The 144179-nt window shown below is 41.8% G+C and overlaps 3 protein-coding genes across 4 annotated transcripts; 1 reads left to right on the top strand and 2 right to left on the bottom strand.

The window, feature by feature from the left end:
- Positions 1 to 25167: 25167 nt before the first annotated feature.
- On the top strand, positions 25168 to 75377 carry SLC2A12 (solute carrier family 2 member 12). Its single transcript, XM_079781494.1, is given in 6 exon segments — positions 25168 to 25433; positions 45469 to 46809; positions 60007 to 60129; positions 65130 to 65262; positions 71480 to 71579; positions 71585 to 75377. Coding segments are annotated over 6 exon segments (1896 nt in total). The 5' UTR covers positions 25168 to 25318; the 3' UTR covers positions 71669 to 75377.
- Positions 75378 to 75560: 183 nt separating this feature from the next.
- Positions 75561 to 103742, bottom strand: LOC307105635 (TATA box-binding protein-like 1). 2 transcript variants are annotated; one of them, XM_079781496.1, is made up of 7 exons: positions 103475 to 103742; positions 82917 to 82989; positions 80373 to 80455; positions 80153 to 80216; positions 78268 to 78371; positions 78085 to 78179; positions 75561 to 76122 (listed from the first exon to the last, which is right to left on the bottom strand). In XM_079781496.1, exons 1-7 carry the CDS (start codon positions 103594 to 103596, stop codon positions 76043 to 76045), a joined length of 621 nt encoding a protein of 206 aa, XP_079637622.1. In that variant the 5' UTR covers positions 103597 to 103742; the 3' UTR covers positions 75561 to 76042. The 2 variants fall into 2 exon arrangements, with proteins under 2 accessions (XP_079637622.1, XP_079637621.1); XM_079781495.1 differs by having other exon boundaries at positions 75571 to 76122; positions 82917 to 83095; positions 103475 to 103610.
- Positions 103743 to 131086: 27344 nt separating this feature from the next.
- On the bottom strand, positions 131087 to 133998 carry TCF21 (transcription factor 21). Its single transcript, XM_079781046.1, has 2 exons — positions 133272 to 133998; positions 131087 to 131480 (listed from the first exon to the last, which is right to left on the bottom strand). The coding sequence occupies exons 1-2, from the start codon at positions 133719 to 133721 to the stop codon at positions 131391 to 131393; spliced, it is 540 nt and encodes a 179-aa protein (XP_079637172.1). The 5' UTR covers positions 133722 to 133998; the 3' UTR covers positions 131087 to 131390.
- Between the last annotated feature and the right edge of the window lie 10181 nt (positions 133999 to 144179).

The raw sequence follows: 144179 nt of genomic DNA, 5'->3' as shown, positions 1-144179 counted from the left end.
AAATTGCCCTCCTGTGGGGCATGTGGCCCATGTTGGGAAGCACTGATCTAAAGTGATATTTTAATTTCCATCTGCACTATTTCTTCATCTATCTCTCAGTTGGCTTTTAACTCAAGCCTGGGAAGAAAGGGGGTGCTATATATCAACCCCTTCATATACCAATTAAGAATCATGGCCTTGGACACTGGGGTAGCAGATCCTCCTGTCCACTTTGAATAATCACTCAAGCATTCATTCTTTTATTCAACACATTTTAGCAACTGCCCACGTTGTGCTAGACATAGTTTTTGGCAATGGGAATATGGCAGAAGACAAAAATCATGACTACAGAAGAATATAGGACTTTAGCATAGACAATAAATACATTGAACTTGTTGATGATTTTTGCTTTCCTTTCCTTGGTTCAATCATCAATCAAATGGAGACTGCAACCAAGTTATCAAAAGAATGCTGAGACTCAGCAATGGAAGAATTAGTGAAGATCACCTAGAGCAAAGACATGTCTTTAGAGACCAAGGCTAAGATCACCCACATCCTCACATTCCCAATTACTATGTACAGATGTGAAAGTTGGACAGTGAAGAAGATTAATAGGAAAAAGATGTATTCATTTGAAATATGGTATTGGAGGAGAGCTCTACAGATACCCTGGACTGCCAGAAAGATGAACAAGAAGGTCCTAGAGCAAATTAAGCCTGAAACATCACTAAAGGCAAAAATGACAGAACTGAAGCTGTCCTATTTCAAGCATGTCATGAGAAGGCAGGGTTTTTTGGAAAAATAGAAAGCAGCAGAAATAAAGGTTAGACCAAATATGAGATGGATTGACTCCATAAAAGAAGCTATAGACATGAGTCCACAGGAGCTGAGCAGGGCTGTTGAGGACAGGACATTATGGACATCACTCATTTATAAGGTCACCAGGAGTCAGAGCTGACTTAACGGTACCTAACACACACAATTCCAATTTCATCTTTCCTCAAAAGGTACATTTGAAAATTGGATCAGAGTGAGCAGAAATGTAATTTCCATGGGTGCAAGCAGAAAACAATTTCATTCTATTTCTTCATTGCCCTTTCAAACCTGCCTATGGAGGTATTTCTTTTCTGCCTGTTGGATAAAATCTAAGATAGACCCCACAAATCTTATAATAACTCTCAGGAAATAAAAAAGACCTCCCATTTGTAGTCTTGGTAACAGCTTTATTTCACTATCAAGATATCTAGTTCCATGTATATAGTAAGAACTCCAAACTTCATTATGTAGAAGCTTCTTCCTTAACTCAGCTCAGATCACCTTTGGACTGAAAACTTGCAATGGAACAGATGGGCATGATCAGTTTTCTTTATATTTCCTTGAGCTTCTTTTCTCTACCAGCTGATCTGGGGCTATAATTGAGGATGGGTTATGGAGGCTCCAACATGACTTCTTTCTTTGAGTGCACCTGTGAGGTCTTCAGAGCACCCCATGAGACCTCACATTGCCTGACATGGATGATACACTCCCTAACTGAACTGTTCTGACAACTCCCACCCTCAGCATCAGACCCAGTGGGGTTCCTTTGCCCTGAAACTGATAGGGTTACCTCATTAGGTTGCTCTCCTGTGTAAGGCTCCTTCCAGATCCATCCATTTACAATCCTCACTGTCCACTTGGTCCGTGGTATACTCAAACATCCTTGAGTATACCACCCGCCCCCATCACAACCCTCTTTCCTTTCCTGTCTTCACATGTGGTTTCAGCTTAGTCTTTCTGCTTTGGCTTCATAGGTATGGCTCAAACACATCCCCAAACTCTAGGAAGCACCCATAAAGCTTTCCAACTGTGTCTCTGAAGCCAAAGCAGAAAGACTGAAGCCCTTCTCACTAGGCTTGAGGAAAGAGGAAGCAGCTCTTTCCCTTTCCCAATGAAAAGAGCCTCAGCTTGCCAGCCTTTTTTCAAAGGAACTCCCTCTTTAACATTCACCTCTTACATCCTTTGGTGAATGTTAGAATAGGATGTTAGGGTAGGTCAGGAAAACAGCCCCTTTCAACAGCACCTCCTTTGGGAATGTGAGAACACTTCCACCTATTATTTTCAACTCAACCTTTTGAGGCTATAGTCAGAATTGAGAGCAAAGTGTCCTATATTAAACACCTTTTACAAACACAAAAGGCAGGGTTCAGAGTACCCTATTCTTTCAAGCCCAGACTCCTTTTAAAATAAAGGGGTTAGGATTCTGGTTCAAAATGTTGGAGGAGCATATGTATTACAAGTAAAGAAATGCAGAGGGGAAAGCAACCCCAATGAGTGGATTAAAGATTTTGACTGATTTCTGGAATGCAGGAAAAAGATTGGGGCGTACTGTATTGAATGACAAGACAAGCCATCCGTCAGGAGAAGACTGCCACATAGGTGGCAGCTGTCTCCTTTGTAAGCTCCAGGGAGGCACTAAGCTTAGCTCGGGCCTATTCAGAACAGAAGTGGGGGGCTGGCATGTGTTGGAAGGCTTTCTACAGAACAGTGATGCTGGTGGCTGCTTTTCCATCTGTCTTCACCCTTAACAGGCAGCCGGCCACTATTGTCTTCCGTCATAGGGAGGAAAAACTGGGAGATGTGGTAGCTAAAGAAAAAGTGACCTATTACACGGCAGTTCAGTTAGGGCTCCAAGAGTAAACACTGTCACATCTGAGTAAAGCCTTAGCCTTTTTTTGTCAACAAAATTGGCATATGTGTTCCCTGAAGGGCTCCCACCTGAAAGTAAACCCTGTCATTCTCTCTCTCTCTCTCTCTCTCTCTCTCTCTGGGAGAAGAGATCTATGCAGGGGCTTTGGAAACCATGCCAACCACCCCATTCATTAGTGTAGCCTTTCATGTAGAAGCAGGAAAAGAGAACCAAGAGCCATTAGACCATCACCAAGAGATGTGGGCAAGCACCAGAGGCAATACGTGGTGGAAGCTGGAAGGACCCTGGCCTCTCACAATCTTGTAGAGAGACGTGCTTGATCTGAGGAGCAGCTGAACACATGGGGGGAAGGGGGGGGGGCTGGGCTCCAACAGAGAAGTCCTGATTTCTGTTGCTCTTCATAAAAGTGAGTATGACAGTGGTCTTGAGTGTGAAAAACAAACATTTGGCCTAGAGTACTAAGAAGTCTGAGTTTGGGTGCCAGTTATTTAGGAACCTCCTGGGAAATGCCAGCTGTCCACATCTGAAAACTTTGAGGGTGCTTGCTACTGTGAGAAATTGAATTTGGCCTCCCAGCGGAGGCAGGCAGAACACTTGATTACATAGAAAATATCAGGCTCTGCCCTTGAGCGGCGTGAACTATCTGTCTCAGCTAGCTTGTTGCCAGGTAACCAAGAGCGATTTCCCAAAATTAATCATCTAAAGAGAAGGACCAAGAAGAATAAACAGAATGACTAATTATGAAGGAATCAAAGTTGGCCCAGGAAACCCAAGAAAATTAAAAAATAGAGAAGATATTGTGCCCACCACACTCCCCAGTAACATCTGCTCACCTACCTGCCTTTAGAAAAGGAATGAACGTCACAACAGACTCACTTGAACAATAGATCTCATCCAGCACCAAACTTGGCTGGTAATTCAAAGACAACAGGAAGAACCAGGCACAGATGTGGCATTTCTTTTGGAAGGAGCCCAAATCTGTCAAACTCAGCTTTTAAAAATGTCTCTTTCACCCTCATTTGAGTGCATTTTGTTTTCAGATTAACAACTGGTTTCTGAACAATATATATGTTCGTTCCCCAGCCAGTCACACTACATAACTCCATAAATTCCAGGCTTATTTACCATAAGCCATCTTGACCTGATAATTTTTCCTTCCTTGGATTTAAGAGTCACTGAAGAAGATCCTCAATTTTTTTTTCCAAAAGGGTAAATAGTAGGACATTTTCTGCAGTAAGCATGTCTTAAAATGCCTTTATTTTGCTTTCATGTTGGAATGATGGTGTGGGTTGTTATATAACTCTAGGTTTTCTCTATCTATCTATCTATCTATCTATCTATCTATCTATCTATCTCTCCCCCCCTTCCCTCCCCCTCCTATGTCCCCTCAGTGAGGCAAATTCCTGCTATTAACCTTTGCCTTTCCAACTACCATCCTCCCTCGCACATCAGATTCTGTTGTCCTTTATCTATTAAAGGTTATTGTTCCAGCTATTGCCTCCTTTCTCTCCTGAGTCACTTTAATTTTTGCTCTTCTCTCCTAGGGCACTACCACCAGCATATAAACATGTACAGGGACCAAAATTCTGCCACCATGAAGCTGCCCTTTTGGGATATTGATTTTAAGCTCTTTATTAAGAAACAAAAGACTCAGAAGGAAACTTTGACCATTCCCTCTTTCCTGCCCAAAGGATTCAGACAGAGAAACCTGCTTCAGGAAGGAGAGTTTAAAGTGTTTCCTTAGCCTAGTTTGAATTAAGTACAGCAAATGAGAGGGCCTGGGGCAGGCCCCTGTTTGCCGGACACCTCCTGTGTCCCATTGTTTTTGAGTTGCTTAGCAAGGATTTTCCTGCCTTGTGTGTTCTGTGTCTCTTTTTCTCAACTATTACCCTTTCTCACTTCTGAAACCTAATACCCCATCTCGCCCCTCCCCTTTTTCCTTTGTCCAAAAATGTCTTATATAGCTAATGTTGCCTCACTGTCTTTGGAATATTTATGGAATGATCACACCTATGTGAATTCCCCATGTGCATGTATTAAACTTTTATTTTCTCCTGTTAATCTGTCTGTATTAATTTGATTATAAACCCAGCCAGAAAAAAACTTAGAACGTGGGAGGAAAAGTATTCATATTTTTTAGCCCCTGCACATGTAATAACTTTTCGCATGTTAAATAATCTATCTCCTGATCCTGCATCCATGTCCAACATATCTCATTCACTCTATTTAACTGAATAGAAAAACTCTTCCAGTATGTCAACTATTTTTCAATAAAACTGGAAAAAATTAATTTTTAAAAACCCACACCTCCATAGCATTGTCTATAGTTTCTAACTCTGATTTGTCTCTTCCCATTCTCTTTTGAACCAACTCCGAATGGCTTCTACCCCAACATTCCACCAAAATCGTTCTTGCCAAGGTCACAATGTTCCCATGCTGTTAAATACAATGGGGAGGAGGGAGGATTATCAGTCCTCATCTTTCTTGACTCATTAACAAATAAAATATAGTTTTAACATTGTTGACCACTCCCCTTTCTTTGAAATACATCCTTCATTAGACATCCAGCACAGTGTGGACGAAAGGAGCCACATGCTAACCTGACAAGCTCAGGGGAGGCCTGCGTGGCAGTCTTGCAAACTCAGAGACCTGGAATAACCACAAAGGATGGTTTGAAAATTAAATATTTAACTACAAACAGGTTATAGTGGGCAGTCATTCCTAAGCTGATACCTTCCCTGACAAAGATCAACTTAGATCTTCTTTCCTGAGCCCATTTGCCTTTTCGCCTCTAAGATAACATATCTGTGAGATGTCTGGGTAACTTGTAACTTCCTTCTTTTGCTGGAGCCCCTGGGGCACAACCAAATGTGGTAGGCGCCAGGACAGATGCCTCAAATTCCTTCATTATCCTGTTAATTGTTCCTGTACCCACCTAAGTATGTGTCCATCATTTTACTTTTTGTCCAATCCCAGGGGTTTCCCACCATTTGACTTTATCCAATGAATTTCATGTAGCCCACCTATGTCCCTCCTTTGATGGCAATGCATAAATACAGATGTAACCCACCATTCTGCGGAGCATAATCTCAATTCGTTGAGGTTCTGCTTCCCGGCATATGTCGACAGTTTGGCTCAAATAAACTCACTAAAATTCTTTACAGGTTTCAATGGTTTTTTCGTTAACAACAGTATTGTGATTTTTCTCCTACTTCACTGGCCTCTTATTCTCAGGAAGAACAGGCAAATGAAGAGGAAATCTTCCAGAGCATAGATTAAAGGAAAAAATATCTGGTCATGAATATGTATATAGAGGGTGGGGGTGACTTGGGATGCAGCAGCCAGAAGCTAGGATGGCCCCTCCATGATCCCCACCTCCTCCACCTCCTGGTGTTTATTCGCTCTTATAATCAATCCCCTCTTCTTGAGTGTGGGCTGAACTTGTGCTTTCTTCTAGTGAACTGACTATAGAAAAGGTGATGGGATGCCACTTTTATGATTATGTTACATTATGTAAGATCCTTTTCATAATGCCAACCCCAGCCAACCTCCAGATGAGACTGCAGACCCATTGAATCCTTGATTTTAGCCTTTGAGACCCTGAGCAGAAGACTCAGCTGAGCTGTGCCCAGATCCATGACCCATGGAAACCATAAGGTAGTAAATGTGTTTTGCTTTAAGCTGCTTTTTGTAGTAATTCATTGTGCAGCAATAGATAACTGATACAATGAGAGGTCAACCCCAAATCTGGAAGAAAATGGGAGTTCCAGAAATAGAAACTAGTAAAGGGAAGAAAAGAGTAAATTAAATAATACAAGGATATTTCTAAAATATAAAGAAATTTAACAACTCAAATTGAAAACTGCGGAGAGTGGTTAATGGATAGGGAGACATAATATTGACACCAAGATAAAATTTCAGAATACCAGATTTTGAAAGAAGGGGAAGAAGACCACAATTTCTCTAAAAGGAATGAAAATTAGGTGGCCATCCTATTATTGAGTGGCCTCCAAGTTCTAAGGAAAGGTTGTTTTAATCTAGAGTTATATATCTACCTATTATACCATTACTCCAACATGAAGGAAAAATAAAGGTATTCTCAGATATGCATAGCTCAGAAGGTTTTCTACTATTTATCCTCCTGGAAAAAAAACATTGAGTGTGTTTAGGAAAACTTAAAAAATGAATTCAAGAGAGAAGAAAGTATGACGTCAAGGGAAAGGAGACTACCCATGGTGAAGTCTATGCAGTGGACCTGGAAAGCAACCTGTTCAAATTAAAACAAGACGTCAAAGAAGGTCAAGATTCACCTTGAGAAATATCACTAAGAAGCTAGATGACCTTAGTGAAAAGATAAACGCATATGCTTCTTTTAGGAAAATACAAAGGCAATTAAAAACTAAAAAAAAAAAATCTATAAGGAAGTCTAGGTTAAAATATGAAGCAATCTAAAATGTGGTATAATTTTGAGCAATGGATAGAATAGAAAACTATAAATTATTTTATTTTAGCATTTGGGCTTTTTCTTTTCTAGTGTTGTGATTGCCATAATTGTTTAGTTATTAATTTAATAAAGGGGAAAGAGCAAAGGGAAGTCAGACATTGTTAAACCCTCCCTTCCCCCCTCTGGTACTGTTACAGAGAACCGGAATAATCAAGCAATGCTCGGAGAGTTTGGAGTTACATTTATTACGTGCGGGTCCAGAGGAAAATGTCTCTCAAATTCTGGGCCCCAACATGGAGGAATGTTCCCTATTTATATGTTTTTACCTTCTTTGTCTCCAAAATATGGGGTGTTTCTGGCCCCCTTTGCAAGTTCTTAAAGAGCCCCTATGTGCTAGGGCCTTGGGACCTCAACCAAAGGCCTGGCCCGGTGCCAGCACTGATAATTTCGTCCGGAGAAGGTTTAATGGCCTCTCTGAAGTGGGAGTAGTCTCATTTTCCTTATAATTTAAGCAAACAAGCATCTACAGAAGCCAAATAGCAGGGTTAAAATTTCAAACAGCAGTTTTTATATAAGATGGATGCTTCAGCCGAAACTGGTTTGGCTCAGTGGATAGAGCATCGGCCTTCGGACTGAAGGGTCCCAGGTTTGATTCCGGTCAAGGGCATGTACCTTGGATGCGGGCACATCCCCTGTGGGGGGTGTGCAGGAGGCGGCTGATCGATGTTTCTCTCTCATCTATGTTTCTAGCTCTCTATCCCTCTCCCTTCCTCTCTGTGAAAGATCAATAAAATATTTTTTTTTTTAAAAAAGATGGATGCTTCAGTACCTGATTGAGTGTATGAGTAAAGGGATAGAACAAAGGGAGGTGGGGCAGGCAGACACATGCACAGCAGAGTGAAAACGGCACAGGGGAGGGGCTTCTTTGTCCATCTAACCTGGGAAAAAGATCATTGGCTAGAGGGTTGGAGCCGCTGCAAGCCCGCAAAATCTTGGAAAGTTAATTGGTTAGTTTGAAGAAACTCTTGCTTAAAATTCCCAGAGTTACCTCTCTCTTGTTCTCTCATGCTCCGTGACCTGTTCTCTCCCCACAGCCATGTGGCCTTAGCAGCCACATGGCCCATGGCGGTGTGGACTCCACACGCAGGATGCTGGACTGGACTCTATTTCTTTTTCTTTTTTTTAACCATAATTAATGATTTATTCCAGTCTTTTTTCTTGGCACATGTCTGTCTTTATACATAAGACACAGATATTTTCCAAAGTAAGGATCATATTCTATGCACTGCTTGATTTACTCAACTTAGGATATATTCTGAAATTTTGTTATTAAATATTCTTTGAAAACATAATTAGTAGCAGCATTCCACGCCTAAATTTCTGCCTTCGTTTTCTCACTTACAAACCAGGTCTCAGCAGTCCTACCCAGAGGGCGAGGGTGAGGTGGGGATACCATCCCTGCATCGTCACTGGCCTAGCCCTGCCACCTCACCTCTGAGTCTCAGGTCAACACCTGTATAAGGGTCATGGGGGGACCCAGGGGGGACTTCTGGGGAAGCCCCTGCACAGCACAGGACGAGCATTCAGCACCCTATTGTCCCCCACCCTCCAGCCTCCTGGCCAGTCTGCTGTTCCCAGGACAACGAGGGAAGCCCAGTGAGTGACGAGGTCCCCCACAGCCTCTCCCTTGTCTCTCAGGGCTATGCGACCAGCCCTCCCTCCTGGGGCCTCGGGCCAGCCTGCTTCATGTCCCTGCATGTCATACCCAGCCTGGCCACGCTGAGTACTTCACATACAGCCTCTGCTCTCTATGCCCCACCGGCCCTGGATGGCTGCCACTCTCCCAGCCTCACTGCTGCCCATCCTGACAGCCACGACTGACCCCCTGTGGGTGGGACGCCTAGGCTCAGGAGCGAGGGTTTCTGCTAGGAATACTGTGGGCCGTTGGACACTACTCTAATATAGAGCAGAAACTAAGGGCAGGGGTCTTTTTCTGGCCCTGCTGAAAACACGGTTGGACTTTTTCCATGGTGAGACTGAGGGAAATTGGAAACCCAGGGGTTTATTTCCACCCAAATAAATATTACTCATCCTCCCAAGGGAGTCTCCGGAAATTCTCTTCCCCACGACATCGCAAGAACTCCACTCCCACTGATAACAGCGTTACAGCTTTTGGTGACATATGAGTACATTTCTTTCTTTCTGTATCCCATCGTATTACTTCGTTTAGTTCTATAGTGAATAATACATTCAATAAGACATTCATAATCGTCCTGTTGTAAATGAGGTATAGCGAATACCAGTTGTTATAATCTATAGACAAAACATACATTCACTAATTAAAGCTGGAGGCGCTAAAAACATAAATGCTATAAATATTGAGAATGGAAAAATAAGTTTAGTTTTAAAAGCTGGGAGGTGCTGTGGTGAGAATTGCAAGCATGTGGAAAAACAGCCATAATGAACGGGGAAGAGAAAAGAGGGCTGGCGGGTGTGTGCAAGCGAAGGCGCAGGTAGAAAGAGAAATCCCTGCTGCAGTCCGTTCGCCCGTCTTTGTGTGAGAGGGCAGGTTGGGGCATCTCTCTCTAATTCCCAGAAGGACTGGGTAGGGGAGAGGAGTAGGCTTTCTGGGTGACCCTAGAATCAATCCATTCCTCTGAGATTCTGCCAGCCTTGCTCCAAAAGCTCAAGATATTGTGAATGTGTGTTGTGGGGCCGGGGGGCGCGGGGGGGGGGTGGGGGTGCATAGGAAAGTATTTGCTTCTTTTAGGCCTGGAAATCACCAAAAACAACAACAACAACAACAAAAAAAAACATTCCCTTCTCAGTTCTGGAGGGGGGCTCTCCAAAACCTCCCTCCCCTGCAGTTGCTGGGGTCTTTTCAACTCACTCCACTCCTCTTCCTCTTAGGCAGCTTAATTCCCCTCAATCAGCCCCGGCCTAGGCAAGACAAAAGCCAGGAGGAGGGGTGTCTCTGGGCGCCTGGCAACCGCTCCTCCCTGCAGCGCCACACAAAAGCGCTGGGGCTGCTGGCAACACAAAGGCCTGGCTATCTTCTGGGATAGGGGACGCACACACCCCTAGCAGCAAGATTGAAACGCAAAGGGATATTTTCCAAGAACGATCTTACATCATTCTTCTCTCCCTCCATCTGAAAACTATTTCCTATCCTGTCGTCCCTCCAAGAGGACCAGGTCTAAGTTTCCCAGGAGGTTAGTTCCCCCCAAGCAGCTTACCAGTTAGAGGAGGGTCTTCCTCAGAAGTCCTGTCTTACACTTATGTGCACCCCAGGCTCAGAACTCTCTTCGTTTGTTGGACCTGGGTTACTCCCCTCAAGTTTGGGGAAGCAGTGTTTGGCGAGAAAGAGAGTCGAGTCCATTTTTGACGAAAATAGATCTGGTTTTGGGTCAGGAGACTGTGCCCTCTTCTTCCTCACTAGTCTTCCTCCCGGTTTTAGGACATTGGTAGGGTGGAGTAAAAGGGAAAGCTAGAGAAGGCAGCTCAGCTTAGTTTCTTATTGTTCGGAGTGTTCCCACTCCCTGAACGCTCCCTGGTTCCCCACAATCACCCAGCACTGTGACCAGCCTGAGCTTCCTCCACAGTGTACTCCTCTAGAGTCCACACCATAAGAAAAGCAAGCAGGGCCTCTGGCTTCCCTAAACCCCCAGTGGTTGCTCTGAATCTTCCCACCATGAGACTAAGCAGGACTTCTTGTCTGCACTGGAGCCCCTGAGAGCCTCCTGCATGTTGCAGTGACTTCACTTGAGTTCCAGGCCACGCCTTCAAGGACCAGGTCTTTTTGATAGGGTACCAGACCAGAGGGTACTCTCTGTGCCTCAGCATCCAGCTCCCAGGAGGCCTGGGGAACGGTGCCCACACCCAGCTCCCCAAAGCCTGCAGGAGGTCATCAAGGCTTTTTGTAGTGGTGGTAAATTCCCACTTATCACAGCAAGCAGGATGTGGGCCACTGAAGTCAACCCATCCGTGTCATGCTCCTAAACGCATTGAAGTGACCAATAGCTTCCTGGCCCCTCCCTCCCTCTTTTCTTCACCTGCTTCAATGGATAAGAGAGCAATTGGGATGGGGGAGGGATACACGGAGTCCAACGAGGGTGAGTAAGCAGCAGGGTGAGACACACAGCTCTGCATGGGCCCAGGCCTGTTTTAAATGAGTGAGTTCCAAGCTATACGTGTCTAAATCTCCTGGGGCAGCTCCTTCTGTACCAAAGACTCTAATCTGAGAATAAATACAGACGCAGCCTTTTCGACATCCTTCAATTGGGCATTTAGCGAATAGATGGGCCTGCAGTATCCTCTGGTTTTCAGTGGATCCTAAATCTTCTTCTAAAGTTCTTAGACATTCTGGGGCAATGTCTGAGGAAAGGTAGTTCTGTGCAGAGTCCCTATTGTGCCTCCTCCCCCCATTAATATGTTGAAGTCCCAATCCCAGGATTTCAGAATGTGACCTTATTGGAAATTAAATCTTCACAGATGTAATTAGCTAAGAAGAGGTCATACTGGAGTAGGGTGGACCCCTAATCTAATAGGACTGGTATCCATTTTAAAAAGAGGACATTTGGACACAGACACACACAGAGAACTCCAGGTAAAGGTTGCAATTATGCTACCACAAGCCAAGGACTCCTGGAAGCTGGGAGAGGTACCCAAGCCCCTTTAAGTGCACCAGATAGCCATTGTGACCGAGGTCCTGGCACTTCCCTGGGGGAGGCATTTGGGATGCTCACCAACTGTGGAATCACAAAACCCTCTACCTCCTCCCCAACTCTCAAAGCCCCACATGGGGAGGGTTGCCTCTCACTCTTCAGCTCTGTACTGGATTGAATAGTGTCCCTCCCCCAAATTGATGTCCTTTCTGCAACCTCAGAATGTGATCTTATTTGGAAATAGGGGTTTTGCACGTGTAATTATTAAAGATGATGTCATACTGGAGTGGGATGGGTCCTGATTCTATATTACTGGCATCATCCTTATAAGAAGAGCAGAAAGGCTACAGACATAAAAGGCGAACGCCAAGTGACAATGAAGGAAAAGGTTGACGTGATGTGTTTACAAGCCAAGGAATGCCAAGAATGGCCAGCAATCACCAGACACTAGAAAAGGCAAGGAAGAGTTCTTCCCTGGAGTCTTTAGAGAGAGCATGTTGACATCTTGATTTCAGATTTATAGCTTCCAGAACTATGAGAGAATACATTCCTATAGTTTTAAGACACCTGGTTTGTAATACCTTGTTACAGCAGCCTTCAGAAACTAATATAAGCCCCAAGCACTGTCCCACCTTCCCGCTGGCTATTGGATAGTTCAGCACAATCCCCTCCATCAGCCTGGACTTTGGTAAAACCAAAGGCAGGAGGCAGCTTGTTTGCTCAGGGTCAGGCCATTGCCGCCTTCAGTCTGCTGCTCACCAGCCCGAGGCAGGGCATCCAAGCCTTGCTTCCCTGTGGGAAGCCAGGTGGGAATGGGCCAGGGGTGAAGGACACACTCATTATCTCCATAGATTATTTATGTGGATTTCATCCAATACTTGTAAAGCTGATGGGAGAAAAATGTTCTTGGGTCAGTTTTTCTATTTGAATTTTTTCATCACCAGATATATTTGAACCCTACCTATCTGGTGTTATCGTGCACCAGTGACGGGTTCCGAGTCAGAAATAAGCACACAGTATGGCTCAGCCATTCAAAAGAGCTATCACAGGTCTGTGCATGCTGTTCACAGGAGAGAGACAGCGTTACTCCTTCCTTTCTCAGGCTCAGAGCCCGTTTCATTAGGTAGAACTGGTGGACATTGAAATTGGGTCTCAAAAGAACTGTTGGTCCAGAAAGAAACTCACTACAGACTGATCCATTTGCCTGTCAGCATAACTATTATTGCTCGTCTCACATTCGGTTCTTATAAGTATATTTCTAGTAACACATGATCTCACTCACCTAGGGGAAATGATGAACAACATAGACTGATGAACAAGAACAGACCCAGAAACAAGGAGTCATCGATCGGACTGTCGGGCCTCAGAGGGAGGGTAGGGGAGGGTGGGGGTAGCGGGGAGAGATCAACCAAAGGACTTGTGTGCATGCATACGAGCCTAAGCAATGGTTAAGGACAACAGGGTGGGTGGGGGCATCCGTGGGGAGGGGTGTGGGATGGGAATGGGGGGATGAGGACAAATATGTGACACCTTAATCAATAAAGAAATTTAAAAAGAAAAAAAGAAGCTTAGAGGTGTCTGTTTTCCTTTAGCCTGAAGTTCCTTCTTAGGTTCCAAGTGGGGAGTGGAGATGTAGAGAATGGAAGGTTCATGGAAAGACGGGTGAAGAGCTACAGCCTGTCAGGCCTCTCTGGCACTCAGCAGGCTGCTCAGCCATCAGAATTGATAAAGGAGGGAAAATATCAGGCAGCTGCTGCTCTGCTCCCCTGTCTCAGCCTTTGTCCTGAACACAAGACCATCGCCTCAACACCCCACGATGTAGCTGTGAATAGCTGCAACCTTTTGCCAAATCTGTAGACTGTGTAGATACCAAGAATAACAGCTCAGAGACACAGGACTGGCCTTATGCTATCTTCATTGCTATCCACCTACCTACCTCCAGGTCCAACCCTGGGCCTCCAGCAGGCGTTCTCTGAGCACATCCTGGCCTCTGCAACCACACAGGAGCTTCATTGATGAGAGATAATCATGGATCGGTTGCCTCTTGCACACCCCACACTGTGGATCGAGCCTGCAACCCAGGCATGTGCCCTGATCGGGAATCGAACTGTGACCTCATAGTTCATAGGTCGACACTCAACCACCGAGCCACACCGGCCATGAGCTTCATTTCTTTAATATGACTTTTTCCTTAATTCAAGCTAGCTTTGTCCGTTTTAATAGCCCATGACCCACTGGTCTCCTTTCAACCAGACCTTTCCACCTTTGTACATCCTCCAGGTCTACTCCACCTTAATCTTTAGCCCTTAGGACATTATATTCTGGCCAGCATCAAATGGTCTTACAAACAAAGCCTCAAGCCTGGTGACCACAGAAATAGAGTTTCAGTCAAACTAAAGATAACATCTTAACTTCAGTTCTGTTTCAGCCCCAGGCCTATGAAAGTGTAATGACCCTACCATCCACAACCTTATGAAACCAGACAGAATGACACCATGGCTGACATGAAGACCTGATTCAATGATCAACTGCTCTGTACCCTGGCCCAAACCAATCAGTAGAGCCTATGATCCCAACTCCCTGAAAGACCATGATGAAGAATTTTTTCCTGTATACTCTGTCTGTGTGTGGGCCATCGAAGAGCCAGGTTTTAGTGCACAAGCTCATCTGTGTCTCTGGGCTCAGCACCATTTCCTTAAATAAACCTTTACTTCTTGTGCCGAAAACTCCTGCTCGTGTTTTATTGAGCTTTGAATCATGCAGGCAAATGAACTCCTTTAGTTTGGTAATACATCTACTCCCTGAACTGTTCTTCCCCAAAGTCCCCCCCAAAAAGAACATTTCTCTCCCACCTCATCCAATCTCATCCCTGGCCTTGAAGTTTTCTTTTATTTTTGGTTTCTAGATCTGCTCTTTCTCAGGATGGTTGTGGAAATTTCCACTTGATTTCTGGAATTGTATCTCCATTCCAGAGGGGCTAACCTTCTCCTTTAGCCCCAGAAAGACAACAGTTTCCACACAGCAGACCAGCATTGGCACAGTTAGTTCCCCAGGCCAGAAGGATTTAGTCTGGCACTATAGCACTAGAGACCAGTTCAGGTTGAGCTTGGTCAAATGCAGTCCAGTTGCTTTAATTTTTTAGAAAGACTTGTTAAAAAATAGTAACTTGAGATTCACTGCAAAATTGAGCAGAAAGTGTAGAGAATTCCTATATTCTCCCTGCCTTCACTACCAACATCCTCCACCAGACAGCACATTTATTACAATTGATGGACCTACATGGACTCATCATATCCACCAGAGTCCATAGTTTACATTAAGGTTCACTCTTGATGTTGTACATTCTATAATTTTTGACAAATGTATAAGGACATGGATCCACCATTACCGTATCACACAGAGCAATTTTACTGCTCTAAAATTCCTCTACATATTTATCCCTCCCTTCCCCCAACTCCTGATAACCACTGGTCTTTTTATTGTCTCCACATTTTTGCCTCTTCCAAAATGCCTATAGTTGGAGTCATACAGAATATAGACTTTTTATATTTGATTATTTCATTGAGTATATGCATTTAGGACTCCTACATATCTTTTCATAACTTGATAGCTTGAATTGTTTTTGGTTTTGTTTTGTGCTTTTTTTTTTTTTTTTACAATTTTTCCAATATGAGATGGGTGTTGTGCCTGCCTGCTCCTCATGCACACTTCAGGTCTCAAGTTCCAACTTATGGCAAATCCCCATCCTTCTTTCTATCTACCATCAATCTATTTTAGAACAAGAATTCAGAAATGAGAAGACAGTCAAAGGAGATGCACACTAATGTGGTTATTTGAACTTTAAAAATGAGTTTAAATATTTCCTGGTGGGAATGGGCCAGGGGTGAAGGACACACTCATTATCTCCATAGATTGAAAATAAGTATTATTCAACTGTTTGGTGTGACACTTAAGCCTATCATGATATGTGACAGATATTATCCACAGACCAAATCTATAGTTTCTTGCTTTTAATTAATATATTTAAACATATATACCTTATTTAGTACTCTGGAAAATACAGATTTAAGTTTATGGTAAAACACTTAGATGTCAGACTTAAAATGTATAAATAAGTACAGAAGTTTTCAAGAGTCTTCAAATTCTTTTAAGGTGTGCTTGAGCAAAAATGTTTGTGGCAACTTAGTAAAGGAGCAGAGTCAGCTTCATATTTTACACATCAGTTACTCTTCAGGACATCATTGTTCAACAACTTGATACACTCATTACCAAGAATAATCCAGGAAATACTCCATCTGTTCCTGCCCTATGTTAACTAAGGCAGGGAAGTGTGTAAAGTATCCTATCTAATAAAAGAGTAATATGCAAATTGACCGTCACTCCAAGACACAAGATGCCGCCCCCATGTGGTCAAAGATGGCTGTCCCCATGTGGACACAAGATGGCCACCACAAGATGGCCTGCAGGGGAGGGCAATTGTGGGCAGTTAGGGGAGACCAGGCCAGGAAGGGAGGGCAGTTGGGGGTGGGGGGACCCAGGCCCACAGAGGAGGGCAGTTGTGGGGGACCAGGTCAGCAAGGGAGGGCAGTTGGGGAACACCAGGACTGCAGGGGAGGGAAGTTGGGGGGTCAGGCCTGCAGGGGAGAGCAATTGGGGGGGGGGGGGAATCAGGCCTGTAGTGGAGGACAGTTGGTGGGACAGGCCTGCAGGGGAGGGCAGTTATGGGTGACCAGGCAAGCAGGGGAGGGCAGTTGGAGGCGACCAGGCTTGCAGGGGAGGACAGTTAGGGGTGGCCAGCCCCCAAGTTTTCATCTGAGAGTTAAAGATCTCACCAGGGGCCTCCAGCTGGGTATGTGGCTCTGTGAAATGTTGAGTCAGGTCATGTTATTGTAAAAGCTGGAGACTCATAGACCTTTCTGGTTTATCACCATTGTGTTAGTTGCCAGTCTACTGTCATATGCTGCTTCCATTCTTATTTAGAAAGAGAGCATGATTTGAATGGACAAATAGACAAAGAGTTGATTCTCTTCTATACTTATTATTGCTGTGCCGTTGATGAATAAATTATATTTACATAGCACCTTAACAGTTTTAAAATGCGTTCAAATACTTTTCTGATTTTTTTTTCTTAACTAAAATTCTTTGAGAGAGTTTACGTTAGGGAATGTTTGAACTCCGGCCAACACTAGCAAAAATGAACTTGTTGCTTGGCTTTGAAGTGATTTACAGAACTAAAGGGGAAAATAAAAAGAACAAAGTCTTGGGAAGAATGAGGAAAGTTCTGGAGAAATGGGTAATGGGAACTAGTAGATAGTCTTTTCTGGGTTTTGCCATGGAGAAGGACTGACTTTTCCACCCAGATGTAGTCCTTCTGTCACCCCTCAAGACTCACATTCCAGAGGTAGAACATCTGAATGTCATGGCAGGTAGTTACAAGCCTACTCCTTGGCTAAGGGATGGTCTACCATAAAACAGCATGTAATTTTTCTAAAAAGAAATTATAAGAAGATTTCCAAAAGAAGAGAGCTTGGCAAAAATAATTAGTGGCTTTAGGCAAAGCAAGTGTTTGTCTCCCTACCTTAGAGTTGAGGAAACCGAGGGATGATTTGAATTGTCTAAAGTCATGTGGATACTAAATAGAAAATCTAACATTATAATTTATACTATCTTATTCTTGAACCAGTATTTTTTCTATTATTACCTTATACTTCTATGGAGTCTCTTGGATGCAGCAATAACAAAAGTTATCATTTATCTAGGATCACTGTGGTCAGATGCTGTTCTAAATACTTCCTGTATTAATTCATTTAATCCTCATAAGAACTCTATGAGATGAATGATATTATGATTCCATTTTAGAGGGGGGTATAAAAAGGTTCAGAGCTAATAAGTGGTATGGTCAGAATTAAAACTAAGACTAGTCCTAGAACCTACTTTCAAAATCATGCTGTAATGACACAACACAAGATCAATTTAAAGTTTTATTGCTTACACCCTCTTCTCCATCCTTGTCTCTGACATTTCTTTCAGCAAATATTTTGTGTGGAACTCAAGGTTTCAGATGTCATGCTAGACTCTAGAGGAGTTTCAGTGAACAAGGTGGTCACAACATGCCCTCACAGGGTTTACAGTCTAGAAGAGAGAACAAGTTAGTAAATCATTACTAACCCTATATGCTCTATGCTTAACCCTATGTCAGTGCTACACTCTGGGCCATGGACACATGGGCCTGCCTGGTGGGATGGAGGTCAGACAAAACTGCACCTTTTAATCTGTGTTTTACATGCATGATAATGTGGAATATGTGTATCATGAGTTGGCCCAGTGGGTAGTGGGAGAATTCCTGGAAGACCTTCCTTTACCAAGAGAACAAGCACCAGTTAAGTATACAATGAAGTGCTTGTAATTCATCTAAATGAAGTCCAAACCAAATATTTTTCCAACTTAACTGTTCCTAAACCAGATCCCAAATATTCCATGGTCACTCCTATGTCACCTAACATAAGGAATATGTGACAACAAAGATGTCAGTGTCAGGGTGCAAAGGGTTAGTGGTCTTAACTGAGTGCAGTTAGTATTTTGCTTTGCAAACTTTACCAAAGTGTATGGTCATAGAATGCATCACTGGGCCCCTTCCAGGGCCTCAGAAGGCCAGTGTGAGTGAGGGCCTGAAACTGTGTTAGCTTTGTGATTAATCTGCCTCTGCACATATGAAAAAGGACTCAGCTAGATGAGTTCAGACACCAGCTCCAACTTGGAGACTTTGCAGTTAAAAATAATTCCCAAAGCCCTGCTCTGAGTTGGTCTAGCCACCACTGGGCACAGACCTCTTAACATATATCTAGTAACCAGGAACACTGGACATGGAAGCCAGGACCATGTCCATGTCTGTAGCTGGAATGAGGCTTGTGAATCCTGCTACTTCATGCTGCCAGCTTCTGATGCAAAATCCAGGGTGTGTGACCTGCTTGGCACAGCCTGGTCCTAGGTGTAAAGGAAGCCAGAAAAGAGACCTTTTCCAGTTTCTGTGTGGGAGACAGTGTCCTAGTGCCCTCATCATTGATCAGCAAATAAGGAGACATGTAATGAAGGTGGACCAGAGCTCCCAAGCCAATAAAGGCTGCTGTTGTCACATGGCATTGAGCAACTTTTTCTGACATCTGTAATAATAAAAGCTTAATATGCTAATTAGACCGGTCATCCAAATGACCTTCCAGACGTCCTTCCGGAAGAAGCCACTGCCGCAGGGGCAAGGCAGAGGCGGTTAGGGGCAATCAGGCAGGCAGGCGAGCAGTTAGGGGCATCAGGCAGGCAGGCAGAGTGGTTAGGGGTGATCAGGTAGGCAGGCAAGTGGTTAGGGGCGATGAGGCAGTCAGGCAGAATGGTTAAGGAGGCAGACAGGCAAGCAATTAGGAGCCAGTAGTCCCGGATTGCAAGAGGGATGCCCAACTGCTGGTTTAGGCCCGATTCCAGCGGTCCTGGATTGCGAGAGGGTGCAACCCGGGCTGAGGGGTCTCTCCCCCACCCCCCCGCCCTGCACAAATTTTGTGCACCAGGCCTCAAGTTATGATATAAAAGGAAGGATAGGCTTAGTCACTGAATAACTTTATGTGATTGTCTCCAGTCAAAGAACATGGTAATAGTACTAAAGATTTAAAAATTAGAAATAATTTATTTGGAAAAACAGCTGATCAAATGGAGAAGGGTGCTCATGTTATATAGCTAAGCAATGCCAAAGCAGACTTAGACCATGCTAATAGATAAGACAGTGCAATTTAAAGGAAGATTATAATTTGAACAACCCTATTAGTTGGCCAAATGCAACTTTGTGCAAATTAGAAAAAGCTGCTCCTTCATGATTTTTATTATGTTTTCTGGAAATATTTTTAAATACATAAATAAGAAAACCTCTGCTGTCTATGAATGGGGATGGCCCCCACTATACTTGTGCAGTCTATAAACTGCACAGCAGTATATGCCAGCCCTAATTTTGAAGAACTTTTTTCAGAATTACATTTTCAGTATTACATACAATTTTATAACAACATCAAGAAAACAACTTTTAAAGAAAATACTTTTTACACATAACTAAGATTGATAAATTCCTTAAGATGATCTAAGATTACTATTCCAATATATCATTTATTTTCAAAATTTCCAAGTTCCCTTGTCTCTACCAATATGCGCATAGATCTTAAAAAAATATTGTAATGGTAGTCAGCATGCAATTTTCTACTCTGATTTTCCCATTTAAAAGCACAGAAATTATTGCTTGTTAATGATTTATCAAATAATTTTAGGTCAAGTGAACATATCAATGAATCTAAGCATACATCTGTAATCTGAGGAGCTTTAATCAATATTATGATTGGTATTATTCTACACATGAGAGAAAAGGTTATATTTAGAGAGAAAGAAAACCTTTAGAGAAAAAGAGTTATTTAGATGGCGTAAACAGGTAAAATAATAAATATTCTTGCAAAAAATCATACCAGCTGGAGTACTTTATTGGAATGTGGCTAACAAAGAGCTGCATTTATATCTGGGAATTTCCCCAGTTGTGTTCACACTGTAATGAACCATTTTAGAATAAACACTCTGGAGGTACATTTTACATAACAGTGCAATGGGATGCACCGCGGAGAAGCAACAGGGTGTAGAGGAAAACATGTGGATTTTGGAATCCAATGGACTTAGACCGCTGTGCTTTGAAATGGTACGTTCTGCAAAAAGACTTGCACAAAGAAGCTTCTAACAGCTTTATTTGTATTAGCCCAAACAAAACAGCCCAGGTGACCATCAGCAGGAACACGGATAAATAAACTGTGATACATTCACTCCTGGAATACTGTTTAGATAAAAGCACAATGAACTACGAGTGCACACAAAACCATGGGTGAATCTCAAAATCACGCTCAGTGAAAGAAGCCTCACACAAGAGTACACACTCTGATTCCATGCTGGGAGGAGCTAGAACAGGCAGAGGTAACCATGTGGAAACTCCATCAGAACACTGGTGCTTCTAGAGGTTAAGGTGGAAAGTTACTCAGAAGAGACATAAAGGAACACTCTGGAATAATGAGATTTGGATTGTACATATGTATGTGCTTTTCGGAACTCATATAAGGATACCCTTAGGATTTGTGCAGTTCATGTCTCAAAGGAAAAAGAAGAACCTAAACATATATTGAATCCCAGTTGATGATACGCTCACCAAAGTATTTCAACTTACTTTGACATGCATGAAAAGTAAGATGGATCAATGGATGGATTAGAGAGATTTATATATTGGTAGCTGGGTAAACAGCATACATAGTAAAATGTTGATTACGGAATCTAGGTTTTCCCTTATGATTGAAAATTGTCATGCTTAAAATATTGGAAAGTGTTTTTTGATCTGAGGTATGTTCCATAAATTTTGAAGTTTCAATTTTTGCAAAATGGAGGCAATAGTGATACCATTATAATAACCTGGTTTTTAAATAACAGAAAAGGAGTAAAGGGAAGACTAGATAATATAGACATGCCATTTATACAACTCTGCCAGGAAGCTGCAGTTAACATTCTCCAAGGCTGTTCCCCATGATCGCTGAAGGAAGGGACTGGACAATAGACGCATGCCCAGTGAGGTCTGGGTGACATGGCAAGATATTTATCTGTCAGTCACATCTGGGAGCAAGTCAGTGGCCAGAATAGGTGTGGCCACTGTAAGGGTGCAGAATACTTAACTCCTGAACAAAGAAGCGCTCTCTCTCTCTCTCTCTCTCTCTCTCTCTCTCTCTCTCTCTCCTGCTTGCCCACACTCCTGGGACTCCTGTTGCAAAGGGCACAATCCCCAGGATTCGTGCATGTGGCTCACAGCCATGTGGGACCCACACAATGGACGAATGGACTGAATCTAGTCTGATGTTACATCAGACCCGGCTCCACCGTGGAAGGGAAACTCTGGACACTGACCCTACTTTGGGCTCTGCTGGGGCCCCAGCTGCACATTTTCTAGGACTGGGTTAAGAGACATGGGACTTGGCAAAACGAAAAACATAATTTCATGCCAATAAAAACCATTCACTCTCCCGTGCAAGCCTTAGAAAATTTCTTAAGATATCACAAGAACCCTATTCTCACTAGTGTCAGGGAAATTGGACCCACTGATTTCTCCAGCAACAATAGTATTTACTTCACAAAACTGTGCATGTTAAGAAAAATTGCCGCCAAAATAGGCTTGGTATATAGATGTTCACACGCTATGTGAAGTTGTTTGCCTTCTCTTTCATCCCCTCTTACCTGTCTTCTCAATTTATGTAATGATATGTATTTTTGGATTTGATAGCATTGCCAGTGAATCAGTGGTCTAAAATGGTATGTATCGAAGTTAATGAGGCCACGGGGGATGAACTATCTGCTGATTATACATCACTTGAGTGGAGGAATAGCTTTCAATGATGGTAGTGGCTCAAACTCCACGGAGGAGGGACAGCCTGTGGTGACACTTATTTTAAAGAGATTGACAGGGGCCCTAACCGGTTTGGCTCAGTGTCGGCCTGTAGACTTAAGGGTTCCAGGTTTGATTCCAGACAAGGGCATGTACCTTGGATGCGGGCACATCCCCAGTAGGGGATGTGCAAGAGGCAGTTGATTGATGTTCCTCTCTCATCGATGTTTCTAACTCTCTATCCCTCTCCCTTCCTCTCTGTAAAAAATCAATAAAATATATTTTTAAAAAATAAAGAGATTGACAGGGAGGAGAGAGAGAAAGGACAATGCATTATAAGTAATACTCATATAGGTTTTGACATTTAAAAAATAAAAAGTATTCAACTCACTTAAAGGCTACATTGTGAGTGCTCCTTTACTTAGATATGTATTTGAAGGTCTACTACATGCCTGGTATTGTTCTCAGAGGTGGGGATACCAAGATGGGTGAGTGCACAAGACAGATGTGTGCCTGTTGTCTTGGAGTTTACTACATCCTGGTAATGATAAAGTTAGTTGGATTCATAGGGGTCAGTTTTTTAGCCAACAAATACTTACTATTTACTCTGTGCCAGGCACTTGAAATATCATAATACATCAAATACATATAGCCCACGCACTCATGAATCTTACTAACTAGCAAGTCAGGTAGATTTAATGAAATCATTGCATGTAACTATAATAAATACATTGTAAGCGTGCAAAAGACTGTGTAGGGGCAATACAGGTTCTTAAACAGATTTAGTCAGGAGAATATTCCGCTCTAGGCTAGGTAAAAATAATTTTCTCCCTAAACTTTTTTCTGAGTTAAGAGAGTAAAGCCAGCACAGAACAGAGACTGGGATAACCAGTGGTCCCAGACAGGCTAACAAAGGAATGTCAACAGAATTTGGTGCACCAGGAGGCATTGTGGCCAGTCGCATTGTTTCTTAGCCCTTTTGATTTCTTGTTGGCTTATGCCTTAGGAGTTCCTGTACAGTGGGGCTACAGATAGCAAAGTGAGAATTGTTGAGTTGCTTTTCGCCATTGTAAGGAATTCTGGAATTAGGTTTATCTTTTGCCTAGCCAAAGACTACAGCAAACACCCAACACTTCCATGATGCCAAAAAGCTGCTGGAGACACAGAGCTGGAATTAAAAACAAAACAATTATACCACTGATTCATTGCAAGAACATGTCCCCCAGCTGAGGTCATTAGTTCTGAACAGAAGGAAGATAAAAGCCAAGAAAATATGGAGAACTGGTGAGAAATATGTGTCTCACAGATAAAAACTGCGGCTCCTACAATAGCCACACATTCTGGGCACAAATAAAATCTAAGGCATCGTTGCATTACACACTTTTTTGTTGTTGTTGGTGGTGGGGACAAGCTGATCTGTGGGATTCTGAACTACTCACTTCATCACGAGGGGACTGAGCTATGTTTGGAGACTTCCCTTTTTTCAGCACTATTAGCAGACAAACAATAGGTGCATAATAAATGCTAGTTGAGTTATTACAAGTTTGTTTTTATTTATTACCTGATTCCATGAAGAGTAAGAAGGATATGAAATATCTAGCGATGAGCAAAGGAAATGTACAGGTGATACATTAATTTAGAGCTGTGTTATGATCCAGCCAAAATACTGAGAGTGAGTCCTGTGTGGGTTAGCTTCTGCCTCTACCAGCACAAATTTGTCCAGAGGAATGCCTAGTCTGCAAACCATATTTCATGGCATCTTCTTAAGGTCAAGATGGGCTGAAAGTGAAGGAATCCAAGAAAATCAGAGAAGGACAAGGCTGGGAATGTAGCATATAGAAAAGTTAGAGCATTAGGCCGCCTGGCTTCATGGTCTCAGCTCTGCCACCGACTAGCTGGGCGGCTTCAGGCAAGTTTCTCAGCCTTGACTCTTCTGTAACGGGGGTGTCTGCCTCACACGTTTTCCTCAAAAGAGTCATTTGAGTTCATACCCTGATCACAATTTCTGGCACCTACTAGGTGCTCCATAAATTTTAGTTTTGACTCCTAATGGTTTTCTAAAATAATTCTGATTGCTGCTCAAGATTTTCCGATAAATACGATTTGTGAATACGTAGCTGAAGGCAAGCTATCCTAAAACTCTGTAAGACATTTTCTACAAATATACTCACAAATCAGGAAAAAGTCCTCTTTCTCAAGGCCTGATCTTGTTTCAGATTATATGACCCATCACACGCACACGTGGGGCACTTAGCCTGGCCTCTCTGAGTGGGAAACACCCTCCTCCTACAGTCAGTCTATCACACAACCTGGCAGAGACTTAGGGTCGGTTCCTCTCTTAAAGACAACTGTGCATGAAGCAAACTGGATTACTTTGCTATCATCCCAGCGGACTAAAAAAAAAAAAAAAAGTCCAAATAATCTATGCATTCTGAGTGTGTGCATGCCTGGTCTCGGGCCTTGATTGGCCTGACAGGCTTTGGAGAGGGAGAGGGTACATAAGGCATTCACTATCAGGTTGAAACAATTAAGATGTTTCATGCTCTGTGCAAACTGGTAAGTGGCATGACTCTTGGAATAACAACAGTCCTGCTGAAAATCTGACACACTTTCCCTTCCGGCGCGTGTTGGCATACAGTGTTCCTCTCTCTGCAAGACTAACTGATACCATCTGTGCGTGTTGTGGGCCCTCCCTGGCAGCCAGCGTTTGAATCTGCGCCTCTTTGCAAAGGTGCAGGAACCCAGCGCTGCCCCCCTCGAATGGCCAGACTCGGGAGGGGCGGGGGGGGGGGGTCTGAGCTCCCTTTCTTCCCCAGCCTGTTAACCCCTTGGCGCCCGGCCCTGCCTGGGAAGGCGGGCGAGAACAGCGCCGGGAGACCCGGCCCGCCCCCTGCCTGTGATAGGCTGCCTGGAATAGCAACAGCCTGTGTCACCGAAAAGGGCAAAGCCTTCGGAAATAGAAACAAAGTTGGTCACAAATCACATTGGCTTGGCCCGAAGTTTTTTTTTTTTCTTCACCTTCTTTAGCATGCGACCATGGGGAGAGTGACCACTGCTGTCACGGGGGGCAGCCGCGGTGGTTCGGCGCGGAGGGACGGGCGGTGACTTCTGCCATGGTACCTGTTGAAAACACGGAGGGCCCCAGCCTGCTGAACCCGAAGGAGAGCCCGGCCCAGACAGATGGCTGCGACAGAGCCCGCGGCGGCCCGCATCCTCCCTGGGCCAGAGGTAAAGCGAGGCAGATGGGCTGAGCTCGCATCTCACTCTGTGTGTGTGTGTGTGTGTGTGTGTGTGTGTGTGTGTGTGTGTGTGTGTGTGCACGTGAGCGTGTGCTGGGTGCACGGAGAGAAGGGGGCAGGGTCTGGTGGAAGGAGTGACAAGGAGGTATAACGTGACAATTGAAGTTCCACAGATTGCTGAGCCGGGTCCCACCGATTGTGCTGACAGTGTAAGGTGTAAATCTTTTTTTCATTTCGGGTCGATTGACCCGCAAGATAGTCACGTGTAAACACACATACACGTTTTATTTTTCATTTGTTGTCACAAATGGACATCTGTAACAAGTGGACATTTTTAAATCTAAGTAGGCTTCATGAAGTGATTAGTTACATAATCAATGAACACAACTTTGTTTTTAAGTTCCCAGCATCTGTTTGTGCTGAATTAGAGCTTTATTCTATTCGGAGCCTAAAACCGCTGCTGCCTTGCTCCTGCTTTCTTTAAACCCAGCCTTTTGAACTGAGGATTAATATTTTTTTCTTCTGGAGGTGAAATTTGCAGAAGTTTTAATTCATTTCAGTTATCTTGGCTACACCAAAGAGAACACCTTTCTTCACTTCCACAGGTACAGTTCCCACACACATATTGCTTACTTGTAGCTGCCTCTTCCTATTCATTCAGTTTGTTCTCAAAAGGATAGAGACACATGTATATGAAATGAAGTCAAACACAAATAATTCTCCCCTTCCTATTGCTTTCCTCAGCTCTGCTCCCCCTAACCATATAATACATCCCCAGGCCATATATTGGGATTTCATGAATAATCCAAAACCCCAAATGATACAAAAAGCATTCACCTTGGAATGGCTCTACATACTTACATTTGCATTGAGGGGTTGTCTGCTCTTGGAGTTCAATCCGAGACCTCTCTCACGGAGGCACAGAGTGGCACCTCCTGGGGGGCTGAGAAACTGTCCTTCTTGCTTGTCCTGCTCCCTGCTCAGCCTTCTCTTGATTTCCCACTTCTAGTAAAAAATGAATAATATTTGAGGTCATCTTTCAATGGCCCAGTCCTCTCTTAAGCAAGGCTTTCTCTAAGTGTGTTCTCCTGCTCCCGGGTCTAAGGGCAGGCAAGGGAAACTTGTATTTGGGGGTGAAGAGAAAGAGTTACAAAAGTTCTCTCTGAACTTCTGCAAGATTGAGCTGAAGGGCAAGTTGAGGCTGTGACATCAACAAAAAGGTGATAATGATGACACAAAGAAGATGAAAAGAAACTTTTGCCTGGAGAGACCTCCACTGTAACAATTGAAAATTGACTGTTTATGTTTGATATGGCTCTGAAAGCACAGTGGACTCTGAATAGGTTAAATAAGGTAAGATGTGTGTATATTTGCAAAGGTTGAATACATGCACAAAATGTAATTTAAAGTGCAACTGTTTATGTTTTTGAAAAGAAATGAAAAATGAATAGTATAAATTATCTTTTATTATGCAGAAGAGGAAGCCTAAATGTTTCCCTAAAAGTTTAAATTAATACAGCTTTGATTTGTGCTATATATGGTTTATATTTTGATTAATCCAAACCTCTTATTATTACTTTTGTAATTTCTTTCTAAGTTGTAAACATCTCTTGGTAACCAAACATACATACGTATATAATGCATGTGTAGTACAGACTCACTCTGTGGTTTTGACAAGTTACTTAACCTTGGCTATTGGGATTAGATTTTAGTTTGTTTGATGAAGATGTTGAGGCTTAATGAAATAATATTTGGCAAATATTCCTTTCGACTTTTTATATTTTTAAACTTCCACAGTTTCATTCAGAGTATTTAAAATATGCTTACTAATTATGATACTATTCCTGCATTTGAAGGTAGTAAGTTTTTCTCTGAGTTATACAGTCCAGGACGAGATACTGAAAAGGGAAACCAAACAGAAGTCCTAAGCTCTTTGACTGCACCCCTTAATGCTATTACACACAATGAAAAGCACGGGCAGGTCTTCCCTGACCAACCCCTCTTAAACTGGAAAGAGTGCTTTATTTCAATGACTAGAAGCTAATGAACTGAAATTCATCTTCAAAAATCTATGACACAGTGTCCGTAGACATGTTATAATTGGCTTTCTAGGGCAGGGTTGAGCTCAGTCTGAAATCCTAGTGCTTAGAGCCAACAACAGATACAGGTGAAGTGAGAAACGGGGCCTTCTGCAGCATCCCACCCAAGAAGGACATGAGGCCAGAAGGTGTGTGGTTGGCCCAAGTACATGCAGTGGCTGGTGCAAAGCTGACTCCGGCCACCTCTGGCCTGGCCCAATGCCTGTTCCTCCATCTCACACGCTGGGTCTCCCAGGCTCTTCCGATTTCATGATTCCAACAGCGGGCGAAGGCGAAGGTTTCCTTAAGCCCCACTTTACCCCCCAGCACTGCCTTTTCTTCTCGGATCTACCCTAAATGTCCGAACCCAAGAACGATATTCACCGCATGGGTGCAGCTCCCAGCACGGCAGGTCCAGCTGCTGACACACCGGAGCCTAGATCCCTAGGACTGGACTCCCTGATCCAGCAGTAAGGGCTGCACTTCATGCTAAGACCCTTCTAAATCCCAGATGCCGCAGGCTGAGACTTAATAAATGCTCACTTCGCTAATCAGACAAATACTCTAAGGCATTTTCAAATATTTTTAAAACTGTGAACTCTTTACGAATGGAAGCTGAGTAGTGGTCAGTACATAAGGTAAGTAACCATGGCCCACCTCGTGGAAAGAGGGAGGTGGGGAAGGGAAGGCCCTGTGTCCTGGCTCTCTCACTGCCCCTCCCCTTTCTTGTAGCCCTGAGCAGGCAGGCTCCTGGCTGGGGATCACACTGAGCAAACCGCAGGTCCATCACTACTCCGGTTAGGCAGGCCCCATTTCTTTGGTTGGGGCATATGTTCTGTGCCCCTACTGAGTATTGGGCTCCCAGACTTAGCTTAACTGGCCTCTTGAATTCAGTCTGGCCCAGCTTTCTCGGGCTTCCTTGGGCAGCCCCAGGGAAAGCCCACTTGTAAGAGAGACTGGGGAGACTTTGGGGAACAAACTTATCCCCAGGGAAGAGAGTCAGGCCAACCAGCTTGACCCAATAACAAAGCTTTAAGTGTGAGAGAAGCAATACTATCAATAGACCAGTCACTTTGGGAACCCAGGTCGGGGCCACTCCTAATTTTCCAGGCTTTCCATAAATTAAAATGTGAAGTGACAAAACCCATGGCAAACATTATTATGTTTTTCATGGTGCAAAATACAGATCTTGTAACATAGAAACCCACACCTGAAACCTATATGAACATGCCAACCAATGTCACCGCAATACATGTAATTTAAAAATCTCCCAGTGAAAAAGAAAAGGCAAAAAGTGGAAGTTTCTTAATCAATAAAGAGCATCTACAAAAAAATTATTGTGTTTTAAAAACCTATATTTAACAAATAGATGTCTGCTCACAATAACAACAAATTGTTGTGTGTAGCTAGACATTCCCAAGGACGTGACAGGATTTATGGACATGTGAATTTATGAGGACGTACAGGCTCTTGTGTGTGGAAATACAAGCAGATTTACAGATAACCATCTCCCCTTCCACTTCAGTCACTTATCTTTCTGTCACTGTACATTTAACCTCACTTGGAAATCGCATCAAAGCTCTAAGCTTGAGGCTTTTGATGACTGCAAGGCCTGGGCAACTGGCTTCTCCAAGATCCAGGAAGGGAGAAGGCCCTAAACAAACATGGTGAGAGCTGTTTCAGCTCACCCAGACCTTTCTTTTTCTTTCTTTCTTTCTTTTTTTTTTTTTCTAGAATGAGTGGTATTTATTTGCATGGAATTAAATACCTTAGTTCCTGAAGTCCCCGCTCCCTCCGTCCAGCCAGGAGAGAAGTCCAGCTGTGTCCTTAGCAGAGCTGGATTAAAGCCCTTGCCCACAGTTTCGGGTCCATGTTCGCACACTCCGGTCCAGCACCAGGCTAGCTTAGCTTGTGTTCCCAGCTGCAGTCCACCAGCCCATGGGGTATGGGGTCCACTTGGCCCATAGCTTCTGGGACGAACTGCCACTGCCCATTGCTGCCCTGGTTGCAAGCCTCCTTAGTGTTTAGAAGATGCATGTGGGGGAAGGAGGGGGGCGGGGGGAGAGTGGGAAAAGGCACGGGTGTGATCTCAGGAGGGAGAGAGCACTGGCTCGCTCAGATCTTAAAGAGCTCTTGTTCCCCTTTAAGATCATGTCACCAAGAAGGGCAGAGAGGTTGCCACTTGGCACAGACCACCTCTTGGCTGTCACAGCAGCAGCAGACACACACTGGTGGGAACCTGTGGTGGCAGGTCCTGGAAAACACAGACAAAGGCAGGCCAAGCAGCCGCCAAGCAGTGCCGCTGCCCTGGATTGACTGAAATGAGCTGGCAGACACCAGTGTGCATGAGCTGCTTTTACAGTCAGTGTCTCCTCTGATAGGTCCGTGCCCTGTGCCGGCTGTTAATTATTTTAAACGTTACGCTCCTATCAGTAAGAGTGCCAGCAGGAGCTGAGGCCTAGAGATCCCAGGAACATGTCTGATGGTCGCTGATAGTACCCTAATGGGAGCATTTGTGTGTGTGTGTGTGTGTGTGTGTGTGTGTGTGTGTGTGTGTGTGTGAGAGAGAGAGAGAGAGAGAGAGAGAATTCTCAAGGGATTACTTTCTAGTGGTCTAGATCTTATAGAAGATGGTAAGAACAGAATTCAAAGTACAATGAATCCACCCTGGAGCTGCCTGAGGAAATTTCCATTTACAGGTAGATATCAAAGGTAAATCAGCTGATTTTAAATTGCAATTTTTAATTGTTGTAGCTGTGCAGGCTTATATTTCTTGTTCAAGAAGAGTTAGCTCTTAGATCTGGTTTTGTAGGTAGCATTTTCTCAACAAGAGGAACCCAAGTACTGTTTAGCCTCAGGGTTGAAAGAGTTCTGAGAGCTCCAAACCTCCATTAGAGTGCAATTAACTTGGGCTTCTCGGAGCCTAAGCAGCTATTTACTCAGATTTTATGAGCAAGAACTGGTTCTATAAGATTCTAAAATTGAGCGGAGTCTGGGCTCCCAGTTTCAGTTTTGTTGCTCATAAACAGTCTTCCCCAAGAGGATGGGTTGTTGACTAAAATAAGGGAATGAAAGCCATGTAAAAGGACACCAAGTCATGGTGATGAGAAAGAGGAAGCGTTGGACTGGGCTTCTTTGCAAGGAATTATTCGACCTGTGGGGGTAGAACAATAAATTTTCCTCTTACCTTTCTAAGTTCTGGCTGGACTAGTAAATTAACAGGAAACAGGTTAACAGGAGAAAATGACCACCCTTATAACATATGTACCAACAGGGGCCCCAAACGAATATGAGACTGGAAGACAGATGAGGCAGGTGAGGCTTATGAGCCATCTTCAGCTAAGGAGGGAGAAGGATCTTGTGGTTTGGGACATCATAGGGCAGGAAGGTAATTCATATGCAGATGAAAAGCAAATGTTTGGTAAATAAATGTTTGCGGGGCCACATTTAACAGTGGGACACAGAGAAGACTCTGACCCAAAGGGTCCTTGCTAGGTTCCTCGCTGTCTATCACACCTGGTTCATATTAAACTGTGGTTGGCTATGATGGTAGCTCTCTTCCTGAGTCAGGTCCTCTCTCTAAATCTTACTAGGCAGTTAGAAAGTCAAGGATTCCTAAACCAACTCCCCCCTCCCCCTGCCCCGCCCGGAGTCTTTTCTAAAAAATAACCAGCCTAAAACAATCAATATTCCAAAAGGCATACTTTGGGGTACCAAACCCTTTTACCCCTCAGACCAAAGACCACATAAGAATTATTTCCCGTCTCCTATCTTCCCTCAAAAAGTACCCAATAATAGCTAACGGTACAAAACCTGAATCCCTCTCCCACCCCTAATGCTTCCCAGCTGAAACTTTGACTCAACTATATTATCTTTACAGTAAATCATACATTTATATGGGTGTGTTTTTTCTACTTTATTTAGGCTCAATGGTATCATTTTCCTTCTTATGTCACAGCACACTCATTTATGCATGTGCTAACTGGCTATGTCTCAGTGATACACTAATTTCTTTTATACAACTTAAGTAGAAGTAATAATAAGACTAAGGTAACTTATCATGTTATTCTAATTTTAGGAGGTTTCCTTCTTTTTCAACAATGACTCACTTTATACTGTTCTGCCAAAATATCAGGGAGTGTTTATGAGTGTTTTTTTCCTTGAGTAAATCAAATGTAATTTACCTTTAAACGGCTACATCTCGTTGCCCTTGGAAACATTTGTTTCTTAGAAACACATGTGACTCAGGTCTGCCTGGCTTTGTTAGGCTCTGGGAGTGTTAACTATGTCTGTATTATTTTACCCAAAATGGTGTGTTCCTGCACACACCTGTTGCCACACTTTGTGGAAGTTGAAGTCAGGAGCTATGTGCAATGCTAACTTAGTAACCTGCCCGAAATGCTACCTCCGCCTCAGGTGTGCAAGGCTGTATAAGAATATGGGTGAAAATTGCAATTAGAATCAATTTGAACAGTGAGAGAGCATTCCCAAGCTGGAAAAAAAAATGTTTTATTTCCACTGGGAAACAAAACTGTAGAAACCCCAAGACAAAATTACAGGTAAAATGTCCCATGCAATAGGCCCAATTATGCAGGTACTGCCAAAAACCAAGGAATTCAAGGATTTATAAAAAGGCATAATTGTTATGCTGGATACAAGTATCATTTTACATTCGTTGCTGTCAGTAAGAGAGACTATTTCAAAGTTTTATTTCCCTGTTATAGGTTTTACCCCATTGTTGAGACTACACAAATCTTTGTTGAAGATTGTGAGCCAAGAACTTGCATTAATATTTTCACTTCCTTTCTTTATAATAATCCAATGAGATAATATTACCCCCATTTCACAGATAAGGAAACTGAGACAGAGAGAGAGCAACAGCCATGCACCGGCTACTCTTCTATCTCATTTATTCTTATAACAACTTTATAATGTAGGTAATATTATTACCTTTATTTTAGGAATGAGGACACAGAGGAACAGGAAAGTTAAGAGATACATCAAAGTCTAGCTGGAAACTAATCAGGTGCTCTGATTCCAGACTGTTCCTTCACCATTAAGCCCAGGTGACTCCTAGAGAGAAGCAAAGTGACTTGCTCCAGGTAGCACAGAAATCTGAACCTCAGTATCCTAAATCCAATCTAAGGTTTTTCTCACTTGACCAACCATCCAGCAATGATGTCTTTAACTCCTGCTCTGTTCTGTGATCTGACCTGTGAATTGGGTACCCAGGTACACTCGTTTCAGAACTTTTTTAAAAAAAACATATTTTATTGATTTTTTACAGAGAGGAAGGGGGAGGGATAGAGAGTTAGAAACATCAATGAGAGAGAAACATCGATCAGCTACCTCCTGCATACCCCCTACTGGGGATGTGCCCACAACCAAGGTACATGCCCTTGACCGGAATCGAACCTGGGACCCTTCAGTCCGCAGGCCGATGCTCTATCCACTGAGTCAAACCGGTTAGGGCTCGTTTCAGAACTTTATTGAGTTCTAGTTTAGCTAGTTTCCTAATTTTACATCTAACGAACGTGTCTTCTTCTATAAGATTACAAGTCCCCAGGTAAAATATGTATTCTTGGATCTATCAGAGCTCTGAGTTAACCCTATATAAAATGCAAACATGGGGATAATATAAAATAGGGCAGTAGCCTGGCTGGCATGGCTCAGTGGTTGAGTGCCGACCTGTGAACCAAGAGGTTACAGTTCGATTCCTGGTCAACGCACATGCCCAGGTTGTGGGCTCGATCCCCAGTGTGAGGCATGTAGAAGGCAGCCAATCAATGACTCTCCCTCATCATTGATGTTTCTATCTCTCTCTCCCTCTCCCTTCCTCTCTGAAATCAATACAAATATATTTAGAAATAAATAAAATAAAATGGCGCAGTGAAATGTTAGATTTCCAGACTCTCACTGTGCATCCCTCGTTGAAAGAATTTTCACCAACTAGAGAAAGAGATGTTTCATAGCCCCTTAGAGACACTTCTTTAGAGGGAAGTTTGTTCCACAGTGAAATTCTTCCCATCCTGTCTTGTCATTATTATTTCTCTTTCTATATCTCTTCAGGGATTACAATTTCTAAGATTCCAGCAACTTTGGGCTAGATGGGAAAGACAGTGTTCGTTGCATTTTGGGACGTGAAATCAGTGTAAGAAAGGGCAAAGCCTAGAGGAGCCACTGGAATGTGCATTCTAGAAGTTGTAGTTTTTCATGTGCTATTTTTGACAAGCAAAAGACCTACAGGCTGCTTTAAATAATGCAGGAATAATGTCCCTTAGTCACAGTTAGGGGACCCCCAAAAAATTTCTTTCTGAGTCCAATTGAGTCACACCAGAAAAATAACTTCTAAATGTCAGAAATTTGGCTAGTAACTGTGCACAGCAATTGCTCCTCCAGGTCTAAGAGAAGCTTGCAGCTGCAACTGGGCAGCTAGAATGAGGTCAGACACTGTCAGCCTAACAGCTGTTGAAACTCCCTTCTGATTTTCTACCTTTCCTACCTGGAAGCTAAAAGATTCAGGTACTCACTTCTCGGCCTCTCTTGCAGCTAAGTATGACCACAGATCCCACTGATTCTTTTTTTATTTTTTAATAAATCTTTATTATTCAGATTATTACAGTTGTTCCTCCTTTTTCCCCCCATAGCTCCTCTCCACCCGGTTCCCACCCTCTGCCCTTACCCGCCCCCCCACTGTCCTCATCCATAGGTGTACAATTTTTGTCCAGTCTCTTCCCACACCCCCCACACCCCTTTCCCCCCAAGAATTGTCAGTCCATTCCCTCTCTGTGCCCCTGATTCTATTATATTCACCAATTTATTCTGTTCATCAGATTTTTTATTCACTTGATTTTTAGATTCACTTGTTGATAGATATGTATTTGTTGTTCATAATTTTTATCTTTACCTTTTTCTTCTTCTTCCTCCTCTTAAAGAATACCTTTCAGCATTTCAAATAATACTGGTTTGGTGGTGATGAACTCCTTTAGCTTTTTCTTATCTGTGAAGCTCTTTATCTGCCCTTCAATTCTGAATGATAGCTTTGCTGGGTAGAGTAATCTTGGTTGTAGGCTCTTGCTACTCATCATTTTGAATATTTCTTGTCACTCCCATCTGGCCTACATAGTTTCTGTTGAGAAATCAGCTGACAGTCATATGGGTGCTCCCTTGTAGGTAACTAACTGTTTTTCTCTTGCTGCTTTTAATATTCTCTCTTTGTCTTTTGCTCTTGGCATTTTAATTATGATGTGTCTTGGTATGGTCCTCTTTGGATTCCTTTTGTTTGGGGTTCTGTGCGCTTCCTGGACTTGTAAGTCTATTTCTTTCACCAGGTGGGGGAAGTTTTCAGTCATTATTTCTTCAAATAGGTTTTCAGTATCTTGCTCTCTCTCTTCTTCTGGCACCCCCATAATTAGGATGTTGGTACGCTTGAGGTTGTCCCAGAAGCTCCTTACACTATTTTCATATTATTGGATTCTTTTTTATTTTTGCTTTTCTGGTTGGGTGTTTTTTGCTTCTTTGTATTTCAAATCTTTGACTTGATTCTTCCAATCCTCTAGTCTGCTGTTGGATATCTGTATATTATTTTTTATTTCAGTCAGTGTATGCTTAATTTCTAGTTGGTCCTTTTTCATATCCTCGAGGGTCTCGCTAAATTTATCAGCCTTTTCTAGAAAATTCTTGAAAAACCTTATAACCATAGTTTTGAACTCTATATCCAGTCATTTGCTTTCCTCCATTTCTTTCATTTGTGATCTGTTTCTTTGTCTCCACATTTTGGCTGCTTCCCTGAGTTGATAGAGTGGCTTTGTGTGCTAGGTGTCCTATAAGGCCCAGTGGCTCAGCCTCCCCAATTACCTGAGGTGGACACTCTTGGTGCACCCCTTTGTGGGCTGTGTGTACAGTCTTGTTATAGTTAAGCCTTGATTGTTATTGGTATCACTGGGAGGAATTGACCTCCAGGCCAATTGGCTATGAGGATCAGCTGTGTCTATGCTGGGAGAACTTCTGTGCTGGAGACACCTTTATGAGACAAGACTTGCAAAAACCTCTGTGCTCAGCTTGGATGGGGCGGAGTCTCAGGACAGAGCAGACAGCAATGGCCTCCCATCAGCCCTTCCCTAAGAGGCCAGCCCGGGTCTCAGTGTCCCGTGGTAATCGCTGCAAGCACCTCTGAGAGAAAGCCACCCTTGAGTTTCGCCCACTGCCAGACAGTCCACTTTCTCCCCGAATCAGTCTGGGTCCCCAGAGTCTCGCCCGGAACTGGAGTTCTCAGCAGTCAGGAGCTTTTGTCTCCCTCTTGATTGAGAAAGCCAGCCGTGTACTCAGTTGCCAGCCCTCTCCGCGCACGTGTCTCCGTACCTCTGCCTTCTGTAGCTTCTCTGAGTCTCAGTGTGCTTTTCTCTTTCCTTCTAGTTGTAGAATTTCCACTCAGCCAGCCTTCCTGTGGTTCTGGATGATGTCCGTTTTGTCTTTTAGTTGTAGTTTTGAAATTGTGCGAGGCAGCAGTTTAGGTGTTTACCTATGCCGCCATCTTGGTTTCTCTAGATCCCACTGATTCTGGTTAATGAGACATTGGGGTGACCTTGTAGGGGAAGAAAAAAAGTTTTCCTCAATCCTTTTAGGGTCCCATACTGGATCTGAAGATTAAACTGACAAAGACAGATTAACCCTTTGCACTTGGATGTCAAGTGTGACTCGACACGATTAGCAGTAGAGTAAAGGAATCGAAAAAAGCAAGCGAGTGCAAAGGGTTAACGGGAGAAAAGCAACCAAATTTCTTTAATACAAGTTTTATGAGATATGGGAGTCTTCATAAGGAAGTGGAGACCCAAAGAAAATTGTTGAACCTGAGTATTTTTATGCCAGGTTTGGTGTAGAAATATGATAGGTGAGGGAGTATGAATAAGTGTAGTAAACTGGGAGAAATTTAACAAGACCAGTTTGTTTGGATTCCTCTTGGCTTCTTTTTGGAGATAAGATCATTCCTTGTCTCCTAGTATAGGGAGGGCACTTTTTACAGGGTTTTATGACCTGCTTCAGGGGGAAGAGTGAGGGGAAGGCCAGAGGGACCCTCCTGCTTCTTAAACTCCTTCAGCTAAAAATATCCAATATGCCAAGATACCATATTTTGGAGCACTGTGTCCGGAACTTCGTCATCTTCCAGGTGCTTCTGGAAATTTCCTTTCCTGATAAAGGGAAAGAAGTCTTGCCCTGAGCCTTCTTCCATTGTCTCTTGCCTTTGAATCTGGTTGTGAGTGAATCTTATGCATGACGCTGTGGCAGCCACCTTGCACCTACGAAGACAAGTCTGGACAAAAGCCAACCCTCTGAGGAGGCGGGAACAGAAGGATGGATAGAATTCTTGGAGACACCAAACTCAACTTGGTCTTCTCTCTAATTAAACAACAGGTGCCACGATGTTTTAAGCCTTTGCTTGTCAAGCTTGTGGTTTCTTGAAGTCAGAAATATCACCAGTGATTTGTGGGGACTGGGTACAGGGAATGCAGCAGATCTGGTTTCTGGAAAGCATGTTTTAAATACAAAGGCAAAGCATGCATTCTAAGATTTCTTTTTACAAGAAACAAGTTTTGTAAAGCATCTGATTTCTGTTTTCTATAGTGGTGTTTTTTTAAAAATCAACTTTGAAGAAAGAGACTTAAGTCAACAACATCTAATGAATGATAAGAGTAAACAGAGGTGAAGCTGGAGCTAGCTGAGAACCAACATACAAACAGACCTATAGAGACGAGGAAAGAGTGTGAGGAGGCTAAAAGCGCAAGAGAAGAATTGCTATCTGAAATCTGTGATGTGGAGGATAAATATGAGAAGGTATTCTGTGTTTTCCGATGGTGTTAGGCTCTACAGGTTGAGAACTGCTAGCAAGCAGGGTCGCCTAAGACCATCGGAAAACACAGATATTTACATTACGATTCATTAACAGTAGCAAAATTACAGTTATGAAGTAGCAACAAAAATAATTGGGGGTCACCACAACATGAGGAACTGTATTAAAGGGTCACGGCATTAAAAAGGTTGAGAACCACTGTTCTAGATGCACATAAAAAGGACAAGGAGATAGAGATAAGAGAAGAAATCAATATATCTATAACTAACACTAAAAGAATGATTCTTCAATAATCTGGGAGGAAAATACCCCAAAATACAAGAAGAAATCTTTTTTTAGTAGAACTCAACTAGTTGCACAAAACCATAGAAGAAACAAGCACTTTATCCTCATTGATGCTCCACATTGAAGGAGGGGGAAAAGGAAGGAAAGAAAGCAAAGTTCCTATCTTTTTGTCCCAGAAAGGTCAAACAATAGGAGGCACAGAGAGAGTCCACATTTTTGTGGTCTGAGTTTCATCGTATGCTAATGAAAGCATTGCCATGCAGGGGAGGAGGGAATACTGGTTAACTGAAGGCTCACACCCAATATTTCCTGCCACACTCGGTCCAGGGATAAGAGGCAGCCTCTGGGACCTTTGTCAGCTGTGGGAAACGCCACAGCTCATCTCTCCATGGCACGTGCCCTCGGGGAGAGAGTGAGGGAACTTTCTGGTTAAGCCAGCGCTCCTCCTTTGCCCCTCCTTCCTGTGTCCTCCAACACCTCTACTGAGCTCTTGCATCAGGTACAGTGGGCCCCCGTGATACAGACACTTCTGCTCTCAAGGAACTCCCTCTGTACGACGGGAAACAAATGTAACTGAGTATAACCGGAGGGCAGAGAGGTTAATGAGAGGGAGTCTGGGAAGGTTTTGGAGAGGAAGGGACGTTTCAGCTGGATCTTCTAAGATAAACCGGGTTTCTCTAGACTCTGAAGCAAGGGGAAGGCCATGCTGGCAGGGGGAGCAGCGTGAAGAGAAGCACAAGTCTGCAAAGGTACACAGCATCTCCCAGAAACAGCACGTGGTCTGCCTGGGCTGGACAGTTGATACCTGGAGACCGCAGGGAGGCCTGAACACCTGCTCCACTGCTAAGTGCCGAGTCCGGGCTGACGCACGGGGCTGACATTCAATAAAATACAAATACCCGAGTGACAATGAAACACTCTATGGGCTGTGCAATGCTTTTCATGTTAGCAGGTTAATAATAACAGCGCTGAAAGCTTTAGAGAAATGCTAACGGTGTGCTGTTTAAATGCTAGGCGTTCATGTAAACATTGAGTTCTATATGCTAACCATTACGTAATACTAACCTTAATCTGCTGACAAACCTGCGTGGGGGAGACTAAGGGCCAGTATTTACTTATCCACTCAAGAAACATTTATTGATTATTCACCTTGTGCCAGAGACTAGAGGTGGGAATACAGATATAAGTAAAGCAGAGTTCTTGGCTTCAGGAAACTAATATGGGAGGACAAACAGGTAAATAAATGAGTGCCTTCAAAAGTGACAGGTGCCCTAAAAACCCGCATCCTGTGCACAGTGGAAGCACAGAGGAGCCGCAAAATAAGGCAGAGCAAGGTGGTTGTCACGGGTGATGGCACTTGAGATGACTCTTGAAAGTTGGGTTGGTATTCGGGGAGAAGGAGCAGAGAAAGGGGAGACCACAGATACAAGGAAATTTAGGGGCTACTACAAGATTTTCTCAAGCAAAACAAGAAATAGGAGAGGGGGTCTTTTAAATTTGTGACGCATTCACAGTTGGTCAAGCTGTATAATTTACCTGGTTACCTGTCCCCCACCCCCCCCAAAACACACACACACACACACACACACACACACAAAAAAAAAACACACCTGGGTGCACATGCTTTTCATGCTATAGGATTGAGTCAGCCAGCAAGTGTTTATTGAGTGTGTATTATGAACATACTCTGTAATAGGCATATGGGGAGAAGGGGGGAAAAAGGCAGGCAGAAACTCAAATACTGTGAAAAAGTGGAGTGATTCTGTGCATTCCAGTTCATTGTGGTTTCATCTGAGTCCTGGTGAGCGGGGCAGACAATGCCGCTATTGTTGTAGTGGTGGCTGCAGTCTGCTGGCTTGTGGGGCTGCCTGTCCTTTGTGCAAAGCCTCCTGGCCGCGATCTCATTTGTGATAGGACCAGTTTCACTTCATTACCTGATTAAAAAGCCCTCACTGCATCATCAGACTGCTGGTCTCTGGCGAGGCAGCCACACAGGCGGTAGGCATGACCCAGAGCCTGTGGGGACCAGCTGGTGGTCCCCAGCCAGTGGCCACTTCGGTGATGTCCACAAAGGCTGAGCATTCCTTATGGCACTTTGGAGACCACAGAGGTGTCAAGGAAGGGCCACTGTAAATACGCTAGGCCATGAGCAAAATGGCTGGGAAAGCTAACCTTCCTCAGGAACATTAAGTGCAGACTGTTTGACTTCAGGGTTGGGTGTTGTCATTTTTTGAAAAGGTGCTAATTATGATTCCTCACCCTGCTCTCTCCTTCAGCACTGGCTGCTGCTCCTGTCCACACAGCCGCCCCAGACTCTCCCATCGTGTTTAGGCAAATAGAAATCCCACCTTCCTGCCACATCCTTTCTCTTTCCTCCTGTTCCCTGACAGATTTTCCTAGAAGAGTTCTCTTTACTTTCCGGCATCCATAGGATAACATCTTGCTTCTATCATCGTCAGCCAAAAAGCAGACACAGGAAAACATCCACTCTTTATGTCTCTCCTCATTGTTTTTCTGTGGTAAAATAGCACCAGGAAAATGATCTGTGAAGGAAGCTGACGGGGAGGGAAAACTTTCCTCTACCCTCAAGGTTCTTCTGGCTGGTCTCATAATCAAACAGACATGAGGCAGATTAGCAGGAGAAAATAAGCAAATTTAATTACATACATATGTATGGGAATGCTGCATACATGAGAGCCAGAGATAGAAAAGGAAATTGAGGTCTCTATGACTTTCTGAGCTAGGGGTGAGGTAAGGTACCTTGGGGCTTCAGAAGGCAACTGCAGGGAGAGAGCGTGTTCAGTAATAAATAGTTTGCCCTGCCATATAGGTGGGTGAAAAGTTATTTCTGGTGGTAACTCCCATAATGGGCCAAACTCCTAATTTAATTTTTTCCAGGTAGTTAAGGGGAAGAGCATTTTCTCTAGGGCCCTGAGAATCTTGGTCTCCTTTAGTTCATAATAATCTGCATACTCCTGCGGCACATCTTGGGGGACTCATTCTGCATTGCTGCAAAGTTCTAAGGGGTCACAGGGATGCCATGTCTGGAGCATTAGGAACTAGGTTTCCACATTGAATTGGAATTAAAATCCCGAGTGGGCAGGCAGCTTGAGGACTGTAGTAGACATGTAGCAGTAACAAGTAGCAGTCATGAGGTGAGTGGGGAAGCTAGTTTGGGGTAGTGCCCCTTAAAGCATACAACGGGGAAGGTATACTCCTCAAATAAAATTCAGACAATGAAGACCTTAGCTTAATTCTGAAGCATGTAACCCAATGTCGGTATACACGCCCCCATGTGAGAATAGGATCATAGAATCCTGTTACAACTTTTTAAGCTTTTAAAGGCACATTCCCTCGATCGATTAAATAAGAGGATATACAATTTTTTGATTTTGTAAAAAAAAAATTTAAGCAATTCTTATAGAAATAACTTACTATATCTCTGAAGAATTATACTCAGTGCTAGCTGCTGGGTCTCAAGAGGGACATGGACAAACTGGGATGGTTTCCAGACCCTTTGCACACATCCTAGTTTGTCAGTGTCCTATGAGCCCTGGCTAAAAGAATTAAGCATGTGAAGTCAAGTCCAGAAAGCAGAAGAAAAAGCTGGATCCCTTTCCTCTTGGAAGATATTTCCCCCAGACTACAAGAAGCTGGCTTGCCCACCCCTTACTCCCACTCCTCCTTAATCGGCCGCCGCAGGCTCTTTCTAAAGTAGGTTAATGGAGCACCAAAGGAAGGGACGCTGGTGTTTCCTGGGTTCTTTCCTTCTGTAGGGAAGCAGTCATTCCCATCTAACAAAAGGGAAAAACTAAGGAGGCGGCATGCCTGGTCAAGGTGCCAAGGACAATCTTCCACTCCTTGAGCAGTTCTGGCATCTAATCCCCCACGTCCTTGACTCAGTATCCCCATGCTGTCCTCTGTCACTCTAAATCCCCTTCTGGGGTGCCTCACTCAATCTGCCTCTCGAGTGTTTCATTCTCCAAATCACTTATTTCTCCAATCTGAATATCAGAGACCAATAGCTAAAAGATACATACTAATCAACACATCGAATATAAATAAAATGAAGACTGACAAGCAGAGATGTGAAGCAATGTAATAATAGTCTTATCCAAATGTGAGAATTTGACCCAATTCTCTTTGTGGTTGAGGATTTTAAGATCATGTGGGAAAAAGAATATGTGGAAACTGAGGACATAAGGGAACTTACAATAGTGAGTCTCTATTATATATACTAGAGGCCCAGTGCACAGATTTGTGCACCGGTGGGGTCCCTCAGCCTGGCCTGTGGAGATTGGGCTGAAACTGGCTCTCTGACATCCCCCAAGGAGTCCCAGATTGCGAGAGGGCACAGGCCAGGCTGAGGGACCCTACCGTGCATGATCAGAACCAGGGAGGGACCGTGGGAGGGCTCCAGGGCATGTCCGGCCTGTCTCACCCAGTCCCAATTGGCTAGACCCCAGTAGCAAGCTAACCTACAGGTAGGAGCGTCTGCCCCCTGGTGGTCATTGTACGTCATAGTGACTGGTCGAACAGTCAAACGTCGGACACTTAGCATATTAGGCTTTTATTATCTAGGATAATTATATATAATAAAGACTCACTAGAATGTTAAGTTTCTTGAGGGATAAGAGCCACATCTGCTTTTGTTTCATTGGTATATATGTACCCCAAGTACCTAGGAAAATGCCTGCAATGTAATGTTTCAAATATTTATTTGTTTTCATGATTAGCTGGATAAACTGCTGATTTAATTTCAATTCAGTGGTTTGTGTTCATAAATTACTTTTATTTTATTTGATTATGGATTATTGCATTCTTATTTGCTCCTTCATCTAATCCAGCCTGTGGGCCTTATAAGGCCTGCAAAATCATTTGGTCTGGCCCTGCCAAGGCATTAGGGGTGAGTTGATTAAATGTCTAACCAAATATAGCAGTCTAGTTTTTAAGCTGATAATTTTATATGGCCTGAGAATGATGTTATAAATATCCAAATGGCCGTTGGCAGAAAAAAAGGTTCCCAACCCCTAATCTAAATATTCAATTCTTTTTAATTTATTTTTTGGAATCTCCCACTTTTCTATATCCCACCAGTGTCCTGGAGATGTAAAGTATCCTGGATATGTGTGTGGGGGGAAGAGATTTAGAACACCTTTATTTGACCAGCATCTTTCACTAGAGCTAAGTAGTATTTTTAACCACACTCTGCCTGTTTCATCAGGTTTAAATAGCTTTAGCTCAGCCTGTGATCATTGTGTCCAAGCACATGTTTCTACTTCTTTTACACGCATTTTATTTCTGCTTCTTCTCCATCTCCTTTACTGCTACCTCCTCTTCTAAATGTTGGTACACCCTAGGTCCAAGTTCTAGTCCTACTCCTCCTTTTCCTCTCTTCTGTCTCCCTAAGTGATCTCATTCATTCCCATTGCTTTAAATACCAAATACATGCCCCTGGATCCCAGAGACATATCTCCATCCTTGACCTACCTTTTAAGCTGCAAATCTCTATACTCAGTCTCCTACTTGGGTGAAAGAAGCAAGACATTTTCATAAATCTAAAATGGGACTTCTGATTTCCACTGCTCCTCCCCAATCTCTACTCAACCAACTACTCAAACCATTGAGCCATCTTGGGTTCTGATCCACTTCCTTACCCTCCAATTCCAGTTCATGAGCATGTGTAGTCAATTTTTTAACCTCCAAACGAACTCTTGAATGTACGCATCTTCAGTTCCACTCCTCATTCCCAAGTCTAAGCTAGCATCATCTCTTGTCACGACTAAGGCAATGCAATGCTCCCTGCTACCCATCTTTGCCCTGGAAGAACTCGTCTGCACACAGCAGCAAGAAACTCAGTGACAGCGCCCTCTTAGCAGTCAGTAGGCATTGACCCCATATACTTGGGATACAATAAAAAGTTGTCACTGTGACCTGCCAGGTCTTCATGAAGTGTCCCCTCTGTACTTATGCACGTCACGGATGCCCTCTCCACCAACCTCTTCAAGCTGATGCTATGCCCCACACATGATGTACTGTCTGTCTGACAAGTTTGAAACATGATCTTATGCCTTGGAAACTGCTGTTTCCTATGCCTGCAATGTTTTTTCCTCAACTACTTTTTGTTTTGTTTCTGTTTTGACAAGTTACAGTCATCTGTATACCTACCACCAAAATTAATAACTGTTAATATTTTGCCATTTTCCTCAGCTTTTTAAAAAAGATATATTTTTTTATTGACTTAAGAGAGGAAGGGAGAGGGAGAAAGAGATAGAAACATCAATAATCAGAGAGAATCATTGACCAGCTGCCTCCTGCATGCCCCATACTGGGGATCGAGTCTACAACCCGGGCATGTACCCTGACCAGGAATTGAACTGTTCATAGGTCAACACTCAGCCACTGGGCCATGCCGGCCAGTCTTCCTCAGATTTTAACATTATAATAATAGAAAAATAGAAGTAACGTTTGAGCTTTTTTCCTTATGTTTCATCCTCTCCTCCTTACTCAGAGCCAGTAATGGATATGGTTGGTTTCCTGCCCTGCATCCATTTCTCCCTCCCTTCTTTCTGACACAGCCTTGACTTCTTTAAGGCACTCACACCTCCTCCAACCCCTCCCCACACCTTCATGTGCTTCAGCAAAAGCCAATGGTGGCCCAACTGTGGCCAAGACAGCAGAATGGTTTCCTGGGAGCTGTGTTCATTCTCCCCAGGGTACACAGTGGGGAGCTGGTAGCACTTCTTGAGGCTCCTACCCTCTTTGTCCTGCCCTCAAGCATTTATTTGCCTTTAGAGAACCAGGGTGGAACCGGAGAAGCCAGGCTATCTAAATGTCTGATCCAACACCAAGGCAGGAACTAAAGGTACTCTTGTTTGTTCAGTCTTCATCATGTCATCTGCTGGTCTTGCATAACTGTTGGCTCAAAACTTAGAGCAACATAAACACCACAAATAGAAGGAACTGACTTCCTAAATGTCTCCACCCTTCTCTCAAAAAAGAAAGAAAGAAGATTCTTTCTCCTATAGCTAACCATTTTTTTGATTAGCATATTATCTTACTACTAGAGGCCCGGTACACAAAAATTCGTGCACTCGAGGGGGTCCCTCAGCCCGGCCTGCACCCTCTCACAATCTGGGACCCCTCGGGTAGGGTCCCTAGGTCTGGCCTGAGATTGGCGCCTATCGGGGCTTTCCTTCCCCTGGCTGTAGGCAGCTGGCCCCACCCCTGCCACTGCCACTGCTTGCCATCTGTGCAGTGCTGCCCCCCCTCCCCTGCCACCGGTGGCCTCTCTACAGGTGACAGGTTGGGGTACGATGGCTTAGCTGGCCTGGGCCTCCCTCTTTGCTGGGGGGCGGGGCCAGCCCTGCGAGGGGCCATCTGCCTACCTGATTGCTGCTAACCGCTCTCCTGCCTACCTGATCAGCCCTAACTGCTGGCCTGCCTACCTGATCGCCCCTAACCACTTGCCTGCCTGCCTGATTGCCCCTAACCACTTGCCTGCCTACCTGATCACCCCTAACCATTGGTCTGCCTACCTGATCACCCCTAACCACTCTGCCTGCCTGCCTGATTGCCCCTAACCGCTTGCTTGGGGGAAGGGGCAGGGCCAGCCAGGCGAGGGGCTGTGGTGATCTGGTCTCTGGTCATTTCCATCATGATGCCTCTGGCTTTTTATTATATAGGATATTCTACTTATGTGTGTGTTTGTACTCAGCACTATGAAAAACTTATACAAGGTTAAGTCCCCATTCAGACATAAAGTGTTTAAAATAACAATCAGAACTGACCTCTCTGTTTCTCTCTGCTTGCAGGGTGCGGCATGTTTACTCTCCTGTCATCAGTCACAGCAGCTGTCAGTGGCCTCCTGGTGGGTTATGAACTTGGGATCATCTCCGGGGCTCTTCTTCAGCTAAGAACCTTATTAGCCCTGACCTGCCAGGAGCAGGAAATGGTTGTGAGCTCCCTCCTCATCGGGGCCTTACTCACCTCTCTCACGGGAGGGGTCCTCATTGACAGGTATGGAAGAAGGGCTGCCATCATCTTGTCATCCTGCCTACTTGGACTTGGAAGCCTAGTCTTGATACTCAGTTTATCTTACACGGTTCTTATAGTGGGACGCATTGCTATAGGGGTTTCCATTGCACTCTCTTCAATTGCCACTTGTGTTTACATCGCTGAGATTGCCCCACAGCACAGACGGGGTCTTCTGGTGTCACTGAATGAGTTGATGATTGTCATTGGCATTCTTTTGGCCTACATTTCCAATTACGCATTTGCCAATGTTTCCCATGGATGGAAGTACATGTTCGGCCTTGTTATTCCCTTGGGAGTTTTGCAAGCGATTGGAATGTATTTTCTTCCTCCAAGTCCCCGGTTTCTGGTGATGAAAGGACAGGAGGAAGCTGCCGGCAAGGTTCTCCAAAGGTTGAGAGCCCTCTCAGATACAATGGAGGAACTCACTCTGATAAAATCTTCCCTGAAAGATGAATATCAGTATAGTTTTTGGGATCTGTTTCGTTCGAAGGACAACATGAGGACCAGAATAATGATAGGCCTAACACTGGTATTTTTTGTACAAATTACTGGCCAACCAAACATATTATTCTATGCATCAACTGTTTTGAAATCTGTTGGCTTCCAAAGCAATGAGGCAGCTAGCCTAGCCTCCACAGGTGTTGGGGTTGTCAAGGTCATCAGCACCATCCCAGCCACGCTGCTTGTAGACCATGTCGGGGCCAAAACCTTCCTCTGTGTTGGCTCTTCCGTGATGGCAGCCTCATTGGTGACCATGGGTGTTGTGAATCTCAACATCCACATGAACTTCACCAATATCTGCAGAAGCCATAGTCTTATCAACCAGTCCTTGGAGGAGTCGGTGTTTTATGGATCAAGAAACTTGTCAGCCAGCAATGAAACTCTTAGAGAGCCCTTTAAGGGGATCACTTCCCACAGCAGAAATTCATTAATGCCCAGGAGAAATGATGTGGATAAGAGAGGGGAGATGACCTCAGCATCCTTACTAAATGCTGGACTGAGCCAAACTGAATACCAGATAGTCACAGACCCTGCGGAAGTCCCACCTTTTTTGAAATGGCTATCCTTGGCCAGCTTACTTGTTTATGTTGCTGCTTTCTCAATTGGTCTAGGACCGAGTAAGTATTTTATTTTTTATTCCTCCTCCTTACCCCTTATAAATGCTAATGAATTGCTTTTGACCAATGAGAGCATCCCGCTGCTATAGTATCTCATGCACAGACCTACTAGAAGCAGGGCATGGATAATATCGGAAGAAAGTATGCCTGGCTTATACCTGCTTAGTGAAATGTGCAAGGCCAGTATTCACCCAAAGGGGAAGTTTGCAATTATATGTCCCACAAGGATACTTTAACACCAATTGATTGGAGGTGAATCAGACTTTGAAAGATATTTATTGTCCCAGAGAATATATTGTTTTATGAAAGCAAAGTTTACTGAGATAACTTTTTTTTTTAACATATCATTCCTGAGTTTTTCATAGGTGAAAGGGGGAAAGTATCAAGATTTTCTTAAAGACACTGTAGTGAGTGCATCCCAGTAATAATGAAGAAGAAGGGAATTCTGAGATGGGAAGGAGGATTTATTTCTTTAAACTATTTTATCACTAGAATAACCTCCCAGGGTACTTTACTCTCCCCTATGAAACAGAGAATGGGAGTCAAGTTACTCCTATTAAACAGAATACAAACAATTTACAGGGAGATAGCTACAGGATGTTTTATTTTATGTAGCCAGTCTACTCCAATGACAAAGTTTAAACCCTTCTCTGGACCAAAGTCTCTAGGGTTTGCTAGAATAGGTTGTTTGTTGAAGTTCCCTAGTCTTTTAGCATCAGTCTGAAAGTCTAAACCTCTCTGTAGAGAAGTTGTAAAAGGTCTTTTGTACATCTCCCTAGAAAATACAGTGCTTACTCTATCATCCTCAACTCCTTCCCTCTCTCTCTCTCTCTCTCTCTCTCTCTCTCTCTCTCTCTTTCACACACACACAGTTGGTATTAAAACCTTTGTTAATAAGGATCAAGGTCCAAACAAACTTGCTCAGATAAATAGAAGAGAGTACAGTGCCCAATCTAGTCAATGACCAAATGCTCTTGGATTTTGTCTCATAGATGGCTCCAGTGTTTATTTTTTTCTTCCCATTTCTGCTACCATTGCCTACCCATATGGTTCTTAGGTTGCTAGGAGACTGTAGTTCTCTCCTGTTTCAGGCCTTTCTCATGCCCATTCATCTTCTATACCAGTATTCCTTAAATACCATTTTCCTCATGTCACCAATGTGCACACACTCTCCATGGTGTCCTACTTTCTGCCATATCAGAGAAATCAAATGCTTTACAAGATAAAAAGATTAGAAATTACCTATTCCAACACTTTTCTTTTATTGAAAAGAAACAAGATACACAGGAGATTGAGATTATACAGATTTGGAAATAAAGCCCCAGGCTTTGGAAGCCTAATTCCATGCTTTGCATACACTGTATCACCATTCTTTGAGGGAAGAATTGCATGACTTTCAAGACCCTCCACCATCTCACCCAACCATATCAAGCTGTTTCCACAATTCCAGGGGGCACCATTTACACTGTGATTTATGGAGTTATGCTCAAGGGCCACCATTCATACAGGAGTACCTATAGACTCCACATGGACAGCATAGTGAACAATGTCCCTGGCATTGTGCAATGAGGCAATACCTTATCACTCTGGGCTTCTTTATTTCCCACTGCTTTCACTTCCTCTACCCTACCCAAAGCTCAATGAAATTCTTCCTACCTTTAAAGCTCAATGAAATTATTCTCTTCTCTAGGAATTCACTTCTTTCTTAGAGGTCTTTATTTGTATGAACTACTAGTCATTTCTCGTGTAGAATAGGTCAGTTCTGGACTATAAGAAGCCTGAATTTAAATCAGAAAACTTGGTTCTAATCCGAGGTCTTCAACCTACTGGCTGTGTGATCTTTAAACCAACTATCTTCATGAAGCTGTTTGTAATCTATGAATTGGGTATAATAATATCTGTTTTATGTCACAGAGTCAGCATCAGGTGAGTAAATGTATGTGTGGTTTGGATGCTACAGGGTATGATATAAATAGAAGTGTATACACATAGTGTAATGCACACTGTAATATAACTTAGTCCTTACTGGTACAGTTATTGCTACTATATATTTTGGTTTATTAGCTAGAATATGGTTACTGGATTATAAGCTCTTTGAGGAAAGAAATGACATTTTATATTTTTTTCTTCCCTCCCTTTAAGTGAGTGTAGCATAAATCTGTTTGACAGCCATGCAGGAACACATTTGTGTTTCTAAGGGGGCGGGGAGGACTTTAAAAATAAGATGCAGATATCGGAAAAATCTCAAGGTGTGCTTCTTTACATGTGTTATCTGTGGGCAAACTAAGTAGCACATAAGTTAGAAATGCTAGGCGGCCAAAGAAACTCCTGTTTCTGCCAAACATCATCACGAGTTCTTTTGCAGAATAATTCATCACATGGGCATGTGACGAAAACCTCTTTCTGTGTTTGCTCCTAAGAAAAGATTCAGGGCAATTAGTAATGCTTGGAATCAAGTAGTGGGAGGCAGTTAGGGCTTTTCTTTGTTAAGTCATAGTTATTGGGACTTTCAGGCACAGAGGACCTAAAATTAGTCCCAGTTTTTTTGTTTTGTTTGTTTTGACCCCTCTGCTTTTTGCTACAGCCTGGAGAAGTGAGTCCCTTTGAGAATTTCTTAGACACCCAGCAATACTAGTGAGGTAGCGAATCTCAGAGTTGAAGGGGGTTTTGGTATGGAAAAGGGAAATAGCTTGGTTTCTCCAACTTATAATTGTAATTTCGAGGACTGAGCTAGGTATTCACGCCTGAGGCTGGGAAGCATGCAGCCTGAGACAGAATTCCCAATCGGCCGCTTGCTCGAAGTAGAACAAGCCGCTATTTCCCATCTGTGGTTTGGGGCTATTGATTCTCCTTGAGCTCTTAGAAGGGATTTGAGTAATTTTCCTTTTTTTTTTTTTTTTCCTTGCTAAGAGTCATTTTTGTCCATATTCATGTTGTAGTTTATTTTTCTTTTCTAAAGAAAGCATACCACAGGAATTCCAATTCAATCATCAAAACTGTATTCTAGAACATTGGTATAAGCTGCAAAAACCAGTGGGAGTTTTAAGAAGATTTTTATTAGGAGCAAGATTTTCATACTAGATCTTGAATGCTTTCTAAAATTTATTAACCTAATGTGATTATTCTCAGATATTTCATTTAGAGAGTTGATTGCTTGTAGTAAAGCAAATCCTTTCTATAAATAGAGGTATAAAAGAAAATGCACATGTTGTTCTAAAGTAAAATCAAAAGCAAGATTATACCATCTTCATTAAACCTTCTTAAATATGGGTTGGCTTAGAACAGCATTCCTTAATTGAATTATAAATCATGCCATAATTTCTTCTGCCAAAAGAGTGTTTCTATTTTTTTTTAGGATTGAGTGTATGTTCTATATCATTTCACTCTCTGGTCCTCTGTTTCCCTAACTGTAAAATAATAGGTTGCCCTAGAATCTAGAATTCAGGAGGGGAAATGAATTTGATACTAAGCAATCTTATGTATTATATGTTAATGCATTTAAAATATTATTCTAAAAAGGAATTCATGGCCCAAAGAGTTTAAGAACTTCGGCCCTGCATTTCTTTACAACTAATACTAAAATTCTTCCATCAAGTAAAATCAGAATATATACTCCATTGGCTTTTATTGGGGACTATTAAACATTTTTTTTCCATAACTGATCTTTCACTTCAAAATATGTTCAAAATCTTACCCTTACTCTCCACAGTGTTTCTGGAGTGGTCCTGAATATTGTTTTAATTTCTTTTAATAACAATATTTTTCTGTCATGGTTCAAGCATTTGGGTAGAAGGGAAGAATCCTGACATTGTGAGGACTTAGAGCCACATGCTTTATAAGTAAAGCAGAGTTGAGCCCAAACACAAGGCATAAAGTTATTAGTTCATTTGAGGTGATACTTGTGTAGAAACCCAGCCTTCTTAAAATAGCAAGTGTAACTCAGAAAAATGTGTGTGGCTGTTCTGTTCACAGTAATTACCAGGGCTTTTCTAAATCTACAGATTCCTACGTCCGTAAAATTAATTAACCTCCTCTTCCATCTCATGATTATATATATTTTCATTATGATCAAATGAAAGGAATTTGTCCAAGGTCACATATTAAGTTTGGTTATGAGACTCTGACTGTCATCCTTTTTACTCCTTTGTATTCATACTGAATACTGACTGACAGGTTATCCCCAATCATCTGCCCCAATCTCTTCTGTCAAATAAGCAGGAGTTCCTCCGGCAAGAAAGCAACTTGGAGTGACCAACAAAGGAAGAGAGAGGGAAAGCCTGGGGTTCACTGATTCACTCACTCATCCAGCACGTGTGTATTGCTCACCCAGATTCAGGGATGGCTGAGCGAGAGCCACACCCTGCCCTCATGGAACGAGTGTGGGGACAGGCAATGAGCAAGAAAATGAAAACAGGTACTATCCCAGTTCAGGAAGAGAGAGGTGTTGACATTCAGGTGGAGGACGCGTGATAAAAAATGAAGAAGGATAAAGGAAAGAGCATTTTGGAGGAGCGTTATTTCAGATAGGGTGGCCATAAAAGACCTTTCTGTGATGGTGACATTTGGCCCACGGCTCATATGAAGAAAGTAGTGTGAAACTCTGGGAGAAGGGAGTTTGAAGCAGGGAGAATGGCAGGTCGAATGGCCTTGAGAGGGACATGAGTTAAAGGTTTAGGAGAACAGCAAGAAAGCCTCTTGAGGCTGTATAACGTGGTGTTTGAATTGGGATGAGGCTTTGGCATCATTTTGTGTCCCAGCCCCACAAGGTAGGACTTTGGACAGGTCAATTCATCTCTGTAGGCATCAGTTTCCCTATCTAGAAAATGGGGCGATATTGTCCATCTCACAGTGTAATTGTGAGGTTGAATGGAACAATTTGCATGTGGTTTAGTGTCTGGTCTGCAGCATAGACTCAGTACATTTAGTTCTTAGTACTGTTAAGTATCTGGCTATGGTCAAACTGAGATGAGTAGCTCTAATAATGCCAGCACTGACCTCAGCAGGCATTTTGCTTAAGTCTTGTCAGAACACAGGTAGTGCTCCATACCTTATGCTGAATTATGATGCCATGGTCCTCCTGACCTCCCTTCTATAAACCATTTTAGTTGGGTCAAGAAAAAAAAAAAAAAACATTGGTGGCTTGAAATATGGTTCAGTTCTGGATGACCTACAGTCAAGAGAGCTTCCTAGAAAAACAGACAAGTGGTACAGAAAATCCCTAGGCTTTGGTGAAAGGTGATCGATGTGATTGATATAGGCTGAGAAACACCCAAAAGCCTACTCGTATAAGTTGGTGCAACTAATTTAGACTCTATGTTCTATGTGCACAAAAATTGTCTTGCTCATTGTTGTTTCTTTGGGCTTGACCCACAATAGGGGCTCCATAAATATTTGTTAGATGAGTCAAAAACATCTCAAAAAGAGAGAGAGATGTTTCTGGACCTCTCTCAGCTTTTTTGATTAAAGGGGAGCTCTCTCTCTCTAATCTGGGGTTGATACATCCTGATCTCCTCTGGCATGAATCTGAGTCAATATCTAGGGAATAAGATAAACATGGCTTGTGTGGAACTCTTTGGAAATTTAATAAAAAATTATTATCTGAGTAAAGCTACTCAATTGAGAATTCAGGATCATTTCCAATTCAATTGATGACTAAAGAAAATTCATGTTTTAAATGTACTAAAATTAAGGCATTTAAAATTTTTATGATGTTAAGATAAAATATTCATTCCCAAATATCTATTGTTTTCCCCAAATATGAGACCCAGCCCTTCCCCCTGGAAAAAGAAATAAAGATTGTGATTTGCCATATCACGGGGTGGTTATTCCTATCTTGGTTTAATAATTGAATGTTTTAAAACCTGACTTTTTACCAGAAATAATTTAAGGTAATTCTTTCATGGTTTTCTGAAGAGAAATATGTGAAAATCTGAACCTGGAATTTGGGGATTGTTTTTGCTTACTTAATTAGTATTAGAGCTCTTAGAAATATTTCAATGGATTATTTCAGGCTTAAGAATCACATTAAATCCCTCAGATATGAATGAGCAGTCCAAAGTTAATAATAGCAATAAAAGATCTTTGTAGAAAAATTATACCATAGCCACAAGTAATCAAACTCTCAAGAACTGCAAACTGGATGGTATGTTAGACCACTTGCAAACTAGCAAGTTGGCTTGTCACAGTTTTATGGATGTTGGCAAAAGAATGCATGGTCAGAGGCAAAGAACCATGTATTACTGCTAGCAATAGCAATAGCCAGAATATCAGCAGCTACACGAGTTCCTCAAGCACCATGAAGAGGGACAGAGGACACCTACACACTTGATGGGTTATTTTAAAGGAGAGGAACCCCAAGCTTAGGGAACCCAAATCTTTTTATAATAGACTGGAGGCCTGGTGCACAAAATTCTGCACAGGTAGGGTAGGGTCCCTAGGCCTGGCCAGCAATCAGGGCCTTCCTTTGTTCTGCACCACCCCCTGGTGGTCAGCACACATCATAGCGAGCAGTTGAATTCCAAGGGAACAATTTGCATATTAGCCTTTTATTATATAGGATAGGATAGCAAGCCAGCTTGATTTTTTTCCTGCAGGGAGACTTTATCTTTAGTTTACTGGACAGTAAAGATACCTTGGCTTCAGATGAGACACTTTGTCTATCATCCTGGCACAAAGGCAGTCAGTGTCTTTGCTTGTAAGACAGCAGGAGTCCCATGAAGAACTGTCTCTCACCTCAAATATCCCACTTTTCTGTTTTTAATAACAACAACAACAAAAATTTTTTTTTAAGGTTCAAAGATTATAGAGCCTAGCTTTGCCTGGTTTGGTTTTATGGAGTTTAACCAGCTTTTAGGAGGATGGATATCAGTAGGAAGCATAAGACCCATCTGCTGTAACACTTAAATGTATCTTTATTTTTAATCCTCACCTGAGGATATTTTGATTTAGAGAGAGAGGAAAAGACAGAGGGAAACATTGATGTGAGAGAAACACATCCATTGGTTGCTTCCTGCACACGCCCTACCAGGCCCCAGGCTAGGGAGGAGCTGCCCTTGACCTGAGTCAAACCCTGGACCCTTTGGTTTGCAGGCCCACGCTCTGTGCACTGAGCCAAACCAGCTAGGGCACATTTAGATGTTATACCTAAATAACTCTAGCTCTTCAAATTTTTTCATGTGATTTTTGCACAGTTAAAGATTATGACAATTCCAGGGATGTGGAACAATAGGTTCTAATTTAGAAGTTTACTTAGCTGCTTCACTCTAAAATATATTCGTTTTAGAGCAGAGAGGCTTACAGGCCAGAAGGACATCAAATGTTTCAAAAGATATTCTTCATATTTCTCCCTAGACCCCGGGCCCCTGATATGCAGAACTATCACAGTTAGTGTTTATCATCCTTTTCCACCATTCTTATGATAATTACATATCTTTACAGAAAAGGTATATTGTACAAATTGTTATTCTTTACACAGGAGAGTTTTGTTATCAAGTGCAGCCATTACACAATCATACTCACACACAGGGTTTGTGTTACCTTTAAGATCTTGCAAATCTTTTATCCCCCTTTTTAAATCTTAGGTTTCAGTAATTACCAATATTCACACTGCTACTGTTCCTTTTTTAGTTAATTAAGTCAGAGGTCATTTTCATTGATTAAAGTGGTGAATTATTTGATCCTCTGGTGCTAGTCATTAAAATAATGCAAAATAAACAAAAAATAGTGTCTGAATGGTTTTACACTAAATTTACACCCAAGCAAAAGAGGCAAAACTTTTAAAGAAATATTGTACTCTTATCTAATTAAATCCTATTTTCCTCTTTGGAGTCAGATGATGAAGCAATAGTACCTAACAGAACCAAGGAGTCTAAAATTGCGTTTGTAGTGTTTGGACAGAATGACACCATCCATCTGTTACCATCAGCAACTGTTCACATAATACATCAGTGCTGAACTTTATTTCCAGCCCAGCACAATCATAGTCCTATGACCTTGAAACTTACGAATATTGGACAGTAGCGATATTAAAGAGACAGACTAAGGTTTTAACACTGTCTTAATAAGCACAATCATTCATTTTTTACTTTACTATTTTCCAGAACACAAGGTTACGAAATTTTCCAAGGAACACTTGCAACATTAAAAACTATAAACTTTTCTGATCGAAGTCCAAAGCATCAGGCACGAAAAAGCACGACATAAAATGTTACATCTGAAACTTGACATTCAAGTTATAGTTTAAACCAGAAAATACTAATTTCTTGTAGCTTCCCTTTCCACCCCCCTCACCCCCGCCCCCTTGCATTTTGAACACTGATTCAGCAGTCTGCAAATTAGGATATGCATACTTGCGTGCTCCTGGGCTTTATTTTCCAGAATGGTCCTTTAATGATACTTCAAAGGAAATAAATTTGAATTTCAAAAAATCTGTTCCCCAACATTTCTCCTTCCCCTCTCCCCAGTTATGTGTTCTTCCACTTAAAAGAAAGCACGCATTTTACCCATCAGAAATCTTATGATACATGTCACACATTATAAAAACCTCAGAAACACTAATTAAAGCGACAATTGGAAATATTGATGTAGGTATAGGGTGGAAAATGACTCTAATAACTAGATAATAATCTTTTTATAAGCCTAGTTGTTTTCAATAATTTGCTTTCAACAAACCTGAAGTATGACCTATACAGGTTATCAGCTGATATTAGAAATAACTTTGGTTGTTAATTAGAAGATATGAATGACTTTACTATCATAAAATTTCTTCAACTCCCCATTCACTTTCATTATTCTTCAGAACAATAAATTTTACCTATTTAAAGAAAATACATGAATATGTAATTCTAGAAGTAAGTGACATTCACCTTGGAATGTCTTGGTTTGTTATTTAAGAAATTCAGCTTGAATGAATTATTTTATTTTTTTTCATAAGGCCAGGAGAAAACAAGACTCAAAGAGAGTTAGAGAAGGGGGAATACAAAAAAAATAAAAATAAATTAAAGCTACTAACACATCATTGTTGATGTGGGAGATGGTGACCTATGGTGGAGTATATTTTTTAAAGAATGCAATTTTCCCACTTAGGGAACTTATGAGGCCAGAATCTAAACATCTGGTTGGAAGGAAGGAAGTGGGCATGTTCTCTTTCTAATTCACATGAAAGTAGCCCTTTGCATTGAGAGATGGGTGTGCTGCATGCTACTTGCAAAGGCCATAGAAACCGTAGGAGTTGGCTTCACTCCTACAAAGTATAGGATTGGCTCCTGGGCAAGTCAAGTTGTTAAAAAGTCTGCAGCCAAAGCACAGAACCTCCTCCAAAGTTGGTAGGAGTTTTCTGATAAGAGTTTCAAAACTTCCATGTGACTTTCAAAACCTGGGGCTACCACACCAGGTGGTTCAGGAAGAGCTCCAGCCAAAAGGCAAGTGTGCCCGGAGCGCCCCAAGGTTTAAATCCGAGAGCACAGGGCGAGAACTGGCGGCCTCGGTGGGAACACTGTGCCAGTGGCAGCGCCATGGAGGAGGGGGGGAGATGCCCATGGCGGCTTACCTGTGGCAGGGCTCAGTCATTTCCACTGACAGCCCTCTTAATCCAAGTCCATGTCCTCCACTGCACACAGAGCCACTTTAACTTATTGCCCATCACGGTCTTTTTAGGACACTCTGTGCAACCATAAACACTCCGCAGATTCATCAGAACCAGGCAGGTTCTGACAGGCAGTCTGATTTAATGTCATGTGAAATGTGAGTCTAATATCTGTGCTCAGTTATCTCCCAGCAAATCCGTGCAGCAGAGTGAAGGCCTTAAAGACGCGCAGATGCTGACATTTATAGAGACAGATGCTGCTGAGGTAGTCCTGGGACGGTGGGGGTTGAAGGTGGAATAATAGGGGTCAAGGAGAATTGTTTCAGGCCCTGCTAAACTGTAGTGGCTGAGCTCATGGTAGGCATTCACTATGTCTCTGGATACTCTGTGGATTCCTCCCAAGCAAATAGCACACAGCATCTCCTGTGGGCCATGATCAGGGAAGGGGACATGAGGACAGCCAGAGAGAGCCACCACCTCTTTACTGTGGTGTGTGGTAACAGCTTGATTTTCCTTGGGGGAGAAATTAGGCCAACTCCTTCGAAAAAAACATCAGTGGTTTTAAGACACTTTACATTATAAATATCAACGTATCAAATCCTCGGGTGAGGGTCTGTACCTTTGTCCGAACTGAAACAAAGCTTCTCCGTCTGTCCTGTTTGGGGCGCTCACAGCCCTCGCCCAGGGAACACGGAGGCCTGTGAGAGTCTGGCCCTGTTTTGCTCCTAAGTCTGCCATGGGAAGGCTCTGACCCTTTCAGTAAGTTCTCTCTTGCTGCAGGTGCCATTTTGATGTTTATTTCACTCTCTCTGGATCTGAAAACCTGTGATTTTATGGTTCTGAAATTATGGTTAAAATAAGATTCTCCTTATTTTTGACTTAGACTCCATATTAGGAGGTGAACTATCCTTGTTGAAACACATCAATTTTGTTGCAACATCCAGTCTATTCGATAAACCAAGGCTTCAGTTCTGGAATTCTTTCTCTGAGAAGTAGAATTTAGAAGGAATTCAGAATTCTTTCTAGAAAGAAATAGAAGCTTTCAGCCATGCTACATTATCTTTTGAAATGTCAGCTGCAAGGTTTGCCCGACACGTTTCCATGAGAGACTGAGGGAAGTCTCTTTCAGTATTCAGTTCATTGCCCACGGGCTGGTCAGACTGCCCGAGGACGTGGCTCGGTGCTGCATTGCATACGTGCCTCGGAAAGGCTCTGAGTGTGGATCCTGGGTGCTCTTAGGCTAGCTCTTGGCAGTTCAGACTGAGCACTTACAACTAGGACCTCCTGCATCTGCTCCATCTTCGGGTTGGCGAGACCACACTTCCTGTAACAGCAGGACCAGCTCATTCTCATCTGTGGCCAACATGGCTCTGATGACCTCAGCAATGATAATCCCCAGGCCCCACTAAATGATTCCAAGAGGCTTCATTATGAAAGGTGGGAAAGGAAAGAACGGGGTTTCAGCGGTGATGAGGTGGGGATGGAAGTAAATCAAGAAAACCTGTGCTGCCAGGCCAGCGTGGCTCAGTGGTTGAGCATCAGCCTATGAACCAAGAGGTCAAGGTTTGATTCCCAGTCAGAGCACATGCTGCGATTGTGATCTCCATCCCAGTGAGGAGTGTGCAGGAGGCAGCCGATCAATGATTCTCTCTCATCATTGATGTTTCTCTCTCGCCCTCTCCTTTCCTCTCTGAAATCAATAAAATTATATATATTTTTAAAAGAATCATTGATCGGCTGCCTCCTGCACACCCCCTACTGGGGATTGAGCCCACAACCGAGGCATGTGCCCTTGACTGGAATCGAACCTGGGACCCTTCAGTCTGCAGGTCAATGCTCTATCCACTGAGCCAAACCAGCTAGGGCAAAACTATATATTTTTTTAAAAAAGAAAGAAAGCCTGTGCTAATGCCCTCACTTAAAGAAAACCAATGTCCTTCCCTCGCCTCCTCCTCATGGCTGCTAGAGCCAAAGGCTGTCGGGGCCCTCTGCTCTACCATGAACCATGTTAAATACCCGTGGCAGGCAGGGACACAGGGGCATTGGTCTGTGGTATAGATTGTTTAGCTTCAAAAAGTAGGATCTACATAATTTTATCTTGTATTTGCCCAAGGACGGGTTATTACAAAGGCTTCACCAGAATTATGCAGTTATCATTCTACTCAGAGCCAGAATCTGCAAGAACCTAGTGAAGGTCTTTTGGGGCAAGAAGTAGAGGGTGGGGGGTGATATAGAAGTGTGTTTCTGAATTCCCTGTGAATTAGAACACTAATAATCGTGGTCATTTTCTTCCAGGCTTTAAAGATAACCCTATATAGATTTACTTGGAGAAGATAAACAAGAAAAAAATGTTTTTCCTGCCCTCTTCCATTATTATTATTTTTTCTCTTACTTTAAAACAGCAAATTTACTAGGAGCAGATGTTTTCTCTACAGTGTGGTAGTGTCATGAAAGAAATTAAATTAGAGGCCCAGCTGACTGCATGATTCTGGCATAGGTGGCCCGAGTGGTTGCTGACCGGTGGGACCCTCCCTAGCTTCTGGCTCCTTCCTCCCACAGCCTCCTCTGGGCTAGGGTGGTGCAGCTGGCCTTTCAACACAAGGTGACTTAGTCCGTGAGCCAGGGCTGGACAGCTCCTAAGTCCTTTCCTCAGAATCAAACCATGTTTGAACGCTGCATTTAATTATTCATTAACAAATATGTATTGAGCCACCACCAAGACAGCACCGTGATTAAAAAGCCTGAGTTCCAGAGACTGGGCGCCAGGGCTTCATGCCACCTCTGCCACTTCTGAGCCCCATGACCTTGGCTGATTATTAACTCTTTAAGCCTCCGTTTCCTGTTCTGTAAAAGAGAGTAATAACTCTTGTCTGGTAGCATTTTGTGAGGATCAGATGAGGTAAGTTTTGTAAATTGCTCAGCCCATTGTAGGAACTCACCGCCAATGTATTAGGCAAACTCGGTTTGATAGGCTGGGAGCAGACAAGTTCATTTGCTCCTCGACTCCCCTTTCTAAGTCCATAAGGCAGGTCCTATAAGATTCCCTGTCACTCTCAGATAATAAAAAGTCTTCTGATCGGTGTTCATGCCAAGAAGAGTCTCCTTTCAAAGATTCAAATGTGTTGAGTCTGGTATGCTAATCAAATCTTAGAGCTCTATTTAATTTAGAGGTTCTCTCTACTTAGCTTGCCCCAGGCCAGGAAGCACAAGCAAGACAAGTGAGAGTATTATGTTCTACCCACTCAGTAGCTATAATGTTGGATTTCTCCCAGGTCAAGGGCAAACGAGATTACAGGAAAGGGCCCGGAGGCACTGACGTTAAGGTTCTGTGCTTGGCAGGTGGCCCCACCCACTGCCCCTCTCATTTGCATTTGTCAGGCCTGTGTCACACACAGCATTTCAAATCCCCGTCCCTACTCTGGGGACCATTATCAGGCTTTCTCAGAGTTCCTTCGAACCCTTCCTCACTTGGCTGGAGGGAAGGAGGAGGCACATGGCCCTGCTCTCCAACCACAAATCAGGCAAGACTAGGGCAGAGATCCACGGCCTGCCCCTGGGTGTCAATGGCTTTTTGATAATTCTGCTGTCCCCACCCCCTCTGCCTTTTCCTCCAGTGCCCTGGCTGGTGCTCAGCGAGATTTTTCCTGGTGGAATCAGAGGTCGAGCCATGGCTTTAACTTCAAGCATGAACTGGGGCATCAACCTCCTCATCTCGCTGACGTTTTTGACTGTGACCGGTAAGAATGCGTCCTCTTCCACTAATGCCTTTATGCTCTTAGGACAAATGTAAGAGAAGCACACTCAGTTAAAAAAAAACAACACCAAAAACATTAATCTATGGACATTGTCAAACACATTCCAAAAGAGAGAGTGGCAAGGAACCTGATGTACCCACGACCCAACTTAAAGGGTTGTCAACCATAATTCACTTAATCCCACCTGCTCGTCCCCCCGCCCACAGTATTTTAAGGCACATCTCAGACAGCATGTCATTTGTCTATAACATTTCAGCATGGACCTCTAAATGATAAGGCATTTAAAAACTACAGCCATGCCTGGCCAGTGTGGCTCAGTACTTGCACGTCGAACCATGAACCAAGAGGTCACAGGTTTAATTCCTGGTCAGGGCACGTGCCTGAGTTGCAGGCTAGGTCCCCGGGTCGGGGGGCATGCAAGAGGCAGCCAATCAATGATGTTTCTCTCATCATTGATGTTCTATCTCTCTCTCCCTTCTTCTCTGAAATCAATAAAGACATATTTAAAATATAAAACATGAAATAAAAACTATAGCCACAATATCATTATCAACCTTAAAATATTAATAAAACTTCCTTGGTGTCAATATCCAATCTGTGTTCACATTCTTCAAAGTGTCTTATAATTATTTTTTATATTTTGTTTGAATCACAATCCAAATATATAACTTACAATTGATTGATATGTTTCTTGTATTTTGTAGGTTTCATCTTCCATTCTCCTCCCCTCTCCCCTACTTTATATTTTTAATGAAGAAACTGGGTCATTCATCTCATCCTTTTCCCCAGGCGGGATTTTGCTGATTGCCGTCATATCGCGTGACCTCCTGTCCCTTGTGTTTCCTGCCAACTGCTGTTTAGATCTGGAGGCTTGAAGAGATTTGGGTTTTCTTGTCTCTTTGTTTGCAAGCTCCTTTGTAGGTGATGGAGTGTGTCCTGCCATCGAGGCATATCTCGTTTGCTTGTCTCCTGCTTTGTCGCAACCACTTCCTTTGAGCATCATTGCCCAGATCTGTTATTTTCACTCTATCATTCCTTCTAAATTTTTTAAAAAATATTTTATTGATTTTTTACAGAGAGGAAGGGAGAGGGATAGAGAGCTAGAAACATCAATGAGAGAGAAGCATTGATCAGCTGCCTCCTGCACCCCCCCCACTGGGGGTGTGCCGGCAACCAAGGTACATGCCCTTGACCGGAATCGAACCTGGGACCTTTCAGTCTGCAGGCCGATGCTCTATCCACTGAGCCAAACCAGCTAGGGCCATTCCTTCTAAATTTTTATCTCTAATACTATGTGAAGGAGAAAATTCTTCTATAACTACTAGAAGGAATTTCTAATAAGTAATAGTTATTTGCCTACCCTGAAGTATGGGTCATATAAGAAAGGAAAGATAAATACTTGAAACTTTCTCTTTATTGTTTAGTTTTTGAAATAATGAGATAGTTCCCCCAGCATCCTGAAAAATTGCCCAAGGAGTTGAGTTTTCTATATATATATATATATGGTGGGGGGGAAGGTGTGGGGGTGGAGAGAGAAAGAGAGTGAAAGAGAGGTTGCAAACAAAGAAACAAGAAAATCTAAATCTTCTTAAGCCTCTATTTTCAACTGGTGTTCAGCAAAAAAAATTTTTTTTAATATATCTTTATTGATTTCAGAGAGGAAGGGAGAGGGAAAGAGAGATAGAAACATCAATGATGAGAGAGAATCATTGATTGGCTGCCTCCTGCAAGTCCCCCACTGGGGTCAAGCCCACAACCCAGGCATGTGCCCTTGACTGGAATCGAACCTGGGACCCTTCCGTCCGCAGGCTGACACTCTATGCACTGAGCAAAACCAGCTAGGTTCCACAAGAATTTTTTTAAAATGCAATACCTGACTATTCAGTCAGGGGCACAACCTCTTTCCTTTAGATTGTCAAATAAAAAAATAGTAACAGCCAGCACAACAATATCTGTCCAGTGTGAATGAGTCAAAATTATACCTTTTTTTGTCAGATTGGCAAAAAAATACCGTATATTTTGGGTGTGCCGCAGCATTTTAGTAATTAGCTTATGTGTGCATAAGATGAAAAAGGCTGAAAATCGCTGTTCTAGATCTAAACTGCAGTCTACAGGAAACAAAGGACAGAAGGTCATGCGATATGACGACAATCGGCAAAATCCCGCCTGGGGAAAACTATGAGACAAATGACCCAGTTTCTTCATTAAAAATGTAAAGTGAAGGGAAGAAAGGGGAGGAAAAATGGAGATAAAACCTACAGATTTTAAGAGACATATCAATCAATTTTAAGTTATGTATTTGGGTTGTGAGTCAAGCAAAGTATAAAAATAATTATAAAATCATTGGAAGAATGTGAATAATATGCATATATTATATATAAATTCTCAAAAGTAGATGTATATTCAAAAATGTAGATATTTATATATCTATATATAGTACTTCTGAATCTTGTCAACCACTTTTTTTTTTAAGTGCATCTACTTATGGAACTTTTGGAGTTGTTAAATAAGCATGGTTTAAGTTTTTATATAAAATTTTAAAATGTGTGTATCCTTCCTACTTTTTTAGAAATAGCCCAAGATTAAAGGAAACACAGGAACTAGTTATTTACACCAACCATACCTCTCCTAGTCAAATCACACTCAGAGACCTGTGCCCTTCACTTTTTCACACACACACACACACACACACACACACACGCACACCCTAGTCTGCTATTTGATGAGGAGAAAGAGAAATATAAAAGGAAGAATGGAAATGATACGGGACAAAAAAAGCTGACACAAATCTCTGGGACGAATAGCGAATATATGTGATGAGCTAAAGAAGATGCCAAAGTTCTTCATGGGCTTTTAGAACAAACGTTGGGAAAGTGAATCCACTTTTTACAAATCCTGGGGATAATCTGAAACCTGTAGATGGCATTTAACTGGGCTAAGTTTGAAATCCTCTACTTACTTTCAAATAATCAATTTTCCAAGTCAAAAGCATAGGGGCAGCAAGTCCTTGGACACCACCCTTCCTAGTGCAAGTTCGGCTGTCAATAAAGGCAGTGTCCCAGCGAGACAGACTTCCCCGCAGTGGGCATGACACAGCTGCAGTGCTGTGCTCGGCTCTGAGTAAAGCATTTTTAAGAAGGTTGTTTAAATATTTTAAGAGGGTTGCAGTGTGTCCACCAAGCAAGTGCAATCTGGATGACATGGTCATGTGACCTATTGTTACCGAGCTCAAGGGGTCCGCTGCTTGGGTGTTCCAGTCAAGAATGAGACATGTTAGGTAGTTTCATTTACTTGCAGCAGGTAAAGGAGACAGGAGATGGATATCCAAAGCTCTGCCCCCCCAAGGGAGGCTTAGCCATTGCTCATATGCACTATTTGGTCAGTTACATGTTGTTCCTGTCAAGCTTATCCTCCTTACAGCTGGTCTGCAAAATACTGTGCAAGAATAACCTTTAGTAAGAATGACCCACACCTTGAGACACTTGTCCTCTCCAACATGGCTTGTGAAGAACAGTTGCAGGAGTTCAGGATGTTTGGCTTGGAGGAGAGGATGCTCAGGGAGGGACGGAGGTGCACGGGCACATTTGAACGCTGTCTTGAAGAGGGATGGGGAGAGCCGACCCAGAGGGCCAAGCAGAACCCCCGAACCAGAGTTCCTGAAAGGCAGACTTGCGTGTAGGAACTGAAAAGGAAGGCCTTTGCAACAGGGAGGGGCGGCCCACCATGCACAGGAAATCTTTGGAAAGTGGTGAGCCCCCTGTTCTGAAAGTGCTAAAACAGAACAGGGGACACGTTTGATGAGACAACCTTTTGGGGCCTTTTACTCTATACTCTGGTTTTATGCCCAGAAGGGAAAAAGGACCAATTGTACAAGCACTTTATTAAGCACTCACTTGGGTCAAACCCTATGCCGACAGCAAGAAGAGCACAGACGCATCTATCCGTTTAAATAAAACGCCAGGACAGCAGTGCTGTGTCTGCCTCCTGCCTCTCCTCTCGGCACGGCTGACTGACTATACACTAGCTCCTTCCACTGCACTCATGGAACTGCCTCAGACGCAACTGTCCGGCCAGGTTTCCTGGCTGACCAGCCGTGATTTGTGGCTGCAGCTGCCGAGGGCTGTTTGCACGGTTCCAGCCTGTGGTTGGTCTGAAGAGCCAGCTGCCTCCTCACTACCCCCTGCCACTCTGGACTTTCTGCTGCAGAGCCAGGGGCTGGCCCGATGCAAATGCAGGCTCAAGTGCATAGGGGGCCATCTCTCACCAGTTAGCCAGCTAATGGTTAATGTATCTTGGCCTTGGTCAGTAACTGCAGAGGAACTGTACCTTTGGCTAGAAGTGGTTTGAGGGAAAACTAGGCTGCTTCTTGCTGCTGAATCTGAGCAAGCGAGTGCCTTTCATTAGAACCATCATCACTTTTTTTCTGTAAATCCAGGAAGAAGCATTGCGAATACATGAGCTACTAAGAGGTAAAATATTGCCAATAGGTAAATGATTTATTCAAATCAGAGTGCAGAAGGGTGAGTTTGTTCCAAGAAAATCCATCTGTATCAATGTGTCTTTTAAGATGTGCATTAATAGAAAGCAAACTGCTACAGCAGTGATTCTCAGAGAGGAATTGTGGAGCCTGAGGAGAGAGAGGAGATATTTTACCTTCTGCTTTATATATCTTTCTGTGTTGTTTCCAGTTTTCTTTTTGCAATAAGCAAAGAGAAAAGCATGCTCACCAAAAAGATAGCATTGGGTGTGCATTGTGATGGTTGCAAGACTGCTATTTATTCTGCCAGAGGAAGCTGGGGTGGTTTGTAAGCATGAAGCTTTCCGAGGCTGGCTATAGTTTTAATTTGTGCCGCTATTTCCCAGGATACTATCGCGTGTTTGAAAATATATGTTTTTATATATGCTCCAAGAAGCCTCTGTCCACAAGTGGCATCAAAGCAACACAGAATGCATTTCTAACCAATTCCTTTCATCCTCTATAGATCTCATTGGCCTGCCATGGGTGTGCTTCATATATGCGATCATGAGTCTCGCAGCCCTGGGGTTTGTCATCGTGTTTATACCTGAGACCAAAGGATGCTCTTTGGAACAAATATCAATGGAACTGGCAAAAACGTAAGTATGATGTGCATTGCTCTCCGAATAGCACTTTTTGGTTAAAAAAAAAATGCAGCTTTTATATACAACCAAATCATAATAACATCTGAAAGTATTTTAGGATATTTTCTTTCGTGTGGAACCGTATCTCATAGCATAATTCCAGTTTCTCTGACACGTATTTAGTTTGGGTGACTCAGCTAAGGAATTAGAATCATCAATGCTTTCTAACAAGCGAACTGTTCAAAGCTCTTTCTGCCATGATCAAAGGACCCTCCCATCTCCCCAGCTTCCCCTGATGCAGGGTTTTTTTGTTTGGGGTTGAGGGTAGATCCTGGAACATAACATCAGGCTCACCTTGTGTTAGAAGCGCGGGCTTCCGTTCTTTCATCTCTATCCTACCTGACGGTCTCTTTAATCTTAAGGCTAAGATTATCAGGAAAATTCAGGCATAAATGTCTACAAATTATTCCAAATAGGGCACAAAGTAAGTTTAAGAAAGATTAAGAGTTTCTTAGGTAATTTGCATTTAGAAAACTGGTTAAATAAATTCCAAATGCAGACATCACTTTAGCAATTTAACTTAGAAGTGGGCCGTAAGAAATTCCATTTCTTTTAGTAGCAGAACTCACGGTTCTAACGGCTGAAACAGGCCTGGGGAAGGGGTGGTGCATGGGGCCAGGAATGAAGGGGAACTGGTTATTCTTCCCAGGAGTTAAAACTTATACTTGAAAATGTAGAGACACTTGTTCTTGGGTTTTAATAAAATGGGAGGAAACAATATATTTATAGTTTGGGACTTTCTTCTAAAGATACTTTCAATCCACTAGAGAGAAATGTGTGATTGCTACTGAAATTGTGGGCATAGTGATTCTCCAGCTTTTGTCTGTAAACCTGCAGTGATAGTAGGCATGTGTATTTATATAGACCAAACTGTTAATCCTGGTTTATCAGGGTGCATGGTCAGCAGGATTGTGGGAAATGTTTTACTTTTTACTTTATACACTTTTAAATGGTTCACATTTTAGAAACATATCACTTTAGTAAAAAGCAGAAAAACTTTTCTCTTAATTCAAGCCATAAGTTAAACATCAAACTATACAGCTAATTTTTTATAAAGATAAGGACCTGTTTTTATTATTTTAAAAAAATATTTTTATTGATGTCAGAGAGGAAGAGAAAGGGAGAGAGAGATACATCAATGATGACAATCACTGATCGGCTGCCTCCTGCACGTCCCCCAATGGGGATCGAGCCTGAAACCCGGGCATGTGCCCTTGACTGGAATCGAACCTGGGACCCTTCAGTCCGCAGGCCGACGCTCTATCCACTTAGCCAAACCGGCTAGGGCAAGGCCTGCTTTTAAAAGAGAAAATGAAGATGATACTTACTCATTTACAAAGAGAAATACAATAGTCAGGAAGGCAGCTGCTCTGTGGGTCACAGGCTGTGACTTCCTCTCGTCGTCTGTGCAACGGGAGGAGGAAGAGGTCTGTTCAGAGGAGTGAGACACACTGGCTATCCCGAGGCACTCCCTCTCCACCACTCCAGATCTTTCCTACTCAGCTCTTTGTGGGCCATCTCCTACGGGCCGGCTCCGGGCCAGGAAAGAACTGAAGATACAGGAGACAAAGAATCCAAAGCTTCTTTAAGAGGCAGGTGAGAAAACAGACCACTGAACACACTGCGTTGGAAGACACAAAGGAAAGTACATTGGGGGATTTCCTCTATAAACCCTTCCAGAAAGAGGTAATTCCAGAGCAAGGTCTTGAAAGAGTTACCTGGGCAAAGGGATTGCGTGGAAGTCAGAGGAGGGGTCACACACACAGAGGCCAGTCCACTTACCAGTGGGGGATGAAGAGGGCAGGTTCTGAGCTGGGGATCGAGAGGTGAGCCCAGAGCACAGGGCACAGAGAAGTCAGGAAGGATCTTGATTCATCTTGGTCAAGAATTTGGATTTTATCCTGAAAGTAGCGGGGCATCCTAAAAGCAGCAGGACAGGGGGAGGGTAAGTGGATTTTTGAAGAAGCACTCTGGCAAAATCCGGGAGATGGAAAGGGGAGATGCCAGATGAGGGAGACCTTGGAGGAGTGTGTGGGAGGAATCAGACAGGAAACTGAGGCTGGTCTTGGTGCAGGGATAGAATCTACACAGCTCGGAGCTAGACTGGAAAAGACAGTTTAGGGAACAGAGAGCTCTCTAACTTAAGAGAACTAACCTGGTATACACTGGGACATTCACTGAAGTCAGACCCAGAGCAGGAGAAAGGCAGGTGTGGGAGGCAGGGGTCTGGTGGCTGGTCAGGGACAACCCTCATCAGTTTGCGCAGGGTCTGAGGTGCCTATGGGACATGCAAGTGAAGGGGAAAGAAGGCCAGTGTTTACTGGGAGCTGGAGTTGAGGAGAAGTATCTACGTTGGAGAAATAGATTTGGTACTCAACACAGAGGTCCACAAGTAGGGGCAGATCCACATTTTGTGGAGCTTAATAAGCTTTTGAGGGCCCAGTTTTAGAAAAATATCACAAATTATAAATGCAAAATTATACACGACAATGTGCATCTTGGAAGGGCTGTGCGGGTGAGGGGTCCTGGGGCGTGTTTCATTGGCGTTATGGAAAACCACCTTGTATATGCACTTTTGAGCTACCCATGTACTAGCTGGGGGAGCAAAATCCCTTAAAATATAAAGGTTTGTTCAAGTTCTTATGAGCAGTAATAACTAAAAAATTGAGCCAGGGAGAAAGTGGTAATGAATTCATCAAAGGAAGCTACCCTATTATCATTCCTTTTTTGCACTCTTTCTTATAAAGTGCAACTTGAAGGCCAAATGTCCCGGATGAGCTAAGGTTAAGAAACTTTTAGATCTGCTTTTCACAGGGGGCTCAGAATGAATCAAACTGCAGACCGAATGGAAATTTGAAGGCAAAACTTAAGAGAGGCCCATCTTTCCTTCTAGCGGATCTCCAGAATAAGACATTTCCTAAGAACATGTGATCCAAAACTGGACAAAACTATTGTCAGCATCTGGGGTGGGGAAGGAATCTGTCTAAATTAGTAAGACTGAATCAGGACACGTTTTTAAAAGAATCATATTTCTGTTACTTTTGAGTCATGCAATAACTCAAACTTAAAGCCAGACCCTCTCCAAGAAAGGTATAAGTTGCAAAGTAGGATAGAACCGAAAGCCAGGGTACTGTCGACCCCTAGGCAGACCACACAAGCACTGGGAGGTTGGTATTAAAGAACAAAACCACATAAGGGCTCTGGTGCAGAGAAGTATGAAAGATGAGGTGGTAAAATACAATCCTGCATGTTAAACTCATTTATAGCAGCAGGAGTCTGCTGGGGGGTATCCGTGTGGCGAAGCCCCGTACTGACGGCAGGCAAGAAACAAAGCTGCTTGCAGAAATCTTGGAGAATTCCTATTTATGCAACACTAGAGGCTGGGGCTTGTCTTAGCTTGACACAGCAGGTTGGCAAAGGCTTTGAAAATGAAAATGTAAGCAGCTTGAAGTGTGTAGATTGATCAAAGTATGTGTGAAATATGCATGTAGCAAGGTTCCCTAGAGGGAAATGTCAGAGACAGAAATAAAAATAAAAGACGTAATGGTACTGAAAAGTCATGGAACCAGCGAAGTAAATGTGGGGTGGCAGAAAGCCCAGGGACCTTGTGAGGACTGGGAAGCGGAAGTTAACCTGAAGACTGAGCAAGGACACTGCTGAGTTAAGGGGGTCTGTGAATTTAGGAGTTAAGGAAACAATGAATTAACTTTTGTCACCAGGGAAAGCGATAGTCCTGAAGTGCGTATCCCGGTGATTTGCTAAGGAGTGAGAAAGGAAACTAATATCAACTCCAAATCTGACACTACACATTGCCTAACATTTTCCTCTCTGGTGTTTGGAGTTGGGTTCTTTTACTTCTATTCCTACCAGCCTGAGAAAACAAATATTCTTCCAAAGTTGTTAAGTTTCTTATAAAATAAAGTGACTCAGCTGAGAGGTTGGGAAAGATTTCAGCAAAAATGTAATCTGAAAGGATTTTAGTTTGAACTTCTGCCTTGCAAGTTAGAAACTCAAAACGGGACATTTGCCACATGTGCTATTTCAGCTGTGACTTTCCTCCAGCTTAAGTGGAAACATATAGAGAAACTCAAGTACTTGCTTTGTAAATATTTTAGTTCTGAGGCCTATTTTTCACTTAAAAAAACATTTTTTAAAATTGATTTCAGAGCAAAAGGGAGAGGGAGACATAGAAACATCAATGATGAGAGTGAATCATTGATTGGTTGCCTCATGCACGCCCCCTACTGGGCATCAAGCCCAAAACCCGGGCATGTGCCCTGACCTGGAATCAAACTGTGACCTCCGGGTTCATAGGTCTATGCTCAACCACTGAGCCACACCAGCCAGGCTCTTTTTCACTTTTAATAATTAATTTTATGTGGCCATTTCTTCCTTTACTCATCCAAATTCATTTATTCAATAAATATTTATTGAGCATTATGTGTCAGGCATCATTCTAGGTGCTACAGTTACTAATCAGTGAGCAAAAATAGTGATTGGTGGCTACTTTTGATTTAGTGAGCTGAGAAATTATTCTGAGAGGTAACATTTAAAATAAAATTTAGGTGATAATAAAGAGCCAACAGAACAGTTAGTGCAAAGGATAAAGCAGAAACACTTAAACTGTTCCAGGAATTGAAAGAAATCCAGGAGGCTGCAACCTTTGAGATCCAGTTTAGAAATTCGATAGATACTGAGTGAGTTTGGGATTTATAATCTGAGTGATTTATAATCTGAGTGAGTTTGGATTCATTCTAAGCGTAAGGGGAAGCTACTAAAATATTTTAAGCAGAGGAATGACATGATCTAATTTACATTTTAAGGCTTACCACATGCTCCTCTGCAGTCGCACAGATGAACCTGGCTGAGAAAGCACACAAACATAGGCCTGGTCTCATTTAAAACCATGAACACTGACTTCAGGTGGCCTTCGATGCTGCCTGGCCATTACACACACATCCCTAGTCCATCACTGGCCTCTCTCCTAGGTGGCTGCTCAGTAACACCGCTCGGGAAACCTCCCCACCTCCTCTGCCCTCCTTACTCCCATTGAGGGCCTTGCTCCTGACTTCATTAAGAAAAAAGACACACTCAGAAAGGAACTTCTATAACCTTCCCCATCAACCCTCACATTTATATCCAATACACCACCATCCCTCCCGGCTCGGTCTCTCAGCTCCATCATTCCTATGTAAGGTCAAAACACTTCGCTCCCTTTCTCTTCTCCAGGACATTCACCAACAGTTCTCCCTGCTCACCCCTGCATCATCCATATTTTACCTCTTCATTAGTATAAAAAACCTGGTATGGTTTTCCCCATCTTTAAAAAAAAAAAAGGTCTTTCATGTACTCATCAATGCTCCAGCCATACTGGCCTTTCTGCAGGTACAATACTTTACTTGCAATTCTTGGTTCCCTCCCTAACTTGATTCCAGTTTCTGATCCAATGTTCCCTCTTTAGAGATGCCAGAAGCATATGCCACCCCCCCCCCCCCAAAAAAAAAAGTCATTCCTTTCCCCCTTTCCTCATTGGCATTTTCAGTACTTGAAATTACATGCTTAGGTGCTATCTCCTCTACTAAAATGTAGCTTCTTGAAAACAGGAGTCTTTTTCTTCTCTATCCAAAGCCCCTACCCTAGTACCAGGCACATTGCAGTCACTTGATAAACTGGATAAATCCCAGAAAAAGCTATTTGAAAGGGGAGAGAGGTTCAAAGGTAGACTTCTCTTTTTTAATAAATGTAACATACTAGAGCATATTTTCACGCTGAGCGGGATAATCCTGTAGAAAAGAATTTAATGCAGGAGGGAACAATGAAAAATAGGATTATGTAGATATATATTTAAAGGCATATTGGCTGAGTTTAAGAAATGGAAAAGAATGAGAGGATCTGGGATGTACCTCCATTAGTCCTATGCAACTCTCTCCTTGGAGTCCTTCTCTGCACATCATATAGGAATGCCTCGTGCCTGAGAAGACCCCACACCAACGTTCTGTGGTATACTCAATTCTATGATACATCAAGGCTCTGCAATAAAAAAACTTTTTTTTTTTTTTGCATAGCTAAAACATTAAAGCCCAGGGAGATTTAAAAAAGAATAGCTTGCGCTTTTTTTTCAAGTACTATAAACTAAGAATGACATTTTCATTAGTGCCTCTTTCTCTTTCAGGAACTATGTGAAAAACAACATTTGTTTTATGAGTCATCACCAAGAGGAATTGGCGCCAAAACAAGTCCAAAAAAGAAAACATCAAGAGCAGCTCTTGGAGTGTAAAAGCTGTGTGGTGGGGGACAACCAAGGTGGTTTGGTCCAGAGACCTACTGGCCTCAAAACCTTATAAACGTTGATACAGTATAAGAACACTTAGTACAGAGTCTTCATACCAATACGTGTTGACCAATGCCATGCTTTGTCTTTAGTGTCATGAAGTTAATTTATAAAAACAACCTTTAATCTCCACCCACAACAGGTCAATGAGGTAGAAGGCCTCAAGACTCTGTTACTCTGAGCAGGATACCAGGTAAAAAAAATGCTGGTTGGTTGTACACTTTGCACCTTTTCACAGAGTAGCTTTGACAGACTGAACTAGGGATGCGATCACCTTTGCCTTCAGGTGTGTATGCATAGAGGCCAGTTGCGGTTTTATCATTCAGACACATACGTGGTCTAAACACAAGCTTGTGGTTTTTTGCCTACTAAGACACTACTTGCACTGGGTCTTGTGTAAAAAAGAATCAGAACACAGTGTGGACAATTGCACATATGTTCTACATTAGGAGAGGGTGCTGGCTAGGATTTTAGTGATAAATCCTAATTACAGTTTAACAGGTTACAAACATTATGCATCTTATTTTATGAATTGTGAACTACAATGTAAATGCCAAGTACCTTACACTTTTGTGAATTTCATATTAGCATTATAAAACAATGCGAAAAACAATTCTTCAATAGCTGAGAAAAATAAGCATGTTCTCATCCATTTAAAAAAGATGAATAGAAAGGACAATATGAAATCCTGGGACCATATTTATTTAGAAGTAGCTATTAGTAAAACATTAGGAGTCAGGCCATTAGATTATTTATCCCAATCTCTAAGCAATTACATTGGACTTTTCAAGCCAAGTTTATAAAATTCTCTTTGTAAGGCATTCACGATAACTTAATAGCGATCCGGTTTCCTGTAATTATTTGTACTCCTCAGGATTATCACTACCTCAGGTTATGGCACACAGGCTATAACAAATGCTGACTTTCAGATGATTAGTCATAATAAATGACATTCAGACATCAGGACAATTCCCTATGTTCTTCTCTATGCTGAAACAGAGATCACCAACTGTCCCAGAAACTTGGGTTTTCACCCACACAATGAGTTGCTCTCTTGTGCATTTCTCCAGTTGACTTTTAAAACTTGGTGAAGCATTTTACCAATAGAATTTAGATATGATAGAAAATCTACTACAGTAAAGAATCTCAAACCACTAAGTAGTAATCCATTACATTACTAATATTGTAAGTTGTGGAAGACACTAAAAAAACTTAATGAGCAACCTAACTTGAAAATGAATACAAAAATATGATTAATCTGAAGAAAAGAGAATCCTAAGAGTCAAAAACAAGGACCCTTTTTATTTAGCCTGGAATTTTCCTCCTGGCACGTAACAAACTATCCCAAGTTTGATATAAGGGTATATGATACTACATTTCCTTGTAACAAAGTGGAAGACTAACTGTTGTAAGAAATAGTAAAACTAGCCCGGCTGGCATTGCTCAATGGTTGAGCATCAACCTATGAACCAGGAGGTCACGGTTCGATTCCCAATGTTGGGCATGCAGGAGGCAGCCAATCAATGATTCTCTCTCATCATTGATGTTTCTCTCTCCTTCCCTCTTCCTTCTTATCTAAAATCAATTTAAAAAATTTTTTTTAAAGTATTAAAAACATAGTAAAACTATACTATATTATCAGAGACTCAGGAGAATGTCTAACAATCCTGGTTCTGAAACGTACTCTCTCGATTAAAACTGGCAGGGGAAGTTATAAGGAAATATTTGAGATAAATGACATTCAGACTTCAGGACAATTCCCTATGAAGACACTACTTGCACTGGGTCTTGTGTAACATTTCATATGCAAGTTAGAGCATGCATTGGTGTGGTTTTTTCCGCCCTTTATTTGTTTTGAAGAGAAAGTGTGTTCTGTAGAGGATCAATTTAAGAAATTTATTATGAATCTTCAATGGAATTATATTGAGATTTAAAAAAATCAAGATAGGTAATCAGTATAAATTTTTGTGCTTTGCCAAGCATCAAAGAATATAAGATATTTAACAAAATTGTTACGTTTTCTTTGAAATTCAAATGCTATATATACTTTAGCTATCTTGGTTTAGCCATTCTTTGTTAACGGGCAGAAAATTGTTTATCAACCTATTTATTATGTTCATTATTAGTGATTTCAACTTCAGTATCTTAAAATGCTTTGTAATATTTTTCTTTTCTATTGAGTCTATAACTAAACAAATCTATCTTCAATCTAATTTTCACCCAATACACCGCCAATCAGAGCTTTTGATTTTCAAAAATAAAAGGGGAAATACTTCTAATTTGTATGTATATAGTCACAGTTTTTATTTATAAAAACATTCACAGCACTTGTGAAAAGCCAGCAAAAGACACCAACTGGCTCCTTTCTCACCAGCTTTGCTAAATTCCGCGGGTCGTCCAGGCCAGCCAGCCAGGTGCTGCTCCTGCAGCCTGAAACCAGACCTGGCCAGACTGTCTTTCCTCCTCTTTGCCGAGAAAGCATTTTGATGAGCTGCTTACTGATCTACTAGTTTTTAAGTCACTCGAATACTGAAAATGGCATGACATCTGGTTACGTACCCTGGCCATATAATCATGTTTTTTCCCCCTTTCCATATTCCTTTTTTGGGAACACAGCAAACCAAGGTCACTTATTAATTACTATTCAAAATAAATGGAAATCTCGAATTTTAAAAGTCTTCACAGAACCTGTAACTTTTTCATTGAATTTTATTCTCTATTTTATGAGGTTATCTATCCTACTGGAACTTTAAATGAAGCAAATAAACACAAATGTAAAAGAAAGGACAAGAGAAGACTGAAAATCACAATTAAGTTTTTCACAAGAAAGAAAATACAAAAGTTAGCCTTTGCCCCTGCTTATGAGGGAGTGAGAGGCAGGGCAGGGGAAGATATAGAGAAGAAGATAAAAACGAAATAATATGTATTGTTCAGTGCAGTGCTTAAACTAAGTTTTCAAGATTTTATAATACGGTAAGGAAAATGTACCAGAATATAGAAGTTAAGATGATGCAATTTTTCACAAAGGTTTCAAACATTTTTGAAATTCAGGTTTTAGAGGAAGACTGTGCTGGAATATTGTCTCTATGGAGAAGCTGATTTGATTCTGGACTAGGTCTCATTTCTAGATAAAATCACTGTTTATACTAAACTCCTAAACACACAGGGCAGAGCACAACGGCAGCCTGATCCTGCATTACCATTCCCGGGCTCGTGGCCGAGCCAGACAGCCACTGTTTCACAAAGGCTATTTATTACTTTAAGAGTAGCCATCCCATATACTCAGCCACTCTTTAACTCCTTTACATAAGACACAGCAAGGGAAAGACAGATCTTGCAAAACGGCTTTCAAGTTCAAATTGAACTAGATTATAATGATACCGTGGCACAGAGGCAACTAGTGGAACTTCTTATTAAAACAGTACAATATATCACCATGTGACAAGACAGTATAGCCTTGAGTACCAACCTAAGATTATTACTTTCCTACAACTAGAGTTGAGTCTTTCCAGGATATAAAGGTACATATGAGGTACAACCCATCATAGCTTCTTTCTTATATCCATCTTGTAAGTAAGAGGTTTCTCTTTTTAAAACTATAATTCTGTAACTTTTAAAAGATATTTAACATTTTCTATCATATTAAATTAGCAACATAAAACATTACGCTTAATCTATAAAGTTCTATTCTGGTTCCCTAGAATTTATATACATGTTTTTATTTCTAATCTGAAAAAAAAAATCCCTATTTGATATTTGGTAACAGAGAATTAAAAGATACTTTATATATATATATATATATATATATATATTTACAAAACATACTTCAAAAAGAAGCCAACACACTTTAGCAAAAGTCTAAGCTTGCAAAGATTAAAAAAAAAAAAGAATTATGAATTACAATTTTTATTCATAGAAAATGGGGAATAAAAGTTATATAATGGATATGAAGAGAGACCTTTTCCAAACTTTTATTTGTGCATATTCAATTGAAAAAGATAACTTTTACAGGTTCTTTGGTGCCCATATTCAGCATACAAAAATGTAAAAGACTATTCACAAATAAAACACATTAGCTCAAACTGGAAAAAAACAACAAAACAACTTAAGGTAGTGCACACTGTGACAGCTCTGCTTATGGGGACATGAGAATTACTGCGAAAATAAATAGAATGTCCTTCTGTAAAAGCAGCAATGTCATGTCTTGTAAACTTCCTTTTTATATTACAGCAAAGTTTGAAATAAAATCCAAAGGGACTGGAGCTTTTTACACTGTAGCCGTGAATGAATAAAAGAGTCTATTTTCTCAATTACTGTTGGTCCAGTTTCCTTTTGTTTTGAGTCCAATGTGCAGCAGGTTTTAAAAGGTGCTCAGTTAGGGATTCTAACCAATTAAGTGATGAATTATAAAATCTCTTTCCTGCTTTCAAACACAAATGGGTAAATCTGTTCCACGGCAGTAGCGACAGCCTTTACATTGGGCCCTGAAACAAACACAATGGAGGAAGGGATGAGAAGAGGCACAGAGAGCACTAGAAAAAGCTCAATTCTCACAATTAAAAATACCCAAGTAGTTTGGGGGTCACTGTTTTAAATAATCTACTAATTTAAATAATCTCTGTTTGAAGTATCTTAAAAAACATACATAATTATATAGACAGTCATAATAAAAACGAAGAGAATAAAAATGTTCCCTGGACAAGGAAAGGAAATCTGAAACAAAAATGATGTTACACATCTTGTTTTAGGGCACCAGTGTGAAAAGAGCGTATATAAAAAACCTACACACAAACTATCACTGAGGAGAATAGGAAGTGCTTCAATAGGATTATTAAAGGGAGAACGGGCAAATGGGCCCGGAAAACCATTATCCTTTCGGAGCCTGCAGTCTGGCTTTCTGTTAGGCTACAACTGAAGCTCGCAGGAGTCGGAAGCCCAGCAGAGTAAAACAAAGCTGCTTCCCAAGTGCTGGGACGCGGAGGCTGTTCTAAGCCACCTGGTCCAAAACGCCCACAGCCTACTCAGGCAATAGAACACAAAAAAAGCACAAAGGAATGAGGTGACGCTGGGAATAACTTTTTAAAAATGTAATCATCCATTTAAATAGCTCAAAAGAAACATGAAAGTGGATAATAAAAAATATTTTATAACATTTTGAATAAAAATGGCTTCACTAACTATACTTACCACCTTTGAAGTATCCTAAAAAACATACATATGGACCTGCTGTAGACTCTGATGATCTGAACACATCTTACATTGGTCCACTCCTTCCTGACTCAGTTTACCCCTACACATAGTACAGTGCTTTGCCCGTGGGAACCACTGAGTATGTGTTCACGGAATTTATAGAATTTCATAAAATATTATAGATGTAAATAGATAATGCATCCTAATTAACCAGGTCAGTTGTCTTCAGTTTGTTACTGTGTTGTTTAAGTATCTATTAACTCAATAAAAGACAGATTTTACATATGCATCATTTATTCTATACTTAGTAGAGACTTATCTGTAGACTTTGGGGCCCCTCAGAAGTCTGGGTTCTGAAGTACAGAAATGACAATGGAAAGAAGGGAACAAAGAGACATGTTCCTTACCACTCCACTTTTAATTCAGGCACAGCCCTGGCAATAAGCTTGAAAAGTTTCAGAAGTAGGTGTGAAAACCCATGGGATGAGTCAAAACTAAAACTTATTTATTGAGTGTTTAAAGGTGTTAATCATTTTTATTCTCCTTTAAGGATTGAGGGAATAAAAAGAAAAACTCAAGGACACTAAAGAAATCTCCCTTAACACAAATGTGCCAAAAATTGGGTCTGATTCCCAAGTAATGTCTCTGTACAATTTATAACCACAGTACCTTTACAAATCATCCTGCAGAGTTCATGCTACCCTTTGACACCTAGGCCTAGTGTTTAGAAACCACCCCTTCCAAATAGTTGACTCAAAAGATATGTAACAAATAGGTACCAATTATATTTAAATCCTTGCTTATGTAAAACCTTTATAAAGTTCATAAAATTGGATTCTCTTACGTATTTTAAATGGAAGATATTATAAGTTTAAAAGTAATATTATGAAAAAACATACTAGAGTATTTTTAATAGCTCGAAACTGGAAACTATCCAAATGCTGTGGACAGTATATGTATACACTGGACACTGCACAGCAATGAGAATGAATGATCTATCACTACACGGAGGATGAATCACACTGGGATAATAATGAGTGAAAGAAGACAGAAGCAAAGTACTATGTTATGATTTTAAAACAGTACATGAAAGCAGGTAAAACTAACCTATCATGTTAAAGTCAGGAGACTGGTTCCCCTTAAAGGGCAAAAGTGACTAAAGGGGACAAATTAGACATTCTTTCTATTTTGGTATGGGCACCTCTTATTTCATTCAATACAGAATTGACAAGTTTGGTTTCAATATCATAAAATACCTGTTACTGTGATACTTCCTGTTGAAAAAATCTGTAATGTAGCTCGTAGAGATTTTATCCGATAGCACACAGCAGGATGAAGTTCAGGTTCATAACTACACAAAGAAAGCCACAATATAAGTATTTATAGCCTGACAAGAAATTTCAAATTTGGTAAGTTACTTTGATTTCTCAAAGACTTACCTGGCATGAGGTCTATTGTTCTTTGTGAATTCTGGCAAACGGATTTCAAATGGCATGTTACACACTGCTAAAACATTAACAACCTTAAAATCTGTAAATATTACCTTTAGGAGAGAAATAAAACTCAGTGAATTATTTTGAAACAAAATATCTGCTCATCAGAGAAATCCTTAACAATTAAGTTTCAACCTTTAAAAAGCAAATAAAATAAAACAAATATCTTAAGCATGGACCCAGTATTTTAAGTTATCAGTGATTCATTAAATGCTGTAATTAAAGAAAACCAACTCAAAAACTTTATTAAGAAAATAAAGCCTGAGATATTTGCATGATTGACTTTCATGTTTAGTTTAATATTTTTTATATTTGAAATGGGATATTCAGTCTACTGGGATAGGACAGCAAATAGAAGAAAAAAATGAAGGCACAGTCCTCTTCTCAAGAGTTTAAATGGAAAAGTTGTTACGTTAAAACTCAACGAATAGTTGAGTATACTAGTACACTAAACTCCAAAGATCAGACTTTTTCTTATATGCAGTAAGGTAAAATGATCTTTCTGTATGCTTAAATGTTTGTTTTCTTTAGGGGGGCAGAGTGAGGGATAAAGGGATAAAATTGTGCTTTTAATTTACTGGGATGTCTCAACATTTCTAATTTTATGCTAAGATAAGAAACTCTAAGGCTAAAAATAATGTCCTCTAAAGTTAATAACTTCAGCAACTCCCTGACTGGTTTTATCTTATCTTTTCAAATGTTCCTAGTAAAACCACAATTCTGGATAAATAACCATCCTCCAATTCAGTACCTGCACAAGATAGCTGCAGAAAGCCATAAAATTGTGCAAAGTGGCCCCAGCATTTTTTGTCTCTATACCACCTCTCTTCAAGCACCAGAACTCCCACAGGCACCAGCTCGTCAGTGCTTTCCTCACCTTCTACCTCAGAGAAGACTGAAGTCATCAGAGGGAAACTCAACTTCCCATCACTTCCCATCCAAATTCAAAAGAGCCGAGGCTCATCTCTTTAGGGACTCGTCTTTATCTTTCATTTACTCATTATCTGCGAGTGACTTAGCAAGTGCATAATATGTATTAATTTTATGCCTTTACACAATTATATTTGATGAGGTTACCCTGCCAGCGATGGTCACTGTATAAGTGTGAGAATCTGCCAACCAGTGTGTACATGTCAACAGGGTCCTGCAGCTCTCAGCACATCCTGATATATATATATACACACTACTCTTGGGATGATCAGAAATATGTGGGTTTTTTGGTAGTTGTTTTTTGGGGGGGAGAGAGAGGTGGGGCATGTTAAAGGTGAAAAAAACTTAAAAGAGTTAAAAAGGTAGTTAAGAAGTGGCGGGCGGAGACCAGTGGATCCTGCGACTGTGGAGGGCGAGCATTTGTAGCATTTTATCTTGTCTACACATGGGGGACTGAGGAGTTTGAGAAATCCAGGAGGAAGAATCCAGCCACCTATGAAAATGACAAATGAGCAACTCGTATGGAGGATGGTTCCCTGTCTCTGAAAGACCCTCCTCAGGGAGAGGAGTCTACATTATATAGTGTCTTGAAGACACAATAAGCTTCTTATGGGCTGAAAATAAATAAATAAATAAATAAGGTAGTTAACTTGTAAGAAAACAAGCCGGTGTCTCTCTATAAGAAGTATCTGAAAAAAAGTCAGAATCCTTTAAAAACATGCACGTGGACAAATTTTGCTACTAACTTTTTATATTGAAGAACAGTATAAAAACCTTAGAAAAAGGTCAATCATGAGAGTAGTTTCTGTCGTGATTTCTTTAGTCTACTAAATTCAATGTTTTAACTTTATAATAGTAAATCCTTGAATATTTGCAGTTTGATACATTTTGAAAAGGTTACCTGAAAACCTAGTTTCTGCAGACTGCGGGCTAGACGTCTGGCACCAAATTTAGCTTCTTCTTCACTATGGTTTTAGGGGAAAAAAATAAGATTGTTATATAGGAAATCAATTTTATACTGAGGAACATGACAAACGGTACATATGATTTTGTTCCTAAGTCTACAAATGTTCCTTCCATGAGGGGTAAGTCAAAAAATTAAAAACCCAAGTAAAATTTACCTTGTTGCTCCAGTGCAAATAATTTTTCCTGAGGACCAAATTGTAGCTGTAATTCTAGGTTTTCTAAGTTTCATTAATACTTTCTGAAAAAAAAAGTACATAATAAGGATTAATTTTCATATACAGAGTGAACAAAAGTAGGCTTACAGTTGTGAGTATGCGAAAGTTATTCTTAATAATTATTAATTATTGTATAATTTTTCATCCAAACAACTATAAACATTCTTTGCCCCACCCTGTATGCTTCTGTTCTGTGGCTATTTTAATGTTTAAATACTATTCCAAGCTTACCCATGATCAAAATAACTGTTCCCTACATCATCCACCCATTCTGAAATCAAGTACCATACTGAACAAAAGAATGTATTAATCCAAAATGACAATTAATTAAAAAATACATGGACTGTATAAATCTCTCACTTATACTTAAAACCAATGAACTACCAAGTATTGTAAACATTTCTTCTCTCATTCCACTCCAGTCACATAACAACAATTTATAATTTGCATGGATCCTCAAATATTGGAAATTTGTTCACATCTCATGAGCTGTGCAGAAGCTGTTATTTTCAACTGGAATATTTTTCCTTCATATTTTTATTTCATTCAAGTTTCTCACCAGATGTCACCTCCACAGAGAGGCCTTCCCTGACTCTTCCACCAAAACACCCATTCCTTTATTGCTCTGCTTTCTTCAGCTTCATGGTATCCATCACTACTTGACATTGACTTACAGTTAAAATGCCTATTACATATTCTAGTTCTATATGCAAATTTTGAATGCAGGAGAAAAGTTGGAGCTAGAGATATAATTTTAGATATGAAAGCATTTAAAGCTATGGGTATGAATAAAATTATTTACAGAGTGAGTATAAATAGGTAAAGAACTAAGATCCAAGATAATATGTGAATTTAAGTTTTCATTGCAACTTTTCATTTATGGAAATATTTATCATATGCCCATTCTGTGTAAGAGATAAATGTTTACTGAATAATGTAGCACATAAATGAATAGATATTTCTCCTTAAAACTCTTGTTTACAGTCTGAGGTCTTCCTTTTCTCTGCTATATGCCATATTATCAAACTAGAAAGTTATTAAATCTGGGAAGACAAAAATTAACGAAGACACAAAGTAAAATCTGAGCTAAAATAAGTATAAAATTTCCAACAGAAGTGGCTGGGAAACATTAGACTGAGTTTATTCTACGTTTGTCTTTCACCACCAGCTTGTCCATCAACTCAGCCTTTTCAGTTAACGTTCCTAGGAAAAATTACTTCCCTGCCATATGGTATATTAAAAGTTTCAAAGTAGCATTAGCAAACTTTTTAGCAAACATATTTATTCCTTTTTTTTAAAATAAAGATGGCATTATTGAACTTGAAAATCCTTAATTGCGGGTCATTGAAAATTTTAATTCATCTTCACTTAGTTTCTAGCACTAAGGACTAATAATATTTTTCCTAAGTATACTGGCATCTAATTTTTAGAGCTTAAATAAAGCCTTCAGATACATTCTTAATTTTCATAAAAAATATATGATATATAATCTCATCATTCTTTGGTTTATAAAAGCCAAATGAACACCCACTGTCATGTATGTTAATCTCAAAACACTAAGGTTAAAAAAACAAGTTAACAGCTTTTATTTTCAATATTATTGGTTTTACAAAAACTACAATTTAGAATGTACAGGGTAGGATATGAACCATATTTTCAGCAATTTGCTACTGAAAGAATACCAACTATCTTGGCTAATTAAAGAGGGCTATGACAACATGCTACAAAATTTACAATCTGACTTTCTCTATTCTAGGACACCATTCAAATATAATTATCTATATATATAAAAGCCTAAGCAACTGGCCAACTGGCCGGTAGCTATGACACGCACTGATCACCAGGGGGGCAGACACTCAATGCAGGAGCAGAAACCACAGGCATGGAAACATGGGACAGACTAATGAATTTCAGAGGGAAGCGGGGAGGGAGAAGGCAGGAAGAGATTAACCAAAGATCTTATGTGTACCGGTGGGGTCCCTCGGCCTGGCCTGCGGGGATCAGGCTGAAACCGGCTCTCCGACTTCCCTTGAGGAGTCCTAGATTGTGAGAAGGCGGAGGCCAGGCCGAAGAACCTCACTGTGCACAAATCGTGCACTGGGCCTCTAGTATTTAAATAAATATACACGTAAAGTATAAAAGTCGCCTTTTTCAGTCAAAAGAAATTGAGAGAACAGTATAAAATGTCTAGTAGCCAATGAGTTCTTTGGTAAGACTTGGAGATAAGTATCTCCAAAAGCTGCTACTTCATGAGAAAAGGAGCCACTTCTACAGGGCTCACTATTGTATCCAGCACAACTAGCACATGGTAAGGTGCTCATAAACTATCTATAGCAGTGGTCGCCAATCTTTCGGACCTCATGGACCACCAGTGGTCCACACGGACCACCAGCTGGCGACGGCTGCTCTAGAGAATAAACACATTTTAGTACATCATTCCTAGTACTATACAATTAGCATACATACCAAAATTCAGATACTTACTCCAACATCACGCTTATAAATTACATTTGCTCCTTCCAAAGCAATCTTCCTTAAGTTCAAATGGCATCTTGTTCTAAAAACACAGACTACATTTGTAATTAAAATGTCCAATGCAACATCACTGTCTGCATCCATTGGGGTAGTTTAAAAACTTAGCTTCCCACCACGAAGATCACATCCTGGGAAACAAAATAAAATAAAGTAATTAAACTTTAATGTCTTCTGAATTTTTCACAAATAAACTTGAAAATTAAAATGCAAAAAAATCTATACTATTTATTTTTAAATGTTACTCAAATCAAGTCATGTCCCTTATATTCCCCACTAAAAGTGCCAATTTTAAAAGATATCTTTAAAATCTAACTTTCATTCCTTAAATTTAATAAGTAACTTTTACACGCCAGGAGGCTGCCAAACTTATCTCCTGCTACTGGCCTATACAACCACTGTGTTCCAGGTGTATCACGGTTATGGCAATTCTCCAAACACGCCAAGCTGAAGGGCTGCACTTTGTGGTTCCAACATCTAATCATTAATGGCACTATAACCCATCTCACATTTGCTAGGGCTATAAAAAGTCTGACCTATTTTTCACTTATTTCAAGTAAATGACTTAATTAAGTTTAAAGAAGCAGAAATATTATTTATAACACATAAACAAATGGTTCTCATTTACCAGTCATTCATTCATTATTCCCCCACTGAACACCTAGACATTGAGGATACTGGAGAAAAAAGGTGAATGAGACCAAGCCTTTTGTCCTCAAGGAGCTCACAGACGTGTGTGTGTGTGTGTGTGTGTGTGTGTGTGTGTGTGTGGTATGTAGGAAGGCGCTCTAACAAGTAGTTAGCACAATACTATTTTTATTGAGATCACAATCTTCCAAAATACATATCATTTTAAAACTACTGACAGGAGCATTACCATAAACAAACAAAATGAGCCCTAGCTTGTACTATGAGCCCTAGCTTGTATTATGCAAAAGACCTATATTCCAGCTAAAAAAATTTTCTTTGACTGGGTTTCCACATCTTAAATAAATAAGTAATGATGACTCACCTTACCTAATTTACAAAGAGAAAATCAGGAAATGGCAACAGATATAAATTATTATGTGACTAAATCAATGAAGATGCCAAGTGTCCAAATAAAGAAAATTCAATTTTGTTTTCCTGCCTTCCACTATACTAGAACCCAGCAACAAGCCAGACCAAGACTTCGGCACCTCCACAGGACCAGACTGCATCCAATTCTGTGTGTCAATTGTTCCTCAACTTCATTGTATTTTCTCACTCTTATGTTCCCTACAATCTGCTTACTTTCTCATTTTTCTGTTCTTTGTGTGTGTTTAAGCAAACTCAAATGATTTTTATGTATAAGGTGTGGGGTAGGGGTGGCAGTTACCCTTATTAATAGCTATATAGATTAATAAGCAGAGGACAGAGGCAGTTATCAATACTGATCTTAAGCAGCAGGCTCAATGTCTGAATAATCAATTACTAGTTATGACAACGTGGGCAAGTTATGCAGTCACTCTGTGCCTTGGTTTTCTCAGATGTGACATGTAATAAGGATGGTGCCCATGAGATAGTACTGGGGGATTATATAAAATGTATGAAAAGTACTTAGCACATATATCTTGGAAATAATAACATAAAACCAAAAGTGATTATGGATAAAATGAGTTCAAATCAACTGGCAGAACAGAAGTTTCTTAGCATCACTTCCCATGATTACATTATAACTGCGAGGTAGAGGCTCCAAGTTGTTCACCCCAACATCCACTCCATCCTTCCTTCACAAGGAACAGAACCCAGCTGTCTAGCCACATACATTGTGGCAGAAATAAAATACTACACATTTCAGGCTCCCAGGCAACAGGTACAGCCAAAAAGTCACATGACTCTGGGACTCTGTCAATAAAATGTAAAATGAAATAGTTTTGTCTCTTTTGGAAAGTGTGCTTAAAGGGACCGATCTAAGCCAGCAAAAAATCAGTTTGCCTTTCTGCCCGTCTTCATACTTGCGGCCTGGAGTCTGGATGTGAGAGGGGGAGCTCAAGGAGCCATTTGGGATCATGAGACTCTGGGTAATAAAACTCCTTATTTTCCCTGTACTTCCTAATTCCAGATGTCATGAATATGAGAGAAAATCTATTTCTATTAAGACCCTCATACTGGATTTCCGATGTATGCAGCCAAACCTAATCCTAATTGACACACATCCCATGAGAATAAGCTACAAAAAACACTATTTAAGGAGAAATTACATATAAAGAAACTATGTCAAATTTACTGCTTCACACAGATTTTTTTTTACATCAAACAGGCTAAAACAAATTCACTTAGATCTACTTCTCTGAGTATTAAGTTAGTAAACTAAGAAGAAAATTCAAGGACAATATGTAGGGTAAAAATAAGTCAAGATAGAAGGGGTAAAGCAAACCTTTGTGAATGCAAAGAAGCCTTAAACTTAAAAACAGATGATTATTTTTATACTGCAGCAACTTAAATTCTAAAGATGAGGTCACACACATAGTTCATCATAAGTATGTACTTAGATGTTTAAACAGTCAAAATGTTAACAATTATTGTACTCAGAGAGTTGGCATCTGAATGATTTTAAAACTTTTTTCTTCTCTTGCTTTGTAGTCTAGATTTATCTTTTTAAAAACAACAAATATATATTAGATTTACTATAAGAAAAATAAAGTTAATTCCATTTTTATTTAAATATAGTTACCAGTTATTTTTCCACTGCCCACGGTCTAATATGAAGACATGGTTTAATCAGGTGTTTTTTCTTGTTTCTGAAGTAAATACCTAGTATGAGTTCAAATATATCCTTCTAATAAGAAGCAAAGTTCAAAACTGTAGCTGTCCTAACTTCAGAAAATGTTATATTTCTAGCTTTCATTAAAATGCACTGTAGAGTTGAAGCAACTTCTTATTCGATCCATGATTTTACAGACAATAAATAATACATTGTTCTTTAGGTCCTCTGACTTTCTAGTGGTATTTAAAAACTTTCCTTCAGCACCTGAAACCTTAAGCAACACCTGGAAAACACTGCCACCTCCTGGCTTTTAAGACAAATTGCACTTAAGACTTTTAAATTCCACACCAGAAAAGATGCTTCTGAAAGGCCATAATAAACACCATGATAAAAACAAAACAGAAATTACTCTAAGATATAACTAAAAGCAAAACAAATAACCCTAAAGAAACTAGTATACAAAAAGTAGATTCTAGCTACTTTACGTGTATTCAAGTTGCATATGAAGATACTGAGGGAGGGGCCTAAAAGGTTTAACCACAAAATTAGCATCCGTGATTTAAGAAATGGCTGAGGGGAAGGCTGGATATAGACTAATTTGCAAACACAACATGAACGCACTTGTTCCCCTAGGGATCATTCTTTTCTAAAAGTAAGACATGGCATTTAAACAGACTCTTCTTTGTAAAGCTCCCAAAATAGCAGACTAGAAAACAGTTTGTATGGTGACTCCAACCAATTACTATACTTGACAGTCTCCCAACACATGCCTGTGACCAAGATGGAAAAAATAAAACATTTTGCCTTTGAGAAAGAAGGTGTTCTTTTGCACCTGTTTAACAGTACAGCATATACCTTACTTTTCTGGAAATTGGTAATAATATCACTGTACCCTCCCAGCGTGCTTCTAAGACTTCAATTTAATTACCTATGTCAAACACATAGTACATACACACACCTCGTTTATTAAATGGCAGCTATTACTGTTTGATAGATTCACATAGTTAAATACTGTAACCAAATAGTAGTATTTAATGAATTGGTACAAAACTTGAGAACAATCACATTACCAGACAGAGAAAACTGAGGTCTTAATAGGTCAGGCAGGAGTCAGCAAACGATAGCCAAAGGGCTAGCGCTTGTTCTATAAAAAAGGTTTTATTGAAACAACCATGCTCATGTTGTTACATAATGACTATGGCACCTTTGAGCAGTTCTGACAAAGACCAAATGACCTACAAGTCTAAAATAGTTACAATCTGGTCTTTTAAGAAGGTAAGTGTAAAAAGAGAGAGGAGAGGGGAAGGGAGGGGAGGGGGGGAGGGGAGGGGAGGCGAGGGGAGGGGAGGGGAGGAAAGAAAGGTAAAGAAAGCGGGGAGGGAGGTAGGGCTAAATAATTAACCAACAGGAAGGGTAATAAGTCTTCTATTAGGTGGGAGATGAGACTAAATGGTTTCTAATATCCCATCTAATTCTAAAGTTCCCAATTCTAACAGTTTGATGAAGACACACTTAGACAAAATTTAGAAATTATATACTAAATTTTTATTTTAATTCTGGAGCTATTATGTTAGTTTAGTTAAATCAATATCCCAATTATGAACTCCCACTTACCTTCAACATGCATTTGTGTTCAAAGGGGCAGTAAAGGAAGAAAGTTAGATGCACTAAGGCAGTGGTCGGCAAACTCATTAGTCAACAGAGCAGCAAACCGCGGCTCGCAAGCTGCATGTGGCTCGTGAACCGCAGTTTGCCGACCACTGTACTAAGGGGGGACAGCAGACAGTGAACAAAATTGCAAAACCTTTCACTTGTTTGGCAGGGTAACATTCTGTCATGAGGACATGTTTTCAGGCATGACCCAAGAGCTTATACTTCAGGAACCAGTCCTTGGGGTTGGCATTTTTATTTTCTAACCACATGAAAAAAAGTCAATAATAATATGCTTCTTCACAAAAACCCTTGTATTTCCCAAGGAAAGGATGATATATTATACCAACATCTATATATATATAAAAGGCTAATATGCCAAGTGTCCTCATGGGAGTTCGACTGGAAGTTTGATCACTCACTATGACATGCACTGACCACCAGGGGGTGGCGCAGAAAGAAGAAAGGCCCTGGCTGGCAGCCAGAAGGCCCCAATCGGCCCTGATCACCAGCCAGGCCTAGGGACCCTACCAGTGCACAAATTTTGTGCACCGGGCCTCTAGTATAATATAAAACATTTAACAAATCCTATATAATAAAAAGATGATATGCAAATTAACCCTCACGCCCTCACAAGATGGCTGCCTGCAACCAGGCCATCAGGAGGGTTAGTGAGGGACGACCAAACGACTGAACAAGCGGGCTGCGTGGGGTGACCAGGCCAGCAGGGGGTTTAGTGAGGGACGACCAAATGACTGAACAAGCAGGCTGCGTGGGGCAACCAGGCTGGCGAGCGGGCTGTGAGGGGTGACCAGGCCGGCAGGGGGGGCAGTTGGGGGCGACCAGGTCGGCAAGGGGGGGGACAGTTGGGGGCGATCAAGCCAGCGGGGGGCGGGGGAAGTTAGGAACAAACAGGCTGGCATGGGGGGCAGTTAGAGGAGATCAGGCCGGCACGCAGAGGCAGTGAAGGGCAATCAGGCCGGCATGGGGGGCAGTTATGGGCGACCAGGCAGGCGAGCGATTAGGAGCCAGGATTGTGAGAGGGATGTCCCAGATTGGAGAGGGTGCAGGCTGGGCTGAGGAGACCCCCCACCTCCCGTGCATGAATTTCGTGCACTGGGCCTCTAGTGCTTAAATAAGAGCAAAAGTATTTGATGTACAAAATCTTCATCACATTATGTTAAACAGAAAGTTAAACTATGTTCACTACATGTCTCCAACTACTGTATCTCTGACTCACTCTTAATACCAATTCTGAAGACTGGTAAGCATGTGAATAACTTGCATCAAAATAAAGTGTTACACTTTTTAAAAATCCTTATTAAGAAAACTACAAAAAATGTTAATGGAAGTTAATTATCAATAATAACTCTGAGGGTCGCCAGCAACTATCTATTTTTAAAAATAGTAAAGAGCAGTATATTTTATGCTTCAGTCGATAAAAATATTTGTAATTGTGCCTAAAAGGGGGTGAAGAAAATGTAAATGATACTGACTTTTCTGAATAGATGTTAAGGAAAGAGAAGTCGGTGGTTTACATTCTCATGAAGAAGTTCCAATTAAAGGAGAATGAAAATTTGGTAAGTTAAACTTAATACTTAGTTAATTTAAACCTATATTCATCTCATATTGATAATGTTTAAACAGCAGCCTTCTTAAAAATTTCAGGCCAACCAGCATGGTTCAGTAGAGCATCAACCTTTGAACCAGGAGGTCATGGTTCGATTCCCAGTTAGGGCACATGCCTGGATTGCAGGCTAAAGATCCCTGGTGGGAGATGTGCCAGAGGCAGCCAATCAATGACTTCTCTCTCATTATTGATGCTTTTATCTCTCTCTCCCTCTCTGAAATCAGTAAAAATATATTCTTTTTAAAAAGAATTCCACTATTTCAGAATGTACTACAGTGTATCTCTAATGGAATAAAACTTGGATGTTGAAGATGTGGATCCTAATGGAAGGTACATGTCAGCTGTGAACTATTCCTACCCTCACTTGTAAAATGCAAACCCCATTTCCTCACCACATAATTGTTTTAACAGAATAATAAGCACCTCACAAATTAAAAATGCTCTATTAAAATAATGTCATATTAGTCAGTGCTAACATTAATATTAATCTGAACCAATGTCTAATTACAGATAACAAGAAAAGAACTATATTTTACTGAATATAATCTAAAATTTGGGGATTCAAATATCAAGCATATCAAGTCCTTATGTAAAAACAAAATTTGGACAGATTTAGTATTTCAAATTAATGTCTTGATGTATGGCTTTTAAAGAAGATAGCATGCCATTTTCTGGTTACATAAGAAATACTCAAAGAAAAAAAGTCACCCATCATCCTACCACAGTGATAATTACTAATATTTTTCTATGCTTATATTGACACATGTTTTGAGGCTGCTAAATCCACATATTTATCTGTGCATATTAAACAAGACTGGGTTCATATGTATATGCTGTCATATCTAGTCAACAAAGGACTTTGTAAAAACCTTTGACAACCTGAGATATAAAAATCAGCAATATTAAATTGATTAATTTTCTTTGAATGCGAAAGAGGTTTAACTTTTCAAATATTACTACTATTTATTATGTTAACTGTCTCATATCCTTTGTTCATTTTCCTTCTGAGATTTCTTACTGATTTATAAAGGCTCTTCCATGTAAAGAAATATTAGTATTTTGCCTGCTTATGCTATTCTTTTGCTAAAAATGATCTATCCCCACTTGTACACCTGGCTAACTCCCACTAGTTCTATAGCTCAGCATCACCCTCATCCAATCAATTCTATAACAATGAACTGGAAATCTAAGCATTCGTGGCGCGCTAGGGGGTGGAGGTCCAGCAGTAAACAAGACCTGGTGAAAGGAATAGCAGATGCTCTCAGCTCTGAGGTGAGTTAAAAGTATAAACTGTTCGACCCTGAAGGAGGGCCAGCATGGCTAGAGTGGGAAGAGTGAATGGGAAATTGGCATAAGATCAGCCTGGAAATGCAGGGAGGGGTCAAATCATAACTTCTAGACCATGTTAAAACTTTTCATATTTATCCCAAGAGCACGGTGAACTAAAAGAAAAGCAAAAGATGACATAATGTTTTTAAAAAATATCAGTGCCACTTTTGTAACAGGAGAATGGGCAGAACACTCAGTCAGGGTCTACAGTGCAGCAGTCCCGGGAGAGATGACTGTAGCCGGCTGATGACAGGGTGAAGGAAAATGGAAAGAAGCAGAGAGAAGAGAGACATTTTCTGGAGACAGAGTGAACAGAGCTTTGAGACTGACTCAAGGAAGAGGGAGCATGACTCTAGGTTTGTGGTCCAAGACACTATTGGCTAGAACAGAAACACTGGAGGAGAGCAGGTTTGCAGGGGAGATGGCAAACAGAGGAGGGGTACGGATTCTGTTTTAGACATGAGGAACTGAAGGAAATTGTGAGACATCCAAGAGGAGAGACAGAAAAATCAGATAAGAGTTCATTGCTCAGGATAAGTCTAGGTCTAGATTGGAGGTGAAAATTTGGAAACCCCAGTATAGAAGGTAATTAAAACCACGATGGGTAAAATAAGAAATCAAAGGGACTAAGACATCTGATACCCAAGACTAAGGCATAGTATCCCTCCTCGGAGTCCATTACCATGTTGCTATGCATACTACTATCACTGCATTTTCCCACAATCTAGTGAATGTTTCTATTTATATATGTTTCCTTGGTTGACAATAATCTTTCCAGATGTATGATCAAATCTTACTTATTTCTGTACCTTAGCCTTGGCATAGTTCTCAAGGCACGAGCGCGCACGCGCGCGCGCGCGCGCGCACACACACACCCACACACACACACATATTTAAGAGCTCAGACTCTGGGGCAGATTACTTGGGTTAAATCCAGACTCTACCATGTTATCAGTCATATGACCCTGGGTAAGTTACTTAATGCTTCTGTGCCTCAATGTCCTCACCAGCAAAATAAGGCAGATAACATTACCCATCACAGTGTTGTAAACATTGAAATTGCAAAGCCCATAACATAGTACTTACACATGGTAATATGCATTCAAATTTAACTATTCTCATTGTTACTATTATTACTCTCCTTCCTTCATTCTTTCATGGTTAGAGAAATGTTCAAAAATAAAAAGGAGCCCTAGCTGGTTTGGCTTAGTGGATAGAGCGTCAGTCTGGGGACTGACGGGTCCCAGGTTCAATTCCGGCGAAGGGCACATGCCCGGATTGTGGGCTCGGTCCCCAGTAGGGGGCGTGCAGGAGGCAGTTGATCAATGATTCTCTCTCATCATTGGTGTTTCTATCTCTCTCTCCCTCTCCCTTCCTCTCTGAAATCAATAAAGAAATATTTTTTCTTTTTTTAAAAAAATATTCTTTATTGATTTTTTACAGAGAGGAAGGGAGAAGGATAGAAAGTTAGAAACATCGATGAGAGAGAAACATTGATCAGCTGCCACCTGCACACCCCCCACCGGGGATGTGCCCACAACCAAGGTACATGCCCTTGACCAGAATTGAACCTGGGACCCTTCAGTCTGCAGGCCAACGCTCCATCCACTGAGCCAAACTGTTTAGGGCAGTGGTCGGCAAACTGCGGCTCGAGAGCCGCGGTTTGCCGCTCTGTTGACTAATGAGTTTGCCGACCACTGACCTAGACTCTCGATTCCAATAATTACAGGCTGTTGTTGTTCCTTGTGATTAAGCCCCTATCCCAGTAGTAGGCAAACTCATTAGTCAACAGAGCGGCAAACCGCGGCTCACGAGCTGCAGTTTGCCGACCACTGGGTTAGGGCAATAAAGAAATATATTTAAAAATATAAAATAAAAAGGATTTCGTTATTCACTGTGATCCTTAACCTTTGGAGCACAAAAGCAGATCATGTTCTTTCAAGTCTAAAAGCAAGGGGTAAAAGTAAAGAATAAAATTTTGATGTATCTGATAATGAAATTGGTATTTTAAAAATAACTAAATTTAACAGTGAATTAAAAAAAAATCTCCAGTAACAAAATCATTTCAAACAAACAAACAAACAAAAAAGTTGTTGGTTTGGATTATTAAATTGCAACAAAACTGTTCATCGTATTCTTTTCATTTAAAGTGTTTATCATGTTCATTTCTCCACAGATCTTACATATATCTCTATTTTCCCATATTATGGGTGATCATTTAGAAAACTAGGAAGTTTATCTTTTTCTAGAGAATCTTGATATTTGTCCCAAGTTACTGATAAATAACCACAATTTGTGAGACTAATTTAGCCATTACGCTAATGCTAATAAAACAGCATCCTTTTATAAAGATTATTTTCTTTCCAAGTGTAAATATTAATTCACTAGATAGCTCACAAACCGAATAAACCCTCTCTCAGCCTCTGGTTGGTGTCAGGGTTGGCATGCATAAAGTTCAAACTTCTCTGTATTCTGATTTTTATTTCAAAAGTGTGAATGCAGGGGTCCTAACTGGTTTGGCTCAGTGGATAGAGCATCAGCCTGGGACTGAAGCATCCTGGGTTCGATTCCGGTCAAGGGCACATGCCCAGGTTGCAGGCTGGATCCCCAGTAGGGGGCATGCAGGAGGCAGCCGATCAATTATTCTCTCTCATCATTGATGTTTCTACCTCTCTCTCCCTCTCCCTTCATCTCTGAAATGAATAATATATATATATTTTAAACAGAGTATGAATGCAGGGCTCAAACTTGAACTGCTGACAGCTCATCAAAAACTTAAGAGAAAGCACTGCAAGGTGAAAACATAACAGTGAAATTTCCTATTTTGACAGTTTCCTTTCAACTGTTTTTATAGGTTTACCTTACAAAATGCCTGTGTTGATGTAGGCAACCTGTTAGAGGTCTATGCCATTTATGACTGCCATGTTAAGAAAAGGAAGGTAAGCCTGACTGGTGTCGCTCAATGGTTGAACAGCGACTATGAACCAAGAAGTCACTGTTCAATTCCCCATCAGGGCACATGCCAGAGTTGCGGGCTTGATCCCCAGTGAGGGGGGAGGGTGCAGGAAGCAGCCAATCAATGTTTCTCTCTCTATCCCTCTTCCTTCCTCTTTTTCTAAAAAAAGTAAAAAATATTTTAAAAAAGAAAGAAAAGGAATGTAAGATTATGAAATTAGCTTCTTTGAAAAATAGTGTATAGAGTTCAACTTATTTTAGTTAAGTTTTTACTATTTGGTAAAAAATGTAACATAAATAAAAGCAAACAGGACTACAGAATAAATACACTTTCCATATATAAGCACGATTAAGAATTTCTGGTTTCACACAGAACTGGTCAGATTTTAAAATGATAAAAATGGAGAACTTGGCTAAAGATCAGAAGAAAGCCATAAATTATTTTATATTGGAAACTAAGTTCTATGAGAAAGACTAAAAGACAATGATTTAAAAGTAGCACAATAGTAAACTGAGTAATTAAATAACAACATACAACTAAAAGAACACATAACAAGAGTGGTAAGGAAGTATTCTGATTGGAACATTGGTTCTTAACAAGAAGTTGAAACAAACAAAAAACTATGAAGAGGCTCAACCCCCAAAGCATTGATTAACTAAGGTTTGTAGGGCCCTGAATTTTTAAAACATTTCCAAGTTGTTTCTAATGGGCACCTGGTTAAGAACCACTGGGCTGAAACACCATACCACAACAAGTCAAAAGAACAGAATTTTCCTTTCAGTAAATAAATCCTTAAAAGGAGCTATAGCCACATATCAGGACTATTTATCAAGATTTCTGCACACTGTTTACCATGTATTGATTGTTTCCTTAACTCAGATTCATGCACTGTATCATCACAATCTGCCTTTGGCCTCTGCATGACATAAAACGTTACCAATGAATGGCTCTTGGCTTAATCCAAAGTCACAGTTGAAACTCTTTCCTACTCGACCTCTCCAGGGCATAACCGGGAACCCCTGATTCCCAAAATTCTCCCTCTGGCACCACCCCACCCTTGGCTTGGCTTCAGAGGCACCTTTCTTCTTAAATTCTCCTCCTAGCTCAGATACTTTACCATCTACTCCTTAAATCAGAAGTTCTTAACTAAATTCCATTTCAGGCCTGACAGCTCAACAATAGGTTCCAGGGTGAGAAGCCCTTGAAACTATATGGACACACAAATTTAAATGTGGCACCTGAGGAGGCCATTGTTTTTTTCATATTCTCAAGAGAGTTTAAGACCCCTGAAGTTTACGATCACCAGATACCAGTAAATCCTTTTCTTCATTCAACTTTCAGGCTTCAATTGCTATACATGAGTTTATGGCTCCTACCATCAATGCTGACCTATCAGAGATCAGAACTCATATTCCTAACTGCCGATGAGGCATATTCATTGAATTAACAAATCCAAAATTAATCCCCTCAGAAATACTTGCTGTCCCTTGATTCTTAATTTTAATGGAGCTATCATCCAACACTTAACACATCTGAGTCAGACATTTCAGAACCATCCCTCATCTCTTTATTCTCCTATACCGTTAACTTCTGATTTGGCTTCTTTTCTGCATCCAAAGCATCAGTGTTTTATTTTAGGCTTTCACATGTCATTACGCTAGTCTTAATGGAACTCTCCGCTTTCCATCTCCACAATCTGGTCCATCCACCAAAGAGGCAACCAGAATTATCTTCCTGACTGTGCCACATCCTGCTTAAAGACACATCTCTTGGCTCTCTCATAGGGACAAAACAGACTCTAACTTGCTTTGTTATAAATTCAGTGAGCTTCACGTTTCCAAATACACCTTTGTAACCTTTTCTTTCAGTACACTTGAGCAGTTTGAAGTTACCAATCCTCTTGCAATAGCAGATCCTTTTCTGAGTTTATATCTGCGTAGGATGCCCTTCCCCACTCCTTCAATTAAATTACTACTCATAATTGCATTCATTTAGACTACAACTAATGTGGCTAGACACTGGGAATATAGCTCAGAACAAAATAGTCAGGGCAGGGACCCTCGTGGAAGTTGTATCCCAGTAGAAGAAACATACAACAAATAGAGAAGTAATTAAAATAGAGAAAGTGACCTAAGAAAGTAAGATGTCACAAAAGAAACTTTAGGAGAATGATCCTGGAAGGCCTCTTAACTTCCTCAAAGATGAGAAATTCTTCTTACAGTTAGATCTTGAAGGATAAAGAGCCAGGCAATATAAAAAACTGAGAGAAAAGACCCCAAAAGCAGAGGGCACAGCAAATGCAAAGGTACTGTTATAACTGTCTCATGATCCTTGAAGAGAACTGTTTAATAAAAATGTGTTTCTTTAAAATTTGTTTTAACAAGGGGCACTTGGTCATCAACTCAATAGTTATGCATTAAATGAATACTTTAAGAGCAATTAAAAGAAAGAATCATTGGGGTGGGGAAACAGTGGGAAGTATAGACACTTTTCACTATAATAATAATCTCCATAGGCCCAAACCACTCAAGCTCTCCAACAATACCCTATTATTTCCTTAACAGAGGCCCGATGTGTGAAATCCATGCAAGATTAGGCCTTCCTTCCCCTGGATGCCCGCAACTGCTTCCCTCTGGCACTCTGGACCCGGATAGCTTCGCTCACAGCCCTGGCTTCGTCCAGAAAGTAGTCCGGAAGGATGTCCGGCTGTCCGGTCTAATTAGCATATTACGCTTTTAATATTATAGATTTCACTTTTTGGTATGTTCTGCTTAGCACATGTTATTATTGGCTTTAGTTCAGACCCCCAAATCCTGAAGGGCAACTGTGTTCCAGGAGCTTTGACAAATACAGAAATATAATACATTTCTGATGTAAGGAAAGAATTTAATTAACACACACACACACACACACACACACACACATTTGATACGTATTTCCTTTCCCCTCCTCTAAGAGTTTTGCTCTCCATTTCTCCCCAAGGGTCCTAACTCATCCATATGCTAAGTTCATTCCATGATAGCTGGTTATAGACTGGCCACCTATCTGTTACTTTAAGCACAGCAACCATCCAATTACACAGGGTTTGATAAAACTATTACTCATCTCTTTACAAAGTGAGGGTGAGAATACAACGTAAGATAAATTAAGAATATAAGACACTTGAAACTCTTCCAACTTAACAGGCCCAAACAAAAAGCCTAGAAAGAGTAAATTAAAAGACACATAATCTTAATGCACATACAAATTAACAATTATCCAAGTAATTTTACTCTACGCATTGAAGCAGAATTTTCAAGATTACTGGCTAGCCAAAGGTTTTCTCTGCCAAATTGATCTAAAGATTTACAACAGCAATATGCTGCTGAGAAAATGATAACACTATTAATACAGCTTTTTGTCAGTTATGAACTGTTAAGATATGTCACATCACTTACCTCAGGCTCCCGCTATCACCACCACCAAAAAAGAGTAGAGAACTGAGTTAAGAAATCTAGTGTGCCTTTGAGATTAGCATACAAAATTTGTGTTGAGGAAGGTTTAATGAATTGGGTCTGTCTTCAACATGGCTGTGTTTCCTACAACCACCTAACCTGCCAGCAGTGGAGATGCTGGGATGTGGTCAATCCATGAGCAATGATAGGATGCTCATTCCAACTTCACTAGATTGCACCTGACACAAGAAACTGGAGATATCCAAGAAGCATGCTGTAGCCATAAGCAGGTCAGAAAAAAGGCTTTGTGCTTCAACAAAAGTATCTGGTAAACTGTAAAGAATGAGTTAGTTCTTGGTCCACAAGTTTCAGGTTCACCACGAATCTTAGCTGAGGTTCAGACGATTGTTTCTATAAATATTGACCATAGTAAAAAACAAAATACCCATCTTCATATTTGCACTTTTCGGTTACATAGTGGCTTTATTAGCTTTATATCTGAAGGATAGCAACACCTGTCCCTGAAACAGTGTGGTGAAAAGAACACTAGGGAAACATTAACAATGTGTTAGATCTTTATCTCAAAACAGAAGGCTTTATTATGGACAATAGTATTGACACCTTGGAGACGTGTTCTCCTAAAAAACCCTAAGAGTGTGTGTGTGTGTGTGTGTGAGAGAGAGAGAGAGAAAGAGAGAGAGAGAGAGAGAGAGAGAGAGAGAGAGAGAGAGAGAGAGAGAGAGAGAGAGAGAGAGAGAGAGAGAGAGAGAGAGAGAGAGAGAGAGAGGAAGCCATAATCATTTATTTCCTGGATTATCTGTATTTGTTAGATCCAGAATCTATGATGGCTATGGGAATAATATTAACAATATCACATCAATACTAAATCTATTCTGGCTAACGCAGTTATTACTTAATAAATCAACAGTATCAAAGTAGACATTACTCTCTTTAAACAGAAAAGCAAATCCACACTCTAAATACAAGCATATTTGCCAATCTTCTTTCGGGAGAGGTATAAAGATCAACTAAAACCAATAAAAACAGCAAAATATGGGAGGAATTATAAAACTTTACCCCTGTACATTTAAAGCAAAATATACTTTTAATAACATATTTTATATACATTTCTATAACACATATTTTATATAAATATTATTTCAACTAAAAACCAAGACCTGGATAGGAGCCAAAATAGAAAAGAGTTTGCAATTCATTGTATTTTAGCATAATTATTTATTTTCTAGTCAGCAGTTTCAAATGTACATACTAAAACTAAACTATAATATTTTGACTTAACTTTAAAATTAACCATTTCAGTGGCAGCCTAAAAAAGCTATAGTCATCAAGTTATTCCCCTGGCTAAGTAGCTCAGCATTTGGTGTTAGTCTTACCATAAACAAGTAATTTTGCAATTTCATGCAGTCATTCTCGAGCCACTTGAATTATTGGAGCCTGGCAGCAGTGTCAGCTCCTGCTAAAGTTACAAGGTAGCCACTATCTAGAACATTTATAGTGACACAGAAAACTCAAGTTAAATGGCTTGACAATGATACCAAGTTTCAAGTTTACCATCATTTAAGGTTATACAAGTAAAAAATAGTGTCTTCTAAAGAAAGACTAATTCTGCTAAATGAAACCATTGGAATCTATTGCTTTTATTCAGAAGTACCATACAGCTAAACAAGCAGTCAAGTCCACAGGGAAATAGCATTTCAATAGCTTCAACACAGAGCCAGACAAGGCTTTGTTGGCCTTCCTTTTCCAAGAAACAGAGATGTCTCTTTTTACTTAGTCCATCTGCCATAAGTGATAACCAGATGCCTGTGTGACAATTCAAAATTAAAACAAGTGCTTCCCCCGCTACCAAAGTCTAAGAGTAGAGATGAGTGGAATAGTCAGTGCTCACAAAGAATTTCAATGCTTTAATAGAAAGCCTCCAAATCAAAGAAACAAAGCATTCAAGCGATCTAATGGTTCACCTTTAATGTACTACCAAGTACCACTGCTTCCAGCACCAAGGGATACTTTTTCATCTAACTATGCTGAGCATTGTTCCAAGCATTACACTTAGTAACTTACTCAAGGCCATATTAAGCAGCATCGCCACCATCCTGAATACAAGCAGGCTGTATTCAGAGTCCATACTCTTAAACTCTACACTAATTCTAAGAAAGCATAACTAATTTTGATCAAAACTGTTCTGTCTCAATGAAAATAGTTGTAATTTATCAGGAGGAGAAAGAGTAACACCATTTAATTAATAAAACAATATTTTACTTCTTTTTAAAAAGTTGTGAGTTAAAAAACAAAAGCATACCATGGACCGATGTCTATAGACGGATGTTTATGGTGCTAAACACAAAGTACTAAAGTCATCCATACATGTCCCAAGAAAACTGTCCTTAACACACAATGGGATTTTCAGTATTCTTTCTTGATGGATAAATATTGCATGGTCTAAGTCACCAGGCAAACTTTTGTGCTGCATTTTTGGGGGTGAAATTTAAAAGTCTCATTATTGACTCCTACATGAATTCTGATTTGAACAATCCCAGAGTTCACCTCTGTGTGTGTTTTCTTGAACATTTTACAGTATCCCCAGAAGTCTACTTCCAGTATAAAACTAGCCATTGAAGCAAATTCACCCTTTAGTCAAAAGATAAAACCAGATGTATACAATTTCTGACATGACCTGATTCCTTTAGAATAATGACATACTTCTGAAATGTTGCTTTTCCACAGTCACACACACACACACACACACCATCTCTCTTCTAAATAAAAGGTTGATTGTTACTAAGTGGCCTAAAAGACATCAGATATGTATATAATTTCACCCTTTTGAAATTTCTCAAACTGGGAGTCTTGTGACAAGAACAAATACTGTATCTATTCAAGGCAATAAACCATTATTATTACTACTACTATTATTATTTATTTACTTATTTATTTTGAGAGAGAGAGAAATATCAATGTGAGAGAGAAACATCGATTGATCAGCTGCCTACCTCAACCATCCCTACCAAGGATGGAACCTGCAACCTGGGTATGTGGCCTGACCAGGAATCAAACCTGCCACCTTTTGGTTTTATGGAAGTATGCTCCAACTAACTGAGCCACACTGGCCAGGGCAGTAAACCATTATTTTTATTGTTTGAATTGGTTAAAAAAACAAAAACTCTAATCATGTTCAAGAAATGTTTGCTGCTTATAACTAGCAGCTAGTATAAAAAGTTGACATTTTAAGGATCAAGAATTAGACTACTAATTAGATTAGATGCCTAAAAGTTGCCCTCATCCACTAGATTAACTCCCTGAAGTAAAATAAAAATATATCCTTCTATTAACATTAATCTTCAAATACACACACACACACACACACACACACACACACACACACGCATGAATACGCAACATGATGACAAGTCATAGTCCTAAACCTCAGGAAACTTCTAATTTAGCAGGTATGGATGAAATCCATACACCAGTAACTATAGCTCCAAGCAGTATGTAATAAAGGATTTAAAATTCAAAAATTTTGTCTGTCATATTTTGGTGTCCATGCATGTCATTTCTCTGCTATCTACAAGTGCAAAAAAGGCACCAGAAGAGAAACACTTTTCATGCAGCTTTGCACACCTGATGTGGCATCAGGTTTATAAAAGGTGCAACAAGTATGGGTATAAATTACAGTAAACCTTTATTTATTATTTCAAAAGTCACAATATAGCTAAATTTTCAAAACACTAGAGGTTTTAGCTCAGACACTATGGAAACATTCTACTATACATTATTCTAAAATCCATTTAAACTTTATTTTTCATAGCAATAACTTCTTCACATGGTCTATGATGCAACAGAATGAAATGAATCACCAGGTTATTACCGGCCTACTTCACCTAAAACAGCACTGATACCCACTCAACTGTATTATACAATATTTGCTGATTTTAAAATGTGTCAAATCCATAAGAAATAACACTCTCCAAAAATATTCAGCTATGTGTTTTATATGTATTTCTTCTACTTTATAACAAATTCTATATAGGTATACATCCACAAAAATTTTCCACATGAAGAAAAATTTTGGGGAATCACCTCAATTGTCCCCCTAATCTGGCAAAATGTAATTTTGGTCTAACATTCAGGTGCATAATGATCAGAAAAGACTGATGTTAAAAGTTTTTTAGATTAAGAATTAGGAAAATCTAAGGTTCAATAAATAACCCAAATCTTTAAAAAAAAAAGTGACTATGTCTACAATCATAGTATTACTTCTGAACTTCTAAAACACCTTCTATTCTAAAAATTTAAATATTTTTCATGGCTTATCTCCATACAATCTTTTGATTCTCAGCATAAGGCTCTTACCTGTTGTACTGCACAACCAACAGCTATTCAGAAAGAATACAGAACATCTGACATGACCACTCCAATTCTCCAAATAAAGGGGAGGGACACAGAAGGAAAATGCAACAGACAAAGTGCCATTAATGAAAAGAATATACAGACCAAGGACATGATGACAACTTCCTAAGAAACAGAAATAATACTAATAGCCTAAAAAATCCTATTTTTTATTAGGACACAAGTAAGGTGAGGAAAAAAGACACCAAATGTTGGAAGTGTTGCAGCAGAGAGCAGGGAAAGCAAAAATTGGATTGTGAATAAAGGTGGAAAGGAGGGCTTGACGCCCCACTCAAATATAGAAGGAACAAAGGCAACAGCTAAGAGGTCCAGGTGAACTGAGTGTGATGGCAGCCTTGACACGGAGGACTGAATTCACCGTCTCGTATACACTAGGAAAATTCTGGGGCTGACCATCCAACAGCCTCAAGTGTGATCATCTCCCAGCACAGCCTTCACAGAAGAACAGCTATCTGAAAAGACTAGAGGCCCGGCGCATGAAATTCGTGTGTGGGTACAGTTCCTAGGCCTGGCCTGCGATCAGGGCCATCTTCCCCAGCTGCCTGCAGCCGGCCCTGTCCCCTGCCGCCACGCACCCCCAGTTCCCCATCGCCATCAGGTGATCGGAGCCTGCCGGCTGAGGAAAGGAGCCAAGAGGTGGTCAGTGCACCTCATGGTGACTGGTCCAGCGGTCGTTCTGCCGTTGGGGTCTATTTGCATATTACCCTTTTACTATATAGATTATGCAACAGTCCATTCATTAACCTAAAGATGACAATATCAGGCTTTTCTTCTTGGCATCTTAAAATGCAATTTTAAATTTCCCAGTGTTTTGTACTTCCCATCTTGGTTAAAGGAAACTGCCCACCTTTTTACACAGGAAAGTCCTTTAACAAGGGACACTGAACTTCTATTACATGAAAAAGCCTGAGTATTCCGGCATCAAATTCAAGAACACACAGTAGATCATTACAGTTTCTGGGGCTCATTTCGAGGGCAGAGAGTACAAAAAGAGAGGGCTGGACATAAGGATGACACCTTTTTGTTTAAGAAGTCAGGCTTAGCAAAAAAGGTGGGGGACAAACGGAAGCTGTGCTTGACATAATTGCTTCTGTGACCTATCAGTTTTATTCTCATCCTTAATCTTCAAGTGTCTGTAAAGAGCTTTGTTCCCATTGAACACAAAAATGGTATTACTGTGGTACGTATATGTGGCCTTTTCAGTATGCCATAGGAAAATCTCCTTCGCTGACCTAGAATAGTTTTGGAAAGTATAAAACCTTTAAATAGTTAGTGATGTAAGGCTGAAAGAGGCAGCATAAACCTGTAAGTACCAGTATTTCACTGGCCCTATGAAACAGTAATTCTTTAAACAAGAGAGCGATAAAAGCCTCTTCTCAATTGGAATTAACTGACCATCTCCTTAAACTTTCAAAGAAACTGCAGATTATAGCCAAACCGCCTTCTATTTCTTTTTCAATTTCCCCAGAGAATCTGCCATTGTTGCTTCACACAGAAATCACACCAAGCTCGTTTCCTTTTCTTTTCTTGAGCCGATTTTAAGGCACCGTTCTTCACGCTCACACACAAGCCCCCGCTGGTGAACTGGCAGTGCCGCGGGGGAGCTGCAGGTGACAGATGCAGCCACGGAGCTCACAGATGTGGACTGGCTGCAGCCGGAGCCTTGTTGCAAGGCACACACCGACACAACCCGCAGATGCACATCTCAGCAGAGGAGAGTTTTAAAAACCGTCACTACCAACTGCATTTACTTTTAGGATTCTTCCTGTTATCAAGCGCTTACCCCAATCCCTCTTGTCCCGGCTCAGCCCTACCCACAATTCATTCTCTCTTCCTCAGTTTCTAGATCCTTCTTCACATCTTTTGGCTAACAAAAATAACAGCAATAAAGCGGGTCTCTCGACGCAGAGGAGATCTGGGAGCCCTCCGGCCGCGGCGGAGGCCACTCAAGTTCTCTGGGAAACAGCGCACCCTCAGCATCTTTGCACGACCCTTCCCCGGGTGAGGGCTGCACACCGACCGACAGGGAATCTCCGGCTCCCGTCTGCCCCAGGGGTGGCGAGCACGAGAAAGAAACACCTCTTTTCTTCTCCGACACCCCGTTGGAAGACGCTCCCCGGCAGCGACGCCCCACCCTCCACCTCGCCGTCCCCCAACGAGATCCCCAAAGGTCCCCCCCCCGGTCCTAAGAACCCGACCCTCCCTGGACTCCCGGAGCCGTTTCCCAACCTGAGCGACCCGCCCCCGCACACCCCGCTCGCAGCCCGGCTCCGGCCCCGCATACCCCGCCCCGCGCCCGCACCCGCACTCAGGCCGCCCGCTCCCCGCCCCGAGGGGCGCCTCCGGGGTTACCGTGGGAAGAGGGGGCGGCGGCAGAGGACGCGGCGGCAGCGCGGATGCCGGTGGCGTCGGACGCGAAGGATAAGCTGGAGGACGAGGAGGAGGAGGATGCGGGCGCGCTCTCCAGTCTCCATGGAACTCCCGCCCCGGCCCGTTGCTAGGAGCCCCCGAGGCACGGGCTCCCTCTTTCGCGCTTTGTTGTTCCGGGTCCGGGGCGGCCGCTGCTTCCCCGCGACAATAAATAGACTAGACGCGGGGGAGCATAGAGACAGCGCTCCGATGCTAGAGCGTCACCGCGCTGGGCTCCCCGCCCCCTCTGTGCCTCGCTAGCCACTCATTTCCGGCTCTCACTGCTCCCGCCACTGTCCCCGCCCTTTAGCTTACTTCCGCTTCCTCCTTCCTGGTCCCGAAGTCCGGCCCCACCTGCCCACGAGATTGTCGAAGTGGGGTAGGGCTTGGGGAGCGGTGCTGTTGCTTAGACTTTTGCTTGAGCCGTTTAAAAAGATTTTGAAAAAAACACTCCGTACCCCTTGTGCATATGTGGCTGATACCTAAACTCAAGTACGTAGTAATTTCTGGTGTAAAGTATAATATTCGTGGACTTAAATGTTGTCGAAACCTTAGAGCTTTCTCGTTAGCTCATTCCATTTCTAGAAAAGGTCCACCATTTAACATAATTAGCAAAGCTAGACTTTAACGACTACATTTTCTAAGACATTTTCTGTCTGGGGGGGGAAAAAAAGTCCTACTTCGCTTTTCCAGTTAAACGTGTTAATTTACGGCGTCGCGTAAAGCTCTCAGTGAAGAATTCTAACCCTGGTCCTACCGGAGAGCGATAGTTGATGGAGGATGGATGGATGGATGGATGGATGGATGGATGGATGGATGGATGGATGGATGGATAGATTAGATAAGAGGGTGGGGGTGGGTGGGTAGATAGGAAGGTCGATAGATGCAGAGATAGGTAGATGATAGGTAGGTAGGCAGATGATTGATAGATGGGTAGGTAGATGGAAGGATGAGCTGGGACCTTAGGTCACACACTGTCTCCTGTCTCTCCGAGGTTCCTTACTTAATTCTGGTTTGCGGTCAGGACCCTGCCGTGGGAGTCGGAGGCTTTTGCGCCGCGTGGCCAGATGCAGGAAGGCTGGGCTGTGGGAGGGGGCCCGGCTGAGGCTGGGACGGGGGTGCGGGGAGGCAGAGGCAGCTCGGGCAGGAGGGCGCTCACGAGGAAGCTGGGCGCCTGGGGACTGAGACCCCTTCGGGGCTCTGCGCCCAAGTAACCAGGAGACGACCCGGGGAACCCCGAGGGGGCACGCTCGCCAGTTTGAACGGCTGCGGTCCGAGGGCGCCCTCGGGACTCGGGGGTTGGGGGGGAGTGGGGTGGCCTGAGAGATGCGGGCGGGAGCGAGACTCGAGTAACGCCCGGAGAGCCAGGCGACGCAGAACCCAGCGGCGCCCGGAGCCCACCCCTGGGCTGCGCGGGCCTCCGGTTTAATAAAAGGCCACGAGGCGGCCTCCTGGGTACCTGGCCTGTGATGGATGTGAATCGTGGATGAAATATGATAATGCCGCTCTCCTTTTGAAAGAGAAGACAGGGGCTGACTTCTGGGAGACTGGGGTATAGGAAAGCATTTGGACATTTCATTCTTCAGGGAGTCTACCAAGATGCCTCTTGATCTTTTGCTTCCCCCTCTGAGTGTTAAGGAAAATATCTGAACACTTAAAAGCTCAGTAGAATTATGGCATTTCCGTTTTGTTTCAATTCCTGTACTAAATTGTTTTTGAATAATAGTAAATAATTACAGCTGGTGTTAGGGAGCGTGAAGAAGGGCTGGATTCGAAAGTAAAGTCTGCGGTAGTGGGGAGACAACTGTTAGGAGGTAACATTTCAGCAGGTCTCTAAAGGGGATGGCGATGGGAGGGGTGTGGATAGTGTTCCAGACAGAGGGAACAGGATATGCTAAGAGTTTGCTGTGCTGGAGTTACTAGCTTAGATAGGGCATCGTGGTCAGAGCAAGAAGAGCAACATGAGAATGAAGTTGGAGAGAAGCTAAGGTCTTGAATATTCAGTGCCTTGTAGATCATAGAAGGGAGCTAGGGTTTTCTTCCAAGTGCTAGCGGACATGAAGGGTTGTGAGCTGTCGGGTATCATGGTCTGATTTATTAAGGAATGAATGGCAGGAGAAAGGCTCTATTCTGGTGACGACTGCAACTGCTGAAAATCAATTTTACAGCAACAGTGACCCAGTTTTAAGATCTTTATGAGGCACCCTCCTTCCAAGGGGCCAGCAGATACCTGATATCAAGCACATCAACTACTTTTGACTCGCTTTTATCATAGATCAGTCAACAATTTGCTTCACTACAATAGTTTCTTGTATTGGAATTGGATTTGGTTTTGCTGCAAACACCATCTACAGACTTGATCACATTCGCCTATACACCATTCCCCTGACAAAGGACTTCACTTCATGAAAGAAGTAAGATAATGAGATAAAGACCATGGGCTCCACTGGACTTAAAATGTGCTCCATTATTCAGGTACCAGATAAGGTTAAAATATACAGTGATGTTCCGAATCAAGACTCTCAATTAATACAGAAATTGACACACAGGCTGACCAAATAGTGAGCTTTATCAGTTAGATCAGTGCTACTTAAAATGTGATGGTGATAGACCAAATGTGATAGACCAAAGCCAGTCTGCAAACTGTACTTCTCAGCAATGAAATAGGTATAGAAATTGAGAGGAGCACTTTGAAACTTATAATAATTGGACACTACTGTGACAACTAAGCATGCAGTTTCATATTTATGAAAGCATTTTTCTGTGTTTGGTTGGTAACTAAAAACACAATATTGATCCTTCACCACAGATGCTCACTAAGGCTCTAGCTTTATGAATTTGGTTTAAAAGAATCTATTGGAATATGTTAGCTACTGCTTGCTGCCCTTAATACTATGAGATAGACAGACTGGTTCAGCATGGCCTTTAGGAAAGAGGTAGGCAATAGTAGGGTGATGCTTACACAGCGTTGTTAGGAATCCTTTCTGCCAGTGGTTTATTCTCTAATACTGATGGGGATCAGATATCTACTCTGTCCATTGAAACAACTGCAATTTCTGCCCTACATAAGGTTAATGCACTAGGAATGTGAAGACCCTGCAGAGTCAGGAATGCCTCATTCCTCAGGAGTCCTCTCAAATATCTTCTGCTGAGGCCCCTGACCATTATGCCAGGTGAGGGGTATACAGCTTAGGGCATAGGATCTGATGCTGTAACCTGGCTTTATGACCCCATTCTCTTCCCTCTGGTTGCCCTCAGATAAAGTCTATGGCAAAGATAGTGAACTAAGATCTAGGGAGATTGACAGAGTTGCCAGGCCAGTTTCCAAGAGATAGAAACCAGAAGGGCAGAGTCCATATTCAAAGCTCACGTCTCAGTGAGGTTTCTGATAACAAGCTAATGGATTTTCCCCAAATGACATTGATGGAAAGCCAAGTAAGATTTAAGGTATTGCCAGGAGACCTCAGCCTGGCAAAAGGCATCTACTGATTATGCTGCCTCAAAGATAATGTCCCAGTCTCTGAATCTGTAGAAAGATGAATTCAGTTGTCCAGGCAGTCCCAGGAGATTTCTTCTCACTACTCCTCTAAGGCAGGGTCTTTGAGGATAATAGACAAAGGAAGTCTTGCCACTTTGACCAAAGGTCTCATGTCTCTGCTGGAGAAGTGATGTCCTTCTTACCCTTATTACTCTTGTCCAGCAGTTTATGGTATATGCTTACAACCATTGCATATTGAACCTCCTTTTTGCCCCTTCTCATTCATTTTTATTATCTCATCCCCCCTTTATTATATATTTGTACACAGGGGAAAATTTATTCACCATTTAGCTATAGCTGGACCTGATCGAGATTGACTATACTCAAAGATCCTGAATTTGGGCTGGAAGTGACATCGAGTTTCTCCTCCTACAGTGTAGGGATTGAGTACATTTTCAATTGCACCTGTGATAGTTGCTTTATGTTAAGAGAAACTATAGATAATGGAAAACAGTGTGTGTGTGTGTGTGTGTGTACACACTGAGCAGCCAAAGAATGGTGTGTAGGGAACATTTATTGTTCTGTCAGCCCAGAACTTTTCTTTTTGGAAGAGTACTCTTCTCTCTTATATGAGGGAACTACTTCTACTTTTTGCCTACCTCCAATCTTCTGTGGGTCCAAATGGGAGGTGCAGTAGCCACAGTGATTGATAGGTTCGTTTCTGACGTAAGTTGGGGCAATTATATAGTCCCTGTACTGTGACTGAGTTATTGCTCTCAGTTCCAATTCACTCTTTATACCTGCTGTGTGAAGATGAATCCTGACCCTTTAAATATGCTTCTTTTGCTAGCTATCACAGTGTTAAACTTTGTCAACTAAGAGTGCTGGAGAGACACTGAAGTGGGAAAGGGTTTTACCCCTTGGTGTCAGGCTCCTGAAGCATAGAAGGCTTCTTTAGAATCTACCTCCCGCATTACTGGTGGCTTCCTCAGCCCCATTTAGGGGTGAAGGAAAATCTTCTAAATGGGCATAATGCGAACAGTATAATTTTTTTAGCTACCATGTCTGGAGTGAGGGATGACCAGAATGGACAGTTATGCTTTATCTAGATGGACAGGGACTTGGAAGGAATAGGACTGGAAGATTAGTGACAAAGAAGTATGGGGAAGAATTATATGAACAGATGTATTTCTCTGAATGTGAAGGTACACTAAAGATACTCAAATGCAGAGGAGGCTGTTAATCTGGTAGACAGAGTGGCACACTCTGTGGATGTCAGCTAGCCTCTTTCCCCAGCCACCCCAGTGCTTATTCAATTGTCCCATGAACAAAGTGGCCATGGTGGTAGGGATGCACGCTAATCATTGACTCAACAACCTGGATTTCTCCTTACGAGGGCTCACTTTACTGCCAAGTGCCTAACTTGTCAAGAGCAAAGAATAACATTGAGTCTCTGGTATAGCCCTGTTCCCCAAGGTGATGAACAGGTCATCTTGTGGCAGGACCACTTTCATCACTGAGGGAGCAAAGATTCATCCTCATTAAAATGATCACACTTTCTGGAAATGGATTGGCCTTTAATGCTCGTGTTTTTGCCAGCACCACTCTCTGTGAACTCACGAAATGGTTAATCTACCAGAAGTGCATTCCACACAACACTGCATCTGATCAGGGAACTCATTTCACAGCAAAAGAAGTGCAGCAATGAGTCTCTGTCTATGGAATTAACTGATCTTACCACATACACCATCACTTGGAAGCATCTGGCTTAACTGAACAGTGAAATGACTTGCTAAAGACTTAGTTCTGGCCCACTGGGGAGGCAATACCCTGGAAAAATGGGATTCTTTCTTACAGGACATATTTTGATCAGTGACCATTATATGGTCCTCTCTTCCATAGCCAGGGTGCATTTGAATCAAGGTATGTCAGTGGGATTGGCTCTCCTCACAATTTCACCTAGTAACCCACTTTTAGAATTTTTCCTCCCTTACCTGGAAACTTGGACTGCTGCTGATGTGGAAACTTTAGTCCCCATGAAGAGAATGCTGCTTTCTCAGGAGATACAATGGTTTCACTGAATGGGAAGATGAGACTATCACCTGCCCATTTTGGGTTTCTTATCCCCCTGAAACAAAAATTCAAAACAAGGGGTGATCTATTGGCTGGAGTGATTTTTTTTCCCTTCTACAAGTATTTATTGCATAAATAACTCATGTAAATAAATAGAGAAACAATTAATACATTTATATCAATGAAGAAAGTATACAGCAAAGTCACATACAAGCAAATTATAGCAATTTAAAAATATATGTATATTTTTATTGATTTCAGAGAGGAAGGGAGAGGGAAAGAGAGAGATAGAAACATCAATGATGAGGGAGAATCATTGATTGGCTGCCTCCTGCAGCCCCCCAACTGGGGATTGAGCCTGCAACCCAGGCATGTGCCCTTGACCAGAATCAAGCCTAGTACCCTTCAGTCCACAAGCCAATGCTCTATCCATTGAGCCAAACCTGCTGCGGCAAATTATAGCAATTTTGGACTCTCTCTTATACTTACTAAATTAATAACAATAAAATCTTCACCCTAAAGTATAAACTTTTAGTGAACTGCTACATTCAAATGGTGGCACTAATAGGGAAATTGGTTTGCTTGTACACAATAAAGGCAAAGAAGGATAGTCTGGAACCCAGGAGATTCTCCGGGGATCCTCTTAGTGCTTCTGTGTCTAATACTAGAGTTAATGAAAAATTATAGCAACCGAAAATAAAAGGTAGGGTGCTTGAGGACTCAGACCTTTTGCAAATGAAGGTTCAGGTCACTCCACTAAGCAAAGGAACAAGCTGAGGTTCTGGCTGAGGGTAGGGGAAATACAGATTGATTAGAGGAACATGAAAGCCACAGATATTAATCATGGTCTTAATTATTAATTACAGAAATGGGGACTTTAGCATCTTTGCATATTTTCTGTTGGCCTATTGTATCATTTTATTCTTTTCCTCCCGTTTACATTCAAGTTGTCAACAATTCTATTAGTTTGTTAGGGCTGCTATAACAAAACACCACAAACTTGGTGGCTTAAAACAACAAATTTATTCTCTCATAGTTCTGGGAGCCAGAACTCGGAAATCAAGGTGTTGGCAGCATCGATTGCTTTTGGAGTCTCTGAGAAAGAATGTGTTCCATGTGTTTCGACTAGTTTCTGGTGGCTGCCTGGTAATCCTTGGCATTCCTTGGCTTATGACACATCATTCCAACCTCTGCCTCCATCTTTGTGTTGTCTTTTCTGTGCGTCTCTCTGTCTCAAATCCACCTCTTTTTCCTATTAAAAGGACACAAGTTGTTGATTTAGGGCTTACTCTAAATCCAGAATGATCTTATCTCAAGATCCCTAAGACCCTATTTCCAAATAAGTTCACTTTCAAGGTACTGGGGGCTAGGACTTAGACACATATTTCTGAGGTCACAATGCAACTCACTATGGAAATTAACTTTACAGTTAATATTTAGGTAACAGAATATTTAGAACTGTGACTGAATTTGAGGGTTAATATAGCCAACGATGGGCTCCTAGTACTCCGTGTCTCTTTATTTTGGGGGAAAGGTGAACAATTCACTTGTCAATGATAACCGTATCTCATTACATATGAATGCAGCATTGTTTGGTTGTAGAAAGGTGCAGTAGGAAGCTCAATAGTCAAGCAGCTCCTGTAATGCATGGAGCTCCAATAATGCACGCAGCTTCTCTTCCACCTCCTGCAGCACAGGGCAGCTCTCCAGTGCCCCAGTCCTGCAGCTCATCCCCCAAAACTTCCCTTATGTGGTTTGGTAGGAGCGTGCCTTCAGTGAGACACCACCCTTTGAACTGCCTTCCCCACACCTAGAGCGTGGGTTCCAGTGAGTTCTGTCTGTCAAGCATCATAGCAAATTCCGTTATTCAGTGACCATGGCCATGACCTCTCCAACAAGGTCTGGAGCTCAGCCATGTTAGAGGGGTGGAGTCTTCCTTGGGTGCTCCATCTCAACTCTGGGGGTAGTGGCTATTCCTTATAGGTGCTATTCCTATAGCGTTTTCTTTATTTCTTTCTAGCCAATTCTCAACACTCCAATCCCCTGTTATGGTTAATTTTTTTTAGATTGTGCTATCTCTGCTGAAATGACTCTGTGGTTTATCTCCTTTGATTGGACTCATTACTCCTCCCCCCCCCCCCTCCGGCTCCTATGATTAATTGGGAACAGGGTATGCGACCAAGCCAGGTCAAAGAGTGTTCTACCCCAGGATTTATTAAATTGGATCTGGGAAAAAAACAATTTCCTTTTTTGTTATTGAGGGCAATAGGCTGACATATCCTCGTCTGTAAGGAAAAGAACAATACTATGAGGAAATAAAGCTGACACAGAGAGAGAGAGACAGAGAGAAGATGGAGAGAAAAGAGAAGCAAGTGTAAAACTGCTTGGATGGAAAGGACCAATGGTATAAAGAAGTCAGTTCTCTTCAAATGTATCTATAAATTAAATGTTACCCAATCAAGAGTTAATTATAATTTTAACACAATTAATCAGATTCTAGATTTTATTTGAAAAGGAAAATACCAGCGTATAACAGACAATTTTGCAAAAGGAAAGTATTAAACTGCCAGATATAAAAACATTAAAAATCAGTAATACAGTATAAATGTAGGCAGGGATGGACAAAAATATGACTTTAGAAGAATAGAAAATATAGACCATGATTTAAAGGAAACTAGTAAATGATAAAGGTGGCACTTCAACTCTGTTGATACAGGGTAAACAATCAAGACATGGTATTGAGAAAAACATATATAGTCAGATCTTTACTTAATAACAAATAAATTCCACATGGATTAAAGATTTCCTCTGTCTTTATTTTTTTAAATATATTTTTACTGATTCCAGAGAGGAATGGAGAGGGAGCCTTAGAAACATCAATCATGAGAGAGAATCATTGATTAGCTGCCTCCTGCATGCCCCCTACTGGGGATTGAACCCACAACCTGGGCATGTGCCCTGACCGGGAATCCAACTGAGACCTCCTGGTTCATAGATCCACACCATATAGATTGACACTCAACCACTAGGATGCTATCCACTTATTACTTAAAGTGACAAGCATTATCAAACTAGGATAGAATCTCTTATTTAAAAGTATATTCACCTCAAATAGACAAAATATATATGCAATGTGATCAAGACTTTCTCTCCTGAACAATGCTAGAGAAGACTTTAAATTCTGTGTATCCCCCTTTTCAGACACCATAGATAAAAGCAGGTAGCAACTGTTGTCTTACTGTTAAATTATTTTTTCTTCAGAGAAAGAAGTTACATTATTATTGATCAGGTATTTGGTTTTTTTTCCTCCTAAAACTATACCTTGATTGGATAGCGTGGTTTTGTATTTCTCCTCCAAGAAGCTGTTAGAATTATTTTCATTAGAAATTGATTTTTTTAGTGTTCCTCAGGGATGGTAATTTTATACATAAGGATTGATTTTGGCACATTTTCTAGGGTTTGGAAATTAAACACTTATCACAAGTGTTTTCTGGCTCATTTATAACTTCCACCACAATCTTCCTTTATTTCTTTTGTCCTGGAGATCCCCAACCGTTCAAGAGGTTTGCTGGGCTTGGTGTGTTTTTTTTGTTTTTTGTTTTTTTGTTTTGCCTCCATTTAGAAAATGCTGGGAACATTCTCAGTTCACGCCCTCCCTCACTACTTCCCTCTTCTTTCGGGTGCTTGTTCAGCTTGCTCCTGAAGGCTTTGTCCCACCATCTTCTTGCCACAGTTTTAGCAGATTCAGGTTCAGTATCAAGTTGGTTTCAGAATCCTAAGCTATAGCTAGAAGGGATTTTGTAAATCAATTCCGTTTTATAAATAAGGAAACAAAGGCCACACTACTTTTCCTACTAGTTTCCTCCAGAACGTGGTTCTGCATGGGTTTCTTCTGAAACCCAACATGGATTCAGTGACAATGGGAATCTCTGCCTTGAAAATACAAAAGAGGAAACGAGAAACAAGGCTGCCACCCTGTGGCGTGATAGTAAAACTGAAAGGAGCGGATTGCACAGTGAAGTGTGAGAATTGAGGAAAGCATGCAAGGTGAATTTCCATTAATTACAACAGCAGTTGCTATCTTTTGTAATTGTTATTATGACTCATTTAGTGAGGTTTACAATAATGTGTTGCCCTCTTTAGGCTACATCAGGACTCCGGGCACAGCATTAGACCTAGCCCTGGAGCTGCTGACCTCCCAGGAAGACATAATTGGCATGATTGAGTCATCTACAAAAGGCCCCTCAGAATATATTTTTTTATCTTAAAAAATAGGTCTAGATATGCACAATTTTATTTTATAAAACAGAATTAAATAAAATGATCCATTATAAGATATTAAATTCTTAAAATTCTCTTCCTACTTTTTTTCACAATCAGATACCTTGGGTGTAATACTCATGTTATATAAATGATATTAAATAGAATTTAATGAATGATAAATGGAGCAAATATTTAAATACTAGTGGCCCGGTGCATGAAATTTGTGCACATTAAAAGGGAATTAATTAGAGGAAATATTTTAATATTGCTATTTGCCCTTTCTCCATAATAGAAGTGTCAGAGATGAAAGAAAATTAGTAAAATGTATATGAAAATCTCCCTCCTGTCAGAGTCTGGGGCACATCACGGGACCAAGAGTCAAGTCCCCACCCACCCCCATGTGCTTCGAAATCACCTGAGACCCAGACCTGGCCAGCCCCACCCCCGTCAAGCCCCGCAGGGCGGGGGGTGCAGCCTCAGGTCCTCCGGCCCAGCCTCAGGTCCCTCCAGTCTCAGCTCCCCCGTCAAGCCCTGCCAGGCGGGGGGTGCGGCCTCAGGTCCCCCGGCCCAGCCTCAGGTACCCCCAGCCCCGGTTCGAGGGCATGAGGGCATGATGACCATTTGCATTTTAGATCTTTACTATATAGGATTAAGTAGATTTCCTTTCAGCAATTATGTAAGTTCTGCTAGTTTGAGTGTCACAGAAGTGTGCACTGAGACCTATTTTTGGTTAAACTTAAGAGGAGGCCCAAGGGTTGTGTGGAGGCCCCCCCCTCCCCCCATGGATGTGATGCTTCCAACAGCACACTCAGGGTAAGAAGCAAGACCATGAAAACTAAGCCCTCCAAAATGTTTACTATATCAGCTACTATTCTCATCCTAGACAATTGCAAATTACTCACATCAAGTTCCCGGGATCTGCAGTACCTCACCTAGAATTAATGAGACTGGGAAAGGGGCACTATATCAGTAACTTCCCCTGCTAATCTAACAGGGTTAGTAATGGGCTACATCCTGTAAAACAGATTAATATTCTTAAAGGAGCCAAATTATCTTAACAGAGCAATCTCCTTTATTATTTAAAAGAAGCTGAGAAATATATTAACCTCCCTCTATATTTTTAGAAGTCTAGATAATTTAAAATAAAGATGTACAACAGATGGTGACCGGATGGCCTTATGGAGTCAGACCTGAGCTAGACCTATTTAGATTAAAATTCCAGTGCCACCACTTAGGTGATGACTTTGGTGAAGGTATTTAGCCTCTTTAGTCTTCAGTTTCCTCATCTGAAAAATTGGGTAGTATTATCTACCCACAAGGTGGTGGGCAGGTTACCCAGGAAAAGGTATGCATTGCACTTAGCACAATGCCTAGCACATACTCAGTGCTCCATAAATGGTAGGCTGGAGAGAATCCCCCAGCAGTGGAGATGTGTGTACAACTAGACTTCGTGTGATCACTATGAAATATCAAATTTCATAGAGAAAATCATAACTTCTATTGACTTTTTAAGGCATTCATCCAAATGTGTCATCCAAAAAGTAAAAACCGATTGCGAGAAGAATTTCTTAAAGGCTTTAGTGAGGCACCATGCTTTCAGCCTAGAACCTGAAATTTCTTGACACATCACACACACAAAATTAGTCTGTTGGCAAGAAATTAGGCTGAGTTAGTGAACTGACCACATATTTCCCCAGTTTCAGGTTTTTATACCCATCACTTACTGTGTGTTCTTAAGCTTCAATTTCATCATATGTTAAAGTAAAAAGAATGGTAGCATGCACTTACATGTTGCTTACTATATAATATAGTGCACATTACATTATCCTACATCAGGGAGGTAATGTATGCAAGCATGTACTCTAAATCAAGAGTCAATCATGTTTTTTGTTCCCTTGGGATTCTTTGATGACTGTGGTATCTAGAGGAATCCTTGGGAAGTTGATTTACAAATTTATTTTTTCTGCTAAATAGAAAAGTAAAGTCACAAGAAGATAATGGTTTTGGCAGTGTTCCACTTATCAATGTATTGCCTCTCAGCTCCCAATCCTTCTTCTAAGCATCGCTCCTTTGCAGCTGGTACAGTGTTAAGATTTGTCAGTAGAGGGCGCTGGAGGGACGCTGCAAGAGGAAAGCGCACTCTTTCTGGTTCACCCATTGTGCTCCTTCCCGCAGTCTCCTTCTGTGGCCCAGCCTCTGTAGGCTAGGCTCCTACAGCACGTGTAGTGGCCAGCAGCACCTAGTGGCCAGTGGAGCACAGCACTTCCCTATGAGGACCTCTACCAAGATCTCCTCTGGTGACATCTCTCTGGATGACTGTCACTTGCAACATTCCCTCTTAGGGTTCCCAATTTGCCAGTCTCTGCTTGCCTGGATCCAAGGAGAATGTTCCCTGTATGCTAGTCCCTCCTCAAGTCCCTTGCTGGCCAGCCTCTGCTCAGACCAGCTGTGGACCAGCTCTGGCCCGGAACAATCCAGGGATCTTTTCTTTCCAGTGGATCATAGCCTGTGAAGGGGACTTCTCTTCCAAGTGTGTTCCATCCGTGGGTGTACCTCCTCAGCCCCGGGGTTCTCCCTTTCTAGTTAATGCTCTGCTTTAGTTAATAACTTTTTAAATTAAACTTTACCTGTTCAGATGACTACATGGTTTCTGCCCTCTAATTGGACATGGACTACCAAGATGGGTCCTTCATCCAACCTCCCTGAAAACCAATAAACTTGATTTTATCAAAAAAAGTACCTTTCTGGTGACAAAATTTCTTCCGGCCCTCATATATTCCTCGGAAGTTCTGAATATAGAATGGAGATTTTGTTTCATTATGTCAATCATGGCCCTTTTGTCAATCTACCCTTGATCCAGATGTATAAATTTTACTAAACGGTCAAATCTATGTCGATGGGAACCTCCAAAAGTTATGCCTTTTCCAGTTAGTAGTTGATTTAGTTAGATCAATTCAAACCATTCTAGAACCCACCTTACTCACACTGCAGCTAATACCTTCAAGCCAAGGTATTTGGAAAAGGCTTTCTGAAGGAGGGGGCATTAGAGTTGGACTTTGAAGGCAGGATAGGATTTCACAAAACTGAAATACAGCCACGATCATGGGCTATTTTAGACATAAGGAACAGATGCAGAGGCATGCTTGTTTACCTGGAACAAACACATCAGATAGGGAAGATGTAAGATTAGAGTTGGGAAAGTAGAGTCAGATCAAGAAAGGCCTTGGATTCAAGGCAAGGAAACACAGATACTATGTTTTCAGGCAGAGTTTGTGTCAATGTCGTATAGATTCAATGGAAAGTGATCCTAAGACTGAATCAAAGGCATAAGAAACTGTTATATTAACCAAGATCTGAGGCAGTCTGGACCTATAATAGAACAATGGAAGGTAGGGGAAATATAAAGGAAAGAATAGATGTATAAAAACTATGTAAAGAAAGAATACATTGTTTGGTGTATATAAGAGAGGAAATCTTGATGCTCAGTTTATGTGTGGCACAGAAAATGGGATCATGAGGAGAAAGAACTAGTGTTAATCTTTCAACTTATTTGGAAAAGAAACTCCATATAATAAATATAACTGGTTTGCTGATGCTTTCCAAAATTTATTTACTTATTTATTTACCCATTCTCCTATTGCCTCTTTAAAAACATGTTCAGTGGGAAAAGTCTTTTTTATTCTCCTGAATGAAAATTTGGCAAGTCCTATAACTTTTTGTGCTAATTCTTAGTACACAGTTTAAAATGTCACACAATAAAAAAATAATAATAATAAATAAATAAATAAAATGTCATGGAATCACAGTTCAGTATTTTGGAACACAAGTATTAATAGCAGTTTGGAACCATTTTATGTTTTAAACCTTAACTCTTCAGAACAGGCCTACCTGAGGCTAGAAGTGGAGAAGGAAAATATAGTTGGCCTCATCTCAGTCTCTCCTCCCTGCGTTTTCTCTTCCTCTAGTTCCTGACTCCCAAAAGTTGAAATAGGAAGCAGTGGGTCCAGAGACTTAAAAGAACAGAGCCTCGTTCTAACGTGCTCTGGACCTGGCAGATGTTCAGAGCCAAGCTTCCTCTTATGGGCACTCTCCTTTGCCCAGGCAGATGCATCTCCACTTCTGGAAGTGACTTGAGGCTCTATCTGTGGATTTTAACTTACTGCTTGTATCCCTCTGCCTTTCTGCTTGGATTGGGCTTATGATGACCTTGCATCTGCTCTTTCTTTCCCATGGGGGACAAGTTCTGGGTATATGGATCCCAGCACAGTATCTCAGATCTGGTTCTGCCTCCCCCAGTTAACTTCTATGACTTCAGGAGGGAGCCACTGCTCTATCCCCAAAAGAACACACAAAACTCTCCAAGTAGCCCTAGGGAATCTCTACAACCCCATGAGATAGCAGATTCCTCCTTTCCCCCTTGGCATTGGGGTAGGATGGCATTCACACATTAGCCCAAAATCACATACAATATCTTCTTCCCCAGGAGCAGTGGTTCAATATTTTATAACAAATAAAGAGACTTGACTGTACTAACAGATGCCCTGGTTCTCAATCTTTCTAATGCCTCGACCCTTTAATACAGTTCCTCATGTTGTGGTGACCCCCAACCATAAAATTATTTTTGTTGCTACTTCATAACTGTAATTTTGCTACTGTTATGAATCGTAATGTAATATCTGTGTTTTCCGATGGTCTTAGGCTCTACAGCAGGTCACGACCCACAGGTTGAGAACTGCTAGTAGGGTCACCTAAGACCATCGGAAAACACAGATATTTACATTACGATTCATAACAGTAGCAAAATTACAGTTATGAAGTAGCAATGAAAATAATTTTATGGTTGGGGTCACCACAACATGAGGAACTGTATTAAAGGGTCATGGCATTAGAAAGGTTGAGAAACACTGCCCTAGAATCTCCTGTATATTCTTTTCTAAATTCCATTGTGTAGTAACAACCCAATTTCCTTGTTCATCAGGGCAAATCACTCCTGCCAATAGTGTAACCACTGTAGTGACATCTTTCAAAGAAACTTAAGCATTTGTGGACTGACATTTCTATTAGGGCTTATGAACAACTGGGTAGATTAGCTTTGCTGTCTCTAATCATTATGCCAGTGAATCCTGCTTTCCTCCAACATCAACCATCACCACAGTTTTTAGGACTACTCCCTATCCTATCTAATAAAAGAATAATATGCAAATTGACCATTACTCCAACACACAAGATGGCTGCCCCCATGTAGTCAAAGATCCTGCCCCCATGTGGACACAAGATGGCCAGCAGGGGAGGGCAGTTGGGAGGGACCAGGCCTGCAAGGGAGGGCAGTTGGGGGTGATCAAGCCTGCAGGGGAGGGCAGTTAGGGATGACCAGGCTGGCAGGGGAGGGCAGTTAGGGGCAAACAGGCTGGCAGGGGAACAGTTAGGCATCAATCAGGCTGGCAGGGGAGTGGTTAGGAGGTGATCAGGCTGGCAGGCAGAAGTGGTTAGGGGTAATCAGGCAGGCAGGCAAGCAGTTGGGAGCCAGCAGTCCTGGATTGTGAGAGGGATGTCAGACTGCCTGTTTAGGCCCGATCTCACCAAGATCAGGCCTAAACGGGCAGTTGGACATCCCTCAAGGGGTCCCAGATTGGAGAGGGTGCAGGCTGGGCTGAGGGACACCCCCCCCCCCCATGTACGAATTTCGTGCACCGGGCCTCTAGTAGTCCTATAAATAGGAAGCTTTCTCTAGAGTCATGACTTTTTTTTTTTAATGCTAGAAGGAACATTAGAAATCTTCTTACTGATCTTTAGGAAGGAAACCAAGATGGCGGCCTAGGCAAGCACCTAAACTGCTGCCTTGCACAACAATTTCAAAACAACAACTAAAAGACAGAATGCACATCATCCAGAACCACAGGAAAGCTGGCTGAGTGGAAATTCTACAACTAGAAGGAAAGAGAAAAGCTCACGGATCAGAGGAGCCCAAAAGCTCTGAGGTACGGAGACGCGCACACAGAGAGGAAGGGGGGCCGAGTGCCTGGCTGGCAGGAGGGGAAAGGAAGACCCTGACTGCACTGAACCCCAGTTCCGGCCGAAACCCCTTGGACCCAGGCTCATACTGGTGGAGTCTGGACTGCAGAGAAAGACACACGGAGACTCGGAGACTCGGGGGAGCTGTGGCGGGCAGGGGTCTGCAGGCGTGCGCGTGCGTGAGTGCGTGCAGAGAGGTCTGACTGCGGAGGTTGCCACAGGCTTTTCCTAGTGGAAGGGAGTTGGAAGCTCCTGACTGCACTGAATCCCAGTTCCGACTGCACTGAAACCCAGTTCCGGGTTTCAGTGCAGTCGGAAATAAAAAATATTATACAGAGACCCAACAGCAGACTAGAGGAACGCAAGAATCAAGTCAAAGACTTGAAATACAAAGAAGAAAAGAACAATCAACCGGAAAAGCAAAAAGAATCCAAAAAGTTGAAGATAGTGTAAGAAGCCTCAAGTGTACCAACGTCCGAATTATGGGGGTGCCAGAAGGAGAGAGAGAGCAAGATACTGAAAACCTATTTGAAGAAATAATGACTAAAAACTTTCCCCACCTGGTGAAAGAAATAGACTTACAAGTCCAGGAAGTGCACAGAACCCCAAACAAAAGGAATCCAAAGAGGACCACACCAAGACACATCATAATTAAAATGCCAAGAGCAAAAGACAGAGAGAATATTAAAAGCAGCAAGAGAAAAACAGTTAGTTACCTACAAGTTACCCATACGATTGTCAGCTGATTTCTCAACAGAAACTATGCAGGCCAGACGAGAGTGGCAAGAAATATTCAATGTGATGAATTGCAAGAACCTACAACCAAGATTACTTTACCCAGCAAAGTTGTCATTCAGAATGGAAGGTCAGATAAAGAGCTTCACAGATAAGAAAAAGCTAAAGGAGTTCATGACCACCAAACCAGTATTATATGAAATGCTGAAAGGTATTCTTTAAGAAGAGGAAGAAGAAAAAAGTAAAGATAAAAATTATGAACAACAAATACATATCTATCAAGTGAACCTAAAAATCAAGTGAATTAAAAATCTGAGGAACAGAATAAACTGGTGAATATAATAGAATCAGGGGCATAGAAAGGGAGTGGACTGATAATTATCAGGGGGAAAGGGGTGTGGGGGGTGCAGGAAGAGACTGGACTAAAATCGTACACCTATGGATGAGGACAGTGGGGGGGAGGTAAGGGCAGAGGGTAGGGTGGGAACCGGGTGGAGGGGAGCTATGGGGGGAAAAAGGAGAAACAATTGTAATAATCTGAACAATAAAGATTTATTAAATAAAAAAAATAAAAATAAAAGAATACAGAAAAAAAAAAGATCACCATCTTTAGGTGGTAGAATGTATAGTTAACATCTATAGTTGTTGCACAATCTACAAATAGTAGGATCATATAAAAGCATTCATTTTTACTCACTATTCTTATACCTTGAGGTTTGACCAATACATTTTTGAAAAGAATTCAGTCAATTTAACTGTCTGGCTTTAAAATGGTTTTTTAACATTAAAAAGTAAATGCCATATGTAAATACAATTTTTAGCCAAATTTGCATTTGAATATGATGGCCTATTATACAATGCTACCCCCTGTGAAAAATGAATCAATCATAATTTCATAAGGCTTAGATACAGTAAAACTATTTATAATGTAAAATAGAATTGTAACATTTGGTGATTATCAAGACTGTAAGCTGAATAAAATGAGAAGTCCCATCTGTTAAAAAAAAAAAAAAGAAATCTTCTTACTGGTGAAGAACCCAAGACACAGAGAGATTAAATGATCCAGGTCAGAGCAACTTGTGCTAGAGCCCCCAAAACCCAGGCCTGTCTATGAGCTTTTGAAAACATCACTTTTTAAAACCCTTATTCTAATAAATTAGAATGTAACTGATATAAAATATTGAGAAAGATATTGAAATTCAGTAGCATATAATTTGATTTATAAGGCTCAAAAAAAGAAAAAGATAGATTTTTGAGACAAGATCTGGAAAGCTTATAAATTGTTTGAAGGGTAGGACTCTGAAATGATGCAAAAGACTTGGCAGGTGAGAAATGAAAAGTTAAGCTCAGTTATCACAGTGCTTGGCTAACTCTAAAGATCTATTATTTATTTATTTAATATATTTTTATTGATTTTAGAGAGGAAAGGAGAGGGAGAGAGAGAGAGAGAGAGAGATAGAAACATCAATGATGAGAGAGCATCATTGATTGGCTGCCTCCTGCATGCCCCACACTGGGGATTGAGCCTGCAACCCAGGCATGTGCCCTGACCAGGAATCAAATGTGACCTCCTAGTTCATAGGTCAATGCTCAACCACTGAGCAACTCCAGCCAGACAAGACCTATCATTTATAGTTTTGGTGTTAATTATCTATATATATAAAAGGCTAAGCAACTGAGTTGGCCAGTAGGTATGATGTGCACTGACCACCAGGGGGCAGATGCTCAACACAGGAGCTGCTGAGCTACAGCAACTTTGCAAAATGCCCTCTCATACTCATGGACCCCTGGTGGGGGTGGTGGTGTCAGACTGCCGGTTTTGTCCTGATCCCTGCAGGCCAGGCTGAGGGACCCCACCTACTAGAGGGACCACAGGAGGTTGGCTCCAGGGAGTGTCCAGCCCATCTCGCCCAGTCTCGCCCCACTGGCCACTTTCTAGTTAATTTCCTTTCAATGTGCACCAATTCGTGCACAGGGCCCCTAGTCCAGTAATAAAGGCACATTTTTGCTAATGCACCTATCATATGCTATCCCGCCCCCCCCCCCCCCCACCTTAGGACTGAGAGCACATACTAGTATTTGTAAAATGGCTAGTTATATCAGTCTAGCAAAATGATGGCCCATCATATTTAGTCCATCTCCAAATGGCTTGAGATTCAATTTTAGCCTTAGGAAAATAAAAATCTCCAGGGCAACCACCTTAGAGGCAGAAAGAAACCTTTGAAATCACTTTCCCATATATTTCCCCACTACTGGGAAATGAATTAGTCGGGTGTAGAGGCAGCTGGGAACACTCCATGTTGAACTAGTTTCGTGAATGGCAGTCTGAGTTGCCTGTAGCCTACATGCAAGAGTAGGGCAGGGGTAACCCATCTTTCTGGAAACTGGGACACTTGGTGCTTTTCAGAATATAAGGTTGCCATACCCTTCCAGGTCCTTACATAGAAGAGATTCTGCAGCTACTGGAGAGGAAGCCCAAAGCTGGAGGCCATGAGGGTATTACCTTATTCATCTATTTCCAGTGCACAGGGTCCTGCATAGTGTATACTCAGTGATGGTGCATGGAATGAAATGAGCTATTGTATATCATCATTCTCAGATGAATTATTTTTCATATTCACACATTTCAAAAATTGGGATGCATCCCAACATTGGTCTCTTTGTTTGAATTATCTACATTGTTGGTATAACCCATGCTGGGTTTAATTGACATTAAAAATGTCTTTAAAATATTATACTCTGATTCAGTATTGGAAAATGTTATTTTGTTATATAGATAATAAGTATATAAAATATTATTATGTTATGCACAGGAAAGCATGGAGATAGAAAAGTAGTGTGTAGGAACAAAGGCCCTTGTCACTGAAGGAATATCTATTATTCTGTATTTTCTTACCAAGTAACATCCAAGTACTTTACAGAATGTAGGAAAGGAAGTAAACTATAAATAGATGACCCCATTAAATTTTGTTATTGAGATATGTGCAAAGGATTGCCCACCACATGCTGTATTAGTTTCCTGTGACTACCATAACAAGTGACCACAAACATTGCCTTAGCAAAACAGAAATTTATTTTGTCTTAGTTGGCCAGAAGTTCAATATCAGTTGCACAGGGTCAAAATCAAGGTGTAAATACAGCCCCACTCCTTTTGGAGGTTCTTGAGGAGAATCTATTACCTCTTCCAGCCTCTGGTGGCTGCAACATTCTAATCTCCAGCTCTGTCTTCACAGCACTTGTTCCTCTCCTGTGTATTGAATCTCCCTCATAGTTTCTCTTATAAGGACATTTGTAAAGGTATTTTGGACCCACACATATAATAAAGGATAACCTCTCCATTTCAACATCCTTAACTTAATCACACCTGCAAGGACCCTTTTTACAAATAAGCTAACATTTATAGTTTTCAGGGATTAAGATCTGATATCCTTGGATCCACTATTCAGCCTCCTACCCATGCCAAGCAACAGATCTAGAGTCAGAAAAGCCCCCGCATTTCTAAGAATAGGTGAAGGAAAGGTTGGAGTGATTAATTTATATTCCCTTCTATCAAAATCAAGAAAGTGAAGCTTTGAAATTTGTAGAACAGGTATCAGTGATTTGGAAAAAAAAAGTCACAGTGACAATAAAGGAGAACTCTTCTGAGAGATATTCTTAATAACCCAGAGGACAAAACTGGGTAGTAAATCACTAGATATTGATAATTCAAAGTGAGAAGTGACTCAAAAGGGCCAGATTCTGAATATAAAGAAGTGTTAGGTAAACCTTAACAGTGCAAATTAATTCTAAAAATAACCTGGAATCTCCACCCTTTTCTATATCCATGCTTTATTCAATGTTACTTTGCAGCTTTTCCAAAATGGGTAACCTGTTTTAATCACACTCAAGATGACCTGAAGCTACTGGATTATCACAAGAATTTAAGAATTGTTTGCTATTGACTAGATAACTAACTATCTAAGAAAAATGCATATCATTCTTTCAGGCATTTTGGTAATCTAATGACTTGAGGAAGAGGAGAAGAGAGGAAGAAAACCGAAATTAATTAATTTGCCCATCCCTTGAATATAGGAAGCTCTTGTGACTGGCATTAGCTAATAGAACCCAGGCAAAGTGATGCTATGCCAGTTCTGAACCTATGTCTAAGAGGCCTTGTGAACTTCTGTTCCTTCTTGGGTCTCCCTGAGGACAAATACAGGCTAGTCTACTGGATGGGGATCTGTCACCCTCATCACTCCAGTCAATACCCATCCAGCCACCAGACATGTGAGTGAGGTCATCCTTAACTAGTTAACTCTCAAATCACCAGCCCACAGATATAACCAAGTCCAGCAAGAACAGCAGAGTCCATCTCAGATCAGCAGAACTGCCCAACCGTCCTCAGACCCATGAGTAATAACAAATGTTTATTGTTTTAAGCCATTAGATCCAGGGGTGGTTTATTGTAAGTAAAAAACTGATACTTGATGGTGGAAAATCACTAGATTTTAATTACAGAGTGAATAACTAGGAATAAAATGCACTCTTAATATAAAACGTTCTTGTAGTATTTTAATGAACTTATTTTGCTTATAATTTCCCTTTTTGTATCCTTAATAGTGATAGAAGATAAAATAAGTCTAAAATAGGTCTTTAAACAAGTATAAAATAATTTTATTTGGGGAAAAGAAACATCATGTAATGTTCTTTTTTTGGAAGCATTTCTTTCCTTCTTAGGGTTATAATCATCCTTACTTTTACCTGAGGATTCTCCTGTGTTCAAGACTGGAATCCATTTCAATTTTAATGAAATACAAAAATCCTGTACTCAGATTTCTGCTACTTATTCACTATATAACTTTTCAAGATTTACTTCCCCTTTCTGAGTTTCAGTTGCCCTATATGAAAAATGAAGATGATTATACCTCCTTGTTAGGGTTGTTTTGAAGATAAAATATGAATGTGCTCTGTGTGATGCAAATGGAGGAGAACATTAAATGAGCTGTATCTATGCTGTTATTTCTTAAATATGCCCAATAACTGCATTTTATTGGCTAAAAAGTAGTGGTGACTTTCTCAATGAAATTGTTCTTTTCCATAAAGTAGAACATTTAGGTTTTATGAATATATGCTTTCATGCTGTTATTCCTACCCTTTCCCCCATCAAAGACACAATAACACCTGTGAACATGACCTTTCCCCAAATGCATGTTGCTCACCATTGGTGTAGCAGAATAAAACCAGGTGGCCATAGGCAGACAGCCCAGCCCTGATTGCAATAGATTACATTTGTTGCAAACAGATTTGGAATTCTTGTTGCACCCAGAGTCTCTATCTCAAAAAATTCTGCCTCAGCCAGCAGCCAACCTGTTCACCCATCCCCAGCCAACTATAGCTGACAGAACAAGAGGCATACATACAACTGCCCTGAAGAGTGCAACATGAGCTTATCTAGCAGACAGGAGTATCTCTAAAAAGCTTATTATTAAGCTTTATGCATTCATTTTTCTTCAAGCACTTACCATGTAACTGTCACTGTGCTAGGTGCGAGGGAAAACAAGGTTAACCAGCCAGACATGGTCCCGGCCTGCATGGAGCGAGGAGAAAAAGATACAAACTCAGTAAAGAAAGTAATAATTACCTGTTATTGATAAGGTGATAAGTGCTGAAACACAGAATTAGGAGCAGGATCCACTGCAGATAATGTGGTAAGGTCTCACTGAAGAAAGACAAGACCTGTATGATAACCTGTTTTAATCACACTCAAGATGAACTGAAGCTACTGGATTATCACAAGAATTTAATAATTGCTTGCTATTGACCAGATAACCAACTATCTAGGAAAAATGCATATCATTCTTTCAGGCACTTTGGTAATCTAATGACTTGAAGAAGAGGAGAAGAGAGGAAGAAAACCAAAATTAATTAAAGCCTATCATGTACCAGACAGTGCCCACATACATTATCCTACTGAAGTAGTCATTATTATACCCATTTTATAGAGGGAAGAACCAAGGTCCTGAAAGGGCAAATACTTTGTCCAAAGACTCAGTCAAAAGCCCTCTCCACTGTACTGTTCACTAGATGTAGGTGTACATTACATCTGTAAAAGGCAACAAATGACTTCCTTATCACCAACTGGATTAATTTTAAAATAAATTCTGTGAACATTTTATTCTTAGTGTTTCACATTATTTTCACTCTTCAAAGCAACTTTTAGGTGAATGATTCTGATCTAAGGGCCATATAAATTCAAAACTGATAATGTCATTTTCAACAGTAAAGGGAAAGAACAGATTGCATCTGAGTACCAGGGAGGGCAGGGCAAACATCCCACCTCCAGTTGATGCCGTCTAGTCCCATCATGTCTGTTTGCTTTCTTCTTTTTTAAATTTATTTTTATTGGATGCTTGCTTTAATCAAGTAGGCACCTAGACTTCAACATGAGAGGTTCCGTTTCAGTTCCAGCATAGCAGCAGCCTCATGGCCAATTCTTAGCTCCAGCTGCCCTCTCTCATATCTACTCTCTTCACCAGAGTCCGAGTTAATGATTCAACACGGATTGAGGTGCCAGGCCCTATGATGGGTGATGGGTACAGAAATGATGTGACGTTGCTCTCCAGCAGTCTGTTCTCACAACTCTTGGAACATTCTAAAAGGTGGGTCTCTCCGCCTCTCCACCCCTCTCTCCTCCTTCTGCCCTGGGAGGGGATCTCAAGCCTAATCCCTTGGGGGTGGCTAATCCTTCGGTGAGCCGGCAGGAGGGTGCCCAGCGGAGCCGGCCAGATCTAAGGATCAAAGGCACGTGCGGGAAGAACCTGGGGAAGCCGGCCGGGCCCTCAGAAACCCCGCCAGCAGCACCCGAGGTTCCGAGGGCAGAGCCAGCCTTTGGAGGGAAGGATGAAAAGCTAAGAAAGGAAGTTTGACTCGCCAACTGCGTGGGATCGGCGAATCCGCTCCCCGGCGGTGTGGGGTCGTAACCCCAGATCTTTGCCTGGATCCCAAGCTGCACACGCACCCGGCAAGGGACGGCGACCCTGCGGGCTGTGTGCGCTCGGGCTCGGAACTGGGAGCCTCCCTCCTCTTCCTCCCTCCGACTTCCACAAACTCTTTAGGGGTGTGTGAAGGGGGCAAGGGAAAGGGTGAGCAGAAAAGCCGCCGAGGAGTCCTTCCCCCCCCTCTGCCTCGGGGCTCGGGGCTCTCCCCTGCTCATCCCCTCCGCCCTGCGCTCACCCGCATCCGCCTCACTCCTGCACCTCTGCGCTCCAACTGCAGACCGGCTTCCAGAGAGCTGGACGGCTAGGGCCCCAAACCAGAAAAAAACCGAAAACAAATAAAACCCCCTCCCACTGGGGCGAAGGGAAGGTCTTTGCTGACCTGGACCCAGGGACCCTCTTGGCAACTGAGGAGTCGCAAGAGGCTTGGGACGCGGGTTCCCGATTCCTCTCCCTTTTAGAGGTCGCCTCCGAGGCCACAGCAGCCCGGCCCCAATGCAGGCAGGTCTTAATTCATCACCTGAGGACTGACATCTGTCCTGGAGCGCCGAAGGGGAGCGCACGCGCGCCCACACACCAGGCTCGCACAATGGGCTTCCCGGTTGTCATTTAAGCGCGAAGAACACACGGCAATGCCGTCGTGGAGTGAATAGAGAAGTAATTGAGACCGGAGCCCAGAACGTGCAGCCTCTTAAGAAAATTTCCCAAATATTTTCTTTCCCTCTGCATTAACTTCTTTTGTTTCTCTAAAGAGACAGATCCCCAAACAGTATTCTCCCAGTGTGGTCCCAGGACCCGCAGCAGCAGCATGGCTTGGGAACTGGGTAGAAATACAAATTATGGGGCTCCTCCCCAGATCTCTTGAATTTGGAACTCGGGTGGATGGAGCCCAGCAATTTATTGCCTCCAGCTGTGCAGGCGATTCCGCTACCCACGGGAAAGCCCTGGCTTCAGTCTGCTCGGGCAGTGTTTCCCGATGGTCGCTGGGTGGAACCAGCTGGGTCCACCTTGTTTATCACGGACATCTCTTTTCAGAAAGATGTCTCCGATCTGAGAGTGGGAAACCCTGCTAGATGCACTAGTTACTTGTAAAAAGTCACATAAGCAATGAGAGAGAGAGAGAGAGAGAGAGAGAGAGAGAGAGAGAGAGAGAGAGAGAGAGAGAGATGGGACTTCCCCAGCTACAGTCCATTTTCAATATCTGTCCCCTCCTCCTGAGAACTCCCAGACACAGGCTAACTTGAAGCACTTCCTTCTCCTTCCAGGCTTCTACAGCCAGTTTCAGATGCTCTCCAGGTTCTTCCCGGAAAGCACCTTCTAAGATAATTTGCATAACCAAGAGGTCACAGAGAGAGAACACTCCCCACTCCCCACTCCTCACCCCTAAATACAATGGCTCGTGGCAAAGGGGGAACCCCTTTCCTTCTCAGGCAGCCAAGCCTCCTATTCAAAGCAAGACACTCCAAGTTCCTGGGCTGTGGGTGGGTAGACTGGCCGTGGAGCCCTGTGGGGACAGACTCCAGGGCACAGGGAGGAAGGGTGTGGTGGGTGTGGGGGTGCTGATGAGGCACAAGGGGAAGGAGAGATGTTTAGGCTGGGGATGCCTGTGTGGGGCAGTGTGGGGCAACCAGGTTTTCACGTTCTTTGGGCTACTGGTGGCCACAGCACAGTAATCGCCACCATATTGCTTGTTCCTTTCAGTGGACAACTGTGTCATCTCCAGTGCACCCAGGTCCCAGGGCCGAGGCCCCGACGGGTGGGGCGTCCCAGCAGCCATACAAGTACATCCATGGGTGTAGCCCTTCTATTTGCTGGTCCCACTCCAGATCTTTGCTCTCAAAATTTTTCTGGATTCAATATTTGTAGGAAGCAGTCACATTTGTAAAGTGCTCTGGACAAATTTGGAGGACATTGGAGAAGGGTAAAGGTGTGTGAGAGAGAAAGAGAGAGAGAGAGAGAGAGAGAGAGAGAGAGAGAGAGAGAGAGAGAGAGAGGTTAAACATAGCATCCAAGGGAGGTGTTTTGATTCTTACATTATAAACATACACTCTTTGGAGCTTCCTGCCTGAAACACATTCAGGTTGGATCTAGCATAGACAGCTCACTGCCACTTAATAAAAGTAACAGATATTTGCATGGATCCTTTCCTTTAGAAATCAACTGCACAAATATAATCTCATTTGAGCCCACGAACGCTTTGTGAGGCAAAAGAGGGAAAGTATTATTATTATTATCACCTTGATCCCCATCTGCAGAGACGAGAAAACTGATGACCAGGTTCCCTTTTAGGAAAACTGGACCCAGAACTAGAGCTCATCCCACTTGCTTCAAAATCATAGCCTCCTGTCTCAAGTTTAAAGCCAAGGTTTCAAATGATAGGCAGGAAGCACCGGGACTTTTATAAAAATTGATTTGCATTTTGGGGTCCTCAGAGAAGGAGCACTACATTTTTCCTCTATGGGGCCGCCTGCACAGAGTGCTCAGAATTTTGAGCTTTTGGTTTGTAAAAAACCCGAGTGGGAGCTTAGACAGTGTGCTGAACTGAAACCCAAAAAACTGAATCATGCTGGGACTCATTCCGGACTTGAACTCTGGCCCGTGGAGGTGAGAGCAGTGTCCCCTGGTAGGAGAATTTGGGGATTAGGGAGGTGTCCAGATCTTGAAATGCGCTCTTCAATGTCCAATGGGGGGGGGGGGGGGAGAAGAGCACCCTGAAAGCCCTCTGAGAGGCCTATGATAGGCAGGTGGCTGCGGCATCACCGCAGTTCCCAGCCCCCGGAGAATGAATTGCACTTGGTAAGGTGCTAACTGATCACCGGCTGGGGATGGTTCCCTCTTCCGGACAAGCCCCTTCTTTGAGGGCCTAGCTGAGGACTCCACCCCTCATCCGCCTTTGGGGTGAGCAGGAGGTGAGTGCGGCCAGGGAAACAGGGGCGCTCTGCCTCCAGGTACCCAACTGAATCGAGAAAAAGAAAGAAAGAAAAAACCCGAAAAGAAAGAGCAAACGAAGCGGAAGTTTCAAGGCCCTCTGCGAGGAATAACAGTATAAATAACCGAAGACGTCTTGTAAACACTGCGGTCATAACCCCGAACATTAAACAGCCTCGGTGGCATCTGGCTCGGGGGCTGCCGCGGGCGGCGCTGGGGCAGCGGGGGAACCGGGTCCCAGGCTCCCGGGCCTTGCCTCTCTGTTTATCTCAACTTAATCTTCCCCGACGAGCTGTTCCGCAGCCTGGAAGATGTTTAAAGTAAAACCCAGGCCGCCGGAAGTCGTGGCGGGGAGCTGTACGCACTGGCTAACCTTAACGGGAAGGCAGGCAGGCAGGCTGGTTGTTGAAATGAATTAATTATTAATAAGAAATGTGGAATGTATGTGGTAGCGCTTTGAAAATCGGAAAATACCTCCTAAGGATGATGGAATCGACACTTTTCGTGAGCTCCCAGCATTTCTTCATTGGTTTCTAACCGTGGGTAACAGGTCCTCGCCTGGAAAGTTACAAAACTCGGGTTGACCTTCCTGCTCATGTCAGCAATGATCTGGTGGAATACACGAACACCAGAGTTTCCCTTTCTGTGTAACAATAGCTTGAACCCTGCTCTTTCTCTGTTTACAGTTACATTATTTCTAAGTGTACTAATAATAACCTGGAAACCTGGGAGCTCAGAGGTGCTTTTGAAGTTTCAGTGAAAAACCTGATCTGGACCATCAGAGTGGAAATCGGATTTGATCCTCTTCTACCTCTGGAAGTTTGGATCGAGGCGCGAAAGAACCATTTTTATTATTATCAAGCTTCTCCGTAGTTCTTCACTTTTCTATGCCACATAACATTTTTTTTAAAATCACACCAATGTCAGGGCTTTTAGCAATATAAAGAGAGATTTATTTTCAAAAGTAGAAAAACTTGTTTGAAAAATATATATATCTTTGAGTGAATTACTTTATAAATGTGACTGTCAAAGTCAGCTATTCTATGATCTACACTTTACAACATATTGTACCAAAGATACACATCGATAGGCTCTTATTAGCTATTCATATATTTATAATTACATATTGCACTTGGACCAGCAAGGCTCCCAGAGTCATTCTCGGTACCAGGAATAAAGTTAAATAGATGGGAATCGTTGGAAGCACAACCGATCTCCTCGGGTTTGGAAACGAATCTCCTCGTCGCGGTAAAGTGTTCTCGCAGGGTGGGCCGGGGAGAGGAGCTGGGCGGGGCGGGGGGAAGCAGAGGCAGAGAGCAGGGAGGGCAGGGGTCGCCTTCGCGGGGCTCTTCCCCCGGGAGGGGAGCGCGCCTTTCCCACACTCGCACCTCCAAGGTCAGGACGCCGTGGTTCCACACAAGCGGCTCGCGGTCACCACTTCCTTCAGGTCACTCTCTGGCTTCCCGGCCACCATAAAGGGCCACGTCTGCAGGGGAGAAGACAGTGGAGGAGGTCAGTGGCCGTGGAGGAGGGATGGGGTGGGTTCCGAGGCCCAGAGGGAAGGAGAGGGCAGAGCGCGCGGTGGGGGCCGGCAGGGAGCCTCCCGGACCCGCGATCTCTGCGGCTCACTCGGAGTCCCAGGGAGCCTCGTGGCTGGATCCAGCGAACCGCGGCGCTGGCTCCGGGCACAGCTCGGGGAGGCAGAGCGAAGAGGAGATCCCACGTCTTGGGGGCAAAGTGAAACCCAAGAGAGGAGGCCCCTCGCTAAGCCCACAGAGGCCCGTGCACGGCGCAGGGCGGAGGCCGAGCAGGGAGCCCGGAGGACTTCCCGCCGGAGAGGCCCGGGTTGGAGGCGACGCGCCCGCCTCGCCCCGCTTCTGAGGCCGCGGTCAGGTTTCCTGGACCCCCAGCTTTCAGCCCCATCTATCTTCCCCCTGCCGCCTTTCCTGTCCTCCAGCACACATGCGGGCTTTGGCCACAGATTCCGAATGAATCTCTACCTCTGAAGGCAAAAAAAAAAAAAAAATACTAATGAAAGAATATACACTCATATGTTATTTAAGATCATCTTCCTACTGGGCTGAGCCAGGACAGCCTTCTCCCCTCTCCTCGGCGTTTTAGAATAAAGCTCACGGAAGTTTCTTGTTCCAAGATAAAGGCAGCAGTAAAATGTCAATGAAGGCACTACTTTCATTTGACTTCCAGATTTTAAAAAGCTATGGACTCATTCGGAAAAACGAACTTTTAATTGGAGGGGAAAATTTTTTTTTTTTTCCGAGGCAAAATGTGGTTTTGCACCCCTCCCCCCCAAATTCTGAAACTAACTCGGTGAGAAGACAATTCAAATCTTCAAACCTCTCTCGCTAGCGCTGGCAGATAAGACGGCTTGTAAGAGGCAAACCTCTCCTTCTTATCAGACACAAACAGAGGTGCTAGGAAGTGTTGTTTTTCTTCGGTGCCTGCACGTTTGAAAATCAAATCAAATGAAAAAAAGGACCAACTATATTTCTTTCACAGTAAAATGCATTTGAGAAAAACATTAGGCTCAATGAGCATTACTTTTAAAAATAAAAAAAATTAAAATGTTCTTAAATCTTGGATGAAAGTGACCTTTTCAATATTATTTATTACACCCGTACTGGCGAGAATGTACTAATGACGCTGGTTTTTGCTAGAACTTCTGGGATTTAAAAATGTCAACCCACCTACAGGCGAAGCGCAGAATACTTAAGTGGTTGAGGGCTTACATGACAATTGTGGGGGACATGATGTGTCCATGTCTAACGGTCCTATACGTGCTTGAGAAAGAAACGAGAGTTGGGTGGTTTTATTTACAAGAGCTGGAGGGGGAAATCGAGTTCTACCCTTTAGCTAAAGGAAGAATAAAGGGATTAATAAAATGCCCCTTGAACTCTGGTCAGTGTTCCCCGTCCCGTCCCGCACCAGTCCCTGCACTCGAGCCCTCACGGCGCGGGTGCAAGGGGATCCTCCTCTTTGCCAGCTCAGTCCACTTGCACACTCCTAATTGGGCTGCCACGTCAAACACTTGCATAAATCACCCCTGCTCCGGCGGCTTGCAGGGCAGAGAGCGAGGGCGTTGGGGGGGAATCTCCCGCCACGGTCCCTGGAGGCGCTGGGCGGGAGGGAGCGGAGGTGCGGGAGTCCCGGCCCCGCGCTCACGCTCCGCGCAGACAGCACCGCGGGCACCTGGGCGGCGGGGGGGGGGGGGGGGGGGGGGGGGTTCCCCGCCCGGCTGCAGCCGCCCCGGGGAACTTACCAGGTTGACCGGGTGGATGTACCCGTTCTCGTATTTGTCGTTAGCCAGGATCTGCCTCAAGTGGGCGATGTAGCTGGACGCCAGCCGGAGCGTGTCCAGCTTGGAGAGCTTGGTGTCCGGGGGCACCCAGGGCAGCGTGGTCTTGAGCCTGGAGAAGGCCTTGCTCAGCACCCGCATGCGGGCCCGCTCGCGCGCGTTGGCCGCGTTGCGCTGGACCTGCTTCCCCTCCTGGCTGACCCCGCTCAGGGGGCTCTTCTTGGGGGGCGCCTTCCTCCTCTTGCCCAGGCCGCCGCGGCCCTTGGGCGGAGACCCCGCCTCGCAGTTGGAGCTCTCCTCGGTGCTCTCGTTGGAAGTCACAAACTCCTTGTGCGAGTCCATTTTCAGCCCGTCGCAGTCCAGCATCTCCACCTCCTGGAGGTCCTCCACGTCGCTGAGGGAGCCGGTGGACATGTTTGCGGGAGAGGATGAGAGGGAGAGAGGGAAGGGAGGGAGGACAGAGAGACCCGGAAACCAGTGGGCCCCCCTAGTGTGCCGTGTGGAGCAGCCACCGCGTGTGGGGAGCTGGAGATGGGGGTCTGGTTGGGTCTCGCACCCCGTTCCCCTTCGCAGAAGGAACCGCCAGGGCCAGGGCTTCTTAGGGAAGGAAAGCGACGCTCTGCTCCCCCAGCCCCGGAGCCGTGGCCTAGAGGAGTGTGAGAGAGCGCTGAGGAATTTGGTGGACACTAGGAATTTATCTGGGGAATAGAGAGGCGGATCCTTGCAGCCCAGGGGAGGGGCCTACCAGGCCCCAGCGACGCTCTTAGACCCCTTTCCCGACCTGAGGGAAACTGTCACTCACAGGCCCTGGTTTCCAACTTGTAATGTAAATCTACTCAACGGCAACACGAAACACCAACACCTTCTTCCCCCTGGAGCTGGGCCTAGGAGGAGCGGGGCGCACCCACAGCCCCTCTCCAGCGCTCATCCGCCCATCTCCTAAGGCCTGCGTTCCCCCCTAAGAGGTCATAGCTGCTTGTACATAGCGAACTTTAGGAAAATGACCAGATCTTTTTTTTTTTTTTCTGTGTCTTCCACCCATGAATCTCGCAAGCATCCCTCTTGCCTCCCCCTGGAAAGAAAACGCCACTTAGAATCCAGGCAGAGATGAGCTGACCTCTTGCCAACACCCTGTAAGACTACAACAGTCTTATCAAGAGATCTTCCAGCCTCAACTGGGGTAAATGAAGAAACAAGCTCTTCGGAGAATCTTTAGGGGGATGTCAGAGAAAATACCAAAAAATTCACCTGCCCCTGGTCACTTTAAAGATATCAAGGAACTGCCTGGGTGTACACAAACACACCACCATTGCACACCCACAGGCAGCCACACACCTAGTGGGAGTGAGGGGACTGAGGTGGGGTAACATGAGTGTGTGGTGATAACCTTTTCTTAACGGAATTAAAAACTTTCCCCTAGATTTCTCTCTAGAATGTATTTCATATTGTCTCAAGAATCAGTCGCTTTCAGACATCACCTTGTCCGAGACTTCTTGTTTTCTCCCTCCCAATGCTGCTGCCTTTGCCTCTCTTCACATCCTCACGTGAAGCTGACATTCCAAAAAACACTAAACAGTATTATCCCTTTGGGAAAGGTTCTTTTCCATTCCTGACCCCAGCCCGGACCATCTTTACTAGATCATAAGAAAATCTGGGGAGTAAGAAAGCAAGGGGAACCAGAAACCAAGCGCTGGAATGAAATTGATGAGATGAAACTGGATAGACTGAATGCCTGAATCCCTCTTACTAGTACTTCCCTGGGTTTTGTTTCCCTGCAATTAGGCACTGAAGATGAGGGGCTGAAGCAGCGCATAAGCGTGGCATCTGAGCTTTTGGCCGGCAGCCTGTGCCCCTCTCCTACATTAAGATATCATATCTCTAATCCTGGGCTCAGCTGGGAATTCGCTAACCTCTAACGTTTTGTTTTGTTAGCAGGGTCTTGTTTGCTTTCCCCCTATGCTGTAAACTAAACAGATTGTCAGCAAATCAGTCTTTATTAATGAATTAGTGAGACCCCCCCCCCCATACCACCATAATATCTTTGCCTAGGATTCAAAATTTGTTAATCACCAGTGTAGAGATTTATGAGCTCTCTTATTTTCTGTTGTTTGTGCAGGTGGAGATTTAAATGACCATATCCACCACCAAGATTTATTGCGAGGGTGATTGATGTTATAAACCAGGAAAAAGACTCTTCCCACAGCAGGGATGACAGAAATATCAAGTTGAAGTTGCCTTTGTCCTCATGCACAAGTGACCCAGTCCTAGAACGCAGAAAGTCTAATAATTTAATCTGAGAGCCAAGACAGTGTTAAGAGAACACCCAGCAGGCCTGTTAAATTTCCCCCCACTGATTCCCAGACTAGTTTTCTTTGATTTGCCCTCCCTTTTCTCAGTCTTGGTAAGACATGAAAGTTAACGTTATTTTTAGGCTAAAAGAACTATGTGAAATGGGTATTGGCCAATACTTTATGAAACGTGTGAGTGTGTGTGTGTGTGTGTGTGTGTGTGTGTGTGTGTGTGTAGCTCATGAGATATATGCAAAGTAACCACAGAAAATGTATTTATTTAGGCTCTGGAATGGGATAATGATTAAGAATCAGAATGATGGCCTTACTGTACACCAGGCTACGAAGCTGTAAAGGTTTTGCTTCTTGGAGTCATTCTTTTTGGGGGGAAAGGGAGAAGGTGTGGTTTTCTGCTACACCTGAGTATATAGGCCAGTCAGGCTGTCTGGGGGATAGTAGCAATCATAGTAATCCATACCACTGAATAGATTTCTGCTGGCTAATTTTCAAGGTCTGCAACTTAAAAACAATTTCTAGAAGGGAACAAAACTAGCTTCATGCCACATGCTGATTTTTGTGCCTAGCAATTATTATTATTATTATTTAGATAAGCAAGAATTAAATACACTTATCCTGCAGTGATACATTTTGGCTGGGAAGGGTAAGTTAGTTGATAATGAACTTTGGGGGTGTTTGCAAAAACTTCCTAAGGGATGGATGCCAGTTTGGGAGCAAGTTGTGAAGAAGGCTGTTATTTAGGTATCTTGATGTGAAGTCGTGAAGAAAGTAGATTAATATGAGTAATATTTTTTTCTTTTGACATTTTGTGTCTATTCCTGCTAATAAACACTACAGGACAAATGGGTGAGGGAGATGACTTATTGTTGGATTCTACTAAGGAAATCAGTGAAGCTGTAACTAAAGCTGTGCCAAATTCTCCCCAAATATAAACTACATTCTGTGAGAAGAGAAGCACGTTGGAGAAACTGTATGAACTCTTTCAATAACAAGAAAAATACTTTGAACATTACTGTTTCAAAGCACTAGACAGAAAACTTGTGGTTTGAAAGCATGAGGTCGTTATTAGAAGTTCTTACCTTTCTTTTAAGAGAGTGTGTATGCCCCAGAGGCATCTGGCCAATTTGTTGCACACTTCTAACAATTTGTTTTTCAAAAAAGGGCTATCTCTGAAAGATTTCAGTGCAGAGGAAAATTTATCTTCCAAAGTTGTAAAATGAAGATTAGGCATGGAATGTGTCCTTGAACTTAAATCCTGGTTTATCTACTGGTAAATTTTCAGGAAGTTCAAATTTGACTCAGTTGCTTTGGATGGAATAATTTGCTTTATCTTTTATGAGAAGGAAAACATCACAGGCTTCTTTTGAAAGGACTTCACATTCTCTTTCCCAGGGAAGAAAAATATGCTCTAAATTCAAACTTTAATTATTTTCTCATACTGCCCATTATCTGTCCAGGAGGCACATAGGTTTGCAAATTGGCCAGACTGCCAATTCTCTCTTTTTTCTCCACTTCTAATGAGCACTTCTTGATGTGTCATTCTTTTTATTTGATGGCAACCACCAGCTACAACAATGTGCTGACTTTGTATGCAAATCTGCACCTCTTTGTCTATTCCACTTAATTGTCACTGTACCCTTGTGTATTGCTGACCAATTGATTTTCATCTTCTGCTCAAAAGCCTCCTGAAATCTGACTCTATTTTATTAAAAATTTTGTTTTTGTTAATTCTCACCAGAGGATATCTTTTCAATTGTTTTTCAGAGAGATTGGAAGGGAGTAATGGAGAAAGAGAGAACATCTAGAGAGAGAGAGAGAGAGAGAGAGAGAGAGAGAGAGAGAGATCTATGTGAGAGAGATACATCAACTGGTTGCCTCCCGCATGTGCCCCCCAGAGAACAAACCTGCAACCCAGCCCTTTGACACAGGCCCACACTCTTAACTACTGAGCCACACTGCCCAGGGTTATTTTATTAAATTTTAATTTACTGTAAAGTGACCATTATGTCCCATTACTTGTACTAAATTTTAACTGTGCTGGCCTATTATTTTGGCCTCCGGAGTGATTGTAGTACTAGTGAGTGAGATTGGTGGCTAGCTAAGGAGATCAATAATGGTAATGTGAAGTGTTGCTTTCATCTTTGCCTGATATCATTTATGATCAATGGTTCATAAATGCATTCAATTATCAGAAGTCCTTGCCCTTACCAGTTTGGTTCAGTGGATAGAGCATCGGCCTGCAGACTGAAAGGTCCCAGGTTCGATTCCGGTCAAGGGCATGTACCTTGGTTGCCGGTACATCCCCATTAGGGGGTGTGCAGGAGGGAGCTGATCGATGTTTCTCTCTCATGGATGTTTCTAACTCTCTATCCCTCTCCCTTCCTCTCTGTAAAAAATCAACAATATATATATATATATTTTAAAAAAGAAGTCCTCTTGGTGTTCATCATACTCTAACCCTCTCTTTTCACATGTAATTCAATGAACTGTAGGTCAGATGCCACAACACTAAGATTTAAAGCCCTCTCTTTTCACATGTAATTCAATGAACTGTAGGTCAGATGCCACAACACTAAGATTTAAAGCTGGCAAACAACATACAAGTCTAAAGAAAGACTCACCATGGTTCTTTAGACCCAAGAGGTAATCTTGAATCAGACATGCTCCATAACACAACTTTGAAAGCAGGCAAGTCTGTGCACATGAAGGACAGAGTTTACCTTAATGAGCAAGTGGGCTGAAAAAAACTCAGGCATATAGTGAGAGGTAAAAACTTTACAAATCCAGTTTAATGTTCTCCTAAGTCTTCTAATTCTAGGATATTTTTTATTAGATCTACTTAATATTAGGAAAGAGAGGAGGAAAAATCGAACAATCCTGCATTCTCCCATTTAATGTAGAATCTCTCCTTTCCGTTGTCACTACTGCAGAAAGAGCTGCCACATGAAATGAAAATCGTAATAGAAACGTGTGCCACAGACTTCTGCCATAACAATGAAGCTTTAGAAAGATTTGCTTGAGCGATGATTTTTCTGTATTTTAATGTAAAGCCCAAGAGCAAAGCCTCCCAAGTTTTCCTAAAGAGAATAAATCCAGTGGATGATATGAAAGATACCTGTAAACCACTTATAAGTTAAATATTGCTTATTGATGGCTAGAAAACATATACAGGCCAACTTGCTATCAGCTTCCTTCCTATCTGGCTAGGAGATGGGCACTAGAACCATGGACTTTGCAAGCCTGGTTTAGTTGTATGGCCAGAGCCTAGAGCAGGGCTGGTACATAATATGTACTTAATAAATAGTTTAGCGATTGGATGAATGTTCTAGACCATAGCATATGGGAAGTACAGTGCCAACTGTGAGATCTGCACATTATTTAAAGTACTAACACAACTCTAAAATACAGTGGCTCAGATAAACCATACATTTATTTCTCTCTTTCTTAAAGGCAGGTGGTCCCAGGTGGATGGATGATTCTCCTCTACAAGGACACCAAGGACCCAGATTTCTTCTATCTTGTTACTCTGTCATCCTTTGGGAGGTGCCTTCACATGTATAGGTGAAGTCAGCTTACCCTCACCGGCCCTCAAGAAGGGGAGAAAGGAGGCTGGAGGGCAAGCAGATTCCTTATACTAATGGGATGTGGAAGTTACATATCACTTCCTCTTCCATCCTACTGGCTGCCCTCTTTAGTTGCAAGGAAAGTTTGGAAACATAGTCTCTAAATATACTCTGCTAAAACTCAGGATTATGGGTCCATTAGTAAAAAGAAATGGAACCAATTCAGTTTCTGCCAGTGTATTTGTAAGCATAAAGGATAAAATTAACTGTATATAGAGGAGAATATTTTGTTTGATAGAAAATGCATAGCACAAATTCTCTATGAAGTTTATAATTAGTTCAAGTCAAGTATCCATGGGCTTCACTTCTTATTTGGAATTCAGAATTAATTGAAAAATATTGAACAACCTTTTTCTGACTACATATCTGAGAACACTCATCAATGTGATCCATTTCAACTAATGTTGTTACGAACTTACACTCAATAAAATGGCTTTATGGCTTTATAAAATTACTGTTTTTGAGGAATTACCAGTAAAAATGTGCAGGTTGTTTACCAACCAGCATTGGACCTCACTAAAGTCCTCTAAGTTGCTTGTTTAAGTGCTATCAATCTGATCATGCAGCAGGTATATTTATAAGGGCATAGAACAAGTAGAAAGCTTCTTTTTTAGTTTTTCCAACATACTTTCAAGGTTTGATAGTAGTTTATTTTCTTAACTCCAGTTGCTATAGCAAATACCATTGACTGGGTGTCTTAAACAATAGATGCTTGTTTTCTCACAGTTTGGGAGATTGGAGTCAGAGATTATGGTACTAGCATAGTTAGTTTTTGGTAAGAACTCTATTCCTGGCTTGCATATAGCTGCCTATTTGCTGTATCATTAGATGATTTTCCCTTTACTTTCGGGAGAGAGATCTTTTTCTCTTCTTATTTAAGGACACTCAGGAATCCTATTGTACCCAACTCTATGACCTCATTTAACCTTAATCACTTCATAAAAGTTCTATCTCCAAGTACAGCCACACTGGAGGTTAGGGCTTCAACATAAATTGAGGGTGGAAGATACAAATTAGTCCATAGCATTTATTTTTAGAAATTATAACTGAAAAAAGGTGGTTTATTATTTTCAATTTCAAACAACACAGGGCTCTTCTGTCATTTGAGGGTTTACTATATTCTAATGTCATTATACCAATGACAACGATAATAATGAGAACAAACCTCAGGCTTTCTTTGTCTTGGTTTTCTTTTTTTTGAGGAATCATTAGGATGAAGAGCTTTAAATCCAGATTCATGGTCTATGACGAGGAAGGTCATCTGATACTCATTCCTAAAATTTGCAAAGGACAGTCCTCTGAAAGAGAGAGAGGAGGGTCATTTTATAGTTAGAAGCTCTAAATCAATTCTAAAGAACCCATTAGTAGAAGAATTTAGGAATTCTTCATCCAGTCATTTGAATATACCACACAGCTCCCACACAGAAATAGACATGGGTTAGATCAATTCAGTAATAAAATTTGGCAAACATTTCTTGGGTTAGTCTATAAACAAAACAAACAGTTGATTGACTGTACTGGGATCTTTTTAACTGGTCACTCTGACATATTTTAGATGAAGCCAGTATTATTTTTAACTAGAATGTTAGGGAGATATTAACCTGCCTTTCACATGAATACGTTTTTTTTTCCTTTTAACCCAATTGCAAGACTGACCACAATGAGAACGACCTTCCCAGGATAACACTTCTCAAATGAATTTGGACAGGAGAGTAAAATAAATATTGAATGGAAAATGACATGCTCACATCCCATTAAATTATACAACATAAACATTCTTAATAGAATTTTAATTTTTCTAATGTTTTTTTCTCTTAAGATATTATGACATAGTAGAACACCAAGGGGCTGGGTCCAAGTTCTGCTTATACAACTAACTAGTTGTGTGAAATTAGACAAGTCCCCTAACTTTGCTAGGTCTCGGTGGGTGTCTTATCACTTAACATGGTAACAGCAGGGATGCGTTCAATAGTGCTTTGGGTGTGTTAATTGAGATGATATCTGTAAGTGATTTAGTTTGGTGCTTAACATATAGTAAACACTTGTAAATATTGGTTGTTGTTATGGTGATCATTGTTTTGACTATTATCTCTATGGCCCTTTTTAACAATATACTTCCAGTTTTTCCCCATTTGTACTTGGGGCTGGTGTAAGATTATAAAGGATATATGACCTTCAACAATAACAAAAGAAACCCCTTTCTAAAAATTAAAATATGTGGGGGGAAGAGAAGGATTTTCAATCCTATTATTTTGGATGAGAAGCAAATTATGTTCTCAATCACCAAATTAAGAATCTATTCAGTATTAAACTCTAATTATTTTAGTCTTTCCTTTCACTTTCTGGTGATTTAGATGATTGTTTCATTAATGATCATTCTTTTTTGCTCCAAATTAAATTTATGAATTCCTGACCATGGCAGAATAAAGATATAGCATCTTTCCTAAGGGCCTCACAGAGGGTGATTGATATCGCCTAGATTTGACCCTGGGAGGTAAAAATCTAAAGTTTCTTTGCCATGCTAGTAACTTAAAAACAAACAAACAAATAAAAAAAAAAACCAAAAACCACAAAGAAACACATAAACAAAACTATCACCAAAGATTAAAATGCAGATACAACTATTTTTATATTTATTTTAAATTGATGCTGGGTTAGTATCTCTTCTGAATGTTTTGTGATTTTAGAAAGTTATGGAATTCTATTAATAAATGATGTTCTTGCTGTCGAAGAAAGAAATGCTTGGTCAAACATATCTTTCAACAATTTTTTTGTTCTTTCAGTTGGTGCTATTACTTCTACACATACCTTGAAAGGTCAGAATATACTCTCCTTTTAAGATTTTTAAACAGATCTTTAATGAAAAGGTGACACAGATATGATACAACCAATGGAAATTTGTTCTGGGCACAGGCAAACATCCATATTGTTTGTCTATTTAGTTGGTGGAAGTGGGAGCCAGGGAGGACCTGAGTCACTCCGGCCAGCTGCTCAGCCAGGCTCAGTGCTATTCTGTCTGTGCTCACACAACCAGTTCGCCACTCAATGGGAGAGAGTTAGCTCTGATTTCTTCTCTTTGTCAAGATGTAGTAAACCCTTGGCATGCACAACTCCTTCTTCCAACATTGACAAATATAAATTAAGAAATAAATGAATATATGTTTCTTATAAAGAGCCATTAATTGTAAAATTGAAAATAAGTAAATCAAATAATTCCAAACACAGCTACAAATGAAAGTTATGTATGAATCAAGGATTCCATTGTTAAAAGTAGAACAATAATTTAAGGGTCTGCTGAAAGTAAGATAACAGATATTTATTCGGATATTTACTTTAAATTATGGCATTATGATAAACTGTTAAGATTATTTTTTAATTCAGTGATTTGGCCAGATTCTAGTCTCAGTGACCTTTGGGGCTGACTCTTACAACATGGAAATAAAAGTGTATTTCTGTTATTTCCTTGCAGGGTATTATCAAGGCAAAGGTCTTTTGTTTGCACAGCAGGTTTGTAAGAATTATGAAATGCCTTAAATGGTCTAGAACAGTGGTCAGCAAACCGTGGCTCGCGAGCCACATGTGGCTCTTTGGCCCCTTGAGTGTGGCTCTTCCACAAAATACCATGTGCAGGTGTGCACGTACAGTGCTATTGAAGGAGTACCCTAATTAACTTAATAACAATGTACCTACCTATATAGTTTAAGTTTAAAAAATTTGGCTCTCAAAAGAAATTTCAGTCGTTGTACTGTTGATATTTGGCTCTGTTGACTAATGAGTTTGCCGACCACTAGTCTAGAAGGGCATAGGCCCATAGCATAATGAGCTGTCTGGGTCTACAAATTTATAGTTTAATGCTTTACACTCTTTTGAAAAGTATAATTTTAGCACATGACCTTGATGGGTTGAAGATAGGGTAGGGATGGCAAGCAAACCTTTTTCTTCCACAGTTCTTTTTTTTTATTATGGGTCTTTGGTGAGATATGAGAACTGACTTAGGTCTTGAACAGCAACTTACACTAACAGAAATCTACTAAATCGTGGGAGAAATGCTAAAGAGTGACTTTAATGAGAAATTCTCTAGGTGAGCTATCATCACTAAATTCTTTAGTGATGTTTGGTTCAGATGTGCTCTTTTTAAAAATAAAACGGACATATAAAAACAACTCATGTTATATTAGACTTCCATCTTTGATACCAGAAGGGTTATTGATATATAATAGATGAAACTAGTTAAAAGAATAATATTATCTTAAAAATCTCTGTTGTTTTTTAAAATCCTTCACTTATCAAAAAATGGCATATTGAAATAAAATATTCTCTCTCACACCCTAGAATACTCCTGAATTTTTAAATCAAGTGACTGATATCTATTTTTTTAAAATATATTTTTATTGATTTCAGAGAGGAAGGGAGCGGGAGAGAGAGAGAGAGAGATAGAAACATCAATGATGAGAGAGAATTATTGATTGGCTGCCTCCTGCATGCTCCACACTGGGGATCGAGCCTACAACCTAGGCAGGTGCTCTGACTAGGAATCAAATCGTGACCTTGTGGTTGATACTCAACCTCTGAACCACACTGGCAGGGCTGATATCTATTTTTTTTTAAATATTTAGAGTGCCATAGAAAGTCAGACCTGTTGGGAAACCAAATATATAGAACAAGATTCTTTTTTTCATAACAAAAGAAAAATGAATTGCAAACTTTGGGTGATACCTATTTCAACACACTGTCATCTTACACATTCTCTGCAGGTAAAATGATGAGAATGGTAATCTTTTTTTTTTTTTTGAGTGCGTGTTTCTGGAGCATTAAACTCTACACTAATACACTGTACTTACATTATTTCTGTATATGTAAAAACATTATAGGACTTTTCATCACTAGGACAACTCATGACAATTTTTTTCTTCTTAAATATAAAGATAACAGAGACAAAACTG

The sequence above is a fragment of the Cnephaeus nilssonii genome (genome assembly GCF_951640355.1).
Source record: "Cnephaeus nilssonii genome assembly, chromosome: 9".
In the NCBI taxonomy this organism is placed as follows: domain Eukaryota; kingdom Metazoa; phylum Chordata; class Mammalia; order Chiroptera; family Vespertilionidae; genus Cnephaeus; species Cnephaeus nilssonii.
This window is presented reverse-complemented; position numbering and strand designations above follow the sequence as displayed.

What these genes read in the sequence shown, in the direction of transcription:
- LOC307105635 (XM_079781496.1), bottom strand. Translation starts at nt 103,596, where the DNA reads ATGGAGACTGGAGAGCGCGCCCGCATCCTCCTCCTCCTCGTCCTCCAG. An exon ending in CGCCGCCCCCTCTTCCCACG is followed by an intron (nt 82,990 to 103,474) that starts GTAACCCCGGAG and finishes CTGTGTTTTTAG; the next exon opens with AACAAGATGCCATTTGAACT. An exon ending in AACAATAGACCTCATGCCAG is followed by an intron (nt 78,180 to 78,267) that starts GTAAGTCTTTGA and finishes TTCTTTGTGTAG; the next exon opens with TTATGAACCTGAACTTCATC.
- TCF21 (XM_079781046.1), bottom strand. Translation starts at nt 133,721, where the DNA reads ATGTCCACCGGCTCCCTCAGCGACGTGGAGGACCTCCAGGAGGTGGAG. An exon ending in ACATCCACCCGGTCAACCTG is followed by an intron (nt 131,481 to 133,271) that starts GTAAGTTCCCCG and finishes TCTCCCCTGCAG; the next exon opens with ACGTGGCCCTTTATGGTGGC.